Source organism: Heterodontus francisci, chromosome 10 (genome assembly GCF_036365525.1).
Source record: "Heterodontus francisci isolate sHetFra1 chromosome 10, sHetFra1.hap1, whole genome shotgun sequence".
Lineage (NCBI taxonomy): Eukaryota > Metazoa > Chordata > Chondrichthyes > Heterodontiformes > Heterodontidae > Heterodontus > Heterodontus francisci.
This window is the reverse complement of record NC_090380.1, coordinates 44,566,650-44,688,545: the sequence shown is the minus strand read 5'-3', so window position 1 is coordinate 44,688,545 and position 121,896 is coordinate 44,566,650. Positions and strand designations below refer to the sequence as shown.

At 44.2% G+C, this 121,896-nt stretch overlaps 2 protein-coding genes across 4 annotated transcripts; both read right to left on the bottom strand.

Moving 5' to 3' along the window:
- Positions 1-3,617: 3,617 nt before the first annotated feature.
- Positions 3,618-64,504, bottom strand: LOC137374434 (superoxide dismutase [Cu-Zn]-like). 3 transcript variants are annotated; one of them, XM_068040545.1, is made up of 6 exons: positions 64,190-64,318; positions 56,510-56,603; positions 35,075-35,144; positions 29,397-29,514; positions 25,023-25,107; positions 4,188-4,274 (listed from the first exon to the last, which is right to left on the bottom strand). In XM_068040545.1, exons 1-6 carry the CDS (start codon positions 64,283-64,285, stop codon positions 4,267-4,269), a joined length of 471 nt encoding a protein of 156 aa, XP_067896646.1. In that variant the 5' UTR covers positions 64,286-64,318; the 3' UTR covers positions 4,188-4,266. The 3 variants fall into 3 exon arrangements, with proteins under 3 accessions (XP_067896645.1, XP_067896644.1, XP_067896646.1); XM_068040544.1 differs by lacking the exons at positions 25,023-25,107; positions 64,190-64,318 and adding an exon at positions 64,339-64,504 and having other exon boundaries at positions 3,618-4,274; XM_068040543.1 differs by lacking the exon at positions 25,023-25,107 and having other exon boundaries at positions 3,618-4,274; positions 64,190-64,313.
- Positions 64,505-92,278: 27,774 nt separating this feature from the next.
- Positions 92,279-116,668, bottom strand: LOC137374436 (superoxide dismutase [Cu-Zn]-like). Its single transcript, XM_068040548.1, has 4 exons — positions 116,540-116,668; positions 110,662-110,755; positions 95,545-95,614; positions 92,279-94,148 (listed from the first exon to the last, which is right to left on the bottom strand). The coding sequence occupies exons 1-4, from the start codon at positions 116,651-116,653 to the stop codon at positions 93,950-93,952; spliced, it is 477 nt and encodes a 158-aa protein (XP_067896649.1). The 5' UTR covers positions 116,654-116,668; the 3' UTR covers positions 92,279-93,949.
- Positions 116,669-121,896: the final 5,228 nt, after the last annotated feature.

Below are 121,896 nucleotides of genomic sequence, written 5' to 3'. Positions count from 1 at the left end.
TGGGTTCCAGTTGCACCCCAGCTGGTGGCTCCCTCCTGCAATCCAGAGCGTCATCCAAGGGCTGAGGCAGTAACCAATGAGGATGAGGGCACCCATCATGGGGCACCATCATCATCATTAACCTTCTTAGCCCCTCTGATTGAGAGTCATCTATGCAGCAGGGCCCTTTGACAGAGGCTGCCCCTGCATTGATACCAGAGCAGCAACCTCTGAAGGTACCCCTACTGGCACCTCCATGATGAGGATGACTGTCACGGGCATGTCAGTCCCAGGTAGACACAAGCAAGCAGGCTTCCTCCACCTCATCCAAGGCCACAAGCAGAGCATCGCATAGAAGTGGCCGAGAACGGAGGCCACCTTGTCGATCAGAGCACTGAATGGTTCACTGGAGTTTATTTCACTTGATAATGTGTACTTTGTAACTTTTTGCTAACACTGTAAATCTTGGCTCCAGACTTGTGAGCTTCCAGTCTTTAATGGCGAAACTAGAAAAGAGGGATGAAGTGGTGAAGGCCCCCTGGACAGATGTGCACCATGCATTGGTGATAAGAGTGGGTCTATTCAAGGTTGCGTCTTCAATGGAAGTGTTCTCACAGGTAGATCAAAGTGAGTTCTAGAGCATGCAGTCCTGCTGGAGGAGAAGCGCTCAGGTGAAAGTTGCCTGGATCAGATGTTCCCTGGTGTTGACGCCATCCTGATGCGAACTTTGACTCCTGAGCTGGCCACGACCACCTCCCTGCACAGCCTGGGAACCTCTCTGCTCTGCATCCTCTTCTTCTTTCTCCTCCAATGAGCTGTGTCGTTCCAGCGCCTCACCCTCTTCAAGGTCCACTCTGGAGGGCCAATATTACAGAGAATGCAGCAGATCACCACAATGTGCGAGACCCTTGCAGGAGTGTACTGCAGGGTGCCACCCAATGGCCTACTCAATGGTAGTCTTTGTGAGCAGATGGCTTCAGTTGTAGCGCCTGTGTGGCTCCGTCTCAGAGGTAAATTAAAGGGGTGAGTAGCCATATTTTCAATATCTTGTCCCCTGGAATCCATCTATGAAGTTTTGGTGCTGGCACAAAGAGTTACGGCACCCTGGACTGCCGGAAGATGAAGGTGTCATGGCAGCTACCAGGATAGTGAGTGCGCACATGCATAAAACCCTTGTGGTCACAGACCAGCTGAATGTTAAGGGCATGGAAGTCCTTCCTGTTGATGAATCTGATTTCCCACTCACTCAGTGCCTTGATGACCACGAGGTAATGGATGATGCTCTGCACCTGCAGGATGGAGGTAAATCCTACTGCCCTTTGTGCCTGCGAGGTCAAATAAACATGTCAGAGAGTCAGTGCTGCAGGAGATTGCATCTGCCTAGGCAGGTGGTCTGTTAATTGTGGCCTCATTAGGGAAAATCTCAGACCTTGCAGTAATGCTTGCCTTGTCCTGCCAGTAGCCATGAAAGTCACTGTGGGCTTGAACTTCTTTGCTTCTGCTCCTTCCAGCTAGCTTCCTGGCTAGCTTCTTCTTCGGCGATACACTCAATGCTGAGGGTATAGCCTTCATTACCTTCCTGCCCTTGTTCCTGTTCACTGCCCTCATCATGTCTGGCACTCTGAAATGCAATGGTGTGCTGCCACTTGAGAGATGCCGCCAAGGTTTGCTGCGATCCTTGGAAAGAGCTAGAAGCAAAGTTCAAGCCCACAGTGACTTTCATGGCTACTGGCAGGACATAGCAAGCATTACTGCAAGGTCTGAGATTTTCCTCAATGAGGTCACAATTAACAGTGACCACCTGCCTGGGTAGATGCAATCTCCTGCAGCACTGACTCTCAGACATGTCTAGCTAGCTTTTTCTTGGGCGATACACTCAATGCTGAGGGTATAGCCTCCGTTACCTTCCTGCCCTTGTTCCTGTCCACTGCCCTCATCATGCCTGGCACTCTATTCCTGCTGCTGAGGATGTTGATCCTTAACGTTACTTGACCCTACCTCCGATAACCTTAACCCTATGTTCAGCTGTCGCTTTGCTTGTGGGCAGCTTCACTCAATGATTACTGGATTCCCCCCGCCTCCACCCACTTATGGTGCCACAATCCCTGGAGGGCCATGACCCTCTCAACTGCTCGAGCAGATATAGACCACTTGCTCCATTAATGCTGCTCACCTGCTGGCACCTGCATGCCAGTGGCTGCATTCCGTCTCAGCCATGTAGCCTTTTATGGGACCATCCAATTGAATGGTGCAGTCATGACTGGCTGCCCGTTTTGTTGCCACCTCCTTCCACCTGGATCCATTGTGTAATCCATGTGCGGCCACTAAAATTCCAAATTAGACTTTGATGAGCTGACAAGAAGAATAAGCTCATTAAAAAGATCAATTGGCCTATTATCTGAATTGGGCGGGTTGCCGTGTCCCACCTTTCCTCCCCCTCCCCCCCCCCCACCACCCGGGTAAAATCGCTGACAGTCAGAATGCAATATCAAACTGGTGCACTGCTGGCGGTGCTAATTTTCACACCCGCCCATCTTCGCATTCGCCCCGATCATGACCTAAAAATCCAGCTCAAGATATCAAGTGGAAACAATTCATTTGGCTACATAAAAGTTGTTGTTTTTTCCAACAGCTCACTTCAGCACTTTGGACTGCATTTTCAGGTCACCCTTCCAGTGGAAATGAAGCAGTAGCATCTTGAAAATGATAAGTAAAGTCTTACTGCCTTACTGCTACGGATGTGACAATGTTCCCTGTGGTAAACCTCTGGGTGGCCCAAGTGGCTCTGTGTCAAGCGGTAGGTTCATTTAAAATGCTAGTCAGGGTCCTGACGTACATGGGACTAAAGGCCTGCTAACCAACCAGAACCCGACGGGACCCGATGACATGTGTCGGGTTCGGGTCGGGTCAGGTCGCACTTCTGGGTCTTGCATTCAGGCTCGGATCGGACACGCTCTATCATCACCTCAGGTAAGTCACTAACATGTTAATTTACTTTTTGGACTTTAAAGGAGGTTTTGCTAGTTATTTTAAGCTTGTGCAGGTAAGGAACAAAATGAAAAATGGAAGGTAAGTTAACTGATGGTCGGGTCGGGCGTGGGAAGAAATAGGACTCGGGCCGGGTCGGATGGGGTTCTGTCGGGCTCTGGTTGGGTCTCATTTGTAGACCCGAGCAGGCCTTTACATGGGACCCCACTTGCCATTGAACTGGTCCAGCATGTGCCGTGCTCCCAACCAGCATCAGATGGCAGTCCACCATCCCAATACTAACAGGATCTCAAAGGTTCCTCTTTATTTCTGTGGGGCTGGAAGGAGCAGAGGTACTCCTAAAGGTTTCTTAAAACCAGCCTGGGCTACTGCCGCATGGGATTTTCCCATTGGACATCAGAGCCCCCATTTCTCATTTACCTGCTCGTCGCCTGGAGGCCAGAAGGGCTACCTTGGTACTTGAATGTTGGCTGCAGCTCACCATCCCAGTGGTAATGAGGCCCAGTCTTCAAAATGGACCAGTGCTCATGTTGGGACCAGTAGGCAGCATATTCTGCAGGCCAGCCACCTTAAGCCCACTTAAAGTGAAAATCCATCCCCTTGTTTTTTCTGAAGCTGTAATGAAATGGCAAGATTCACTTTTTGTCCTTCGCTTTCAACTTTATTGTCTTTTTATTCATTTTAATAATTCTTGAACAGTCAAAAAAGCCTTTATGAATTATTACAAATATGCATGGAGATGTGAGCAAATTCTTGCATGTCCATTTTTACAAGGAAAACAAACAATTATCTACGTCCCTCTTAATATATTAAGTTTGGTTAGACCCTATTAAGGTAAGTTAAAAGCTCTAGAAAATCTTATGCATTGTTTTTCACTTCCAACCAGAGAGACAACTATACGAAGCTCACAGAACTATAGCATAAATCATGAAAATACATGCAAAATTGGTTTACAATTAAATATGTATATTTGACTATATGATAGAAACAATAAAATGATAAAAGTTACAATTGTGACATAGCATTTTACTATGAAGAGCAAAGAAATTTACAAAATAACCTGAATCTTTACAAAGATAATTTTGAAGTACAACATCCAGCTATGCAATTTTTAGCCAATTGTATGCTTACATAGGGGATCATACTTAATTTTATTATTCAGTACTACTCATTTGACTTTTGTGCTGCGTCTTCATTTATTTGTTAGCTATTCCAATTATACCCCAAGCTAAACCTTTTCCAACATTTCCTGTTACAGTGCTGTCGTCATTTTCAGCTTTACCCAGGTCATCTTCATTCTCAGTAACCTTTGAGAAAGAAAATGTTAATAACTGAACCTTCAAATAATAACACCATAAAGTTTTCAAATACAGTTGCTAGAACGAAAGTAAATATTATCTCTCCATTCTTAACACATTATTATTCAAAAATGTTTTCAGTTCACCAACAGAGTTTGATAACAACTTAATTCTCCCATGTGCAAGATCAAAATGTTCACAAAAGCTTTGGTGCCCTGGCTTAAATAGGTAATTAAGTACTTGTTTCTCTCTTTTCATACACCTCAATGTACAACCCAAAGAGGAAGAAGGTGGAAAATCAGTTCCTTTAAGAGATTACACATATGGGCCCAAAAAATCTGCAGTTGTTTATGATGCTAATGATGTGCAACATTAACTCAGCCAGATTTAAGCTCATTCCAAATTTGAAAGATAGGGCAGAACAATTACTCCCATGTAAACTGTTATGGGGAGTTGGGAGGAGGAAGTAGGAACATAGGATTAGGAGTAGGCCATTTAAACCCTTGAGCCTGTTCTGACATTTAATGAAATCATGGCAGATCTGAACTTGTTGCTGCAGGATTTAAAAGCCTGTGGCAACTTAAGGTGGTAACATCTTTCTGGAACCATAACAACTGCTGTGTTGCCTTCTCTAGTTTTGACAGGATTATTCAGTGATTTCTTAACAAAGGATTCCTTGCGCTTTTGCAAGACTTTATGATATCAACATCAGGCACCGGAGTATCCCAAGGAATGGCTCAGACAAGCAGGGGCAAAGCAAGGATATTAGCCCAGAATTTTACTGATGCGCACTTATAGATGCTTCTGGTGAATTTCACCAGAGAAGCAAGCACCTGCTGGGCTTGCAAGAAAGTTCATCAATGGCAGTTACCAGAAGTGCCTGGAAGAAGGTAGTAGAGCAACTTCTCTCACCCCAAGACCACAGAGCCATGTCAGAAAATTTGATAACCTGCTGAGGGCACACAAGAGAATATGGTAAGAGTGCTCTTCACTGATGATCCTCACTTCTTTAATGAAATTATGTCTTCATCCTCAGTGCACTGTGGCTCAATGATTCTCTAACTATATCTAACTATTCAATTCATGCTGGTCTGATTTTGGCCTTAACTCCACTTTCCTGCCTTCCCCCCACAACCCTTGACTCCCCTGTAGAACAAAAATCTACTTCAGCCTTGAATATATCCAGCATCCACTGTTCTCCGTGGAAGAGAATTCCAGTTTTCCTCACAGAAAAAAATCCTCGCCATCTCCATCTTAAATGGGAGACACCTTATTTTGAAACTGTGCTGCTGATTCTAGATACCCCATGAGGGGAAACATCCTCTCGGCATCGAGCTGTAAAATCCCCCTCAAAATCTTATATGTTTCAATGAGATCACCTCTCATTCTTCTAAACTCCAATGAGTATAGGCCCAACCTGCTCAACCTTTTCTCTTAAGACAACCCCTTCATCCCAGGAATAAGCCTAGTGAATCTTCTCTGAACTTCTTCCCATGCAAGTATATCCTTCCTTAAGTAAGGTGACCAAAACTGTACGCAGTGCTCTAAGTATGGTCTCACCAATGCCCTATACAGTTGTAACAAGACCTCCCTACTTTTCTACTTCATCCCACTTGCAATAGAGGCCAACATTCCATTTGCCTTCCTCAATCCTTGCTGTACCTGCACACTAACTTTATGTGATTCATGTATGAGGACACCCAGATCCCTTTGTACCACAGCATTCTGCAGGCTCTCTCCATTTAAATAATATTCTGCTATTCTATTCTTCCTGCCAAGTGGACAACCTCACATTTTCCTACATTATACTCCATCTGCCAAATTTTTACCCACTCATTAAAATACCTATGTCCCTTTGCAGACTCTTTGTGTCTTCCTCACAACTTGCTTTCCTACCTATCTTTGTATCATCAGAAAATTTGGTGACAGTACACCTGGTCCCTTCATTCAAGTTATTAATATAGATCGTAAATAGCTGAAGGCCCCAGCATTGATCCCCGTGGCACTCCACTAGTTACAGTTTGCCAACCTGAAAATGACCCATTTATCCCGACTCTCAGATTTCTGTTAGTTAGCCAGTCCCTTATCCATGCTAACATATTACCCCAACACTATGAGCTCTTATCTTGTGTAGTAATGTTTTATGTGACACCTTATCAAAAGCCTTTTGGAAATCCAAATACATTACATCTACTGGTTCCCCGTTTATCCATCCTGCTTGTTACATCCTCAAAACTCTAATAAATTTGTGAAACACCATTTCCCTTTCATTAAACCATGTTGACTCAGCTTGATTGTATGATGATTTTCTAAAAGTCCTGCTACTACTTCCTTAATAATGGATTACATTACATCTTGCCCCATGTCTCACTCCCAAATCTGTGCCTATAGCTCCCAAAACTCCATTTGAATCTCTCCAATTAGATTTCTGCCTCACCCACACTTAAGTTACAAACGGCATGCTCTATTACTGCAACAATGATGCAATATCCCTTTCACCTACCCTGCAATTTTGACAAAGTCAACAACACCTTCCTTCTCCCAGTCCCTCCTCCATCATTCAGCTTGGTGGGCCTGCTATTATTTGGTTCTTCTTTTATCTACTGGTTTGTAACTAAAGCATCGTCAGGAATGGATACAACCTTCCAACAAACACACCGAAAGAGAGAGCTAACGTGATGACAATAACCAGAATGAGCAGGCACTTGCATTCACCTCTCTGGCTGAGTGCCCACAGGCGCAGGTTTCCACTGATTGCACATATGTGGTAATCCAAGAACCACCACGTCAACTAGGAGTTTTTAAATCAACCACAAGAGATATTATACCATCAAGGCGCAGCTGGTGTGCAGCACAAGACGATATTCATGCAGGTGTGTGACAGATGTTTTCATACTGCAGCAGTCCAACATTCCAGACTTATTCATTCCAGGAACCAGACTTAAGGGTTGACTTGTAGGAAATAAGGAATAACACCTTCAAACTAGGCTCATGACACCTGTGAGAAACACCATCAATAAGGCGCAGGAGTACTACGAGAGCCACATGACCACCAGGTCTGTCATAGAGCAAGGCATTGGAATACTGAAGATGTGCTTCAGTTAACTAGATAAGTCTGGAGGCTCCCTTCAGTACTCGTTAGTGAGGGTGTCCAGAATCCTAGTATTCGTTAGTGAGGGTGTCCAGAATCATAGTAGTGTACTGTGTCCTGCATAAAATTGCGCAGCTGGGAAGATTACAAGGTGGGGGAGGTCAAAAGGCGCTCATCAGGCAATTTCAAGTGAGAAAAACACAGGAGGTGGAGGAGGAGGAATATAAAGATGGGACACCATTGCCAGACCAACTTTGTAAATTGCTGTGTGGGATGCCCTTATAGGTAGAAAGACAAGTTAATGATTCCAACTGGAATAAATAACATACGAAAGCCACCACCAGCACCAACACGCCCCCTCCCCTTGCAATAAACAGTCCTTCAACCAAGCATAGCCATTACACGTCAACCTACTGGATCCCATTATGTATTGACATTTATCACGAAACAAGTGAAAGGGTGAGTTGACACTCAGGATGCAATAATGGGCAAGACGTGCAGGTGTTGCTAATTAATAAATTTTATGTGGCATTATAAAAAAGGAAACTTAACAATGTAACATTTTGCCAAACACCCATGCGCTTTGGTGAATTACAATTGCTTTAACTTACATATTCTCCTGCTTCTACATGATGCATCCAATATGACTTCAGCAAAGTTTGAGTCAGGTTGCTCAGATCGCCCACAGCTATCTTGACTACACTTCTTCCCACCCTGTTTCCTGCAAGGACTCTAATTCATTCTTCAGGTTTCCCCATCACATTTATTCGACATGATGCAAACTTCCACACCTATGCTTCTGATCATGTATCCTTTTTCCTCAACTGAGGATCCCCTCCCCCACGCCAGCATGATTCACAGGCCCCGCGAGTGTCTGTTCCACGTCACGCACTCCTATTCTCACCCCTTCCCCTCCCTCCCAGAACCATGTTACGGTTCCCTTTCTCCTCACCTTCCATCCCACCAGTCTCCGTATTCAACCAAACTCCGCCATCTCCAGCACGATGCCACCACCAAACACAACTTCCCCTCCCAGCATTCTGAAGAGACCGTTCCTTCTGTGACATCCTGGTCCACTCCTCAATCACTCCCAACACCACCTCCCATATCATCGTTCCACGCAAGTGAAGGAGATGTAACACCTGCCCTTTTAGCTCCTCCCTGTCCAAGGCCCCAAACACTCCAGCCAAGTGAAACAGCGATTTACTTGTACTTCTTTCTAATTTAGTAAACTGTGTTACCTGCTCATGATATGGTCTCCTCTACATTGGGGAGACCAAATGCAGATTCCACTTTGCGGAACACCTCCATTCAAGCGTGACCCTGAGCTTCCAATTGCTTGTGTTTTAATTCTGCATCTTGTACCCACTCTGACCTTTCTGTCCTTGGCCTGCTAGTGTTCCAATGAAGCTCAACGTAAGCTCGAGGAACAGCATCTCATCTTTCGACTCGGAACTTTCAGCCTTCCAGACTCAACGCAGACTTCAACAAATTTAGATTGTAACCTCTACCCCCATTTTGTTTCCTTTTTTGCTAGTTTTGGTTTATCTCTTGCTTCTTTATTTTTCTTTTTATGCTTTCAGATGACAAGTGATCTTGATTCAGTCTTTCAAACCTACTCTAGACACTTTTGTTTCTTTATTTGTGCCATCACCACTCCTTCGCACCATCAATCCTTTTGCCATTTAATTTCTCCTGCCTTTCACCCTATCAGACCTTCCCTTTTGTTCCTTTTCCCCCATCCATCCCTTTCACTTTTTCCAGTTCTGATAAAGGTCGTGAACAAAAAACATTAACTGTTTCTCTCTCTACACATTTTGCCAGAACAGTATTTCCAGAATTTTCTGTTTTTCTTTGCTCAGATCCTGCCCTCACTGCTCAGATGCTTTTGCCTTACGAGCTCTGGGTTTCAGATTCCTAGAGTCATTTACGGCACAGAAAGAGGCCATTCAGCTATCGGGTCCATGCCAGCTCTCCACACAGCTATCCAGTCAGTCCCACTTCCCAGCTCAATCCCTGTAACCCTGCGAGTGTATTTCCCTCAAGTGACCATCCAACTTCCTCTTGATTGCCTCCGCTTCCACCACCCTTGTGGGCAGCGAGTTCCAGGTCATTACCACCCGCTGCGTAAAAAAGTTCTTCCTCATATTTCCCCTGCAACTCTTGTCCAAAACCTTCAATCTGTGTCCCCTAGTCCTTGTACCATTAGCTAATGGGAACAGATTTTCTTTATCTAAGCCTGTCATAATTTTGTACACTTGTATTAAATTTCCCCTCAATCTCGTTTGTTCTTTTTTTATTTATTTATTTAGAGATACAGCACTGAAACAGGCCCTTCGGCCCACTGAGTCTGTGCCGACCATCAACCACCCATTTATACTAATCCTACATTAATCCCATATTCCTACCACATCCCCACCTTCCCCTACCACCTACCTATACTAGGGGCAATTTATAATGGCCAATTTACCTATCATCCTGCAAGTCTTTGGCTGTGGGAGGAAACCGTTCTAAGGAGAACAAACCCAGCTTTTCCAACCTAACCTTGTTGCTAAAATCCCCCATCCCTGGAACCATTCTGGTAAATCTCCTCTGCACCCTCATGTCTTTCCTGAAGTGTGGTGACCAGAACTGGACACAATTCTCCAGTTGGGGCCTAACCAGAGCTTTATAAAGGTTCAGTATAACTTCCCTGCTTTTGTACTCAATGCCTCTATTTATGAAGCTTAAGATTCCATATGCTTTACTAACCACTTTCTCAATATGTCCTGCCAACTTCAGAGATCAATGCACATGCACCCCCAGGTCCCCATTCCTGTACACTTGTTAGAACTGTGCCATAAGTATATATTGCCTCTTCCTATTCCTTCTGCAAAAATGCATCACCTCACACTTGTCAGTATTAAATTCCATCTGCCACCTGTCTGCCCATTCTGCTAGCCTATCTATGTCCTGTTGCAGGCAGTTCGTATCAAACTCACTGTTTGAAACACCTCCAAGTTTGGTGTCATCGGCAAATTTTGAGATTCTACTCTATATTCCAAGATCCAAGTCATTTATATAATCGCAAAGCAGTGGTCCTAGCACTGACCCTTGGGGAACACCACTGTCTACCATCCTTCAGTCTGAAATGCAATCATTTACCATGACTTGCTGTTTTCTGTCCTTAAGCTAATTTTTTATCCAACTGGACACTGACCCTCCTATTCCATGAGCCTCAATTTTGTTAACCAGCCTTCTATGTGGCACTTTATCAAATACTTTCTTAAAATCCAGGTAAAGAACATCCACTTCATTCCCTTCATCAAAATTCTGTTACTTCATCAAAAAATTCGATTAGTCAAGCCTTTTACAAATCCATGCCGGCTATCCTTAATTAACTCGAACCTCTCCAAGTGTCTTTTGATTTTTTCCCTGATTATTGTTTATAAAACTTTACCCACCACTGATGTTAAACTAACTGGCCTGTAGTTGCTAAGACTGTCCTTACACCCTTTCTTCAATAAGGGTGTCAAATTTGCCACTCTTCAATCCTCTGGCATCTCCCCCGCATCCAGGAAAGATTGGAAGATTACGGAAAGCCCTTCTGCTATCTCTATCCCCATTTCCTTTACCAACCTGGGATGCAAGCCATCCGGACCAGGTGATTTATCTATGCTAAGCATAGCCAGCCTTTTTAGTGCCTCCTCCTGTCAACTTTTACCCTTTTCATTGCCTCTATTCTCGCCACTTCTACTGATATTTTGTCAGATTCCATTTCTTTCGTGAACATTGATACAAAGTACTCATTAAGTATATTACCCCGGCCTTGTGCCTCTAATAAGCCCCACTCCACCTCTTACTACTTGCTTACCATTTACATGCCTGTAGAAAATTTTTGGTTCCCTTTTATGTTGACTGCCATTCTATTCTCATATTCTCTCTTTGCCGGTCTTATTTTCCTCTTCACCTCCCCTCTCAACTTATTGCATATGGCCTGGTTCTCACTTGATGAGTTCATCTGACATGCATCAAAGCCCCTTTTTTTGTTTCATCATTATCTTTACCTCTCTTGTCATCCAAGGAGCCCTATCATTGGTTCCCCTACCTTTCACCTTTATTGGAATGTACCTGCCCTGTACCTGAAGTATCTCTTCCTTAAAGATAACCCATTGTTCCATTACAGCTCTTCCTGTCAGTCTTTAGTTCCATTCTACCCTGGCTAGATCCCTTCTCATGCTGTTGACATTCGCTCTCTTCCAATCCAGACATTCTACATTATTTTGTTCCTTGCTTTTCTGCATTACTAGTCTAAATATTACGATACGATGATCATTTTCCCCAAGTGCTCCCCCACAGATACTTGGTCCACTTGGCCCACCTCCTTTCCCAGCATCAGATCCAGCAATGCCTCCTTTCTAGTTGGGCTGAGAACATACTGATCAAGGAAGTTCTCCTGAACACATTTCAGAAATTCCTCCTCCTTACCCTTTACTCCAAAATTATCCCAATCGGTATTTGGGTAATTAAAGTTCCACAATATCATCACTCTGTAGTTATTGGACATCTCTGTGATTTCCCTGCAGATTTGCTCCTTTCTCTCTCACTATTTGGAGGCATATAGAATACCATCGTAACAAGATCATATCCTTTTTGCTCCTTGCCCCTTCAAGTACATCCTCCCTTTCCAACGCTGCAATGTCTTCCCCAATCAGTATTGCCACACCACCTCCTTTTTTACCTTCTCCATCTTTTCTGAACACTTTATATCCTTGTATATTAAGCACCCAGTCCTCACTTTCTGTTGTTGCCACTATATCATATTCTCATACTGCTATTTGTGCTTGCAGCTCACCCCATGCTTTGTGCGTTTATACAAATGCACTGTAATCCTGTCTTTGCATTCCTAGTAGTCCTTCTCAGACCACTCCCATCCAATATGGAACTATTCCCTTCTCTCGTACTGAATAACACTCTCACTCTGACCCCACCTAATACTTTACTATTTCAGGTACACAAACAGCCGTTTGGTAGTACAGAACTTGCTGAAAATAGAGATATGTTTGTCGAAGCTTTTCGCCTTGCACTCATCAGGACAATCTGCAAGAATACCAATGTAAGGGAAACAACAACTTTATACTGTATGAGAAGAGAGTGTTGATTGGTTGACAAGTGAACTCTGATTGGTAGAAGCGTTGCCATGGAGAATGCACCAGTTAATGGTGACTGACAGTTAACTGCCAAGCTTTGTTTGAAGTTCAAACCAGGCAGCTTGACTCTGATTGGTCAAGGCATTGCCCTGAGACTGAACCAGCGAATAGCTGTCACTTATTTTGTTTAGCTGTAACAGGCGCAATGTTTGTACATATTCTTCCTGTCTGCAAAAAACAGGGCCCTGTGTATTAATATATGTAGCTTCCAGTATGCGCAAATGTGCCACAGTGTGAGCCCTACTGACAATCTTAAATTGGTTGTCAGTGTAATGCTTAGCACCCTGAGGATTATTTAGCAAATGTTGTCCAATTGCGGAATCCATTTCATTTTGGACACTGTGAATGGAGTTTTGCAAGCATAGGCTGGTTGGGCACTCTCTTCTCATACAGAATAAAGTTGTTGTTTTCCCTTACAGTGGTATTCTTGCAGATTGTCCTGATGAGTGCAAGTTGAAAAGCTTCGACAACATGTCTCTATTTTCAGCAAGATTTTATTTTGTGCTCCAGTGCTATCTGTCTCTCCCAATTCTCTGTGCACCTTGGTGTTCCTCTCTTGTCTTATCTACTGGTTCTCACATCCCTGCCAAATTAGTTTCAACCCTCCCCAATCGCACTAGCAAATCGCCCTGCAAGGAAATTTGTCCCAGAACTGTTTAAGTGCAACCCGTTCAGTCTGTATAGGTCCCATCTTCTCCAGATCTGGTCCCGGTGTCCCAGGAATCTAAAGCCCTCCCTTCTGCCCCATCTTTCCAGCCACACATTCATCTGCTTGCGGGGCGATTTGCTAGTGCAATTGGGGCGGGTTGAACCTAATTTAGCAGGGATGTGAGAACCAGGAGATAAGACAAGAGAGGAGCACCAAGGTGCATAGAGAATTGGGAGAGACAGATAGCACTAGAATACGAAATAAAATACTGCACTTCCTATTTCTATATTCACATGCGTGTGCTACTGGGAGTAATACAGAGATTGCTACTTTTGAGGGCGTGCTTGCTAATTTCCTACCTAGCTCCCTAAACTTTTTCTGCAGGACCACATTCCTCTTCCTACCTGTGTCATTGGTACCAATGTGGACCGCAAGATGCCACAGACTGCTCCATCTGCTCTTGTGCATGGGCAGACTCACCCACTGGGAGATGAAACAGCATGTTGGCTTCTGACTGAGGAAAGGCAACATCCAAGAACTGGGAGTACTTTGCGTGGAGTTCCGACTTCCATCTCCTCTTTCGCCATCATGCCGCTGCTGGGCCAGTGTCACAACACTCCTACTGTTCTGCTGCAAACAAGCTTGGTGAAGACCTGTGACATGTTGTAAGACCATGCCAAAGACTTGCAGGTTAATAGGTTAATTGGCCATTATAAAATTGCCCCTAGTATAGGTAGGTGGTAGGGAAATATATAGGGACAGGTGGGGATGTGATAGGAATATGGGATTAGTGTAGGATTAGTATAAATGGGTGGTTGATGGTCGGCACAGACTCGGTGGGCCGAAGGGCCTGTTTCAGTGCTGTATCTCTAAACTAAACTAAACTAAACTACCACAGATAAGTTGCTATCGGTCATCCCGTTTAATACAACAGACATGCTGGCATCCAAACTCTGGATGGCCATGTTCATGGACTGCATGGACTCCTTTGGGAGCATGCCTGAAGCTCCATGGAGGCAGCCCTTCTCCCTATGGCAGATATTCTCACAATTTCCTGCACCACCAATGTGCAAGCTGGACTCCATCTTATCCACTGTTGTGTAGACTGTGTGTGGCACTTCTGACAGTATCCCATAAAGTTTCTGATAGACCTCTAGTATTCTCCTTCTCAACAAAGGCCTCCAGGGTTCAGCATCTGTGTCCAGCTCAGCAGAACTTGGAGAGGACTGTACCCCTTGACGTGGCCTCTCCATAGCTGCCCCTGTCACCAGTGTATGCTTGTTCTCACTTGTGAATTGTGAATCACCATGAAAACCCAATTAACTTGACCCAATGAAGTGCCAATATGTGCATTGGTACGTGTCTGTATGTTCTGTGATGGTGCACCCTCAGAAGGAATGAGGTCCTCTGAAGAATTGTCCTTATGCATCTCCAGTAACACTTTCTATATGTGTGAAGGCCCTGAACACAAAAGAAATGAATATGAAATAATCATGGCTAAGAAACAATATTGAAGTCAGGAGATGGAGTTTAATTGATGGATAGTATAACCTAATTGATGGCAGGTGAGAGACAAAGGATGTGTAAACAGCCTGGGCAGCTTCGTAGTGCCTGTGATTCTTCTTCTTTGGCCTCCTTGTCTCGAGAAACAATGGGTAAGCGCCTGGAGGTGGTCAGTGGTTTGTGGAGCAGCGCCTGGAGTAGCTATAAAGGCCAATTCTAGAGTGGCAGACTCTTCCACAGGTGCTGCAGAACAATTTGTTTGTCGGGGCTATTACACAGTTGGCTCTCTCCTTGCGCTTCTTTCTTTTTTCCTGCCAGCTGCTAAGTCTCTTCGACTCGCGTGATTATGCTCGGATTAAGTCAAGTAATTAATCAATTATGCCATCAATGGTAATCAGTAGTGATATTAACTGTGAACTTGTTTTTCCCAAGAACTTCTTCCTTTTGTTTTCATGCTGGTCAGGGCAGGCCATGTTCGCAGCTGTTGTTTTGTCTAAACTACTGTTTTTCTCTTCTTAAAAATAATAGCTGTTTCCTATTGTTTAAACAGAAGTCAAGTTCTTACTGTATTAGATAACCCTTGGACTACAAGCCAGGACAATGGATAGCCTTGCACATGGGATGGTCCACTATGATGTGGAGTCAGGAGATGGAGTTTAATTGATGGATAGTATAACCTAATTGATGGCAGGTGAGAGACACCATCAAAGGATGTGTAAACAGCCTGGGCAGCTTCGTAGTGCCTGTGAGAAGAATTTGATAAGGACTCATGGCTGTCAGATTCTTGTTTTGAGTAAGTCTGATGAAAGCCTCGGAAAGCTGGAATGGAGCCAGAAATTGGACTAAAAGGGGCACAGCATCCAATGTTCGGGGCTGCAGCTGGAGTGGTCCAGTCAACCCTGAAGACTACTGTTGAGAGTGAACTTAGCTTTAGTTTTGCGTATCGCGACATAAAGCTTATCTATTTTACCTAGCCAGCTTTGCAATACATGATTAACTTAGTTTAGAATGTTCTAGTGGGTTAACAAGTTTAAAGAAAGGAGATAATTGAATCAGGAGACGGTTAGTCACGCAAGAGGGAGTTGGGGTTGTTTTGGACAGAGGAGACAAGTTGAGACAAGTCACGTAGATAAGGGTATAAAGGTTGGACTCTCGGGACGATCGCGAGCGAGAACCCCGGGGGCCAACATTCAAACAAGGAACCCCGAGTCAGGGATTCAGTGACAGAACCGACTAGTCCAAGACTGAGCACCTTGGCTAGGCACGGGTAATGTGCATGTGAATTGTGAGGTTTGCATATTCTTTGAAACTGGTTTCTTATGTGACTTATTAATAAAATATATTGTACTTGCTATTGGTGTCTGTAACATTTGCTGCTGTTACCTTGTTGCTCTTGATGCCGTCGGCCAGGAGCTGGACAACCGAATTTGGCGTCCCTGGGTGGGCGCAAATTGAAGAGTTAACTCGAATTTAGAGAGACCCCGCCGTTTCCGAAACCTAAAACAGCAGTTTAAATATACCAACAGGTGACGACAATATGACGGAGCAGCAGCCCAGGTGGTATGTGACGTTGCGCGATTATGTGAATAACAGGTGGCCCAAATAGATGGACTACTCTACGGACAGTTATGTGAGTCCAGGATCCGTGTCCGAATCAATATGGACGAAGGTCCATGGGTATAACAGTAAAGGGAAAGCTGTGAAAATCCGAAAGACTGCAGTAATTACTTGTTGCCTGAAAGAATTAGAAGGGAAGCAGAAGTGGTAGTTCTAAAATGTCGCCTGCAACAACTGGAGAAGCAGGCTGACAAGTGGAAGGAAAAGGCACAGCGCTGGGAACAACAGTGTGCCAATTATACATTACATATGAGTAGCTTTCAGACTCAGGCCGAGAAGGCAGAGCCCAGTTGCTGTAAGGCGGAACGAGATGCCACACAGGCACAGGAAGAAAAACAGAAGGTAGAGCAGAAATGTACAGACCTCCAAGCTGCACTACAAGTTCTGCATCAGACCTCGAAGAGCAGGGCTCACAAGTCAGCTAGCCACACTAAATGTCAGAAAGAAATAGACAGGCTAAGAAGTCAGTTATCGGTCCAAAGAGGGATCATTTGTGCGTTTGGAGATAAATCTAAGGGGTAGAATGATGACAACTCGGGTAACGATACACCCAACTGGGGAGGATTAGATGAGGAAGCCTGGCGATACGGCCGAGGTTATGATGGCTATGATTACGATAAACCACGCCCCCGGCGGACGCATCCGCCCCGCCTCCACCGCTAGAGCCTGAGCCGATGCATCCTCTGGTGACGCGACAGACAGCGGACCAACCCGCCAATTAGAATCAGGGCACAGGAGAGCAGGGAGGAGCTCAGGAAGTCCCAGCTCCTCTAGGACAGTAACGACAACCACAAGCCCAGCAGCCAGGGGCAGTAATGTATACCACCCTGTATACGATCATACACTGGTCCGAAATGAAAAAGGATGTATCCATCTATAATAGTATGGGAGAACCATACGCCACGTTTGCCGCTGTCACTCAGTTAAAATCTCTGCACGACTTGGACGATGCAGAGGAAGTGAAACTGCTTGGCATGAGCATAAGTTCTGTCCTATTTTCGGCCCTATCACAAAATTAACAATGAGGGGACGGCAGTCCAGACCAGATGACGCAAGCTATTCTAAATGCAGCTGGCCTCAACAGGAGACCCCGCTGCTTGTTTGAAAAAGTGCCAGCAGGGACCAAGTGAACATCCCATGGCATTTGCCAATCGCCTGTGGAATAATTTTGATGGGGTATACGGGCCTGGCCTGGTAAGGACAAATCTGCCCGTTGAAAAGCAAAGTACATGGAAGCGTACTATCATAGCCCATGCGAATGAAACATGCCAAGATGCCTGGACGGGTACGACCCCAAGGATGCCGGCCACACTGAGGCTTGGGTCCTCCACAAGATGACTAGAGCTTGGGAAAAGGTGATGGAAAAGGAAAATAAAAAGCAAGAGGAGAAAATAAAACAAACAAAAGGGAAGGTTAGTGCAGTCCAAAACCAGCAAGAGGTAGCCTGGAGAAATGAAGGGAGAAACTGAGGTCAGGGAAGAAGGGATGGGCATCACCACAGTCCTCACAATAGCCCTCCCCCTTCATATGGGGATAGAAGGGGAAATAGGGGACAGAGTGCCAGAACTAACACCCCAGGCAACCGGTGCTACAACTGTGGTAGTCCTGGGCACTTTGCCAGGGATTGCAGAGCCCCACGAAGGTCGAACCGTGAGGCACCCTGTCCGAGACAAGACCTGCCCCCAGGAGATCAGGGCCCCCAGCCAGTGGCATCCCTCCATCTGGAGGACGACTACTGATGGTGCCAGGCCTCAGCAAAGTGGGTGTGCCAGGGGGAATGGGACGACTTTGGGAGGCCTGTAGTCCAATGCAGGGTTAGAGGCTGCCTTACAATGTTTTTGTGGGACACCAGAGGGTCCAGAACCATCCTAAAGAGACATCATAACATTGATCCCTCATGGCGCACCCCCGAACAGATTGTTTTAAACGGGTTCAGCGGTCATACTCAGACCCTCTCCAAACCTTTAGATTTTGAATGGGAAAGAAAGATTTAAACATCAATGCATTATTATGAAATTGGGGAGAGACGATGATCACATTTTGGGAATAGATCTGATGAAGGCGCAAGGCCTGTCGTTTGATCCGGTAAACTGTTGCATCTGGAAAGTGGGGAATGGCTGCCCCATCAACATACCCACAGGGCAGTATGCAGACCGTATAAGTGCTATGGCCGAACTCTGGATGAAACTGGAGGAAATAACATCTGACATAGGTGTACAGGGGCTGCTAAGACGGCATGAGGGAACTTTTGCCAGTCATAAACACGCATCTGGGAGAATGGCAGGGCCAGTCTTGATAGAGGGCCCAGATCCTAAACCCAGAAACTGTACAGCTTCCCTAAGGAAGCCGAGGCCGAGATAGAGAAGGGTACTAACAGCTTGTTGGGGCAAGGCGTACTAAGACCGATTGAGTCAACCAACAATTCTCCCATTTGGCCAGTTAACCATTGATTACCGAGAATTGAATAAGGTAACACCGCTTACCGCTCCCACGGTAGCCACTAGCCCAGAAACCTTGATGTCGCAACTACCTGCTGCTAAATACTTTACAGTGCTTGGCATAAGTAATGGATTTTGGTCGACCCCCCTGGTAAAAGAGTGTCAATACAAATTTGCCGTCACATTTAAAGGACAGCAGTACACATGGATTTGTTTACCTCAGGGCTTTCACAATAGCCCATCTATCTTTCACCAGCGGCTGGCCCAGGCTCTGCGGTACTTTTCACACCCGGAATGCTTGGTTCAGTACGTTGATGATTTGCTACTACAAACAGAAACCCGAGAACAGCACTTATAGCTCTTGGAGGAACTACTTTTGGAGGTACCTCTTAGGGGTTAACCGACTGAAACTCAATCCAACGAAGGCACAAATAATGAGGGAAAGGGTATCCTATTTAGGGATCGTTATTAGCCAGGGAAAACATGACATTGAAAATAAACGTCAAGATAGAGTTGCGAAATTCCCTAACCCGACCGATGTTAGAGGGCTGAGATCATTTTTGGGCTGGTGGGCTATTGCAGGAATCACAGACGGCTTTGCTGCCAAGGCTGCCCTCTTGCAAGAATTGTTAAAGAAAAACTTCGAGTGGAATTGGACTGACGACCACACGATAGCTGTACAGGAACTGAAGCAAGTATTGGCTAGTGCCCCTACTTTGCAGGTCCCTAACCCTGATAAGCCTTTTGCTTAGAGGTAGCAGCCACCGACACCTCATTGTCCGCAATATTGCTGCAGGAAAAGTATGGCAAGTTTTGCCCCGTGGCCTATGCCTCCAGACTTTTAATAGCATGTGAGAAACACCTACTGGTGTTTTGGGCTGTGCAAAATTTTACCTACATAATGGGTTTAAACACATTGACAATCCTGACAGAGCACACCCCCATACAGTTGTTGTTGGATGGCCAACTTAAGGACGGCAATGTCAGCCAAAACCGGCTAGCCCGCTGGATTTTGCTGTTGCAAGGCAGACATGCAAGTTAAACGAGCCCATACCACAACTGTTTGGCAGCAAATCTAAGTTATCAGGGAACACCGCACGAATTTCAGGTTTTGACAGTGAAGTGTCCCAAGGGACCCTTCGTGCCTAAACAAGGGGGGGATGACAGTCACAAGGCAGTAGACGGAGATGAAGTGGCACCCATGAAAATTTTTGTTGATGGCTCATCCAAGGTAGAAGACAGGGTGTGGCATACATACACAGACTAATCAAGGGGATCGGGTAGAGGACATAGCCTTAAAACTACCCTCCACGATGAGTTCACAAGGAGCAGACCTAGCAGCAGTGGCTTATATAGTTACCCAACCGGACACTTTCCCCGTACCAGCAGTTATCTATTCAGACAGTATGTATGTGTGTAACAATTTGACAGGATACTTGCCCCTATGGGAAGCTAGAGGATTTGTATCAGCCGACGATAAGCCGCTACCCTCAGCTCCCCTGCTTAAAAAGATATTTGAAGCAGCCAGTAAGGGTAAAATACGTAGGAGTAAAGGTCAATGCACATAGCAAAGACACACCGGAAGGAAATAGGACAGCAGACAAGCTAGCCAAACAAGGAGCTGAAACGGGGAAACCATGGAACGGACCCTTTTCTACCTTCTCTAGACCCGGATTTGGAAGAGGAGGGAAAACCTACGGGAGCTATAGCAGCTACTCCCGCCCCTATGGTAGAGAATTTAGTGGAAGCTCAGAAACAGGATGCCAATCTGAACAATATACTGGAAAATAAGCAAGAATGGCCTGAGGCTTATAAAAACTGGAAAACTAAAATGCCAATTGATAAAGGTCTAGTGCTAAAGGAAGGAAAGTATGCAGTTCCCCTACAGGATAGGAACCAGATAATATATCAGTGCCATGACCTAAATGGACATCAGGGAATTGAGGCCACTAACAAAAGGGTCGCTGAACTATGTTGGTGGCCCAAGCAAGGGGAAGATGTCAAACACTATGTGGAAAACTGTTTGATTTGTGTTCAGAATAACCCTGAAAGGTTAACTCGTCCGGTAGAGGGACCCTGGTGTAGTCTCTAATTTGACTATATTGGACCCTTGCCACCATGCAAGGAGGGTTACAAATACATCTTCGTGATGGTGGATACTTTTACAAAATGGGTGAGAAGCATTCCCCACTCAGACCAATACTGCACAAGTACTGAAATGTTGTTACAACATGTATTCACTAGATGGGGACTGCCCCGGAGCATTGAATCAGACCAAGGGTCCCATTTTACTGCAAGGGTTATGCAAAGTGTAATGACCATGATGGGGTTACCCAGAAGTTCCACATAGCCTATCAATCTAGTGGCATGGTAGAAAGGATGAACCGAACCTTAAAGGGAATGATCAGGAAGACTATTCAGAAAAATAATTCGACTTGGCACCAAGTACTACCATATGTGCTTATAGTAGTGCGTAATAGTGTTTCTAGCGCCACGGGATTTATCCCGCATCAACTGATGACAGGCCGGGGGATGAGAGAAATCGAAAGCCTATTGGGACTGAACCTATCGGGTCCCAAAGTAACCGCACTCAATCATGAAAAATTTATGAGTCAATTGGTAAAAACTCTGCAGGCAATGAAAGTGACTGCTGCAGTAAACATGGGGAATCGAAGGAAACAAATTAAAACTTATTTTGATGGGAAGGTAAAGCCCCAGGAAATGGCAGTAGGCCAGCAAGTAATGATAAGAGTACACCAGACTGGAACATTCCTGTCACCTAGATATGCGGGCCCTTACAGTATAGTACATCGAGCAAGTCCCTTGGTATACAATGTTTTGCAAGACAAAGGAGAAACCGGACGGTACCACGTGAATCAACTGAAACCCTTTGGCAGGGTAAGCAGTCATCATCAATTACATGTGGCCATAGATGACATGTAGGAGGATCCTCCACCCCTTCGATGCAGGCACCTAAAATGGCACCCCCACCTCTACCACTGCCAGCAGTAACCAGTCCGGTTGTAAGACCGAAATAACCGACACTACCCTCATCCCAACCCCCTTTGGGAGATTTGTTCAGAGACATGGAAGGCAAGGATTGGGATTTGAATGGGTTTTTTGACAGGCTAGTCCTATGGACCCCACCTAGAAGCAAAAAAGGTCCTAGGCACCCTCCTGACCAAATAGGATGGCATAGGCCATCACCTGGCTTGATGGTATGAGGAAATGGTTAAAACGACCAGGGGATAATGATTGTGATCCTGCAGACGTATCAGATAACTGATAACAACAGATAAGGCACTTGTGTTGCAGGAAACCGCTGGGCGGAATCAAAATGAAGACGACGTTCAACACCTCAATACTGCTGGTATCAATAATCCTGGCCATGGGAATGGGAAACACTATCCAATATAAACTGGGAACAACAGTATTCTGGTATACCACAAGCCATGTGGAATGCAGCCCTCAACATGGGACATTGTACATAACGAAAGGAGAACAGGTGACTCCACATTGTAATATGGGTCCACTTAAGGTCGCACGTGGGAACAGCAAGAACCTGATGTACATGGACGGTTGGTGGGGACTTCTAGAAATGAGAAATGGTTCACTGGTCAAATTCCCTAATCTAACCAGTGTGTGCTTCAAACCTGAGACTTACTGGTATTGCAAAAAATGTCACCTACATGTGAGGTGGGTATCAATGTATTCCGAGTCTGCTCCTATTGATCAACAAGGGTGGGGCATTTGTAGTTCCAATGACAGTGATAGGACATGGACAGTGTATCCTAAGGAAAAGGTTGTTACCACCACGCCTCCTACAACTCCATATAAAATCCAGACTATACCAATTGACCCCTATTGTCCGGAACATCTCCCAGGACCTAAAAATGGACTTGTCATGATTGAAACTAAGAAGTACGTGTATCATAATGTACAATATGAATTAGTACCCATTGTTTTAAACATATCTGATATTCACCTGCCTGATTGGTGTCCAAAGGAAACCCGAGAGTTATATAAAGCTTTATTGCAACAGTTATTCAAACAGGAGTCAGGAGAAGGAGGAAACGAAGGGCAACCAAATCAACAAGGGCATAGAAGGAGATGTAGTTTAGAGAGTGATGTTGCTACAGTGTTCAATACGGGAACTTCTCTTGTAAAGACTTTAGATTTAGAAAATGTAGATTCAAAGATGAGAGGGCTAACAAAGCAGATTAAGGATATTTTGACTAAAAGGAATAGCAACCAGCAACAAGTAGCTACAACCGGAGGAGATTTAACCAAGTCTACTAAAGGTTTTGTTACCATAATGGAGGGTCACGCTAAAACAATTAACAAGATTAGAATGGCCATAGAGGAGATATTCCATAGCGCTAATAATAAGAGTGTATTTAGTACTTACGGGTCATGGATTTTAGAACAAACCCGAGAGAATTTGAGACAAGTCGAGGAAGGTAAAGTGCCAGTATGGATAAATAATACTCAGCTAAGAAATTTAATTAGTGATAGAGGTAACGAAAACATAACTGGATGTCAACTCAGAAAGTTAGTTCAGATTTGGTCAAGTAAAGAATGTCTGGGAACGGGAGTCTCTACGATTGGGTTAGTACTGGGAATACCGGCCATACCCTAACGACAGACTGGGATGAAACTTTTTGAGGTAGAAAACATAGGAGTGGTAAGAAATGGGGAATACATTAAATACCATGATATACTACCCTATGCTGTGCAAAATAATGGTGATATGGTTAGAAACACGTTGACCAAGTGTGAGATGGGAGGCAACATTGTTATTTGCCCCTATCCAATTTATAAAACCCCAGAGTCAATGTGTGGATTTAAAAATAACATCACTGTGAATTGCACTATGGAAGGTGGTTGGGTCCATCCATTGTATTCTAGTAGGCCATTCAGCCTCTCGAGCTGCTCCACCATTCAATTAGATCATGGCTGATTCGTACCTCAACTCCATTTATCCACGTTAGCTCCATATCTTGATACCTCTTCCTCACAGAAACCTATCGATTTCAATCTTAAAAACTCCGATTATCCTAGGATTTGCAACCTTTTGGCGCAGAGAATTCCAGATTTTTACCACTCTTTGCAGGAAACAGCTTTTCTTGATTTCCCTCACAAAAAACCTAGCTCTAATATTAAGATTATGCCCCCTCATTCTTGATTCTCTTATTTTCTCTGTATCTACCCTAACATTTTATCACCATGATCAGATCTCCCTTAGAGCTCCCATATTCAAAAAATATGCACCAACTTTATACAACCTGCTCACAATTGAACTCCCTGAACCCCAATATCATTCTGATGAATCTGCGGTGCACCCCATCCAAGCCCAAAATTTCCTTCCTTAGGTGGCAATGCCCAAAGTTGAATAGAGTACTTTAGATGGGATCTGACCAAGGCTGTATATAACTGAAGCAGAACTTCCTCCCCTTTTTGTTCCAGCTCCCTTGAAATAAAGGCCGACATTTCATTAGCAGTCTTCTGCGGTCAGGTAGGTCCTAAGCCATGTCTCACACAAGATTCTTCAGTCACTTACTATTCAAGGAGGGACATGGAAGACAGGGAACTACAGGCCAGTTAGCCTGGTATCAGTTGTCAGGAAAATGGTGGTATTTATTATTAAGGAATTCGTAACGCACTTAGAAAATCATTGTATTGTTACGATCAAGTGAGGAGGGGTTGAAAGGCTTCCCTTTTTTCCCTCTCCTTGTTACACCATAATAGGTTTAATTCTTTCTTAAAGTGGATGTACTGGCAAAGTTCTGATGAAATTATGTCTTCGACTTTTAAAAAAAAAGGGGGCGGCACAGTGGTTAGCAACGCAGCCTCACAGCTCCAGCAACCCGGGTTTGGTTCTGGGTACTGCTTGTGCGGAGTTTGCAAGTTCTCCCTTTGACCGTGTGGGTTTCCTCCGGGTGCTCTGGTTTCCTCCCACATGCCAAAGACTTGTGGGTTGATGGGTAAGTTAGCCGTTGTAAAAATTGCCCCTAGTGTAGGTAGGTGGTAGGAGAATTGTGGGGATGTGAGAGGGAAAATGGGATTAATGTAGGATTAGTATAAATGGGTGGTTGGTGGTCAGCGAGGACTCGTTGGGCCTGTTTCAGTGCTGTATCTCTCTATGACCTGAAACGTTAATTTTGCTTTTCTCTCCACAGATGCTGCCAGACCTGCTGCATATTTCCAGCACTTTTTGTTCCTGTTTTCGATAATGTGGTTCCTGGATGTTATCATTTGGAGCATCCTCACCTTCTAGTTCTGCCTTTTGTTGGCATTCAGGCATCATGTGTTGATAGAAAAGAACCCCCCTTAGTCTCACCCTCTGCTCTTCTTCCTGTGATATGAGACAAATTGAGTGTATGAGACCCATTGTTATGACCATGTGATAATGGGGTCTAAATTCTCAGCCTCTTCTTGGTTTGGCCGTAACATTGTTTAACTTTTAAAAAAACGTGTTTTAGCTTCCCTCTCTGAGTCCTTGCTCACTGCTCTCTAATTGTAATGGCAAAGAAATCAACCAGACAGGTTTTCACAGATTCAAACAAGGTGTAAGTTTATTAACCTTAAAACTCTAATTCGGTTAAAACTACTGAGAATACGTAATACGACCACACTAGCATGCATATGCGATAAACATACATGCAAATAGAGACAGAGGAGGAGAAAGAAGGGGAAAGGTTTGAAGTAATAGCTGGAATTCAGTTACTGGCTTTGGGTTTGATGTAAAGTCTTTGATTGAAGTTAAGTCTTGCAGTTCTTGTTGGGGCCCAGTGCACACTTACAAACTTGTTTCGCTGGTCTTCTGTCTTGAGGCTTGATTTACTTCCGTGGGTCCCTGGAACTTTGCGTGAGAGACAGGGAGAGACCTTCCTTCTCTCGTCTTCAAATTGCAGTCTGTTCCTTTCTGAGTGGTATAATTCCAATAACCCTCAGGTTGGCCAGCAGGTTAATCATGTGACTAGCTCCTTATTTGAAACAACCTCTCCTGCGAGGTTTGTGGATTCCTTCAGCTTATCAGACACTCTCGGTGGGGGTGGGGAGCTGGAATACTGGCTCTTACACATTCAACGTCTCTGCCAAAATCCAACTGGCTAATTGAATCAGGGAGGCACTCCCATCGTCTTCTTCAGGCAACTGTCATTTAGAATGAAAATGTGCAGCATGTTTTCAGCCACTGTCCTTTAGAATGCAAATGTGCAGCCATGTTGTCAGCCACTGTTGTGGTCTTTTTAAACTGGTTATTTCAAGTTCAGTAACAGTTCAAAAATAATGTATCATATGACGAAATTAATGTGTCTCATTTTTGGCAGGTGTGGTTTCCATCACACCCATGTTGCTGCAGCTTTGCAAAAAAATGAAATAAGCATTCCAATTCAGCCCTCCGTTGGCTATCAGCTGAACCATGGAGGCAATGAGCAGTTTGCTTTCATGTTCCTTGTAATTGCAACCAGGTGGAGACTCCACCCAATATCATGTTTCACCCCACTCTCCTTGCAGTCCTTGAGTGGCCAGGTGGTTTGCATTATTGTTGGAGAAAATGGTGTGTGTACAATTTAGGGCAAGTCTCCCCACCTTCCAGCCTCTACACATCACTCATGACCCACCCAGTGTAACCTTAACACTTTCTTCTGTTACCATTGAACCTCCACACATTACCTTTGGCAGTGCCTCCATCTATTTATTTATGCCATCCCTCCCCCGCTGTTCCCATCAACATGTCGACTCTGACCTTGATCCTCCTCAAATCCACCTTAATATTATTGCCGAGTCCCGTTCTCCACCCTATGATGTTGTAGAATACCCATCCTTAACTTTTGACCCTCCCACCGAATCCATTTGCCCCTATTGACTGTGACCATTCCCTCTGCCAGCCAGTACCCTGAATTCTCCCCAAAGGTCCCCGATGGTGACAGCACTCATTCTTTCCTTTAGGCCCCTCATGACCATCTGCTGACTGTAATGCTCAAATCAACCCACTACCCCCACAGCCGCTCACAGCCAGCTTCAGAAGGAATAACAAGCAGCTCCTCCTTCCCGTTCCTCCATATACTCTATCACCCCACCCTTTGTGCTCCCCTCCTCCTTCCCGTTCCTCCATGCAGCTGATCACCCCACCGTCCTCCCCGAGTACACTCCCCTGCTCCTCCATGTACACACACCCGTGCCTTCGCCGCCATCCTGAGAAGAATCACCCTTGTTGGTGCCGAGCCCGGAGTCAAACATCCATTCCAGTGTTGGCGCTTGTTTTGATGATAATTTCAAGAAAGAAAACACTGACCTCAGATGCATGCCACGTTGAAACAAACATGAACCTGGTGGCACAGGAATAACGTTCACTGTTCACTTAATCTGGCAGATAGGGCTGAATTGAAACTAAGTGTAAGGTAATGAGTACTCATGGAATTTAAATAAGTGCAAAGCTGCAATCTGTCACCATGCTCAGGGAACCCTGGAACGCTGCAAACACGTGGTATACCTAATTTCGGTAAGAAATCCTGCCGTCAGGAATCTGAAAAAACACCTCCTGTCTAATTAAATCACTCTGCATGCCACATGTTCCACTCTTGCAGGGTCCATAAAATTCCACCCTGCACTTGAAAAGTACTTTATTAGATGTAAAATGCTTTGAGGCATCCCGTGGTCATGAAAAGCGCTATACAAATGCAAGTCTTTCAGGGGAGAACTGCAATAAAATACAGGAATACTTGAATAAAGTTGCACAATGGATATGTAATTGGCAAATGACCTTCATTACAGGCAAGTGTCAGGTGGTATATTTTGGTAAGAAGAATAAGGAGGCCACACATTCTTTGAAAATAAGTGTCTAAATGGGGTACAGGAACAGAAAGAGATGGGGGCGGGGGGTACACATACACCAATCACTAAAATTAGTGATGCAGGTTAAAAAGGTCACAAAAAGGCAAACAAAAGCACTAGGGTTCATTTGTAGAGGAATAAAATTGAAAAGCAGAAAAGTTATATCAAACTTGTATAGAATCTTGCTTACACCACATACGGACATACGAATTAGGAGCAGGAGTAGGCCACTCAGCCCCTCGAACCTGCTCCGCTATTCAACAAGATCATGGCTGATCTGATGGTACTCCAAATTCCTGCCTACCCCCGATAACCTTTCACCCGATTGCCTATCAAGAATCTATCTATCCATGCCTTAAAAATATTCAAAGACTCCGCTTTTGAGGAAGAGAGTTCCAAAGACTAACGACCCTCTGAAAGAAAACATTTCTCCTCATCTCTATCTTAGATGGGCGACCCCTTATTTTTAAACAGTGACCCTTGGTTCTAGATTCTCGCACAAGGGGAAACGTCCTTTCCACATCCACGCTGTCAAGGCCCCTCAGGATCATATATGTTTCAATCAAGTCGTCTCTTTCTCTTCTAAACTCCAGTGGATACAAGCCTAGCCTGTGCAACCTTTCCTCATAAGACAACCCACCCATTCCAGGTATTCGTCTAGTAAACCTTTTCTGAACTGCTTCCAATGCATTTACATCCTTCCCTAAATAAGGAGACCAATACTGTACACAGTACTCCAGATGTGGTCTCACCAATGCCCTGTATAACTGTAGCATAACTTTTCCACCTTTGTATTAAATTCCCCTCGCAATAAATGATAACATTCTATTAGATTTCCTAATTACTTGCTGTACCTGCATACTAAACATTTGTGATTCAGGCACAAGGACACCTCTGCATCTCAGAGCTCTGGAATCAGAGCTTGGAGTACTGTGAAAAGTTCTAGCCTTCATATTATAAAACTGATAGAGGCACTGGAGAAGGTGCAGAAAGATTTACTGTAGTGATACCAGATATGAGAGGTTATAGCCATCAGGAAAGGTTGAACAGGCTCAAGCTCTTTTCTTGAACAAAAAAAGAGGGATGACCTGATAGGGCAGATGTACAGAAAATGTTTCTACTTGTGGGTGAGACCAGAACTAGAGACCATAAATATAAGATTCTCACTAACAAATCCACCAGGAAATTCAACAGAATTCTATTCTTTACCCTGACAGTGGTTAGAACATGGAACTCACTACAGCAAGGAATAACTGAGGTGAATGGCATAGATGCATTTAAAGGGAAGTTAGATAAACACAAAAGAATAGAAGGATATGTTAATAGGGTTAGATGAAGAAGGGTGAGAGGAAGCTCGTGTGGAGCATAAAGACTGGCATGACCCTGTTGCTTTAAATACTATTTAATTATGTAATACCATGTAACAAATTAATTGGCACTACAGACTAATAAATTTGCGGAGCGAATAGGCTCCTAGCAAACGTAGTTGAATGTGCACCATTTGGCTTTCAAAATAGTGCTAGATAATCTTCAGAACAGGATTCACCATTATAGGGATATGTTTCTGCACTGATGGGGCTAACAGCGCAGGTGTGTGGTTGGTAGACATCAACAGATTAAGTCGAACAGTGGAAATGGATTAAACTGTTGAGATGGATAACTATCCTAGAACTGCCCGATTAAAGGATAGGATGAAAGTAAATTGGGAACTTAAAAGAGTGAAATATTATGCTTTGATTTTAACTACAACAAGTGCCATTTTTAGTTTGGCATTCAGAAATTGGGACTACAGGATACAATATTTACCACTAAAGTGCGTCCAATTATTGAATAATTTCCTGCCAAACGAAGAAGTCGATCATGCATTTCAAAGTTAGCGACACCATCATCATTAGCTTCAATGTTACCCAGGTCACCAACATGTCTACAATGAATTATAAAGGTTTAAAATTATAGTTATTACAAGAAGACACAAATAAGAAACTACCAACACAACAGCAAAGCATTTATATAGCACCTTTAATGTAGAGAAATGTGTGTAGGAATTTGTGGATGAGGATGAAGGTTTTAAATTCAATCTACTGGAAGACGGGGAGCCAGCGTAAGCCAGTAAAGGACAGAAGAGCAGAAGACGACTAGTGGTTCACCCAGTCTGTTGAAGGCCTGCTCAGGTCGGGAAAAAAGAACCCGAGTCGAACCCGACCGACCCACTGCGGACCCAAGCCCGACCCGGCCCGAGTCCCTCCGATTTTGCCCCGAGCCCAACCCGACCATCCTTTTGGACTCAGAATCTCCACGAAGCTGCAGCACATGTGCGATGACGTCACAGTGACATCACTCGTTCACTGCGCAGACTCAGTTTCGTCCCGGACTCCCAGCTCAGGTAAGTTTTTTTTAATTTCAGTACTTACCAGCAGAGCACTTACCCTGTGCGTCCGGCTCGACCCGACCTGACTCAACCTAGACTCGGCCCGACCCAACCCGAGCCCAAAAGCCAGGCCCTGAAGATGGGCCCAACCCAACCCGAACCCGTCAAGTGTCACCGGATCCCGTCGAGTAGCAGGCCTCTACAGTCTGTCCCACAGCACTGCAATGCCTTGTACATCACCATTCGACCTGAAAGCTAGGTAATCTCCAAAAGGTGGGGAACGGGTGCAAATTGGAAAATTCTCCTCTGACCCTAGTAGGTGACCAATACTAGTTCAGGAGACCATATCTGGTCCTGATTAATGTTATACAGTAACTACCTTGTGTAAGAGGTGATCTCTGCCCTAGCCAGAAACTGGTCCAGATCTTGCTTGAATTAATCCAACAAATCAACGTTTGTTGGCAGCATATCCTACAGGTCCACTCTTCTCTGTGAAAAGAGCCGCCTCCCAACATCTAACCTGGTTCTGCTTTTACATAATTTGAGATGGTGACCCCTGCTCCTCCCTATTTAGTTTAAGCAAACTGTAAACACAATCTTTGTTCTTTGTTCACTTTAATTCAGTGGTAGGCTTCTTCCTATATAACAATGACTACACATCAAAAATAATTCATTAGCTGTGAAGTACTTTCGGCATTGTGAGGATGTGAAAGGTACTGCAAGTGAGATTCTGGCATTTCAATCAATCAATTATCCTAAAAGTAGTACCCTTCTCTTTTTTAGTTCACCATTCAAGTGTCAACATGGTTAAATAGTAGCATTCTTGTTTGAGTCAGAAGGTTATTGATTCAAATCCAAATCCAGGATTTAAGCATGTAATCTAGGCTGAAACTCCAGTGCAGTATTCAGGGAACGCTGTATTGTTAGAAATGTTAGCCCTGTCTTCATTCTGTGCCCACCCAATTACATTGAGAAACAGGCTGCCAGCTCGTTGCTTCAGTGCAATTTCAGCATTAAACCGGACGGACGGAATGAAACCGGACGGACCACCCGGCCTCGACCTAGGCACCAGAAACGACAACGGCAAACCCAGCCCTGTCGACCCTGCAAAGTCCTCCTTACTAACATCTGGGGGCTTGTGCCAAAGTTCGGAGAGCTGTCCCACAGACCAGTTAAGCAACAGCCTTACATAGTCATACTCACGGAATCATACCTTACAATGTCCCAGACACTGCAATCACTATCCCTGGGTATGTCCTATCCCACTGGCAGGACAGACCCACCAGAGGTGGTGACACAGTGGTATACAGTAGGGAGGGAGTTGCCCTGGGAGTCTTCAACATCGACTCCGGACCCCATGAAGTCTCATGGCATCAGGTCAAACATGGGCAAGGTAACCTCCTACTGATTACCACCTACCGCCCTCCCTCAGCTGATGACTCAGTACTCCACCATGTTGAACACCACTTGGAGGAAGCACTGAGGGTAGCAAGGGCACAAAATGTACTCTGGGTGGGGGACTTCAATGTCCATCACCAAGAGTGGCTGGGGAGTACCACTACTGAATGAGCTGGCTGTCCTAAAGGACATAGCTGCTAGACTGGGTCTGCGTCAGGTGGTGAGGGAACCAACATGAGGGGAAAACATACTTGACCTCGTCCTCACCAATCTGCCTGCCCGCGCCCCTAGTCAAGCTGTTCCAGTAAAGCTACAACACTGGCATCTACCCTGCAATGTGGAAAATTGCCCAGGTATGTCCTGTACACAAAAAGCAGGACAAATCCAACCCAGCCAATTACCGCCCCATCAGCCTACTCTCTATCATCAGTAAAGTGATGGAAGGTGTCATCAACAGTGCCATCAAGCAGCACTTGCTTAGCAATAACCTGCTCAGTGACGCTCAGTTTGGGTTCTGCCAGGGCCACTCAGCTCCTGACCTCATTCCAGCCTTGGTTCAAACATGGACAAAAAGGCTAAACTCAAGGGGTGAGGTGAAAGTGACTGCCCTTGACATCAAGGCAGCATTTGACCGAGTATGGCATCAAGGAGCCCAAGCAGAACTGAGGTCAATGGGAATCAGGGGTAAAACCCTCCGCTGGCAGGAGTCATAGCTAGCGCAAAGGAAGATGGTTGTGGTTGTTGGAGGTCAATCATCTGAGCTCCAGGACATCACTGCAGGAGTTCCTCAGGATAGTGTCCTAGGCCCAACCATCTTCAGCTGCTTCATCAATGACCTTCCTTCAATCATAAGGTCAGAAGTGGGAATGTTCGCTGATGATTGCACAATGTTCAGCACCATTCGTGACTCCTCAGATACTGAAGCAGTGCATGTAGAAATGCAGCAAGACCTGGACAATATCTAGGCTTGGGGTGATAAGTGGCAAGTAACATTTGCGCCACACAACTGCCAGGCAATGACCATCTCCAACAAGAGAGAATCTAATCATCTCCCCATGACATTCAACAGCATTACCATCGCTGCATCTCCCACTATCAACATCCTAGGGGTTACCATTGACCAGAAACTGAACTGGAGTAGCCATATAATACCGTAGCTACAAGAGCAGGTCAGAGGCTAGGAATCCTGAGGCGAGTAACTCACCTCCTGACTCCCCAAAGCCTGTCCACCATCCACAAGGCACAAGTCAGGAGTGTGATGGAATACTCTCCACTTGCCTGGATGGGTGCAGCTCCAACAACACTCAAGAAGCTCGACACCATCCAGGACAAAGCAGTCCGCTTGATTGGCACCCCATCTACAAATATTCACTCCCTCCACCACCGACGCACAGTGGCAGCAGTATGTACCATCTACAAGATGCACTGCAGCAATGCACCAAGCTCCTCAGACAGCACCTTCCAAACCTGCGACTTCTACCAACTAGAAGGACAAGGGCAGCAAATACATGGGAACACCACCACCTGCAAAGTTACCCTCCAAGTCACACACCATCCTGACTTGGAACTATAATCGCTGTTCCTTCACTGTCACTGGGTCTAAATCCTGCAACTCCCTTCCTAACAGCACTGTGGGTATACCTACCCCAAATGGACTGCAGCGGTTCAAGAAGGCAGCTCCCCACCACCTTCTCAAGGGCAATTAGGGATGGGCAATAAATGCTGGCCTGGCCAGCATTGCCCACATCCCATGAATGAATTTTTTAAAAAGGCTGGCCAAGCCTACTTACGGTAAAAAGTCACCTCTTAAAGGGAAGCTGAATTTTCTGCTTTTAAAATTACTGCTGTAAGGAAATGAACTTAAGATACATGTCAGGAGGGAAATACCAGAATGAAACCCAGGATCATTATGTAGCAGACCTAGATTGAGGTGTCTGAGGGGGTCAGTGCCAGTACTGTCAACCTAAGGGCCTGGGTTTAATGCAGGAAGGGCTTCAATTATTTTATAAGAGCAGCAAGGGTAAGTGCAGCTCTTCATCCCTCCCAATAACAGCTGTGGCAATTCCTTTCACCTTCTGCCTCAATAATTTCATCACATCCATCACAAGGGCACCTCACCTTCCAAATATGTGCAAATCCAGCCACTAGCAGCATTGTCTTCTCACATCTTACACATCTTCACTTCCTTTACAAGAACCATTGACAAGCTCTCGCCCTCTCTTTCTGCAAAACAGTAGACAATGCAAGGGACAGCAGCAAGACTGGGGGAGGAACACTTGACATCACAGCCCTCATCCAAATGGAACAGGGTGGCCTGGATATTAATGGCCCAGCAAAAGCCACGAACATCGGGAAAGGCAAAGTTGGAAGCTTATCAGAGCAGTGTCTGCCTGCAACTTGTAACCAATATATCCTTTAATTTTTTTTTGTAGAGTGCAGCTGATTCTTTTTGCACAGCCACATAGGGGGCTGACTTGTGCAAAGCCTGTGCAGTAACTTTTGGTTTCTGCATGGCCATGCTTAGAGGGGACATTGCTTGTAACCCTTCTTTCACCTCAACAAATCGCACAGCCAGCTTGAGAAATTCAAGCTGTATTCTTAAGACCATCAGGTGCTAATGTCTAGCCTGTCCATGCAATGCTAACTCGTCCCTTTTTTCTCGATACTTCTCAGCAGCAATTTTGCATCTGAATTCTCATGACATTGTAGAACCTCGACTTGCATCCATTCATGAGGCCCTTGCCTGTTCCCGGCAAGCACCCAGCCTATTAAAAAAAAAAGCATGCGATTAACATGGCAGTCGAAGAGAATATAGGAGGAACAGGTGGCAGGCACGCTGTAGCAATTTTAATTGTGTGTCTTCCCCTTTTCTGCCAGGAGGAGCAAGTTAACATCACTCCCTTTGTCTTTTAATTCAGATGTTAAAGGCCAACCCGCCTGTTCAGATTCCATGTCATTATTCGACGGGGGGAGTAGTTTTGACCAACATTTGTCACTCATGCAATATCACCAAAAAAATTTATATCAAAGATGCTATTTAACAATAACAAGTGACTACACTTCAATAGTAATACATTAGTTGAAAATTGTTTCAGAACATCCTAAACACATAAAAAGTGCTATATAAATGCAAGTTCTTTCTTTCTTCAACCTTTCTTCACAAAAGCGGGATACTTTTGTTGAGATCCACAATTTTTATCCAAATACAGAAAGGGCAGGGAACATTTTTACAGTAAAATACACGCACATAAAAATGCTAAACTAGATTTGGAGTTTATAAACTACTACTTTAAGCAAAATATTTTTTATCAGAGTATTTTTGTTGGAGGTTCAGATTCTTAGCATGAAGGACCATTTGAATCGTCACTTTAAAACGGAACCAATTTTTACACATCTTAACGTTTGGGTCCTAAACACAAATTAAATGACTTCCTCCTGATATGAAATTACTAAAAGATACAAAACAATTGACAAACTGTTAGTCATGCATAATCATCACAATGTTTGGGGACAAATTGTCTGAAGATTAAAAACTTTATTCATCCAAGTTACATAAAGATTTATCCAAAATCACTTAAAAACACAGGTAGCTGCTGCATTTTAGCTTTACATTTACAGCTCCGAAGCACAAATTGATCTACTCAGAACTCTGCTTAGAAACTAAATAAAGCATCTTAACTGCACGACTAAATATTAAATTTACTGATGCAAACATCACCTCTCCGTATCTTCTGGTCCTCCATGTTTTTTCTCACAGGGGTTATAATGAACTCCCGAACTGGTGTAGCCTAAAATAAATAATTTGCACTGGAATGATTTTGTAACAAGTTCTGTATCTGTAGGAAATGCTACTGTGTATTTCTTGGTCCTTGAGTCATCACTTCTTTTCTGGTACTTTATAAATTTTCAAAATAATAATAGAGAAAAAGATGCAGAGAGAACAAAAATATGCAATACCAACACTTCAACTATTTCTGAATGACCAAATTAAGATAGTTATAGAGTCCGAAAGTCTAGTACAAGTCGGAGAATAGGATGGAGGCTAACCCCAACAAAGCCATTCAAGGCAAGGAAATGAAAAATGCAACAACAAAAACGGGGAAGAAAGGGTTAACAGGCATGAAGTGTTAAGAACTAGAACAGCTCTTACAATGCTTGAAGGGGACCATGTCCACGTGCAGAGAAATATGTAACTTGTTCTGCAGGAGCAATTTTCTGTAACATCTATATGATTGGAATTCTGGTTGGTTAGTCAAAGATCAGCATATCCAAAAAAGCTTGCATATAAACAGGGCATGTTATTTTAAAGGTGCTAAAGCATTTCACAAAGGGAGACTGAGAAATGGGGTAAGAAAGATTAATGAAGCTGACCAAAAGCAAGCTTGATGATGATTTTATAAAGGGGCTGGATTTTATAAGATCGTCGCCAGTCTCGGCGGCAAGCTTCAAAAATGGAGGTCTGCCTGTGTGGACTGCATGTTGCGGAGCTGCCGCAATATAGAATGCGGTGGGTCATTTAAATGGCTGCTCATACCCCAATGACATGGAGGGAGTGGGTGGTCCATTCCCGACAATGATGTCAGGCGCCATTGTGCAGGCACTGACGCCATTTTTCCTACATTTAAATCTTTAAAAGGAAATGTGTTTTAAAAAATTAAATATATTAATCCAACCCCTCTCCCACCCCCCCAATAACCATACATTTAATTCCTTGCCTTCTCCCCCCCACCAAAATAATTACCTTGTGCACCTGGCCTTCCTCCCCCACCCCCACAAAGTTCACAAACTTTTTAATCTTTACCCCTTCCCACCATCCCCTACACCAATCAAATCACTCTGAAGCAACTCCCACCCCTCACACTGAAAAACTTACCTGCTCCCCCCTCGCCACCAGTGTCCCACCTTGGATTCCTGGATGGGTATCCGAAGGCACGGGAGTGCCGGCCACCAGCATCAATACTGGAGCGGACAGAAGGTGGAGACGAGCAGGTAATTATCTTGTTAATTTACATTTATTTAAATATGTAAATTTGACCCCATCGCTGAGTGGCAGGGTCCGCCATGAGGCCTTGCCAACACTGGCAATATCAGGCCGGGACTTCCCGGCATTGAGGCCCGTGGCAGGCCTTTGCTAGAGGCATTTTCCAGCCCCCACCCACCCCCGTCACGACCCCTGACGTTGGGGGTGGGGGGCGAGGGGGCTGTAAAATTTGGCCCAAGGCATCTAAAGGGGCAGAGAGAAATAGTGTGGTGAGGGTGGGGGTGAACTGGAGCACAAAGAGTGAATGTTATGAATTTAGACTCCCAGCAGACAGCTGGCAGCATGTATCAACAATTTGGGAATAGAGGTCAGTGGATCCCACATGATTCTCAATCCATTTATAAAACTTACCCCAGAAAGAACGTTTCTATTACTCATGAATAAACTGAGCGGTGGGCAACAGGTTTTAGCCATGCATCTATAGTGTTCCACAGCACATAATTAAGCAACATGTTATTTACCTTTCCCTTTTGTTTCTTTTCCCTTTGAAAACCTTGATACAGTTATAGGTCAGATGGGCTCAATTTTAACTGTGTAAGTGAATAGATTTTGAGGGAGTTAAAATCTTGCATTAGAAGATTAGAAATAAAAGTTGAAGTAACTCTGTCATCCAACAAGACCATGGCTGATCTGCTACCTCAACTCTGCCCTCACTTTTCCCATGACTGTTCCCATTGGTGGAAGGATCAAGAACCAGAGGACACGGATTTAAAGTGATTGGCAAAAGAACAAGAGGCGACATAGGAAAAACATTTTTAATGAGGTGAGCGGTCAGGATCTGGAATGCACTGCCCGAGAGTGTGGTGAAGGCAATTGTGGCTTTTAAAAGGGAATTGCATAATTATCTGAAGAGACACGGTTTGCAGGGTTATGGGGAAAAAGGTGGGGGAGTGGGACTAGCTGAGTTGGTCTCAAAGAGAGCCAGCGCAGACAAGATGGGCTGATAGCCTCCTTCTGTGCTGTGATTTGTTATGACCAGGTGAGAAAGAGGTTTAGGGTTCCCTTTCAGCCTTCACCTGGTCTTATTGTAACAGGGTTTTATTTTTAAACACAGTTTTTTTAGCTCCCCCTTTGGTGAATCCGTGTTCACCGCTTTCCATTTATAAGGCAAACAAACCAGCACAAAAAGGCTTTCTTAGGTTTAAAGAAGAAAAGTTGCAATTTATAAAACTCTAAATCGGTTAATGTCTACGGATACATGCCGCGCCCCACGCTGGCATGCATACTTGATACACGCATGCAAATAGAGACAGAAGAGAGCAGAAGAAAAATAAAGTGGAAAGGTTTGAGGCAATATCTGAACAATTGTTATTACGGTTCTTCGAGCTCACTGTAGAGTCCTTGATTGTAGGTAGATCTTGCTTTTTGTTGGGGCCCAGTATTATTCTTAAACCTTGTTTGCTGTAGGAGACTTTTCTCTCTTGGGGTTCATGTGTCTTCAGTGGATTCAGAGGTTTGTGAGAAAGAGATGGGAGCAGACAGGAGAGAGATCTTCTCAGTCCAGGAGCTTTCTGCTCAAACTGTTTGCACAAATTCAAAAAACTCAGGTCGAGTCCGAAAGGACATGTCTGCTAGACTGGGTATGCGGCAGGTGATGAGGGAACCAACAAGAGGGAAAAAAATCCTTGACCTTGTCTTCACCAATCTGCCTGCCGCAGATGCATCTGTCCATGACTGTATTGGTAGGAGTGACCACCGCACAGTCGTTGTGGAGACGAAGTCCCGCCTTCATATTGAGGATACCCTCCTTCGTGTTGTGTGGCACTATCACCGTGCTAAATGGGATAGATTTCGAACAGATCTAGCAATGCAAAACTGGGCATCCATGAGGCACTGTGGGCCATCAGCAGCAGCAGAATTGTAACCTCATGGCCCGGCATATTCCGCACTCTACCATTACCATCAAGCCAGGAGACCAACCCTGGTTCAATGAAGAGTGCAGGAAGGCATGCCGGGAGCAGCACCAGGCATACCTCAAAATGAGCTGTCAACCTGGTGAAGCTACAACACAGGACTATCTGCGTGCCAAACTGCATAAGCAGCATGCGACAGACAGAGCTAAGCGATCCCATAACCAATGGATCAGGCCTGCCACATCCAGCCGTGAATGGTGGTGGACAATTGAACATCTAACTGGAGGAGGTGGCTCCACAAATATCCCCATCCTCAATGATGGGGGAGCCCAGCGAAAGATAAGGCTGAAGCATTTGCAACAATCTTCAGCCAGAAGTGCCAAGTTGATGATCCATCTCGGCCTCCTCCTGAAGTCCCCAGCATCACAGATGCCAAACTTCAGCCAATTCGATTCACTCCGCGTGATATCAAGAAATGACTGAAGGCACTGGATACTGCAAAGGCTATGGGCCCTGACAATATTCCAGCAATAGTACTGAACACCTGTGCTCCAGAACTTGCCGCGCCCCTAGCCAAGTTGTTCCAGTATAGCTACAACACTGGCATCTACCCTGCAATGTGGAAAATTGCCCAGGTATGTCCTGTACACAAAAAGCAGGACAAGTCCAACCCGGCCAATTACCGCCCCATCAGCCTACACTCAATCATCAGTAAAGTGATGGAAGGTGTCATCAACAGTACCATCAAGTGGCACTTGCTTAGCAATAACCTGCTCAGTGACACTCAGTTTGGGTTCCGCCAGGGCCACTCAGCTCCTGACCTCATTCCAGCCTTGGTTCAAACATGGACAAAAGAGCTGAACTCTTAGGTGGGGTGAGAGTGACTGCCCTTGACATCAAGGCAGCATTTGACCGAGTATGGCATCAAGGAGCCCTAGCAAAACTGAGGTCAATGCGAATCAGGGGGGAAACCCTCCGCTGGCAGGAGTCATACCTAGCGCAAAGGAAGATGGTTGTGGTTGTTGGAGGTCAGTCATCTGAGCTCCAGCACATCACTGCAGGAGTTCCTCAGGGTAGTGTCCTAAGCCCAACCATCTTCAGCTGCTTCATTAATGACCTTTCTTCAATCACAAGGTCAGAAGTGGGGATGTTTGCTGATGATTGCACAATGTTCAGCACCATTCGTGACTCCTCAGATACAGAAGCTGTCCGTGTAGAAATGCAGCAAGACCTAGACAATATCCAGGCTTGGGCTGATAAGTGGCAAGTAACATTCGCGCCACACAAGTGCCAGGCAATGACCATCTCCAACAAGAGAGAATCTAACCATCTCCCCTTGACATTCAACAGCTTTACCATCACTGAATCCCCCACTATCAATATCCTAGGGGTTACCATTGACCAGAAACTGAACTGGAGTAGCCATATAAATACCGTGGCTACAAGAGCAGGTCAGAGGCTAGGATTCCTGCGGCCAGTTACTCATCTCCTGACTCCCCAAAGCCTGTCCACCATCTACAAGTCAGGAGTGTGATGGAATACTCTCCACTTGCCTGGATGGGTGCAGCTCCAACAGCTCTCAAGAAGCTCGACACCATCCAGGACAAAGCAGCCTGCTCGATTGGCACCCCATCTACAAACATTCACTCCTTCCACCACCGATACACAGTGGCAGCTGTGCGTACCATCTACAAGATGCACTGCAGCAACGCACCAAGGCTCCTCAGACAGCACCTTCCAAACCCGCGACCTCTACCAACTAGAAGGACAAGGGCAGCAAATGCATGGGAACACCACCACCTGCAAGTTCCCCTCCAAGTCACACACCATCCTGACTTGGAACTATATCGCCGTTCCTTCACTGTCGCTGGGTCAAAATCCTGGAACGCCCTTCCTCACAGCACTGTGGGTGTACCTACCCCACGTGGACTGCAGCGGTTCAAGAAGGCAGCTCACCACCCCTTCTCAACAGCAATTAGGGATGGCCTGGCCAGCGACGCCCACATTCCATGAATGAATAAAAAAAAACAAAGGTGGTTTTGAAAGTTATTTTAAGCTTGTGCAAATCTGCAAGAAAGTGAAAAACGGAAGGTAAGTTAACTTATGGTTGGGTCGGGCGTTGGAAAAAATGGAGGAAATCGGGCGGGGTCGGATGTGGTTCTGTCGGGCTCAGGTCGGGTTTTTTTTTTGCAGACCCGAGCAGGCCTTTACTCTGGGGTGGAGAATTCCAAAGATTCATAATCCTTTGAGTGAAGAGCTTTCTCCTCATCTCAGTCCTAAATGACCAACCCCTAATTCTGAGATTGTGTCCCCGTGTTTTAGATTCCCCAGCCAGCGGAAATAATCTCTCAGTGTCTACCCTATCGAGCCAATGAGTTTCAATGAGTTCACCTCTCATTCTTCTAAACTCCAGAGAATACAGGCCCAATTTACTTAAGTCCCTCATCATCGGACAACCCCCTCAGCCCAGGGACCAATTTAGTGAACTCTCGCTTCACTGCCTCCAATGCAATAAAAAAGTATATCCTTTCTTAAATGTGGAGACCAAAACTGCGCACTGTATTACAGATGTGGTCTCACCAAAACCCTGTGTAATTGGAGCAATACTTCCTTATTCCTGTACTCCAATCCCCTTGCAATAAAGACCAACACGCCATTTGCAGTCCTAATTGCTTGCTGTACCTGCATGTTAACTTTCTGCATTCCTTGTGCAAGCACACCCAAGTCACTTTGAACATCGACACTTACAAATTTCACACCTTTTAAAAAATATTCTGCTATTCTACACTCACGACCAAAGTGCATAATTTCACAGTTCCCTACATTATACTCCATCTGCCATCTTGTTGCTGACTCGCTTAACCTGTCTATATCGCTTTGCAGACTCTGTCCTCCCCACAGCTTACCTTTCCACCTACCTTTGTATCATCAGCAAACTTAGATACATTGTTCTCTGTCCCTTCATCTAAATCATTAATATAGACTGTAAATAGCTGAGGCCCCAGCACTGATCCTTGCAGCACTCCACTGTTCACTGCCTGCCAACTTGAAAATGCCCCATTTATGCCCACTCTTTGCTTCCAGTCTGTTAACCAATCATCTATCTATGCTAATATATTACCCCCAACTCCATGAGCCCTTATCTTGCCAATTAACCTTTTGTGTGGCAGCTTATTGAATGTTTTTTTGGAAATCCAGGTTTACTACATCGACTGGCCCTTCTTTATCTACCCTACTAGTTACATCCTGAAAAAACTCTTAATAAATTTGTCAAACAGGATTTCCCTTTAGTAAAACCATTATGATTTGTTCTAATAATACGGTGCTTTTCCAAGTGCATCGTTAAGAGTTCTTTCATAACAGATTCCAGCATTTTCACAGCAACTGATGTTAGGCGAACTGGCCTGTAGTTCCCTGTTTTCTCTCTCCCTCCTTTCTTGAAAAGCGGTGTAACATTTGCCAACTTCCAATCTGATGGGACCGCACCTGAATCCAAGGAATTTGGAAAATCATAGCTAGCGCATCCAATATATCTGCAGCTAGCTCTTTTAGAACCCTAGAATGTAGGCCATCAGGTCCTGGAGATTTATCAGATTTTAATCCCTTAAGTTTCTCCAATACTTTTTCTCTGCTGATATGAATCTCCTTAATCTTTTAGCCCCTAGGTACTGCCTATATCTGGTATGGAACTTGCGCTTTTACTGTGAAGATGGACACAAAATATTTGTTCAATTCCTCTGCCATTTCCTCATTCCACATGATAATTTCTCCGTCTCTGCTTCCAAGTGACCAACATTTACTTTAGCCACTCTCTTCCTTTTGATATACTATAAAAGCTCTTACAATCTGTTTTTATGTTACTGGCTAGTTTACTCTCATTCTATTTTTTCCTTTATCATCAATTTTTATGGTGGCCCTTTGTTGGTTTCTAAAACACTTCCAATCCTCAAGATTTGCTATTCCTTTTTGCAACACAGTGTAAACCTCTTCTTTTAATCTAATACTATCCATAACTTCCTGAGTGAGCTACGGATGGGTCTTTCTGGCTGAGTTCTTGTTTTTCAAAGGAATGTATTTTTGCTGAACATTTTGAATTGTTTCTTCAAATGTTTCCCACTGTTCATTTACCACCAAACATTTTAGTCTGTTTACCCAATTTACCTTCGCCAGTTCTCCCCTCATGCCACTCTTTTGAAGTGCCCGTTGGTCCCGCTCTCTCTCTCTCTCTGCCGCCACTCTTTTGAAGTGCCTGCTGGTCACAAGGCTCACAAGTGGGGGCAATAAGAGGGAGCCGCTGGCAGGGAAGTCCTGGTTTTCAGGGGGAGGCCACCTATCATGGGCGTCATTCATGCAGGCTTTGGCAACCACTTTGAAGGCGAAGTGCAGCAGAACAGGAGGGAGGGCCAGGCAACTGCAATGGCACCGCAATGACCTGTGAGCCCACAGGAGGGTTAGCAGTAGCCTTCAAATGCTGGAGAAGGCCCCAGAGGAGACAGAAGCTGCACCATGAAGAAGGATGTACCCTCCAGAGAGGGTCTACAGGTCGAGGCTGCTGATGTTCAAGAAAAATTGGCTTTAAGTTTAAGATTCTTGTTTGTGATTGGAGTATGTCATTTTCAAACTTAACATGGAATTCAATGGTATTATGATCACTGTTTCCCCAGTGGATCTTTTACTATGACATTACTTATTAACCCTGCTTCAATACACAATACTAGATCTAAGATAGCTTTATGCCTAGTTGGCTCCACAACGTGTTGCTCGAAGAAACTGTCCCGAAAGCATTCTACAAACTCATCTTCTGGACTACTCTTGCCAATTTCATTGTCCCAGTCTATATGAATTATTTCATTGCCTTTGTTACAAGCTCCAATAATTTCTTGTTTAATGCTCTGTCCAACGGTATAACTACTATTAGGAGGGCTATAAACTACTCCCACCAGTGTTTTCTGATTCTTGCTATTCCTTATTTCCACCCAAACTGATTGTACTCCATGATCTTCTGAGGCCAGATCCTTTCTCACTAATGCCGTAATGCCATCCTTTACGAACAGTGCTACCCTTCCTCCTTTGCTATCCTGTCTGTCTTTCCGAATATTTATTTCCCAACTTTGATCACCATGTAACCATGTCTCTGTGATGGCGATTAGATCTAAATCATGTATCTCTATTTGTGCCACTAGTTCATTATCTTATTGCAGATGCTTCGCGCATTCAGATATTGAACATTTAATTCATTTTTTGCTTCTATTCCCTTCAATGACCTTATTTGCTGATGTACAATTTCTGTTAAACTCTCTGTCTCTTCCTGTCCCACCCTGATATCATTATCCTTATTGCTATCTTGCTCTCTTGCCTTCTCCTCTCTCTTTAAATTATCATATTTTCCCTCACTTGATCCCTCACTCCCATTATTTAACTTAAAGCCCTCTCTACTGCCCTAGTTATACAACTCACCAGAACACCGATCCCAGCATGGTTCAGGTTTACACTGTCCCAACGTAACAGCTCCCACTTTCCCCAGTACTGGTGCCAATGCCCCATGAATCGAAACCCATTTCTCCCACACCAATCTTTGAGCCATGCATTTAACTGTCTAAACTCATTTACCCTACGCTAATTTACTTGTGGCTCAGGTAATAACCCTGAGATTATTACCTTTGAGGTCCTGCATTTTAATTTAGCCCCTAGCTGTTCATACTCCCTATGCAGAACCTCTTTGCTAGTCCCATCTATGACATTGGTACCCACGTGGACCACGACAACTGGATCTTCCCCCTCCCACTGCAAGTTCCTCTCCAGCCCTGAGCAGATGTCCTGAACCCTGGCACTGGGCAGGCAACACAGCCTTCTGGACTCTTGTTCTTGTCTGCAGAGAACGGTGTCTATCCCCCTGACTATACTGTCCCCTACTACTACATTACTATTTACTCCCCCCACTTGAATGGCTTCCTGTACCATGGTGTCATTGTCAGTTTGCTCATCCGGCCTGCAGCCTTCGCTCTCATCCATAAACGCTGAAAGAACCTCAAACCTGTTGGACAACTGCAAGGACATGAGCCTCCTCCACTTCTGCCTTCTTGATCCCCTTACCTGCTTTACTCGCAGTCATATCCTCCTGTCTGTGACCACTGACCAAAATCTGAAGACCCTAACCTATGGGGTGTGACTGCCTCCTGCAACAAAGTGTCCAGGTAACATTCCCCCTCCTTGATGCATCACAGTGTCTGTAGCTTGGCCTCCAGCTCACTGACTCTGAGCTGAAACTCCTTGAGCCGCAGACACTTACTGCAGACATGTTTGCCGTGGATCACACTCGCATCCACCAGCTCCCACATACTGCAGCCGCAACACATCACCTGCCCTGCCATCCTGATTGTTTTAAATAACTAACTAATTAGTTACTCAATTAATTAAATAGGAAATATTCACCAGCTAATCTATTAAGCTTAACTAGTATTATTAAATAAAACCTTACAATTAGTAAAATTACACAAGTTTTGAAAGATAAACGATAAAAAACTCAACAACTAATCAACTACTTGTTTTCCTGTGATGCCACACTTTGATTTGTTTTTCTCTCCGCAGAACGAGGTCGGTCTGCTCTGGTGCCCTGGACTAGCTAGCTGGCTAGTTCTTTTACACTGCTCACTGGTCCCGCTCTTTCTCTCGCCGCTCTTTTAAAGTGCCTGCTGGTCTCACTTGCTCTCTCTCTCTCTGCCGCCACTCTTTTGATGTGCCTGCTGGTCCCACTCTCTCTCTCTCTGCTGCCACTCTTTTGAAGTGCCTGCTAGTCACAAGGTTCACAAGTGGGGGCAATAAGAGGGAGCCGCTGGCAGGGAAGGCCTGGTTTTCAGGGAGAGGCCACCTCTCATGGGCGTCATTCAGCCAGGCTTTGGCGACCACTTTGAAGGCGGAGTGCAGCAGAGCAGGAGGGAGGGCCAGGCAACTGCAAAGGTACCACAATGACCTGTGAGCCCACAGGAGGGTTAGCAGCAGCCTCCAGATGCTGGAGAAGGCCCCAGAGGAGAGAAAGAGGAGCTGCACCATGAAGAAGGATGTACCCTCCAGAGAGGGTCACAGGTCGAGGTTCCACTACCTGCAGATGTTCAAGAGGCAGTGCAAACGATGACTGCCTCTCCAGACCTGTGTGCAATGATGCAGTATGAGCTGTGCCCCAAGGCACTAATTGGATACCCAATGCCAGTGGCCCTGAAAATCACCGTGACGCTGAACTTCATTCCAGGGATCCACAGGGGAAATGTGTGGGATCTCACAGTCAGTGGCCCATCAGTGTTTCAAAGAGGTCACCAATGCCATGTTCAGGACGGCCAGAGAGTAGTGTGCTTCCGCACGGATAGCAACTCTCAAGCTGAGGACAATCAGGTTTGGGGCCATCGTGGCTTACCCCAGGTGCAGGGGATCATCGACTGCATGCACGTGGCCATCAAGGCTCTGGAATACCAGCCAGTGGCCTTCATCAACAGTGGCTTTCACTCCCTCAATGTACAACTGGCACGCAACTACCGTAAATGGGTTTTGCAGATCTGTGCATGCTTCCCGAGAAGTTGTCATGATGCCTACATATTGAGGCTGTCCCAGGTGCCAGAACTTTTCTGGCCTCCCTCCCTCCTTCAGGGATGGACCCTTGGAGACAATGGCTACCCACTGAAGACATGGCTACTCATGCCTGTGAGGAGCCCACACACAGGTGCAGAGAATAGATACAATGCCTGCCATGGGACAACACAAGCTACAGCAGGCTATTGGTTTGCTCAAGATGAGATTCAGATGCCCTGATTGGTCTGGTGGAGCCCTTCAGTATGCCCCAGCGAGGTTCTCACATATTGTCATGGTTTGCTGTGCACTGCACAAACTGGCCATGCAGAGGGGAGGCCGATGAGCAACGAAGAAAGTAAGGAGCGGACCGCCTCCTCAGACAATGAAGATGCGACGCGGGAAGATGGGCAAGCAAAGCCAGATGAAGGACCCCAGGGACAACAGGAGAGTGGCCATGAGATATGTGCAAGGCTCACGATGCCTTTATACATTCTCAATTTCTTTGATCCTTACTGCCAGTTCTACTTTGACCAATAAAACCTACCTTTATGCAGCCATGTTGTCACCTTCCTTCCTTAAGGATGAATTGGCTTATTGAATATTTATGCAGAGCACTTCTGTGAGGCACCAGAGTTGACCCCTCGCAGCATGTTCTGTCACCTCCAGCCTGTTCCTATCGGCTGGGCTACAGCAAAGAGCCAAAGCCTCGATGGAAGAGAAAGGAAGCGAGTCTATGCTTAACATTCACAATAGAGTCTGCCCTTACATGTGAAAGACACACTCAACAACAATAACCCTGTTATGCTAGGCAGACAACAGAGGTGGAGACTGGCTGTTGACCATGCTGCCGCATGGCTAAGGATGACCTTGGCGGTTGCCCTCGGGATGTCTCAGGCCTGGAGGATCCCAGCAGGCTGAGGGCCTTCTGCATAGAACCAGTACCGCCCTCTGATGGCAGGAGCTTCTGGAAACATGGGCAGAGGGGCAGAAGAGCAGCTAGCTGAAACAAGAGCACCCTAGGAGGAGCACTTAGATGTGACAGGCAGCTGTTCCTCCTTCCTGGCAAGGCAGACCTCTGCCTACCTCCAGACTGGAGAGTGAAGTGGACCTGGTGGTAACTCCAGGTCTCCTGTCCCTGTCTCGCTTTGCCACTGCTGCCTTGCAGCAGTGGTCAAGACGAGAGTATGCAGGTCGGCACGAATGCCCTGCAGATACTGAGTGCTCTGCTGGATTTGGCTCTCCATTACAGCGACCAATCTCTCAAGGGAGGACGCCACTCGTGCACCAGTCAGAGACAATATTGAGCTCAATGCCTGGATGGACTCCTCCATTGTCTGCCCTTGGACATTGTTACGAGTGCTTCCATTTCTTTTGCTAAATTTTGAGGGCTTATGTTTTAAAACTGCAAAGGAGTCCATTTTTTTAAAGGGTTAATGAGAGGATATTTGAAAACAACATGTACTGAAAGTCACGTGCTTTGAGCAGTGAACAGCAGAGACCTTGCTGACCTGGGGAAGAAGTTTACAGAGAAGTGACAGGTCAAGATTTATAGGGGTCAGGAGGCTTGACTCTTGATATTGTTTTGGTTTCACTTTGGACAGACAGTTGGGGTATGGACAATGTTTTGAAAAGTTCAAAAATCAATCTGCCAACGACAAAACCCTAATTCAGCCTTCTCCCTCTTTGAAAAGCCCTCTCTTTGAAATGCCTGCTAGTTTTTCCATCTCTTTGAGAAGCTCTTAGAAGTGAGTGTAAGAAATAGAGAAATTCATGCTGCATTCCTCCTGAAAGGCCTGCCTGAAACCTGTTGTCGCATTTCTCCTGAGATGCTGGAAAAATCTGCCAGATAAATCTTTGACGTTGCCTAAATAAATTGCTCCAGAAAAGGATCCCAGTGACCTGTCACCGTGTACCCGGATGCCAGACAAAAAAATATCTTTCCATATCTTCTCTTTTTTTCTTCAAGAATTAGCAAGTATTTGGCCAAAGTAGAGTCATAGAGAGATACAACACTGAAACAGGCCCTTCAGCCCACCAAGTCTGTGCCAACCATCAACCAGCCATTTATACTAATCCTACATTAATCCCATATTCCCTACCACATCCCACAGTTCTCCTACCACCTACCTACACTAGGGGCATATTTACAATGGCCAATTTACCTATCAACCTGCAAGTCTTTGGCTGTGGGAGGAAACCAGAGCATCCAGCAGAAACCCACACAGTCAGAGGGAGAACTTGCAAACTCTGCACAGGCAGTACCCAGAGCCAAACCCAGGTCACTGGAGCTGTGAGGCTGCAGTGCTAACCACTTTTTGTTTTTGCTTGGTAACAGAGCTCTAAAGAGAAAATCTCTATTTTTCGGTTAACGTGTGTGTGTGTGTGTGAGGGGCTCAGGTAAAAAGGGAACTTTCATACTGCAATCTGTGTGTCAATGCTTTGCTGCATTACTGGTTAAATCTTGTTTTATAACAAACTGATAATTTTGTTGTTTATGAAAGAAACCCCTGGTTGGTGTATTTTATTCTGGGACAAAGAGTAGGGTATATGATTGAGTGCATCGGTATCTGGGTAAACACTTAAATAGATGCTGTGACCTGTGGAGAGTGGAACTAGAAACGACAGCGCACTCCTCCCGCCTTGGTCGTAACACATAATTGGGGGCTCGTCCGGGATAAGCCAATGCCGACGTACAATTGTAAGTGGGGTAATAATAATTGAAAAGAGGAAAAGAAAAAAACTACAGGTTTCTTGTGCAATAAAGTCTACGCTACTGGAATTGCTTCGTTAGTTGCTACGACCTTTCTGGGGAAGGAGGATTTCTCCGAGTGATGAGAGAAACTTAACCAAGGTTAGACTAAAGGATTTCGCAGAACTGTCAATGTTAAGAGATAAAACCAGGGTCTAAGAAAGCATACATAGTTGAGGTGATAGCACACCATTTACAATTGGAAGAAAAAGGTGAACCAGATGGTAGTTCAGTTGAATTAGCTAAATTCAATTACAGATGAAGTAGATTGAGCTTGAACAGGAAAGAGAATTGACAATGAAGAAACTTGCTGGTGAGGCAAGATCTGACTTCAGTCCAGGACCCAGTGGAAAGCTGTTTAAATTTATACAAGCCCTCCTGAAGTTTGAGAGAAAGAGACGTAGAGGCATTTTTCATTTCTTTTGAAAAGATAGCCAGACAGATGAAGTGGCCTAAGGAAAGTTGGGCATTACTTATGCAAAGCTGGTTGATGGGCAGAGCTCATGAAGTTTACGCCATGCTTTCTGAGGAGGCTTTTGCAGATTATGAGATGGCAAATAAGGCTATTCTTGCTGCCTATGAATTGGTCCTTGAAGCTTAGCAGCAGGAATTTCAGAACCTCTGGAGACAGCCTGGGCAGACTTATATAGAATTTGAGAAGGTAAAGCAAATTAACTTTGATCGTTGGATGCTGGCACTAAAGGTAGAGGCCACGTATGAGGCCCTTAGGGAAATAATGCTCCTGGAAGAATTTTAAAATTCACTCTCTCCGTTAGTAAGAACCCATGTTGAGAACCAGAAAATTTCAACATGCAGCGGAAATCGATGATTACGAGCTTGTTTACAAGCGCAAACCCTTTGACCATCACTCTCACAAACCCAAGAAAGAGAGAAGGTGGGAGGGTGAAAGGAAGGCAACTAGCCAGGGACAAGAATGAACAGCTGGGAACACCCAGGATCTCCTCCTCAGGCCAGAAAGGAAGATGCTGAGGAAAGAAGTGAGATCCGCAAGCCCAAGTGTTATCATTGTCATATGGCGGGACAGCTTTGTGCAGAATGCTGAAAGTTGCAAGGCAAACCCATGGGACTTATTGGGGTACACAAAGCCAATGCAGTGAAAGGAGCCCAGACCGAGAGTATGACAGATCAGGCTGTAGCTCTGACTGCAGCTGTAAGGCTAAATACAAAAACTGCTGAGTGTGGGGGTCGTGAACAAGATACCTGAAAATTATAGGGAATTCTTGTCAAAAGGAAAAGGAACTCCTGATCCCTCAAGTGAGGCAGGTAAACCTACAGTTATACTTAGGAATACAAGAGCCACCCAAACTCTTTTGCTGGGGAAAGGCATAACTTTTCTACAGAGTGCGCACTGAATGCCAAGGTTTTAGTGAATGGTATATACCCGTACCTTTCTATCGGGTGCACCTAGAGTGTGACCTAGTGTCTGGAACGGTAACTGTAGGTGTTGTCCATAGTTTGCCTGTAGATGGAGTTGACCTACCCCTGGGAATGATTTGGCCGGAGCAAAGGTAATAGTTTCTTCAATAATCGTGGAAAGACCAAGTGAAGTCAAAGGGACAGAACAGTTGCAGGAAAAGGTTCCAGGAATTTTTCCTTCGTGTGTAGTGACCCGAGCAATGGCTAAACAAGTTCCATTGTTGGAGGTAAAATTGGCGCCACAGTCAGATAGTCGAATATCTGAAACATACTTTGGGGATTTGGATAATCCGAAGGAAAAGTTCAATAAATCTTCTCTGATCAAGGTTCAGCAAGCCGATCCAGAGTTAAATAAAGTGGCACAATTAGCTCTAACTGAAGCTGAGGCAAAGGGAGTTCCAGAAGGCTACTATATTACAAAAGGGATTCTGATGAGGAAGTGCAGACCTCTTCATAGACCTGCAGACGAAGAACGGACGGTTTTTCACCAAATTGTGGTACGGCCAAAACATTGCCGGGAAATATTAAGGATAGCACATGAAATTCCTCTAGTGGGACATGTGGGGATCCAGAAGACTGAATCACGTATAAGCCGACATTTTTACTGGTGGGGTCTTTCCAAGGATGCGGTGCAGTTTTGTAAAACGTGCCATGCATGCCAGATTGTGGGAAAACCGCAACCTGCTATAAAACCGGTACCTCTAATTCCCATACCAGTTTTTGGAGAACCATTTAGTAGGGTGTTGGTAGACTGTGTAGGACATTTACCGAAAACAAAAGCGGGACACCAATATATACTCACTATCATGGATATAGCTACTCGGTTCGCAGAGGCCATTCCCTTGGGAACAATCTCTGCTAAGATAGTGGTAGGGAAGTTAATCCAGTTCTTCATTAAATATGGATTATTGATTGAGATTCAGTTGGATTAAGGTTCCAACTTTATGTCTAAACTTTTTCAGGAAGTTATGGGTAATTTGGGTATAACAAAGTAAATCTTCAGCGTACCACCCAGACACAAGGGGCTTTAGAAAGGAACCATCAAACCCTCAAATCGATGATAACTTTTCAGAGACTAATGAACCAAGGGGTAGCCAGTGCTCCTAACTGTGTGGTTTACCTTGATGATGTGCTGGTATACAGTTACACTTGGAAAGACCACTTGGAACGACCAGAAGATCTGTTTAGAAAATTACAATCAGCTGATTTAGTGATAAATCTTGCCAAAAGTGAATTTGCAAAAGCAAGGATAACCTACCTCGGGCATATGGTAGGACAAGGACAAGTGTTGCCAAGAAAAGCTAAAGTATAAGCATTGGTGGAGCTCCCTACCCCCAAGACAATGAGAAAACAAAAGGTTTTCGGGGATGTGTGCTTTCTTCCACATGTTTGTACCAAATTCATAAACCTGAATGGCAGATTATTCCGATGGAATTTACTACTGCAACCTTATCACAAAGATTATACACATTGCGTGAAAAAACAATGTAATTGCAGATGCTTTGTCTAGGATTTAACTTTGCTTTGAGTTATCTTGAGTGCAAAGATGGTACAAAGCAGAACTGTATTAGCTACAGGTAAAGAGTGAATGAGTATGAGTGTGTAAATGTGATTTTTCTTTTTTTTTTCACTCTTTGTAATGAAACACATTTAAAAATGGTGTTTCATTCCTCCAAGGGCGCAAGTGTTACGAGTGCTTCCATTTTGTTTGTTACATTTTGAAGGCTTGTGTTTTAAAACTAAAAAGGAGTCCATGGATGTGTTTTTTTTTAAAAAAAGGGTTAATGAGAGGATGTTTGAAAACATTTACTGCAAGTCATGTGCTTTGAGCAGTGAACAGCAGAGACTTGGGGAAGATGTTTACAGGGAAGTGACAGGTCAAGATTTATAGAGGTCAAGTGGCTTGACTCTTGATCTTGTTTTGGTCTTGCTTTGGACAGGCAGTTGGGATATGGATAGTGTTGTGAAAAGGAGTTAAAAAATCAACCTGCCAAGGACAAAACCCCAACTCAGCCTTCTTCCTCTCTTTGAAAAGCCTGCCAGTTTTTCCATCTCTTTGAGAAGCTCTTAGAAGTGAGTGTAAGAAATAGAGAAATTGATACTGCATTCCTCCTGAAAGGCCTGCCTGAAACCCCTGTTGTCGCATTTCTCCTGAGATGCTGGAAAAATCTGCCAGATAAATCCTTGATGCTGCCTGAACTAATTGCTCCAGAAAAGGATCCCAGTGACCTGTCATCGTATACCTGGACGTCAGTCAAAAAAGGGACATCTGACATCTTTTAATGTCTTTTTTTTCAAGAATTAGCAAGTATTTGGCCAAAGTATTCTTTTTCTGCTGTTTTTTTTGTAACAGAGCTCTAAAGAGAAAATCTCTATTTTTTGGTTAACCAGTGTGTGTGTGACAAAAACAAGAAATGCTGGATTCACTCAGCAGGTCTGGCAGCATCTGTGGAAAGAGAAGCAGAGTTAACGTTTCGGGTCAGTGACCCTTCTTCGGAACTGACAAATATTAGAAAAGTCACAGATTATAAACGTGAGGTGGGGGTTGGGCAAGAGATAACAAAGGAGAAGGTGCAGATTGGACCAGGCCACATAGCTGACCAAAAGGTCACGGAGCAAAGGCAAACAATATGTTAATGGTGTGTTGAAAGACAAAGTATTAGTACAGATTAGGTGTGAATATACTGAATATTGAACATCAGCAAGTCAGCTATGTGGCCTGGTCCAATCTGCACCTTCTCCTTTGTTATCTCTTGCCCAACCCCCACCTCACTTGTTTATAATCTGTGACTTTTCTAATATTTGTCAGTTCCGAAGAAGGGTCACTGACCCGAAACGTTAACTCTGCTTCTCTTTCCACAGATGCTGCCAGACCTGCTGAGTGAATCCAGCATTTCTTGTTTTTGTTTCAGATTTCCAGCATCCGCAATATTTTGCTTTTATTATTGTGCGTGTGTGTGTGTGTCTGTGCGCGTGAGGGACTCATCAATCTGTGTGTTAATGCTGTGCTTTGTGACTGGTTAAGTCTTGTTTTGTAATAAACTGATAATTTTGTTTTTTATTTAAGAAACCTGGTCAGTGTATTTTACTCTGGGATAAAGAGTAGAGTAGATTGACTGCATTGGTATCTAGGTAAACATTTAAGTATATGTTGTGACCTGTGCAGAAGTGGAACTAGAAACAACACTGCACTCCTCTCGCTTTGGTTGTAACAACATGCATTGCCTCTGGCATCCCTGCCATATTTTACTGGACCTCTCCCTGCAGCATTTCCCACGATGCTGCTGAGATCAGAGGCACATCATAAGCCTGGCCTCCCACAGCCCTCTGACTGTCAGAGGCCTGGGATGTCACAGCCTTCATCAGCTGCTTGGGCATGTGCGTGCTGTGCTCACCAGGCTGTATGCCAAGATCTAAATTCGAGCGCAAACCCACCAAGGTGCAAGTATCTGTGCTGGTGGAGGGTGGAGCATGAGGTGCTGATGGACGCTCTGAGGCTACTTCCTCAGAGGTGGCAGGTTCCCCCGCGGATTCAGAAGCTGTTTGATTAGAAACCGCTTGACCTGCATGTGAGAGCAGAGACACACAAGGGTTAAGGGCCTGCCCTCCCGCCATCACACAGACTCCTAAGATGTAGACCCCTGCGGGGAACAGATGCCTGATGAGCAGCATTGCTCCATCGCTGCAGATGTAGCCTTGTAGGCCATGGTGATCTTACTCACTGTCTTAGGAAGGTGCCCCCCCCACCCCTCCATCCGCAATGCTTAGGCCGTCTTGCAATCCAGCGAACTCCATGGCCTCCTCCATCAGAATGGGCAGCCCACCGTTGGTCTTGGCCCACTCTCTCTGATTTATGCCATCTTCTCCTGCAGAGGGAAGGGAGCTGTTGGTCCCCCAGAGACATCTATCCTAACACAAAGGCTACTGCCAGTCCAGCTGCCACTGATGGGGCAGCACAGATGCCTCCTGCCTGTGTCCCCTTTTCAGGGACCTCACGAGATTGTGTATGACAAGGGACTTCCTTTCAAGGCCACCTTGCCATGCCACTGTTAGTCAGCTTGCATCCCCTGACCCTTTGCCCACGTCTGGAGGGGTTGATCCCTCTCCTCCCAACACATTGTCCTGCTTTGCCAGGTGCAAGGCCCAAGAGGATGAAGACATTAAAAGGTACTTACTTTCACAGCCCGGATGAGGTCTTTGAGCCACTTGCAGCACTGAATCCATGTGCGTGGCGTGACCCCACGGCTGCTGACCTCCTCTACAATCTGGAGTCAGACTTGCTTGGTTTGGCTCCCAGGTCTCCTCCTCCTCCTGTCCCTTAGGAACAATATGTCCCTGCTCTCCCTTGCAGACTTCAAAAGCACCTGGTAGGAGGCATCAGGGAAGCGTGCAGCCGCCTGGGGTCTCCTCTCAGCAATCTCTTCAGTTTTGCAATCACCTCCTCCTCTTCCAAGCCTTCACAGTGCAGAGCGCAATACACAGCAGACAGTGCTTTAAAAATGGTAACAGTACCCATCGAGGTGTCACCCGACAACGTACTCCCCAACTCCAGGCCCGTCAACAACCATGCATTTGGTTGAGTGTCACGGCTCATTAGGCTTAGTTGACTGGCTGTCGCTGAATTGCGTGTCAAAGTAAAATTCGGCCCCAGGTGTGACCTCACCACTTCCCTGTATAACTGTGGTAAGACTTTTTTATTCTTGTACTCCAATCCCTTTGTAATAAAAGATAACACACCATTTGCCTTCTGATTTGCTTGTCGCTAGACCCTTGGTTCTCCATAATTACTGGAATTTTTTTGTGTCTTCTACCATGAAGAGCTAACAGCCTGGTGGTACAATGTTTAAAGAGCCACTCTTCAGATATGAATTCAGAAAACGAATGCCAACAGACCATTTGACCAATGAGATCATCACAGGCCATGAGGCATGTCTTCATCCTTTGTCCATGTATCCACACTTTAGTGGTGATTAATGATTAGGGAATCCTGGCCAATCCCACCTCTGCATTCTCCCCACCTCTCCAAAAATTCTATAGTATCTTAACATTGCAAACAGGAAATAAAGGGTTATTAATTTCAACCGGGAGAAGTGCCATCCGCCTCAGCTGAAAATTATCTTTTAAGAACTGGAGAAGCCTTTTAACCACAACTATAACAATGAAAACTTAGAATTGTTCAGATTTATTTATCTTGCATGTATTAGAATCTCAGAAATTTACAGCATGGAAGGAGGCTATTCGACTCATTAGGTCCACACCGGCCGACAATCCAGCCTTGTCCCACTTTCCAGCTCTTGGTCCGTGGCCTTGTAGGTTACAGCACTCCAGATGCATATCCAAGTACTTTTTAAATGTTATGAGGTTTTCTGCCTCTTCCATCCTTTCAGGCAGTGAGTACCAAGATCCCACCACCCTCTAAAATTCCTACCTCTTACCCTAAATCTATGCCTCCTAATTATGGACCCCTCAACCAAGGGGAATAGGGCCTTCCTATCCACACTCTCTAAAGCCCTCATAATTTTATATACTTCAATTAGGTCTCTCCTCAGCCTCCTCGGTTCCAAAGAAAACAGCCCTCGAGCAATTCTAATCTTTCTTCATAATTAAAATTCTCTAGTCCAGGTAACATCCTCCTAAATCTCCTCTGAACCCTCTCCAGTGCAATTACATCTTTCCTAACTGCATGTAATACTCCAGCTGTGGCCTAACTAGTGTTTTATACAGTTCCAGCATAACCTTTCAGCACTTATATTTTATGTCCCGTATGCCTTCTTGACCACCTTAGCTACCTGTCCAGTCACCTTCAGGGATCTGTGGACATGCACTCCAAGGTCTGTCTCTCTACACTTCTCAGTATCCTACCATTTACTGTGTATTCCCTTGCCTTGTTAGCCTTCCCCAGATGCATTACCACACACCACTCCAGACTGAACTCCTTTTGCCACTGTTCCGCCCACCTGACAGATTGATATTTTCCTGCAGTCTACAGCTTTCTTCTTCATTGTCAACCACACTGCAAACTTTTGTATCATCTGCAAACTTCTTAATCTTACCCCTTACATTCAAGTCCAAATCATTGATATATACCACAAAAAGCAAGGGACCTAGTACTGAGCCCTGTGGAACCCCACTGGAAACAGCCTGCCAGTCACAAAAACACCCATCGACCATTACCCTTTGCTTCCTGCATCTGAGACAATTTTGGATCCAACTTGTCACTTTACCTTGGATTCCATGGGTTTTTACTTTTGTCACCAGCCTGCCATGTGGGCTTATCAAAAGCCTTGCTAAAATCCATAAAGACTACATCAAATGCACTAATCTCATCGACACTCCTTGTTACCTCCTCAAAAAATTCATTTGTTAGTTAGACATGACCTTCCCTTAACAAATCCATGCTGTCTTTGATTAATCCATATCTTTCCAAATGAAGAAATTAGTGTATTGGTTATTGCATATTAGGAATTACTGGTTATTTGGAAACAGAACATTATGGCTGCACACAATACGCACCATCAGTAATGTTTCCCAAAGCACAAACATAAAGTCCATGCTTTCCTGGTTTCAATCCCTCAATGGTTCCTTTTATGAGCACTTCTTCAGTTTCCTACAAAATAAAAATTCCATATTCAAGTAATTAAACATGATTTTTATAATGAAAAACAAGTAGTTCAGGTGAAGGAGTGTAAGCGTGCTGGAATTGGGAGGGAGAAATCCTGTTGCCTCATGTAATGTAGAAAAATGGAGATACAGAGGCCTGTTCTCACTCTTACTACTCTGCTCAGGTCAATTAAGCATTTCCAATGTGGAATTCAGGTCCTGGAGGAGATGATCCAAGAGTTTACTAACTCTGCCATTTCTCACCAGGCCTTCAACAAGTTATTTTTTGGCAGCTTTGTTTCCTTCAAATATATCTCTCCATGCCCTCAAGTAGGCCCTCCATGGAAACGTCCGAGAACCTATCGGCATGTCTCTGACTCATTTTCAACACTGAGATGTCTCCAGCAAAACCAGAGACATATTCACCAATGTAGCTTCTCTTTAAAAGGTGTATTCACATTTTAAATAGTCATTGGGAGGTCCTACAAGTGGGCGGCTACTCATCACCAATGCGAGCGAGTGGGTAACCTGACAATCAAATGCTAATGAGGCCTGGCCATTAAAATCACTCGGGCCTCCCACTGGTGATGACAGGCACCCAACCGCAGCAAGATAAAACCTCCCTTTCATATCCATAAATCTTACCATGTCACCTTTTTGAGTAATGCTTTTTATGCCAACATATAAAATTCAACCTGCCTAGGAAAACATTTATATTAAAAATCCATGTCAACTGAGGTTGATAAGTTAAAAAATTGCCTGTCCAAATGTGGTTTTGAGATTTAGCTATTAAGTGGTTCTATGGCACGAGTCTTTCAATTCTGCTTCCTAATTCCACCAGCCATTCCCAATTGTCCATCATTTTTTCCTATCTATGAGGAGAGATTGTGTCGGTTAGGATTATATTCGCTGGAGTTCAGAAGAATGAGGGGGGATCTCATAGAAACCTATAAAATTCTAACAGGGTAAATGCAGGAAGGATGTTCCCAATGGTGGGGGAGTCCAGAACTAGGGGTCACAGTCTAAGGATACGGGGTAAACCATTCAGGACTGAGATGAGAAGAAATTTCTTCACCCAGAGAGTGGTGAACCTGTGGAATTCGCTACCACAGAAAGCAATTGAGGCCAAAACATTGTATGTTTTCAAGGAGTTAGATACAGCTCTTGGGTTTAAAGGGATCAAAGGATATGGGGCGAAAGCAGGAACAGGTTACTGAGTTGGATGATCAGCCATGATCATAATGAATGGCGGAGCAAGCTCGAAGGGCCGAATGGTCTATTCCTGCTCCTATTTTCTATGTTTCTATGTCTTTAATATGCAATTTTTGTGCCTGTTTCCAGGCCTCCCATTAGCATCAGCCACCTAAAATGGCATCGTGGCCAATCCAAATTGATTGATGTTACAGGGACTGGTCTTAAGGATACCTCACATCTCATTTCCTTCAGATCATGATGCATAACCTCTGTCCTCATGACTCCTCAGGCCGAATCCTTAGATTACAACCTCTGATCCTACAACCCCTGAGATCCCTGTTCCCCACACCCACCACCAACCCCCCCCCCCCCCCTTTTTTGGGAGCTTTCTTCTCAGTGACCTTTCTTCACGGTAACTGAACCACAACTGGATTCTTGGGCAACAAATCCTTTCGAAGCATTTAAACTAATTATCTTATGTAAAAATGTATTTTTTGGTTAAATGCCTCAGCAATTTAAAACCTTTTTAATGGAAAGCTTTTTTTATTTTTTAACTTAGTTTTTAACTTAGTTTTATAGTTGACAAATACATGATTGCTTATAGTATTTTGAAAAGTGGAAAAATTGTGGCCACATGGCAGGATGCAATTCCAGCCAAGTTAGAAAGGAGCCATTAATTCACACTTGAAAAAGAATGTAGAGGAGGGGGAGTGAAAGAGGGAACAGTGCCCCAGATTTTTTGACCTATTTTCCACATAAGAGTTGCATTTAAAACTTAGGTTTTTAAAGCTGTATATTCACTAATTTTTAAAAAGCACTGAGACAAAAGATGGTTAAAATGCTAATAGTCTAGATGTTGGGAGTTTCTTCCCAAAAACAGAAAACAATAAGCAATTCATTGGCCTACCTTAGCAAACATCTCAGACCCATTATGGTAGATCTTGACTTTGTGCAATAATGCAAAACAAACTCCTGACTTGCTATCACTGGTTTTACTAAGATCCACCCCATTGTGTTTGGAGAGCCCTAACTGAGTGCTCGGCCCTGCCTCCAATTGTGAACATAGGGAAAAAAATTTTTAAAGTGAGTCAGGTGTTTTTCTCCCAATGAAAAAGCCTTTAGAGATAGCTTTCACCAGGCTTCATAGGTTAGAATTCAGTAAGATAGTTAGAAGTTATTTTATGTCAAGGAAGCTTACCCACTACTTATTTTGCATTATGCAAAGACATGTTATACTGACTGAGTTAAAATTAGACAACCAAAACTGTATGTTCAAATGCTGTGAAATACATCAACTAACAATTTGTACCTCATCATTTTTACCAAGTGTTTTCTCAGTCTGCCTCCAAATGGATGGGAGTGATACACATGTGAAAGACATGAATATCCTGTATGGATCACAAGGCTATTTTTACATCTCTGGATTACACTACAGCATACGCATTGGGCAGAATGGGAATTCCCCCAAATATAAATCACTCAAACCACTTACAGAAGTGACTAGCATTGATGTACCTTGAACTTGTAAGAGTTGAAACAGGGAAAGAGCAAGAGGACCTCTGGCCTCTTGTTATCGAACCAAAGAGCATCTAGCTACAGGATTAAGGGTATGATTGACAGCCCAACTAGGTGGAGGGGAGGATACAGGTATGAGTGAGCACTGCTGCCTTGAAGTTATGGGTGACCTGGCAAATGCAGACTTAGATGACTCCATGGGTGACATTATAGGAGCTCCAAATTGCAGCCTAAAATAAGACAGTGTCGTAAAAGTCTAGAGCTGTACTTAGTTTAATAGCTACTTGCAGGGCTGTTTGGGTACTTGATCTGGGCTGCAGGTTGACATGCAAACATCATTCAGACCTTCCTTTATAAATTAAAGCCTGAAAATGCACATCTTTTAATCCTTTAAACTCTTCTGGGATTATAAACAGTAACCGTCCAGGTTGGATTTGTCCTGCTTCTTGTGGACAAGACAGATCCCAGCAATTTTCTGCATCGTTGAGTAGATTCTAGTGTTGTAACTGAACTGGAACAGCTTGGCAGAAACAGAATTTCAAATTTTATTACAAACACACAATTAGATTAAGAATTTTAAAAGGCAACTTTCCGTAACTGATAGAATTGTTACTGTTCATTTCATTCACTGCCGATGAGGGGAGAAATTTGGCACAGTGGCTGCTCCGGGTGCTGGTACATGCCAGCCTGAAGCATGTGTCAAATTCAGCTTCAGGCCTCATTTAAATGGCAGTGGCAAACTGCAGCTCTCCAGTTAGGGAAGGCGAGAAATCGACTAATATGCAATCCAATGCACTTTCAGTCCAGCTCAAGTCCAATAGATTGCGATGTGAATTTCAGGGGGCTAACACCTATTTTATGGATGTACAATGTGCTGCCATAAGTTGGATTTCTTTCCCTCTGTTTCACTTTTAATTGATGGCAAATTTCTATGGGGCTTCTCCTGTTCATCCCCTATAACTTCAGCAGAAGTGCTGCAGAAAAAATGGTCTAAATGGCGCTAGGGTGTTCACGGTTCTTCCACTAAAATTTCATGCAACTATTACAGAAACATGGCTTAAGGAGAGACAGGAATGGCAGCTCAACGTTCCTGGTTACAGGGTTTTCAGACGTGATAGGGAGGGGGATAAGAAAGGAGAAGGAGCGGCAATATTGGTTAAGGAAACTATTACAGCTGTGAGGAGGGATGATATGTTGGAAGGTTCATCAAATGAGGCAATATGGATTGAGGTAAGGAACAAAAAAGGGGCAATCACACTACTGGGAATGTACAATATGGCCCCAAACAGTCAGAAGGAGATAGAAGAGCAGATATATCAGGCAAATCTCTGAGAAGTGCAAGAACAATAGGGCAGTAATAGTAGGGAAATTTATCTACCCCAATATTAACTGGGATAGTTTTAGCATGAAAGGAATTGAGGGAGCAGAATTCTTGAGGCATTCAGGAGAACTTTTTTGGCCAGTATGTAGCAAGTCCAACAAGACAGGGCGAAGTTTTAGACTTAGTTTTAGGAAATGAAGATGGGTAAGTGGAAGGAATGGCAATGGGAGAGCATTTTCATGGTAGTGATCATAATTCAGTCAGTTTTTACATAATTATGGAAAAGGACAGAGATAGAACAGATAGAGTTCTCAACTGCGGCAAAGCCAATTTTACAAAACTGAGGAGTGATTTAGTGAAAGTGAACTGGAATCAGCGACTTGAAGGTAAATCAGTATCACAGCAGTGGCAGACATTCAAAGGGGAGATTGAAGGGGTTCAGAGTAAACATATCCCCACAAAGAAAAAAGGGTGAGACGGCCTAATCTAGAGCCCCATGGATGTTGAGGAGCTCACAGGGTAAGATAAGGCAGAAAAGGAAGCTTATGTCCGACACCAAGATCTCAATACCACAGAAAACTGAAATGAGTATAGAAAATGGAGGGGTGAAATCAAAAAGGAAATTAGGAAAGCAAAGTGATGGCATGAAAGAATATTGGCAAGCAAAATCAAGGTGAACCCGAAAATGTTTTATCAATACATTAAGAGTAAGGGGATAACTAAGGAGAAAGTAGGGCCCATAAAAGACCAAAATGGTAACTTACATTTAGGGGTGGAAGATGTGTATGGTTCTTAATGAACACTTTGCATCTGTCTTCGCAAAAGAGGGGGACGATGCAGATATTGTAGTTAAGGAAGAGGAGTGTGAAGTATTGGATGTGATAAACATTGGAAGAGAGGAAATATTAATGGGATTAGCATCCTTGAAAGTTGATGAGTCACCAGGGCCAGATGAAATGTACCCCAGGCTGTTAAAGGAAGCAAGACCATCATTTTCCAGCCTTCACTGATACAGGTGTGGAGCAGGAGGATTGGAGAACTGCTAATGTTGTACCTCTGTTTAAAAAGGGAGTGAGGGATAGACCGAATAATTACAGGCCCCCAGTCAGTCTAACCTCAGCAGTGGGAAAATTATTGGAATCTATTCTGAGAGACAAGATAAACTGTCACTTAGAAAGGCACAGGTTAATCAAGGATAGTCAGCATGGATTTGTCAAGAGAAGATCTTGTTTGACCAACTTGATTGAATTTTTTGAAGAAGTAATAAGGAAGATAGATGAGGGTACTGCAGTTGATGTGGTCTACATGGATTTTAGCAAGGCTTTTGACAAGGTCCCACATAGCAGACTGGTTAAAAAAATAAAAGCCCATGGGATCCAGGGAAATGCAGCAAGGTGGATACAAAATTGGCTTATTGCAAGAAACAAAGGGTAATTGTTGACAGGTGTTTTTGCGACTGGATGGCAGTGTCCAGTGGCGTTCTGCAGGGCTCAGTACTGTGTCCCCTGCTTTTTGTGATATATATTAACGATTTGGATGTAAATATAGGGGGCATGATCAAGAAGTCTGCAGACAACACAAAGATTGACCGTGTGGTAAATAGTGAGGAGGATAGCTGTAGGCTACAGGAAGATATTGATGGTCTGGTCAGATGGGCAGAAAAGTGGCAAATGGAATTCAACCTGGAGAAGTGTGAGTTGATGCATTTGGGGAGATCAAACAAGGCAAAGGCATACACGATTAATGGGAAGATACTGAGAAGTGTAGAGGAAGTGAGGGACCTTGGAGCGAATGCCTACAGATCCCTGCAGGTAGCAGAACAGGTTGATAAGGTGGTTAAGAAGGCATATGGAATATTTCCTTTATTAGCCGAGGTATAAAATATTAGAGCAGGGAAGTTATGATGGAACTGTATAACTCATTGGTTACTTGAGTACTGTGTGCAGTCCTGGTGACCTCATTACCGAAAGGATGTAATTGCATTCGAAAGGGTACAGAGGAGATTTACGAGGATGTTGCCAGGACTCGAAAAATGCAGAGGAAAGATCTGATAGGCTGGGATTGTTCTCCTTGGAGCAGAGAAGGTTGAGGGGAGATCTGATTGAAATATACAAAATTATGAGGGGCCTGGATACAGTGGACGTGAAGGGCCTACTCATCTTAGCAGAGAGGTCAGTGACTAGGGGGCATGGATTTAAAGTGATTGGTAGAAAAATTCGAGGGGAGATGAGGGAAAAACGTTTTCACCCAGAGGGTGGTGGGGATCTGGAACTTACTGCCTGAACGGGTAGTTGAGGCAGAAACCCTCAACTCATTAAAAAGGAGTCTGGATATGCACCCTTCAAGTGCCGTAATCTGCAGGGTTGCGGACCAAATGCTGGAAAGTGGGATTAGAATGGGTAGATCGTTTTTCGGCCGCCGCAGACACGACAGGTCAACTGGCCTCTTTCTGTGCCTTAAGCTTGCTATGATTCTATGAAAGGTTGGGATCTGAATGCACTCCCTGAGAGTGATGGAGGCAGGTTCAATTGAGGCATTCAAGAGGGAATTGGATTGTTATCTGGAAAGGAAGAATGTGGGGACAAGGCGGGGGAGTCGCACTAGGTAAATTGCTCCTTCGGAGTGTCAGCACAGACACGACGGGTAGAATGGTCTTCTGTGCTGTAAAAATTCTGTGATATGGCAGAACCCTTGTGAAAATTTAACCCCAAGCTTTACTAACTCCTAACTGCACATTTCTAGTTTTTCTGTGATCCCAACTACAGTAAACATACTGTAGCAGGTTTGTGGCGTAAATTTCTGCAGCAATTCTCCTGCTTGGCCACTATAAATGCGCAGAATGACAGAAACCCCAGAGAAACGGAATAAACAAGGGCATTTATGCCGTTTCCCATGGTTTGCTGACTTTCGCCAGTCATGGCAGCCAACGGGAGAACCCCTGTGGAAATTAATCCAGTATTGTTGGTGCAATGCTTATTTTCCAATTGTAACGGCAAGCAGTTTTTAAATGCGTTTCTATCAGCGTGACGATCAGAAAATAGATGTGAGCTCAATTTGAGTGTCAAGTCGCAGAACTCCAGGGCACCGTGCGTCTAACTTCCGCCGCGGGTAGCCTCATTCCTCATCTTGCCTCGACTCCCAGTTGCAGGTCAACCTTGTAAAAACTACGAGGTAGAATTTTCGCGGGGGTTCCCGGACTTCCCACCGTAACGTCGATGGAAGTTAAGCACGAGATCAGCAACTGCCCGCAACAATTCCTGGACCGTGAGCGACATTTCAAACGGCAGGTGCGAAACCTGATACAGCCCGCCTCTCGCGCGTCCGTTATAAAACCGCGCACGCGCGTCGTGCTCCGCTTCACTGCGCTCGGAACCGTTAAGCCATCAGGTCGCCTCGCGCGGCCTTAACTCCAGTCAACGTACCAAATATCAACATTTACTGTTTACGTTTAACAACATCAAACAGCGTAAACATCTTCATTCCCATATCAATACCACACATTGCCCAGCTCACTTTTATTCGGAGATTTTCTAGAATTAAGGAATAGCTGATACACTACTCACTATATCATGTCGCACCTCACAGGTTGGCAAATGCTTTGTCACCATATGGTTTGAAAGTACAAAAAAAAGACAGGATGCTTTCCACGTCAGCGACATACAGATCCGTTATAAACGGAGTCAAAAGACAAATCTTTAAATATAATGCTTACATCCCATTCAAAAGTGACCATTCCATGGACCGAGCTCTCGCTGACTTGCTCAGCTTGGTCACCCCTCATGAAACAAGTGCCTGTCGCGATCATGGTCTGCTCGGCTCCACCTTTGCCAGCTGAAGTCTGCCAGTGAGCGTGCGCTTCACGCTGCCGCCCCTTCCACCGCACATGCGCGGATTGCGCGTTTCGAACTCGGCTCTTCCCGAGGGCTGCATGATATCACGTGGTACGTTCGTCAGTGACTTCGCAAACATGAATACAAAATAGAAGAATTTTTAACATGCGCAGCACTCCGCCCATGTGGATATTTCCTGTGGAAAATTCACGGTGGAATCATGATATGGTGAGGGACATGAAAGTGATTCTCAACTATCACATTTGAAATTAAGAATGTCCCTTCTCACGCTGCACAAAAGGGACCGAATGAATCCACGAAATGGGTAGAATGCGTTACAAGAAGATTGGGGTCCCATCATTGGTTGTTTTTTTTAATTCATTCATGGGATGTGGGCGTCACTGGCTATTCCAGCATTTATTGCCCATCCCTAATTGCCCTTGAGAAGGTGGTGGTGAGCTGCCTTCTTGAACCGCTGCAGTCCATGTCAGGTAGGTACACCCACAGTGCTGTTAGGAAGTGAGTTCCAGGATTTTGACCCAGCAACAGTGAAGGAACGGCGATGTCGTTCCAAGTCATCATGGTGTGTGACTTGGACGGGAACTTGCAGGTGGTGATGTTCCCATGCATCTGCTGCTCTTGTCCTTCCAGGTGGTAGAGGTCGTGGGTTTGGAAGGTGCTGTCTAAGGAGCCTTGGTGTGTTGCTGCAGTGCATCTTGTAGATGGTACACACTGCTGCCACTGTGCGTCGGTGGTGGAGGGAGTGAATGTTTGTAGATGGGGTGCCAATAAAGCAGGCTGCTTTGTTCTGGATGGTGTCGAGCTTCTTGAGTGTTGTTGGAGCTGCACCCATCCAGGCAAGTGGAGAGTATTCCATCACACTCCTGACTTGTGCCTTTTAGATGGCAGACAGGCTTTGGGGAGTCAGGAGGTGAATTACTCGCCGCAGGATTCCTAGCCTCTGACCTGCTCTTGTAGCCACGGTATTTATATGGCTACTCCAGTTCAGTTTCTGGTCAATGGTAGCCCCTAGGATGTTGATAGTGGGGGATTCAGCGATGGTAATGCCATTGAATGTCAAGGGGAGATGGTTAGATTCTCTCTTGTTGGAGATGGCCATTGCCTGGCACTTGTGTGGCGCATATGTTACTTGCCACTTATCAGTCCAAGCCTGGTGTGGAAGCTGAGGTGAGCCATCCTGACAAGGAGTGTGAGTTTGCCTAGTCATCATGTTTATACATTAACTGTTCCTTAGGAATGTACCAGGTGTGGGTGTTGAGGTAGGAAGAGTGTTGTTGAAACATAATGTCCTTTTCTGTCACGCGCTGTGAACCGCAGTATCAGCTGCAAGGCCAATGGTGAGATAGATATGTAAATGAAGGATTGAAATAATGCTGTATCCCATTCGTTTTGGGCAAATGTTCAACTGCAGTATCATTGGTGTCTTTGAATGCAAATTAAGGATTGAAATTATTATTGTAAGACTATTGGTTACAGAATACTATAAGTGCTACTGTTTTGCGGAGACCGGTAGAACATTGCAGTGAGCCCCATTGTGGGCCCCACTGTGGTTGTTCTCCTTGTGCACAAGTAAATAAAGTTAGGTTGCGTGTACTCACCGTGCCAAGTCTGATTATTAGACGACACTGGATATTGTCCAGGTCTTGCTGCATTTCTACACGGACTGCTTCAGTATTTGAGGAGTCGCGAATGGTGCTGAACATTGGGCAATCATCAGTGAACGTCCCCACTCCTGACCTTATGATTGAAGGAAGGTCATTGATGAAGCAGCTGAAGATGGTTGGGCCTAGGACACTACCCTGAGGAACTCCTGCAGTGATGTCCTGGAGCTCAGATGATGGACCTCAAACAACCACAACCATCTTCCTTTGTGCTAGGTATGACTCAAACCAGCAGAGAGTTTTCCCCCTGATTCCCATTGACCTCAGTTTTGCTCGGGCTGCCGCCCGGTCAAATACTGCCTTGATGTCAAGGGCAGTCACTCTCACCTCACCTCTTGAGTTCAGCTCTTTTGTCCATGTTTGAACCAAGGCTGGAATGAGGTCAGGAGCTGAGTGGCCCTGGCGGAACCCAAACTGAGTGTCACTGAGCAGGTTATTGCTCAGCAAGTGCCGCTTGATGGCACTGTTGATGACACCTTCCATCACTTTACTGATGATTGAGAGTAGGCTGATGGGGCGGTAATTGGCCGGGTTGGACTTGTCCTGCTTTTTGTGTACAGGACATACCTGGGCAATTTTCCACATTGCCGGGTAGATGCCAGTGTTGTAGCTGTACTGGAACAGCTTGGCTAGGGGTGCGGCAAGTTCTGGAGCACAGGTCTTCAGTTCTATTGCCGGAATATTGTCAGGACCCATAGCCTTTGCAGTATCCAGTGCCTTCAGTCGTTTCTTGATATCACGCGGAGTGAATCGAATTGGCTGAAGTCTGGCGTCTGTAATGCTGGGGACTTCAGGAGGGGGCCGAGATGGATCATCAACTCGGCACTTCTGGCTGAAGATTGTTGCAAATGCTTCTGCCTTATCTTTCGCACTGATGTGCTGGGCTCCCCCATCATTGAAGATGGGGATATTTGTGGAGCCACCTCCTCCAGTTTGTTGTTTCATTGTCCATCACCATTCACGGCTGGATGTGGCAGGACTGCAGAGCTTAGATCTGATCCATTGGTTATGGGATCACTTAGCTCTGTCTATTCCATGCTGCTTATGCAGTTTGGCATGCAAGTAGTCCTGGGTTGTATCTTCACCAGGTTGACACCTCATTTTGAGGCATTGCTTAATGGACGGATTCCTGATGGTCAGGCACCGCAACCACCACCACTATCTATGTAAGCCATGGGTGGGCAAACTACGGCCAGCAGGCCACAGCCGGCCCTTGAGCTGCGTTGAGTTATAACAATTATTTAAGGCCTTGCATTGAGAATTGGAGATTTTGAGAAGTGCAGGAAATCAGATTATCTGCTTTTATCTGTCTTGTGTGACCTTTAATGAATGACGACAGGAAGTGGTCCAAGGTAAGCCAATGAGCAGCAGCCGAAGGCCGGCTTTTTGCAAATTAGGAATGGAGCGGAGCTAATATATGAGAGGAGCACATGGAGAAGCAGTGACAACAGTGCGAAGATTTACAACGTGAGTAACCATCTGATTGTCTCCTGATTTCTGCTGGCTTTGTGCTGAGTACTGGAACAGATTTAACTGAAGAGTTTTAAAGCGCCACTAAATATAACATAGGTAGGTTATTTACCAGTTACTGTGCCTATAAAATATTTTCACTGATCTGGCAACAAGTATTTATGATCTATTAAAATATTTTATAGTTGATCATAGAATGTCTACAGAACAGAAGGCCATTCAGTCCGTCATGTCTGTGCCAGCTCTCTGCAAGAGAACTAAGTCACCTAGTCCGACTCCCTAGCCTTTGCCTGTAGCCCTGCAAATTTTTTCTCTTCAGATAATTATCCAGTTCTCTTTAGAAGGCCTCGATTGAATCTGCCTCCACCACACTCTCAGGCAGAGCATTCCAGATCCTAACTAGTCACTGTTTTTCCTCATGTCGCCTCTGGTTCTTTTGCCAATCACCTTAAATCAGTGTCTTCTGGTTAGTGCTTCTTCGGCCAATGGGAATAGTTTCTCCCCATATATCTAGAACGCTCATGATTTTGAACACCTCTATCAAATCTCCTCTTACTCTTCATTCTCCCAGGAGAACAGGCCCAGCTTCTCCAACCTATCCTAATTGAAGATCCTCAGCCCCGGAACTATTCTCGTGAATCTTTTCTGCAGCGTCTTGAATGCCTTAACATCTGTCCGAAAGTGTTTTTCCCAGAACTGGACAAAACACTCCAGTTGAGGCCGAACCAGTGTTTTATACAGGTTTATTATAACTTCCTTGTTCTTGTACTTTATGCCCCTATTTATAAATCTCAGGATCCTGTATGCTTTATTATCCATTTTCTCAACCTGCCCTGCAATCTTAAATGATTTGTGCATATATATCCCATTGTCTCTCTGCTCCTGCATCCCTTATAGAATTATACCCTTTAACTTCCATTGCCTCTCCTCATTCTTCCTACCAAAATGAATCACTTCACACTTTCTGCATGAAATTTCATCTGCCACTGTCCACCCATTCCACCAGCCTGTCTATGTCCTCTTGAAGTTTATCACTATCCTCCTCACAGTTCACAAGTTTGTGTCATCTGCAAATCTATGTCATTAATATACATCAAGAAAAGGAGGGGTCCAAGCACCGACCCCTAGGGAACACCATTATGTATCTTCCTCAGTCTGAAAAACAAGCTTTCACCACTACTTATTTCCTGTCCCTCAGTCAATTTTGTATCCATGCTGCTACTATTCCTTTTATTCCATGGGCTCTAACTTTGCTGACAAGCCTGTTATGTGGCACTTTACCAGATGCCTTTTGAAAGTCCATGCACACTACATCAAGCACATTACCCTCATCAACACTCTTTGTTACCTCATCAAAAAATTCAAGCAAGTTAGTTAAACACGATTTGCCCTTAACAATGTTTAATTGTTAGTATGTGATTTGTTTCTTACCTATAATTATTAAAATGATATCTTTGGGAAGGTTATAACTGTTAAAAGTTTTCTTTTTTATAAAATCTTACAACAGTTGTCAAGTAACCATTTTTACTGTTTTAATAATGACAATTATTATCAATGGCTAAGGTAAGTTTTGGGTAAATCTGCATAATGTTCATTAACATGTTAATAAGTGTCATTTTACTTAAGTGTGGAAATGGCATGAAGGGTTCTTCATACAATAAATGCCACAACAAATTTTAATGGTGTCTGATAACACAATTCATTTTATGCGTGCAGCCCTCAGCAGCTCACCAAAACTTAAGTGGCCCTCCAGCGCGAATAATTGCCCACCTCTGATTTAAGCTGCTTGTCTTGGAGGTGTGGGTAAAAATATTGCTCCAACAATTGCAAACCTCCCTTACCAGCACCTTGGTGCACAGTAGCCATTTAGGATGTTCAGCCTTTGACAAGTTTAGAGGTCCTTCATGCTTGGTGTATGCATGCCACCCACCCCATCATGCATGATCTCTCTGCCATCAAAATGGTCTCCTGCTCATCTTCCTTTGGAAAGATCAAGTGTAAAGGGAGGCCAAGTAGAATCCTCATTTTGGAGAAGGGAATGGTTCCTTCTTACCTAATAAAGAAGGTTGACTGTTCGTTCAAACATTACTGCAAATATCTAATACTTCAAAAATACATCCTTCAAGCGGAGAGCTTGAATAAAAGCCTGACCCAGACTTTACAACAGTGAAAACAGTTGTAGGTCCCGATGATGTTAACCATCCTGGATCTGCATAGCAGCGCTTTAGAGGTGCGATGAAGCAGCACTGACTCAGCGCACAATGTAAACCGGTGTAATGGGTCTGCCTATCTACTGTGTTCCAGAAAATTGGCAAACTTGGGCTGTTCCTTTTAGGAAAAATGGCCTCATTCAGCTGCTAACCACAGCAGCAGGCAAAGGGAAGCAGCTGATCTACATGTATCTTTGAGAAGTACCACAGGAGATCCACTAATAAAATTAATTAGTAATTAGTTAAACTGGTACATCAACATAAATAGTGCATCCATAAAGGTCTAGATTTCAGCAATCAACTTTAATGACATTTGGTGAAGCCAACAAGGTTACAGATTTTGCATTGAGGCATTTAATATATAAAAAGCATATTATCTCTTCAAAATAAATTGAAACAAAACCTTAAAGCTGTACAAGAGCAGTTTTTCAAGTATCTTGCTACATTGGTAAATAAATAGTGTTTACAAATATTGGATTGCCAACTTGCGTTGCTGGTTAGATGTTTGTGCTACAGTATCATTTTCTTTAATTGGGAGTAACCTCAGCTATTCCAATGACTCCCCAGGCTAAACCTGTTGAAGCGTTCCCTGTTCTAAGACTCTCTTCATTTTTACCCTTTCCCAGATCATCTTCCTCTGCCTGAATCTTTAAAAAGTAAAAAATGTTAGTATCTGTATTTAAAAAGATCAAAGATTCCTCTTTGATGTGCTAGAAGAATCACATATGGAATGAGTTTAAGCATTCTTAAGGACCATTAAAATCAGTTATTAGCGATTTCCACAGATAAATTCCCTGAGTTTTTTTCAGGGGGTAAATTGGTAAAACAAAACAATTTTCTCCCAAATTTGGGGGGAAAAACACAAATTCCCTACTGTTTTCTTACCAAATATAAGGTTGAAATGCATACACATCACAGTTGTGGTATCAACATTCACATTTATTGCGCCATGCTAATATCACAAGCCTGGTTTTCAGCAGGAAAAGAAGCAAAGGCTGTGCAAGTTGGATTTTTTTAAAGGAAACTCAGGATCTTCTTTAGGCACTGCTATAAGAACCATGTTCTTTTTCTGCGGAAAATGTCAGTCTCTCAATCCTAGTTATATATGGAGCATATACAGGAGTGTATTAATATAGTTACTAAAAAGATAGTCCCCATCAAGACTGAGGTCTTTAATCAAACGTGGATTGAAACAGCTCCCCTGTATATAATATTCAACAATTTCTATTATCCCACCGTTACTGTAGCATTTGGTGGCCAGTGCTACAACAATAAACATAGATTTTTCAATTTTACTATTAACAACAACTATTTAGGAGTTAACAATCTAGTGAATCTGATGGCAAGTTCCATAAAGGTTATACTTATGAACTAGGTAAATAATTGTGACTTGTAATTTAGCGTTACTATAGCTTTTTAAGACCTTTTCTTGTTTTTTTCAGTTTCAGCAATGTTCAAAATAAAAACTAGTTCTCTTCACATTTACCCAGCTTTTTGGAGTTCCATTTTTCCCACTGATTTTCTTTGTATTGTGAGACTAAAATTAATACCTATAAACAGCAGATTTTAATGAACCTTAGCCAGTCACAAATTAATTGCACTTGCTGACAGCAGAGAACTGCCTATAACTCAGCCAAAATTGATTATGTCACTCAAACAATATATAAGGATTACTGTAACAAAAAAGCATTGATTTCAATGTTGCAATATGTAATTTCTTGTTCTTTTATCTCAGTACATACAAGATTAAAAATCCACATTCACTTACAGTAAAGGGTTCTGCCCATTAACTAAACAACAGATTTGCAGTTCAGGGACAGGATTTTGCCCTTTGGATCGGAACCCCGATATCGGGGTCAAATGGGGGTCAGACTTTCACACTATGGTGGAAACAGTCACCCGGCAGTGATTTTCCCCTGAATTAGCCAGTTAGTGGCCAGAGGGCGGGTTCTCAAAGCTGGATGGCCAATAGGACGCGCTCCAGCACTAAAGAAGCAGCAAGCTGCATTTTCAGGTCAGGGAAAGAGCTGGTGCTTTAAGATGGAGGCATCCTCTCTTCAAACTTTTAACTAAAAGATGCGCTTAGCAGCCGGGTCACCATTGTGGAGGGGGAGCTCCTCCCCATAGGGCAATCTGCAGCTGTAACTGAAACCAGGCGGGTGCGGAGGGCCTCAAAGCCTGCCTAGAGCGCTGGCCACCCTGGTCTGCCACTGAGAGGCTGCCTTTAGGTTGCTGGCCTAGTCCCCGAAGTTTCCGGGGATTTCGGGGCCAACTGGAAAATTCCAGTCAGCCTCTGACAGTAGGCCTTAATTGGCCTTTAAAGAACTTTAGTGGCAAACCGGTTGCTTTTGGGTGGGTAGCCCTGCTGCCCTCCCCAACCCCATCCCAACTCTGGGAAAATGGCCGGGGATGGGATGGTGTCAGCAAATCGGCACGCTGACTGCTGTCACAAATTTTCGCACCTGTCCACCTCCATGCTAGCCCCCATTGGGGGCTAAAAATCCAGTCCAAGGTATACAGTTATCAATGAGAAAGGCATATGTAAAGACTAATTCTGTATTTGCTTCCCTGGTCCATTGCATTAGCCTGTTTTATATCCCTCCCAATTTTTATTTCCATGGACTGCCAATTTGCTCTCACCCATACGCTATTGCACAAAGTCAATATCTACCCCATTCTATGTTAATTGTTTATTCTAGTGCCAAGTGTTGGTAGAGAACACATGATCGAAAACACATTGGATTAACATTTACACCATATTACAATAACTCATCCATATTTGATCATCATATTGTACATCTTCTGTCGTAGTGTTGACATACTAATATTGGCACTGATGTGCGCCCAGAACACTTCCCAGTAAGAATTCTTATAAATCACCCATAAACAATTTGATAGACTGTGGCTCATTACCTCATTGAACTGTTTTGTTAATAAGGTATTTGCTACATAATTTTGATTAGGACAGAAAATTGTGGGCAGTATGTCCCTGATTTCCCAATATGAGCAATTGGCAGGTGTGGCTCCTTGCTGGCAGCACACACTGGGAGGTGGGGGAAACCTTCCTGGTTGCTTTCTTAAAGAAACCTAAAATAATGCCAATATTTGTTAAACTTTACAAAACCATTGTAATCCTTTGAGGTGTTGTTCCTCAAGTAAGGACCAGATTAGGTTTTTCAAGTAGATTAATGAGTTGAGAACTGGTTTGCCATGAAAAAGTATAAGTTATGATGAAAGTTGCCTGAAGTCAGTTAACTGGTGGAATCTTGGCAGGAATCTATTCTGGGTCACCCTTCTACCTTATTCATATAGAAAGCAGTACTAATGTCAAAGATACCAATTGCCTTCAAAAAGATCTGAACCAATTAAGCAGAGCAGCTACGGAAGGCAAATGGATTTTAATGTAGAAGTGTAAAATAATGTGCATTGGAATGGTAAACATGAAACTTAAGCATATCATGAATTGATATTATTTTGAATTGTCCCTTTGTAAACACAAAAGGGAATACAATTTGACTGTCAGTCAATGGGAAGCTGTTAGTGATAGGGGATTCGATAGGGGATCAGACAGGCGTTTCTGCGGCAATAAACGTGACTACAGGATGGTGTGTTGCCTCCCTGGTGCTAGGGTCAAGGGTGTCACAGAGCGGCTGGAGGACATCCTTCTGGGGGAAGGTGAACAGCCAGAGGTCGTGGTCCCCATTGGTACCAATGACATAGGCAGGAAGAGGGATGAGGGCCTGAAAGATTTTAGAGTGAGTTAGGAAGGAAATTAAAAAGCAGGACCTCAAGAGCAGTAATCTCTGGATTACTCCCAGTGCCATGTGCGAGTGAGCTTATGAATAAGAGGGTTGATCAATTAAACGTGTGGCTGGAGAACTGGTGTAGGAGGGAGGGCATCAGATTTCTGAGGCATTGGGACCAGTTCTGGGGCAGGTGGAACCTGTACAAGATGGACGAGCTACGCCTTAACAGGACTGGAACTAATATCCTCGCAGGGAGATTTGCTAGTGCTTTTGGGGAGGGTTTAAACTAGCCTGTCGGGGGTGGGAAGCTGAGGGATAACTCAAATTGGAAGTAAGTAAAGCTGGTAACAGGAGGTAGAAAAGTAGCAAGCAACATTAGAAGGCAGGCGAAACAAAGGCAAGCATCAACTAGGTTTAGAATACAGAATAATGTCACGAAGACAAGGTTAAGGGCACTGTACCTGAATGCATGCAGCATTCACAACAAGGTAGATGATTTAAAGGCACAAATAGAGGTAAATGGGTATGATCTAATTGCCATTACGGAAATGTGGCTACAGGGTGACCAAGACTGGGAACTGAATATTCAGATATTTGACATTCAACATTTAGGAAGGACAGGAAAAAAGGAATAGGAGGTGGTGTTGCACTGATAATAAGGGATGGGATCAGTACATTAGTAAGGGAGGATCTCAGATCGGAAGAACAAATTGTGGAATCTGTTTGGGTGGAGCTAAGAAACAGCAAAGGGCAGCCAACATTGGTAGGAGTTGTTTATAGGCCACCAAAAAGTAGTAGTAGTGTGGGGCATGGTATTAATCAGTAGATTAGAGAAGCATGTAGCATGGGTAATACAGTAATTAAGGGTGACTTCAATCTGCACATTGACTGGGTAAGCCTAGTGAGCACTAATGCTGTGGAGGACGAGTTTCTGGAATGTGTTAGGGATGGTTTTCTCGAGCAGTATGTTGAGGAACTAACTAGAGAACAGACTATTTTAGATCTGGTATTATACAATGAGAAAGGGCTAATTAATAATCTTGTTGTAAAAGAACCTTTAGGGTTGAGTGTCCATAATATGATAGAATTTTACATTATGTTTGAAAGTGAAGTTGTTCAATCTGAAGCCAGGGCGTTAAATTTGAACAAGGGAAATTATGAAGGTATGAGGGGCAAATTGGCTGAGGTGGTTTGGAAAAATACATTAAAAGGTATGGTAGTGCATTGACAACGGATAGTCTTCAAAGAATTATTACATAGTTTACAGCAACTACACATTCCTTCAAGGCACAATAACACCAAAAGTAAAGGCAGTCAACTGTGTCTAACAAAGGAAGTTAAGGATTGTATAAGATTAAAAGAAAAGGCCTATAAAGTTGCCAGAAATACTAGTAAACCTGATGATTGGAGGATTTTAGAATATAACAAAGGGGGACCAAGAAACTGATAAAGGGAGACAAGAATATGAATGTAAACTAGCAAAAAACATAAAAACGGACTGTAAAAGCTTCGATAGATACGTAAAAAGGAAACCAGGCGGGTGCCACACGTTTGGCTAAGATAAATGTGGGTTCATTACAGGCAGAGTCAGGAGAATTTATAATGGGGAATAGAGAAATGGCAGAGAAGCTAAATGATTACTTTGTGTCTGTCTTCACTGAGGAAGATACAAGAAATCTCCCAGAATTAGAGATCCAAGGGACTGGGGAGAATGAGGAATTGAAGGAAATTAATATTAGGAGGAAAGTTGTATTGGAGAAATTAATGGGGCTGAAGGTTGATAAGTCCCTGGGACCTGATATTCTACATCACAGAGTGTTGAAAGAGGTAACTATGGAGATAGTGGATGCATTGGTGATCATCTTCCAAAATCCGATTGATTCTGGAACAGTTCCTGCAGATTGGAAGGTAGCAAATGTCACCCCACTATTTAAGAAGGGAGGGAGAGAGAAAACAGGGAACTACAGACCTGTTAGCCTTACATCAGTAGTAGGGAAAATATTAGAATCTATTCTAAAGGATGTCATAAATGGTCACTTGGATAATAATGATCTGATTGGGCATAGTCAACATGAATTTATGAATGGGAAATCATGTTTGACAAACCTGTTGGAGTTTTTTGAGGATGTTACTAACAGAATTGATAAAGGGGAGTCGGTGGATGTAATATACTCGGATTTTCAGAAGGCTTTTGCTATTCCCCCACAGGAGGTTGGTTAGCAAAATAAAGCACATGGGATAGGAGGTAATATACTGGCATGGATTAAGGATTGGTTCACAGGCAGAAAACAGGAATAAACGGGTCGTTCTTGCGCTGGCAGGCTGAGCCTAGTGGGGTACCGCAAGGATCAGTACTTGGGTCCCAGCTATTCACAATATATATGGATGTGGAGACCAAATGTAATATTTCCAAGTTCTCAGACCACAGAAATCTCGGTGGGAATGTGTGTTGTGAGGAAGATGCAAAGCAGCATCAAGGGGATTTGGACAGACTTAGTGAGTGGGCAAGAATGTGGCACATGGAATATAGTGTGGAAAAATGTGAGGTTATCCATTTTGGTAAGAGGAATAGATGTATTGAGTATTTCTTAAATGGTGAGCGAATAGAAAGTGTAGATGTACAAAGGGACCTGGGTGTCCTTGTCAATAAGTCACTGAAAGCTAACATAAGAGCATAAGAGATAGGAGCAGGAGTAGGCCATTCAGCCCCTCAAGCCTGCCCCGTTATTCAATAAGAGATTGGTTGATCTGTCCCAGGACTCAACTCCTCTTTCGAGCCTACTCCGCATAACTCTCGACTCCCCGAGATTTCAAAAATCTATCTACCTCCTCAATACATTTAGTGACCCACCCTCCACAACTCTCTGAGGTAGAGAATTCCAAAGATTCACCACAGTCTGAGAGAAGAAATTCCTTCGGATTGCAGTTTTAAATGTGTGACCCCTTATTCTGGAACTATTCCCCCACCAGTGGAAACATATTCTCAACATCTACCCTGTCAAGCCCCCTTGGAATCTTATATGTTTCAATAAGATCACCTCTCATTCTCCTAAACTCCAATGAGTAAAGGCCTAACCTGTTTAGCCGTTCTTGATAAGACAACCCTTTCATCCCAGGAATCAGCCTAGTGAATCTTTTCTGAACTGCCTCCGATGCTAGTATATCCTTCCTTAAATACGGGGGCCAAAACTGTATGCAGTACTCCAGGTGTGGCCTCACCAACGCCCTTACAGTTGTAACAAAACTTCCCTATTTTTAAACTCTAACTCCCTAGCAATAAATGCCAAAATTCCATTTGCCTGCCTAATTACTTGCTGCACCTGCATGATAACTTTTTGTGTTTCATGTACATGAACACCCAGATCCCTCTGTACTGCAGTATTTTGTAATCTTTCTCCATCTAAATAATAATCTGCCTTTTTATTCTTCCTACCAAAGTGGATGACCTCACATTTTCCCACATTGAACTCCATCTGCCAAATCTTTTCCCACTCATTTAACCTATCTATATCCCTTTGCAGATTCGTGTCCTCATCACAACATGCCTTCCCACCTATTTTTGTATTGTCCGCAAATTTGGATACACTACACTCTGTCCCTTCCTCCAAGTCGTTAATATAGATAGTAAATAGTTGAGGCCCTAGGACCGATCCTTGTGGCACCCCACTAGTTACAGCTTTCCAACCTGAAAAAGACCCATTAATCCCGACTCTCTGCTTTGTGTGTTAGCCAATCCTCAATCCATGCCAACACATTACCCCCAATACCCTGAGCTCTTATTTTGTGCAATAACCTTTTATGTGGCACCTTATCGAAAGCCTTCTGAAAATCCAAATACACTAAAACTACCGGTTCCCCTTTATCCACTCTGCTTGTTATATCCTCAAAGAACTCTAACAGATTTGTCAAACATGATTTCCCTTTCATAAAACCATGTTGACTCTGTTTGATTGCATTATTTTTTCTAAATGTCCTGCTATTTCTTCCTTAATAATGGACTCTAGCATTTTCCCGATGACATGTTAAGCTAACTGGTCGATAGTTTCCTGCTTTCTGTCTCCCTCCTTTCTTGAATTGGGGCATCACATTAGCGGTTTTCCAATCCGCTGGTACCCTACCAGAATCCAGTGGCTTTTGGTATATTACAACCAATGCCGCCACTATCTCTGCAGCCACTTCTTTTAAAACCATTGGATGCAGGCCATCAGGTCCTTGCGACTTGTCTGCCTTTAATCCCATCAGTTTGTCAAGCACCTTTTCCCTCGTGATAGAGATTGTTACGTTCCTCCCACCCATTTACAACTTGCTCATCTATTATTGTGTGGGATGTTTATAGTGTCCTCCACCATGAAGACCAATGCAAAATATTGGTTTAAATTATCTGTAATTTCCCTGTTATTAATTCCCCAGTCTCATCCTCTAAGGGTCCCACACTTACTTTAGCTACTCTCTTCTTTTTATATACATGTAGAAGCTCTTACTGTTTGTTTTTATATTTCTTGCCAATTTACTCTCAATCAATTTTCTCCCTCTTTATTAGTTTTTTAGTCATCCGCTGCTGGTTCCTAAAAAAAAAGCCCAATCCTCTGGCCTACCGCTAGCTTTTGCCGCTTTGTACGCCTTTGTTTTTGATTTGATACTCTCCTTAACTTCCTTTGTTATCCATAGGTGGTTCATCATTCTCATCAAGTCCTTCCTTCTGACCGGAATAAATGTTTGCTGAGTGTTATGAAATATCTGCTTAAGAGTCTGCCACTGCTCATCTACTGACATTCCCTTTAGGCTATTTTCTCACCCCACTTGAGATAACTGTTTCTTCATACCTCTGTAATTGCCCTAGTTTACGTTGAAGACACTGGTTTGAGACCCGAGTTGCTCTCCCTCAAACTGAATTTGAAATTCTACCATGGAATTTGAAATTCTACCATAACATACAGGTGCAGCAAGCAATTAAGAAGGCTAATGGTATGTTAGCCTTTATTGCAAGAGGATTTGATTACAGGAGTAGTGAAGTCTTGCTTCAATTGTATGGAACCTTGGTTAGAACACACCTGGAGCACTGTGTAATTTTGGTCCCCTGACCTTAGGAAGGATATTATTGCCATAGAGGGAGTGCAACAAAGGTTCACCAGACTTGTTCCTGGGATGGCGGGACTGTCCTCTGGAGAGAGGTTGGGGAAACTGGGCCTATATTCTCTAGAGTTTTGAAGAATGAGCGGTGATCTCATTGAAACCTACAATATACTTAAAAGGATAGACAGGGTAGATGCAGGTAAGATGTTTCCCCTGGTTGGGGAGTCTAGAACCAGGGGTCACAATTTCAAAATAAGGAGGAAGCCACTTAGGACAGAGATGAGGAGAAATTTCTTTATTCGGAGGGTTGTGAACCTACCTCTACCCCAGAGGGCTGTGGAAGCTCAGTCATTGAGTATGTTTAAAGTAGAGATTGACAGATTTCTAAATACCAACATAAAGGGATATGGGGATAGTGTGGGAAAAAGGCATTGAAGTAGATGATCAGCCATGATTGTATTGAATGGCAGAGTAAGCTCGATGGGCTGAATGGCCTACTGCTGTTCCTATAAATGCAAATTATTTTATCCTGCTTCACAAGGCTGATAATGCACACATATATTGTGAGAGCATTTGATTACTAGTCAAAATTATATTAAACTTGTAATTCATCACCTAGAATATTGTGTGTAATTTTCAGTGCCTTTACTTCAAAAAGATGTTAATATTTTAGGCAGAGCTCTAACCTGTTTTCATTGGAATGTTGATAATTTAATTGGAATCACAATTTAGTCGTTTTGAATGGACATGGATAATGCAGGTCTAAATAAGTTACGTAACACAAAAAATATACAATTGCAAAACTAGCAAGCCTCAAATAAAATTTGAAATTACAATGGGAGATTTTCCTGCTTGGACAGAAAATCATGAGCTAGGAATATGCAATCCCATTATGTGCTCTTGCATATGGTGGTCGTACTGAAATAGAAAATCTTTGCATAATTTCTGTCCCCTCCTAAAGTAGTGACTATGCAGAATAGACTACGATCATACTATAAAAGGAAACTGAGAAATAGGTTTAAAGATTGAGGATTACAAGCATAAGGATCAAAACAAATGATCAATTACTCTATATACTAAGTGATTCATGCACTGCTTGCACCATGAATGTGATGTGTAAAACAATCTGATTGTAAGGTTATATAAAAGCAAAATACTGCAGATGCTGCAAATCTGAAATAAAACTAAAGGATCAATCTCTGCCATGTCCAGCATGATGCCACTACCAAACGCATCTTCCCCTCCCGTCCTCTGTCAGCATTCCGAAGGGATCGTTCCCTCTGCGACATCCTGGTCCACTCCTCCATTACCCCCGACACCTCGTCCCCTTCCCATGGCACCTTCCCTTGCAATCGCAGGAGGTGTAATACCTGCCCTTTCACCTCCTCTCTCCTCACTATCCAAGGCCCCAAACACTCCTTTCAAGTGAAGCAGTGATTTACTTCTTTCTATATAATATACTGTAGTCGCTGCTCACAATGCTGTCTCCTCTGCATTGGGGAGACCCAACGCAGATTGGGTGACCGCTTTGCGGAACACCTCCGCTCAGTCCGAAAATCTGACCCCGAGCTTCCTGTCGCTTGCCATTTCAACACACCCCCCTGCTCTCATGCCCACAAATCTGTCCTGGGATTGCTGCAGTGTTCCAGTGAAGATCAATGCAAGCTCGAGGAGCAGCACCTCATTTACCAATTCGGCACGCTACAGCCTACCGGACTGAACACTGAGTTCAGTCATTTCAGAGCATGACTGCCCCCCACCTTTTTTAAAAAAGTTTTACTTTGTCTTTTTTATTTGTATTTCATTTTATTTTAGTTTGTTTCATCATTACACTTTTTTTTAACCATGTGTCTGCCCACTTTTTTTTCATATTTTTGCTTGTGGCTAAGACTTTCATTATTCTGTCATTTAACACCCTCTCCGCACTAACACTTTGTATTTCACCACACCATTCACACACACTTTGTCTTTGCTCCATGACCTCCTTGTTAGTTATTCTCTGTGACCCTCTGTCCTATCAACACCTTCCCATTTGTTCTCTTTTGCCCCACCCCCACTTTATTTGCTTAAAACCTATTACATTTCTGATGAAAGGTCACTGACCTGAAACGTTAACTTTGCTTCTCTCTCCACAGATGCTGCCAGACCTGCTGAGTATTTCCAGATTGTAAGTTTGGAGTTCTGCTTCTACAATGGTTCAACTGGTGAAGGTGTTGTAACTGAATCATACAGAACAACAGAACCTATATTCATACTGATTTGGTTCATCTCAACTGGCATAATAAAAGAGTGGCACAATTTTTAAAACAAAAATTTTATTCATGGGATGTGTCACTGGCAAGGCCAGAATTTATTGCCCATCCCTAATTGCCCTTGAGAAGGTGGTGAGCTGCCTTCTTGAACTGCTGCAGTCAATGTGCAGTAAGTACACCCCTGTGCTGTTAAGGAGGGAGTTACAGGATTTTGACCCAGCGGCAGTGAAGAAATGGCGATATAGTTCCAGGTCAGGATGGTGATGTGCCCATGCATCTGCTGCCCTTGTCCTTCTAGGTGGCAGAAGCCACAGGTTTGGAAGGTGCTGTCAGGAGCTTTGGCAAGTTGCTGTAGTGAATCTTGTAGATGATACATACTGCTGCCACTGTGCACCGGTTGTGGAAGGAGTGCTCATCAAGCGAGCTGCTTTGTCCTGGATGGTGTCAAGCTTCTTTTACTTGTTTAGAGACACAGCACTGAAACAGGCCCTTCGGCCCACCGAGTCTGTGCCGACCAACAACCACCCATTTATACTAATCCTACATTAACCCCATATTCCCTATCATTCTCCTACCACCTACCTACACTAGGTGCAATTTACAATGGCCAATTTACCTATCAACCTGCAAGTCTTTTGGCTGTAGAAGGAAACCGGCGCACCCGGCGGAAACCCACGCAGTCACAGGAGAACTTGCAAACTCCACACAGGCAGTACCCAGAACTGAACCCGGGTCACTGGAGCTGTGAGGCTGCGGTGCTAACCACTGCGCCACTGAAGAGTGTTGGAGCTTCACCCATCCAAGTAAGTAGGGCATATTCCATCACACTCCTGACTTGTGCCTTATAGATGGTTGTCAGGTTTTGGGGAGTCAGGAGGTGACTTACTCATCGCAGAACTCCCAGCCTCTGACCTGCTTTTGTAGCCACACTATTTAGATGGCTAATCCAGTTATGTTTCTAGTCAGTGGTAACCCCCAAGACGTTGATAGTGGGGGAATTCAGCAATGGTAATGCCTTTGAACATCAAGGGGAGATGGTTAGATTATCTCTTGTTGGAGATGGTCATTGCCTGGCACTTGTGTGGCATGAATGTTATTTGCCATTTATCAGCCCAAGCTTGTATGTTGTCCAGGTCTTTATGCATGCAGGCATGGACTGCTTCAGTATCTGAGGAGCTGTAAATGGGACTGAACACTGCAATCATGAGTGAACATCCTCACTTCTGACTTTATGTTGGAGGGAAGTTCATTGATGAAGCAGCTGAAGATGGTTGGTCCCAGGACACTGCCCTGAGGAACTCCTGCAGCGATGTCTGGGGGTTGAGATGATTGGCCTCCAACAAGCGCCGTCTTTTGTACTAGGTATGACTCTAACCAGTGGAGAGTTTTCCTTGACTTCAATTTTGCTCGGGTTCCTTGCTGTCATATTTGGTCAAATGCTGCCTTGTCAAGGGCAGTTACTCTCACCTCACTTCCGGAATTCAGCTATTTTATCCATGTTTGGACCTAGGCTATAATGAGGTCTGGAGCTGTCTGGCCCTGGCAGAACCCAAACTGAACGTTGGTGAGCAGGTTATTGCTGAGTAATTGCCGCTTGATAGCATTGTCAATGATGCCTTCAATTACTTTGCTAATGATTAAGAGTAGACTGATGGGATGGTAATTGGCCAAATTGGTTTTGTTCAGATTTTTGTTTAAAGGCATTACTCCACATTTTGAGTAGATACCAATGTTGCAGCTGTAGTCTAACAACTTGGTTAGGGGCACAGCTAGTCCTAGAGCACAAGTCTTCAGCACCAGAGCCGGAATTTGTCAGGGCCTATAGCCTTTGCTGTATCCTGTGCCTTCAGCCATTTCTTGATATCACGTGGAGTGAATTGAATTGGCTGAAGACTGGCATCTGTGATGCTGGATCCGCAGGAGGAGGCCGAGATGGATCATCCACTTGGCACTTCTGACTGAAGATGGTTGCAAATGCTTCAATTTTGTTTTTTGCCGTGATGTGCTGGGCTCTGCCATCATTGACGATGGGGATGTTTGTGGAGCCTGTTCCCCCTGCAGTTAGTTGTTTAATTGTTTCCCACCATTCATGACAGGATGTGGTAGGACTGTAAAACTTCAATCTGATCTGTTAGTTTTGGGATTGCGAGCTCTGTCTGTTTCATGATCATCATTACTGAGATGGGCCTGCAAAAGGCCGGCCGCGCCATCATGATTACACGACAGGCGGCCATAAAAAGCGCAGGTCACCCCAATCACATGGCAGGGGTGGGAGGCAAGACGCCGATTACGCCATCAGCCAACGGCGGATCTTTAAAAGCTTGCCAGCCCTGCAATCAGTCCTGCCTTGCAGTCAGTAGAAGGTCTGTGTACTGTGAGGCATAACAATTCACAGCATTGTTGCCAACATCTTCTAACTAGCCCCCCAGGAAGAGTCAACAGGGTGGCAGAGGGTAGACCAAGAATGGCCCCACGCTTCAGTAATGCCTCCCTGCAGATTCTCCTCTAGGCTGCAAGGGAAAGGCAGGAGGTTTTCTTCCCCAGCGATGACCGGAAGATATCCTCTTGACTGACCAAGCAGGCATGGGTGAAGAGGTGGTTAGCAGCCGTAGGGTCACCTGACACAACTGGGTCCAGTGCAGGAAGAGGGTCAATGACCTTCTGCGTTCAGCCAAGGTGAGGGCAACGACTTTCCTGGGAGAGCAGAGAGGCAGCGGACCTATGAGGAAACACACCGGAGATGCAGAGTACAAATCATGACTGAGGCTCGGTGCCTACACTTACATGGGAGACCGGAGAGGCAGGCTAGCTGGAAGTGAGCTAGTGCTGGATTTGGAAAAAAATTTCGAACAGTGACATCAGAGGAAAACCATAAGTTAATTGGTTGGAGAGTAACTGCTGTTAGGGTTTCTGTGTAAATAGTTGGAAAATTAGAAAAATGTAAAATTTTCTTGTAAAAATAACTCTCAAGTAACTACCTTATAAGTAGTAAGATTTATTAGTATTACTAAGGTTTAAGTTAGTAATGCGAGTGATTGGTGAGTAGAGTAAAGGCCTGCTCAGGTCGGGAAAAAGAACCCAACCCGAACCCGACCAGCAGAGCACTTACCGTGTGTGTCCGGCCCGACCCGAGCCGAGCCTGAAAGCCGGACCTGACACATTTCTTCGGGTCCTGTCAGGTTTGGGTCAGGTAGCAGGCCTTTAGAGTAGAGGCATTAATTTAAAAATTATTTTAAAATAATCAACTAAATAATTAATTAAATAGTTAACTAAAACACAATAAAGATGGCAGGGCATGTTGCAGCTGCAGCACGTGGGAGCTGGTGGACACCTGTGTGATCCACAGCAACCACATCTGCAGTAAATGTCTGCAGCTCGAGGAGCTTCGGATCAGAGTGGCTAAGCTGGAGGCCGAGCTACAGACACTGCATTGCATCAGGGAGGGGGAAAGTTACCTTGATACTTTATTCCAGAAGGCAGTCACACCCCACAGGATAGAGTGTTCTGATTTGGTAAGTGGTCAGGGACAGGAGAGTGTGACTGAGTGAGGCAGGTAAGGGGATCAAGAAGGAAGAAGTAGAGGGGCCTCAGCCCTTGCAATTATCCAACAAGTTTGAGGTTCTTTCAGCTTGTATGGAGAGCAAGGGCTGCAGGGTGGATGAACATGGCACCGTGGTAGGAGGAAGCCATTCAAGCGGGGGAGTAAATAGGAATGTAGTGGTAGTAGGGGACAGTATAGTCAGGGGAATAGAAGGCTGTGTTGCCTGCCCTGTGCCAGGTTCAGGTCATCTGCTCAGGGCTGGAAAGGAAGTTGCAGTGGGAGGGGGAGGATCCAGTTGTCGTAGTCCATGTGGGTACAAACGACATAGATGGGACCAGGAAAGAGGTTCTGCATAAAGAGTATGAGCAGCGAGGGGGCTAAATTAAAAAGCAGAAACTCATAAGTAATAATCTCTCGATTATTACCTGAGCCATGAGCAAGTGAAGTAGGATAAATAAGATTAGAGCATTAAATGCGTGGCTCAAAGCTTAGTGTGGGAGAAATGCGTTTCGATTCATGGGGCACTGGCACCAGTACTGGCGAAAGTGGGAGCTGTACCACTGGGATGGTCTTCACCGGAGCTGTGCTGGGACCAGTATTCTGGCGCATATCTAGGGCGGAAGAGAGGACTTTAAATTAAATCGTGGGGGCGAGGCATCAAGTGAGGGAAGATATGATAATTGAGAACGAGAAGAGAAGAAGGCAAGAGAGTAAGGTAGCAATAAGAGATTGACAATCTGAGTGTGGCAGGATGGGAAGATTGGAGGGAAATTAAACTGATAACAGGAAGTAGAAAGTAGTAAGCAAAATCAGAAGACAGACAAAGCAAAGGCATGCATCAAATAGAATGCGAAATAATGTTAAAAAGACAAAGTTAAGGGCACTCTATCTGAATGCACACAGCATTCACCATGAGGTAGATGATTTGAAGACACCAATAGAGGTAAATGGGTAGGATTTAATTGCCATTACAGAGACATGGTTACAGGGTGATCAAGACTGGGAAATGAATATTCAAGGATATTTGTCATTTAGGAAGGATAGGCAAAAAGGAAAAGAGGGTGGGGTAGCGCTCTTAATAAGGGACGAGATTGGTACATTAGTGAGAGAGGATCCTGGCTCCACCCAAATTGATTCTACATCTTGATCCTTCGATCTAAGAAACAGCAAGGGACAGCAAACATTGATGGGAGTTGTTTATAGGCCACCAAACAGTAGTGGTAATGTTGGGCATGCTATAAATCAGGAAATTAGAGGTGCATGTCAAATGGGTAATACAGTAATAATGGGCATCTTCAATTTATCTATAAACTGGTTAAACCTAATCAGCACTAATTATGTGGCAGATGAATTCCTGGAGCGTGTACAAGATAGGTTTCTGGAGCAGTACGTTGAAGAACCAATTAGGGATCGGTCTATTTTAAATTTATTATGTAATGAGAAAGAGCTAATTAATAAATTGCTGTAATGGAGCCTTTGGGAAATAGTGACCATAATATGACAGAATTTTACATTAAGTTTGAAAGTGATGTAGTTCATTCCGAAACTAGGGTCTTAAATCTGAACTGAGGAAACTATGAAGGTATCAGGGGCAAATTGGCTATGGTTGATTGGGAAAATGCACTAAAAATTTGACAGTAGACAGGCAATGACTAGTATTTAAAGATGTATTACATGGTCTACAACGAATATACATTCCTCTAAGACACAAAAACCCAACAGGAAAGATGAATCAACCATGGCTGACAAAAGAAGTTAAAGACTGCATTAGATCAAAGGAAGTGGCTTATAAGGTTGCCAGAAAAAGTGGTAAGCCTGAGGATTGGGAGCAATTTAGAATCCAGAAAAAGCTGACCAAGAAACTGATAAAGGGAAAAGAGAATATGAATGCCAGCTAGTGTGAAACATAAAGGCAGATTGGCCAAAGCTTCTTTAGGTATGTGAACAAAAAAGATTAGCAAGGACAAATGTGGGTCCATTACAGGCAGAGACAGGAGAATTTATAATGGAGAATAGAGAAATGGCAGAGAAACTAAATAATTACTTTGTGTCTGTCTTCACGGAGAAGATACAGAAAATCTTCCAGAAATTTTGGGGAACCAAGGGATTTGTGAAAATGAGGAACTGAAAGAAATTAGTATTAATAAAGGGGTAATTAACTGGATTGAAGGTTGATAAATCCGCTGGACCAGATGAGCTCCATCCCAGAGTGTTGAAGGAGGTGGCTATAGAGATAATAGATGCACTGGTAGTTACCTTTCAAAATGCTATAGATTCTGGAAAGGTTCCTGCAGACTGGAAAGTAGCAAATGTAACCCCACTATTTAAGAAAGGAGGGAGAGAGAAAATGGGAAACTACAGATCTGTTAGTTTGATGTCAGTAGTAGGGAAAATGTTCGAATCTATTATAAAGGATGTGATAACTAGACACTTAGAAAATAATATGATTGGGCAGAGTCAACATGGATTTATGAAAGGGAAATCATGTTTGACAAACGTGTTGGGGTTTTTTGAGGATGTTACTTGTAACATAGATGAAGGAGAACTAGTGGATGTGCTGTATTTGGATTTTCAAAATTTTTGATAAAGAGGAGGTTAGTAAACAAAATTAGACCACATGGGATTGGGGCTCATATACTGGTATGGATTGAGAATTGGTTAGCAGACAGAAAACAGAGAGTAGGAATAAATGGGTCATTCTCAGGATGGCAGGCTGTTATGAGTGGGGTACCACAAGGATCAGTGCTGGGACCACAGATGTTCACATCTATATAAATGATTTGGATATGGGGACCAAAGATATTTCCAAATTTGCTGACACAAAACTAGATGGGAATGTAAGTTGTGAGGAGGATGCAAGGAGGCTTCAAGGGGACTTGGATAGACTAAGTGAATGGGCACGAACATGGCAGATGGAATATATTGTGAATAACTGTGGTTATCCACTTTGGTAGAAAAAACAGAAAGAGTATTTCTTAAATGCTGAGAGGTTGGGAAGTGTTGGTGTCCAAAGGGACCTGGGTGTCCTTGTTCATGAGTCACTAAAAACTAGCATGCAAGTGCAGCAAGCAATTATGAAGGCAAATGGTATGTTGGCCTTCATCACAAGGGGTTTTGAGTACAGGAGTAAAGAAGTCTAGCTGCAATTGTACAGAACCTTGGCAAGACTGCACCTGGTGTATTGTATACAGTTTTGGTCTCATCTAAGGAAGGGTATACCTGCCATAGAGGGAGTGCAACAGAGGTTCACCAGACTAATTCCTGGGATGGCAGGATTATCTTATGAGGAGTGATTGAGGAAACTGGGCCTGTGTTCTTTAGAGTTTCAATGAATGAGAGGCAATCTCATGGAAACTTATAAAATTCTTACAGGCGTGACAAGGTGGATGTAGATAGGATGTTTCCCCTGGCTGGTGAGTCTAGAACCAGAGGACATTGTCTCAGAGTAAAGGGTAGACAATTTAAGACCGAGATGAGGAAGAATTTCTTCACTCAGAGGGTGGTGAATCTTTGGAATTCTCTACCTCAGAGGGCTGTGTACGAATTGAGCATTGAGCATGTTCAAGACAGAAATCGATAGATATCTGGATACTACTGACATCAAGGGATATGGGGATTGTGTGGGAAAGTGGTGTTGCGGTAGATGAGCCTTAATCTAATTGAATGGCAGAGCAGGCTTGACGGGCTGAATAGTCTACTCCTGCTCCTATGTTCCAATGCTCTTTTTGGGGTTTGCAGGTGACTACAGGATGTCTAACATGGTGAGAGTGTCACTGCCAGCGTGATGACAGAGGGGCTATAACCTCATCATGACAGATGCATGGCTGCATCTGCGCCACACGTCACCCTCGTTCATAGCTGACCCCCAGTAAGTCCTGTGACAGCGTGTGTCATCATGAGATATATCAGCTCCCACATTTGGGCATGAGGGGCCCATAATATCAGAACTGTAATGATGATACTTATGCCAATTTATAATTTTTCCAGGACTGGTGGAGGGGACTCTGACATTCGTACACTGCCAGGCCGAGGAAGAGGTTTTAAAACTAGTGGGGAGATAGGGTGGATGCGCAATATCTGACGGGGAGACTGAATCCCTGCGCAAGGAGTGATTATTGCTGTTCGTCGAAAAATTCATGAATGATTGAGAATCACATCAGGCATGTTTAGCATAATGGGATACGTGCAGCTGAACACACCCATGTTTCTGTTTTTCCATGCAGGTTGGCATTCACAGATGACTGCAGCCACAGAGAGACATCTGTCAACCTCTGAAGAGGAGGATCACTCAGAGGATGCACTGTCCCATAACTCTCCTGCAGCTTCCACCAGTGCAGGTACTTTCACCTCGGTGGGTAAGCGATCGACATTAGAATCAGAGTCACTAGCTGGTGAGAGCACTGTGCATGTGCCAGAGCAGCAGGCTGAGGCTGAGGCAGCTGGGGTCTCCGATATTCGGAGGACTGTGGGTGGCCAGGCCCATGTGGAGCCCCAGGATGATAACGAACCTTTGTTGTTGACAACACAGGGAATGCTGCAGTTTCAGAGAGAGGAAAAGCAACATCTGATGGAGATGCCAGTGGCCATGTGCAGACATTGGAGGAGTCCATCCATACCATGACTGCTGCCATGTCCCAGGCATACGAGCGCATGGCTTCCTCCATCGAGAGGTTAGCAACCCTCATGGACAGCCAGATGCGTGAGGATCTGCACACCATCGTCTTGATCATGAGCTCAACTCAGCAGTGGGAAGGCGAGAGAAGGATCAGGAGCTTGGAGACTTCTCCCACTCCTTGTCATTTTCAGGTGAATAGGGAGGTTCCAGTAAGCCTTGTAAGGGAGGAGGAGAGGCTGCACTCAACATCTGGGGGCTCCCCTCAGTTCGCTCCAAGTGTGGACACCAGCTCCTCAGCCACTCTGCCAGTGAGTCCAACTCCAGCAGCCATGTGCCCGTGGATAGTCCTGCGCCAGTGCAGGAAACCCTCAGGGAGCCAGAGCCCTCCAGGTCTCAGGCAGCCGGAGGACAGCCACCGAAGTCATCTCAGGCAAAAGGGCAGCCTGATCAGCAGCCTGCCTCCAGCACAGCTGCTAGCGCAGGGATCACACCGTGTAGGAGCACCCACAAACGTATTAAGAAAAGCATCCAGCCACACTTGGGTATTCACGGGTGTTGCAAATATGTTCTTTGGAATTTAATTAAACGTTCTTTTGTGCCAATTATTAGCCATCATTGTGTAAAACCCATGTTTCATCATGCCTTAATTGTAAGCTTCTGACTTCCACCCTACCCTTCAGTGCAGTGCCAATGTGACCACAGCCCTCATTATCATGGCAATTTGACTGCAGATCTCATTAACATATGTTCTCCCAGGGGCACTAGCAAGCATTGCAGCTGGTTGGCATTCAGAGAACACAGATGGATAGGAGGCGGTAGACTACATGCATGAAGGAGAGTCTTTATTGGATTCTCAGTGAGTGGACATCAGGGTGGCTGAAAGCGGGTCGTTATGAGGTTTTCTTTTGCCTCCTTCGTGCGTCGCTCAACATGTCTGGCTTCCACGGCTCTGTTATCATCTATTGCTGCTTGTGCCAGTCTCGCCTCTGCGTCATCCTTGTTGGAGGATGACTGTCGCTCAGGCATATCATCCTCATATAAGGCCTCCGTCCTGTGTAGTGCTAGATTGTGCAGAGCACAGCAGACCACCACGATAAGTGACATCCTTGATGGGGCGTACTGCAGGCTCCACCAGCTCGATCGAGGCAGCAGAACCTCATCTTCAGCAGCCCAATGCCCTATTTGATGTTTGTGTGGGTGAAGCTGTGGCAAGTGTTGTATCTCTCCTCCACTGCATTGCCAGGGTTCTTAATAGGCGTCAGAAGCCATGTTTTCAATGGGTAGCCCTTGTCCCCGAGAATCCATCCCTGAAGGTGAGAGGGAGTATTGAATAGCTGAGGCACGTGGGACTGTCGAAGTAAGCATCATGGCTGCTTCCCAGGAAGCGGGCACACACCTGCAGGAAACGCTTTCAGTTGTTACAGACCAGTTGAACATTGATTGAATAAAAGCCCATCCTGTTGATGAAGGTGGCTGGCTGGTCTGTTGGAGCTTTGACAGCCGCACACATGAATCTATTACACCTTGAACCTGTGGGAATCCAGCTATGGCCCCGAACTGGTGGCCCTCTCAACCTGACTGTCAGGGTCAGTCTCGTAGCCCACATAGTCGTCGCTCTCTTGAACAGGACGTTGGTTACCTCCTTGATGCAGCAGTGGGCTGCGGCCTGGGAGACCCCACACAAGTCCCTGGAAGATCTCTGGATAGATCCAGATGCATAGAAGTTAAGTGCCATGGTAATCTTTAGGGAAACTGACATAGGGTGACTCCCAAATCTCAGAAGTTGCAAATCATCCTGCAGAAGGCTGCTTAAATTGGTGACAGCATCCCTGGAGAGCTTTAGTCTTCACTGACAGTAACATTTGGGGCTGGGTGATAAGAGTCCTGATTACTCTCTGGCATATGTGAGCCCTTTTTGGCCTGGTCGGCTGCTGCTGTTCTCATCATGGAGCTTCAGGGTCAGACACAGCTGCCTCTTGGGCCTGCCTCCGTTGGAGGCGTCTCAACATGCCAAGGGGACCTAAAACACAGGGTGTATGAGACCCATTGCAGATGTCCTGGGGCATTTGGATCACTTCAGATGCAGAGATGAACCTGCCTTGGCAACTATGCTCATCACTATTTGCTCAGCAGAAAGCCTGATGTGCCTCAGAACTAAAACTTACTGATGGGCCACCATCTTTTCCAGCAGTGTGAGCCCCCACACACAGTAATACAGCAGTTATGAAACCCTCTAATGCCCACCTACACACAACCTAAACCCTTGTAGAACCCCCGATAGACACTGCCTCCTTGCACAGCCTACATCAGAACAACAATGGCCCCAGAACCCAACACTTCCCCTATGTTGCAATGGTCAGGATCCCTCCCTGTCACGGTACTGAAGCCTCTCGCCTCGGTGCCGCCAGCCTTTAACAGTTGCAAAGCTGAAAGCACGTGAGTGCCGCACGCCATTCACAAAATCACAGTTCAGTCATTAAATTGGAGATAATTACATTCAAATTCATGTTAAACAGCATTTCAGCCACTTAAAATAGGTTCCTGTCGTGTCGGGGCGTCAATACCGCCATGGTACTTCCCCGCCTCTGACAAAATCGGGAATCAACGGAACAACACCGGATTTCAGGGCAGACGATTCTGCTGCAATTCTCCGTCCTCCCACGCCACTGGACCGGCCTTAAACAAAATTCAGCCCCAGGCTTGTATTCCAGATTAATTAATTAATTAAATTTAAATTCCCTCACCTGCTGTGGTGCAATTTCGAACACATGGATCTGCAGCATTGGTCTGGGCCTCTGGATTACTAGGCCAATAGCATTACCACTATGGTGCCATTCCCTCACTGTGACCTCAGTGCCTCTGGACTCAGGAAGGGAAAATCAGCTCTGAATACCACGTTTAACATTTATCTAGTGATGCTTACTGGAGCAAGCGCTTGCTGGACATCAGCTGGGGACAAGATTGAGCTTCTCAACACTGAATATGTAGATTTTGTTACGACCGAGGTGGGAGGAGTGCACTGTTAATTCAGTCCGACTTCTCCACACGTCACAGCATATCAATAAATTTTCCCACCTACTGAAAAACAGCCAATTACATACTCCATTTGTCCTCCAGAATAAAGCACACCAACCAGATTTCTTTAATTAACAACAAAGTTAACTATTTATTAAATAACTAATTAATAAACCAATAATGAGATAAATCTAGAGATGAAAAACTCATTTCCCTAGCCCTCATGCACACAGACATACATTCAAAAAACGGTTAATCAGGGGAAAGGGATTTTGGTTTACAGCTGTTTCATTGGAGTAATAAAAATAATTTAGTTTATCACGCGTTCTAGTGGGATGTTCTTCGGTTGGGTGAGGTGCTGCAGAGTCGAATAGTCAGATGCCACTTGAAGTCTGTCCAGGTGAGGTTGATGAACAATCTGTGATGGCTAGTCGATCAAGGCAATTCAACTGCAGCAGAGGTCACATAGGTCTTTTTGCAGGGGCATAGCAACAGGTCTGCTTAGGCCTTGCAGCATTATTGTAGCAGTAGATGATTTTTTATTTTTTTATTTTATTTTTTTTTTAGTCAGATTCCAAGATTTCTTAAAACACAGGAGGCAGCAGGAACCACACTGGATGCAGGGATTGTTCACAGACAGGAGGCAATAGGAATCTGCCACCTTTCAAATACAGGGTTTTCTTCTCAAGAGATGCAGGATTCCTTTACAGAGAGAGGTAACACTTTCCCTGGGTCTTCCTCTGTTCTCCAGGCAGGCCAAAGCCAAAATTTCAAATGCTTGCTCCTTGTCCAACTCACTAGCTATTTAAAAAGGTCCAAAGTGAAAGCAAAACCTTCCTGAACATGGTCACGTGTCCAGACATAGAGTCTCCCTTGCCATTCAAAGAGTTGCTCTGAGGAAGGTCAAACCCCTGTGGTTTCCTTGAAATTGCCTGCTTTCCTGTCCTTGGGTACAAGTTTAGCTTCCTTTCAAAACACCCATAAAGTTCAGCTTTTGTTTTGAACTTCCTTTTCAAAATACTGCAAAAATTTCAGCTATTTACAGGTGTCAATGTCCACTGAAAAATTCTTTTTCAGTTTTTTGAAACACACAGAATCTTAAATTTTTAATACAAAAACAAAACCTTGTGACAATTTATATATAAACAGGGAGCACCTGCTTGCCTGCTGAAATAAACTCCATCTGGTCAATTATCATGCTCATTTTAAAGTTCCCATATCTGCCTAATTAGCAGATATTTTGTTGCGTACAAAGCTTTGGAAAATGCCCAAGATTTTGCTACACCTGTTTGCAGAGCAAAAGAGATCCACTTAAGGTAGCCTGACCAAAATGCATGATGCCCTAAAACTGATTGGTAGTTTGCATACTCAACTGAACAAACTTACCACTCACAAGTTATCTACTCAAATATGAGGGTAGCCATATATGTGTGATGGAGATAAAAGTGTTTGTTTTATCATAATTTGTTTTATATTTTAAAGCTAAGATACCTCCATGTTCAAATTAGTAAGTTTGCAGCCAACTTGACCTGACTGGATGGTGTGGACAACAGCTGGGTTGCTGTCCTCAACAGAGTAAAAAGACTGAGATGCATTTTAGATGGAGGCTTTTTCTAATAGGCAGGAGTTTCTGACTGGGTAACCTGTAGTTTAAATATCCCGCAGATATATTTTTGCATTTTTCCCCCTTTTAGTTGGGTTTGTATCCTTAGCTAACAGAATGAATAGTTAAGCTGTTCTCCAGCTTCTGCCAGTTCCACACAGTAACTTATTGAAACCCCTCAGTTTTCAACCATCCCCTTGGGAAACTGTCTAAAAATCAGACGGCTTCAATCAGATGGTGAACAATTTATTGTGTGAAATGTGTATACCTATCTTGCATAACTGGGCTACTGCATATTTGTGGATTGAAATAATTTTTGTATCCAGTAATCTGTCTTGAGGAAAACAGGGCCACTTTTAATACTTACCACCATCGCCCGACCAATAACAGACTCAGTTCCTGAAAGACTAATAAGTTGATCTTCTATTTGAAACTCAGCCACACCTGCTTCATTAGCTTCAACATTGCCTAGGTCTCCTACATGCCTAGAATGTATTACAATATTATGGTTAGAAAAAGAGATCAGAACAATACTTGTGAAGCTTTACACTATATGATTTCACCATGCAATAAAAGTATTTAAAAACATTCAAGGGAAAAATAATGTCTTGGGGAGTACTTTCTATGTGTATTGACATGTAGTATGCTTTGCTGTGCATGACAATTTGGATGTTGAGTGAATGAGTCCTTCCTGTGATGCAACTAACTGGATTTTGAATTGGTACTTTCAGTGCCATGTGGGTCCCATCGATTACCTCGCATCATGGGGATGCCAGTGAGCTTGCAGTGCTCTGTGGGGACATGCCATAGGCAATGAATTCTAATGTCTTGCAGAAGAGGATGCTGGTGAATACAGGCCCTTGTAGCTCCTGGCTACTGTTGCATAGGTCCCTCATCAATGACTGGAATGATCCACAGTGTAAAAGTTGGGGCATGGTAACCTTTTTTCCAATGAATAATACCCTGTTGTAAGTAGACTGTGGTTTGAGATCATTCCAGAGAATCTCAGAGATGATTGACAGCTTCCATGGTGAAGCATTGTCTTGGGATGTACCGCTCCTCTGACATGTCTTGGTATGATATGTGCTGTCTGTATGTTCTCTGGCGGGGGAGGGATATCAAGTAGGCTAGTGTCTCTGGCCATTGCACCTCACTCTCAGGGCATCCTGTCTCTATTCCTCTATTATTCTGAAGATGGGTGTGCCCATTGGGAAGGCCACTACAGATGATCACACCTTCCAAAAATCACAGAGTGAGTAGGTTTCCTAAAATCTTCTTTTATGTTGGATCACAACTAATTTAACACCATACTCTGCACAAACCCATATCTTTGATCAGGTATCATACATCCTAACAACCCAAGTCTACTACCTGGAGTACAACATTCGTCAAAAACCTTTTTTTGGTAAGGATTTGTTTCTGTACCTTAGGTCTGAAAATTATAAAAGCAATAGAATGTTTTCTTTTGTAAACTTTCTTCTTACTGCAGAATCCTCATGTAGTCTGTGAGCAAAATAATAAAAGATCAGAATATTCCCTAGGATTTGTACCCTGGATAATTTGAGAACGTACCATTCAGAATGAAAGGGGTATTCTTCTCAGATTGATCTTCCCAGGCAGTGAATAAAATGTGATTTGTCTGCAAAGTAATGAAATCTTCTTCTGGATGAAATTGATAGACTAGGCTGGTCATACTGCTAAGAGCAAGCATAGATCCACTGGACGCTGTTTCCCTGAAGGCTCTTCCTTCGTTTAAATCATTTGACTTCTCTTTTCATGCTGCTATCTACTTGGACATTTAATACATACAAAACTCAGCTTTTCCATCTTGTGATCTACTATGCATTTCTTATTTCGGAATTGCCTGCATACAATACACACCTTTCTTTATCTTGTTGCCCACCATGAATTTTCTTACGGGGATTGAAATGAGGTCCTACACTGCGATAACCTAAAAATGAAATTTTTTTTAAACTTCATGTGACTAAATTACAACAAAAGGAGAAGTAATTTTCTTTGACTGAAAGCATACTCCATTCAGCATAGGTAAATAACTAATGCAAACATGGCTGGAAAAAGAAAAAAGAAAAACAAATTCCTGCTCCTTCAATGCAACATTATGAGACTAATCTTAAAACAATTACAATCCCTCCTATTTTGATGAGTTTACTAGTAATCTGTCTCCAATCTTTTTAATTGCTGATGGTATGAATAAAAGGTCCCATGTGGCGCCCTGAACTGTCAAAACACAAACTCTAGTTTTGATTTTTAACCATAAAGCTAAGCTATTAACATTTAATTATATTGATAGTCAAAAAAATTGTCTGAGAACCAATAAATGGGCAGAACCTAATAAATTTAAGATTGGGAAGAGAGAAAGAAGCTAATTCAGTTTGCCTAGAGAGAATCAAGGTGCCAAGTATAGTGTGTGACATATACCTTTATTTGCAAGATTCCCAGTCCAGTATAAAGTCATCTATTTTTCTTTATACTTCACAAATGCTTAGGAAGCTGATTCAATTAATTTTTCCTCAGAGGCAAGGATTCCATCTCTGAATTTAAACTAATTGCCTTGACCATTCCAGTGAAAATAAAGTGAATCTTGTTAGAAACACAAGTCTGGTTGCGTTGCATTAGTATATAGCGCCTGCAGAAAGCAATTTAACGACAATGACAATGCTTTGAAATTGGAGAGCTCAATATTGTTCCAGAAGAAAGCTCAGGTAACTGTGCATTAGTCTTCACAAATGGAGGAGATTGAATATTAACCTTGTAGAATATCATATCCCACTAAGATGAAAAGATAATACCATGAATTTTATTATTTAAGTGGACATGGGCACTATTTACAACAGGTTTTACTTTCAAGTAATTGTCACAGTTTATTCTTTAAATCAGATTGTGAGCTCAGTTGTGTAGTTGGCATCTGTTCTCCAGATATAAACTATACTCCTCTGCCTGTTAGCAGTTTTTCTTTCATGCCAATTAATTTCACCTTGCATAAAAACATAGGAAACAGGAGTAGACCATCTGGTCTCTCGAGCCTGCGCCACCATTCAACTAGGTCATGGCTGATCTACCTCAACGCCATTTTCCTGCACTATTCCCATATCCCTTGATATCTTTAATATTTCAAAATCTATGGACCTCTACCTCTGCGGTAGAGATTTCCAAAGATTCACCACCCTATGTGTGAAGAAATTCCTCCTCATCTCAGTCCTAAATGGCCTGCCTTTCATTCTGAGACTATGTCCCCTGGTTCTACACCATCGTCCCCCCAGCCAGGGGAAACATCCTTCCTGAAACTACCCTGTTGAGCTCTAAGAATTTTCTCTACCTCAATGAATTCACCTCTGATTCTTCTAAACTCTAGAGAATATAGGCCCAGTCTCCTCAATCTCTCTTCATAGGACAATCCCACCATCCCTGGGATCAGTCTGGTGAACCTTCATTGCACTTCCTCTATGGCAAGTATATCCTTCCTTAGGTGAGGAGACCAAAACTGTCCATAATAGTACAGGTGGGGTCTCACCAAGGCTCTATACAATTGCAGCAAGACTTCTTTACTTCTGAACTGAAATCCTCTTGCAATAAAAGCCAATATACCATGTGCCTTCCTAATTGCTTGCTGCACCTGTATGTTAGCTTTCAGTGACTTATGAACAAGGACACCCACATTAATGGAAATGAATTAATGGAAAGAACACTTATTTAATTCAGGCTTTGTATCATATTGATAAACCTTTTACAAGGATACTTGAAATTGACTAGGTCTCTACTATCATAAGGCTGAAACTGATGCAGATTCAAAACTACCAAAAAGAATGATGTTGATCACTCCTAAGAAGGCAGGAGTGTGATGGAATACTCTCCACTTGCCTGGATGAGTGTGGCTCCAACAACACTCAGGAAGCTCAACACCATCCAGGACAAAGCAGCCCGCTTGATCAGCACCCCATCCACCTCCTTAAACATTCACTCCTTCCACCACCGATGCGCAGTGTGTAGCATCTACAAGATGCACTGGAGCAACTCACCACACTTCCTTTGATGGCACCTTCCAAATCTGCGACCTCTTCCACCTAGAAGGGCAAGGACAGCAGGCACATGGGAACATTATTTTATTTTTATTTAGAGATACAGCACTGAAACAGGCCCTTCGACCCACTGAGTCTGTGCCGACCATCAACCACCCATTTATACTAATCCTACATTAATCCCATATTCCTACCACATCCCCACCTTCCCTCCATTCCCCTACCACCTACCTATACTAGGGGCAATTTATAATGGCCAATTTACCTATCAACCTGCAAGTCTTTGGCTGTGGGAGGAAACCGCAGCACCCAGCAAAAACCCACATGGTCACAGGGAGAACTTGCAAACTCCGCACAGGCAGTACCCAGAATCGAACCCGGGTCGCTGGAGCTGTGAGGCTGCGGTGCTAACCACTGGGCCACTGTACCGCCCATCTGCCAACATCACCATCTGCAAGTTCCCCTCCAAGCCACGCACCATCCTTACTAGGAAATATATCGCCGTTCCTTCATTCACTGTCACTGGACCAAAATCCTGGAGCTCCCTTCCTAAAAGCACTGTTGGTGTATCCGAACCAGATGGACTGCAGCATAAAGGCCTGCTTCGGTTGGGAAAAAGGACCCGGCCCGAGTCCCTCCAATTTCAACCCGAGCCCGACTCCACTCGACCCGACCCGACCATCCCTTTACTTACCTTCCGACTGGGAAGCTCCATGAAGCTGTAGTGCATGCGTGATGACGTCATGGTGACGTCACTCGCTCACTGCGCAGAGTCAGTTTCGTCCCGGACTCCCAGCTCAGGTAAGTTTTTTTAATTTGAATACTTAACGGCAGAGCACTTAGCATGCGTGCCCAGCCTGCCCCGGACCCGAGCACGACCCGGACTCGGCCTGACCCAACCCAAGCCCAAATGCCGGACCCAGAAGAGGGGCCCGACCCGACCCAAACCCGACACATACCATCGGGTCCCGTCAGGGTCGGGTAGCTGGCCTTTACTGCAGCAGATCAAGAAGGCAGCTCATCACCAACTTAAGGGCAGTAAGAGATGGGCAACAAATGCTGGCCATGCCAGCGACGCCCATGTCCCACAAATCATATAAAAAAAAAGAACTAAAAAGGCAAAAAAGGAACAGAGAAAGACAAAAGCGTATAAAGAAAACAGACTGAATTTTAACGTGGAACAGGGTGTGGGTTTGGGTGCAAATGGGGGGCTAAAACCAGAGAAAGTGACAGCCTGTCGGGAAGCAGGCTCCAACCCACTGACTTCCATGTTTCACTGGAGCGTGTGCGTGTGCGCAGCCCGTCAGGAAAGGCAGGTTGTCAATTTCCATATGCTAATACCTCAAACCGAACAATATTGACACACGGTTAAATGTCAGGTCCAAGGGTTTCCCAGGCTTCCTGAAACTCGCCAGTGAAACCAAGGCAAGTACACTGAGGGAGCTGCAGCAATCTGAGGCAAAGATGCCAATAATTACTCAGTATTCACAGCTGCTTTCTTAACTCCTACTGGGAAAGGGTTACTTTACTTTTTCTGAATGCTTACTTTGTACAATTTAAAGGTTACTTTCTACACTTTGGAGATCTTCTTGATCACATCAAGATTGGTGCCGCTTATGCTGCGTTGGATTGTACATTTGAATCTTTGGAATTCGCTACCCCAGAGGGTTGTTGATGCTCCATCGTTGAATATACTTAAGGCTGAGATGGACAGATTTTTGGAGCATAATTCAAGGTTGGGTACAAAATTGCTAAAACTCACTCAGTTAATTCCAAAATTCAGTGAGGAAGATGTGGAAGTGTTTTTGTGTCTTTTGAGAAACTGGCAAGGCAGCTAAAATGGCCAGCTGAGACCTAGTCTCTCTTATTGCAAAGCAAACGAACCAGAAAAGCCCATGAGGTTTATTCCTTGTTGCCAGATGGGAGTTCATCAAATTATGAACTGACCAAAAATGCTATCCTCAGGGCATATGAATTAGTACCCAAAGCCTGCCACCAAAAGTTTAGAACCCTCAAAATGCAAGCTAATCAAACTTATCTGGAGTTTGAAAGAGGAAGGCAGCTGGCTTTTGACCAGTGGCTGAGGGCTCTTAAAATACAGCTCAGCTATGAGAATCTCAGAGAAGTAATTCTGTTAGAAGAATTTAAAAACTCTCTACCACTCTCAATAAAGACCCATGTAGAGGAGCAGCAGCTCAGGGAGCCCAGCAAGCGGCCGTTCCGGCCAATGAGTTTGCTTTAATTTATAAGTCAGTTTCCCAGGAGAAGCTTTCCTAATCACCCCCACAAATCCGAAAAGGACAAAGGGTGTGAAGGTGATATCCATCCAGGCAGTCCTGGGAGAGAAAGGAAAGCAGGAGACACAGGGGGCCCTCCTCCGGCCAAAAAGGAAGGTGCTGAGCGAGAGTGAGACCTGTGTGCTTCCATTGTAATAAAGCAGGGCATTTAAAAGTTGACTGCTGGAAACTAAAGGGGAAACTGGTAGGGTTAATCAGGGCACACCTGCTCAGTGAAGACAGGGACCTGATGCAAAGCCCGGCCGAACAAGCTGTGGCTTTAACTACAATAAGAGTGCAACCCACGAAGCTTACTACAACCAGTGCAGGAAAAGTTAATAGGATTCCTGAAGGTTATCAGGGTTTTGTGTCTGATGGGAAAGTAACCCCATACCCCTCGAGTGGGGCAAGCAAGCCCATAGTGATTCTCAGGGACACAGGGGCCACCAGATCCCTTTTTACTGGGAAAAGGCCTGACCTTTTCGCCAGAGAGTGCAGTGAACAGCAAAATGGTGGTGAATGATGTTGGGGGGCAGTGTATGTCTGCACCTGTACACCAGGTGCACCTGGAGTGCGACCTAGCTTCAGGACCGATGACCATAGGGATTGTCCCTAGTTTGCCTGTGGACGGGGTTGATCTGCTCCTAGGTAATGATCTGGCGAGGATGAAGGTGGTAGTCCCCCACCCCCAGCAGTGAAAGAAAGACTGCAGGAGGTCAGAGAGACAGGGCCATGGCAGGAGACGGTTCTCTGCAGTTTCCCTGAATGTGTAGTGGACCAGGTCATGATCAAACCAGCTCCCCCAGAGGAGACTGCATTGGCACTGAAGGCAGATGACCATGAGGTCTGCCTGTCCAAGACTTTCTTTGAAAAGTTAGGAGACCCAGGGAATGAATTAAATTGATTTTCCCTAGCTGAGGCTCAGCGAGCCAACCCAGTATTGCAAGAGTTAGCACAGGCTGCCCAGTCTGAAAGTGAAGCAGAGGAAGTCTCTGATTGCTACTATTAAAAGAATGAGGTACTGATGAGGAAATTGAGTTCCTCTAACAGACCTGAGTGCAAGGAGTGGACAGTAATTCACCAGTTAGTGGTGCCACAGAGACACCAGGGAGAGATATTAAGAAGGGCCCATGAGACTACAGTGGCTGTACATGCTGGTATACAAAAGACCAAAGCCTACATAAGACAGCAGTTTGACTGGCCAAAACTCCACAAAGATGTGGTGGAGTACTGCAGGAGTTACCACATGTGCCAGGTTGAGGGGAAACCCCAAACTACAGTGAAACCTGCACCCCTAAGTCCTGTTAGGAGGACCCTCCAGCAGAGGGCTGGTGAACTGTAAGGGACCCCTGCCGAGAACAAAAGGGGACAGGCAGGCACACGGCTGGCAAACGTTTAGAAAGAGAAGGGGAAAAACGTGACCAAGAGGGCAGGTTAAAGGAAGGCCGGGAGGAATCCCAGATGAAAACCCCTACTGTCTGGTCAGCTGGTCCTGTAAAATTTGAAAAGTTAGACCCCACATTCTCCTATGTAAATGCCGACTCGCGAAGCACCCCTCCAGAGTTGCTAACAACATTTACAGGAACCTGCAGAGAAAAAGAAAGAGAGACCTCTAGGGTCTAGAAATCGTGAGGGTGATGCCTCAGCTGGTCGAAGTGTCACAGGAGAGTGCAGCATGTCTGCACACATACCTGCAGGTAGCAGTGTCCCAGAGAACAAAGGGCAGATTAACAAAGGATCCTTCCCCACAGTCAGAGAAAAAAAGAACCACCCATCCCTTGAAGTCAAAAGTCGTTGCATGATTCTGAGAGTTCAGGATAGATCATAGGTTGATAGGTAAATTGGCCATTATAAATTGCCCTTAGTATAGGTAGGTGGTAGGGGAATATAAGGACAGGTGGGGATGTGGTAGGAATATGGGATTACTGTAGGATTAGTATAAGTGGATGGTTGATGGTCGGCACAGACTCGGTGGGCCGAAGGGCCTGTTTCAGTGCAGTATCTCTAAATAAATAAAAAATAAAAATAAAAAAGATCAGCCCACTACTAATTCTCCTGGAAAAAAAAACATTACCTCAGCAGGAACAAAACCCTAGGCAGTCATGGCAAAGGGAAAACTGAAGAAAAGCTTCCCCAAAAGAACCACATGGCTATTGGAATGCCAAAAACAAAAAAGGGAAGTTAAAGCAGCACTGGCACCCAGAAAAGACAATTTTAATAAGCTTTAAGAGTTATGAATGAATGGAAATGAATGAGAGAAATGCATGGTTTTTCTTTCTATATTTCTCTCAAACGTTTTAATGAAATGCGCCTGTTTTTTCAAATCGCATTTCATTCCCCTGGGTGTGGAGGTGTCATGCAAGCTCCCACCTGCCAAGAATGGGGGCACAGATATTTCGCCAAACGGACAGTAAATTTTAAAATTGTCGCAGGGAAGAAAAGAAGGCCTATAACAAGGGGTTGCCAAGCCCCTGACTGGAAAGAAATTTGCATAGTAACAGCATAGAAAGGACAAAGGGGCAACTCCCTGTTTCAATTTAAACCACAATGGACATTTGATTGCCAGATGTTGAAGGTGGAGAGAGGCTAGCATTCCAGGTTAACTGCTAAGATGGTCGAATACACAACACATGTGATCAGACCAGTTTAGTCACATGACTAACTGGCTGTTGCTGTTTTTTGAATTTGAACTTGCCACAGAGAATTTGAACTCAGAAAGCTGTTTGCTCCTGGACTGAAAAGACCTCTCTCCTGTCTGTTCTCATCTCGCTTTCACAGCTTTGGAAAACATTGAAGACGTATGAACCCCAAGAGAGAAAAGTCTCCTACAGCGACCAAGGTTTAAGAGGAATACTGGGCCCCAACGAAAAGCAAGACTACCTACAAAAGGACGACAATGAGCTCGAAGCACAGTAATAAGAAACTCTTTTGATATTGCCTCAAATCTCTCCACTTTACTTTTCTTCTCTTTTCTGTTTCTATTTGCATGTGCGTATCGCATATGCATGCGAGCGTGAGGCAAGGCGTACATCCATAGGCGTTAACTAAACTAGAATTTAAGTTTAAATTTAATAAAATTTCACTTTTCTTCTTTAAACCTAAGAAAGCCTGTTTATGCTCATTTCTTTGCCTTATAATTGGGAAGTGGTAAACAAGGATTCACCAAGGGGGGGGAGTTCAAAACAAGGTGTGTTTAAAAATTAAATCCTGTTACAATAAGACCAGGTGATGGCTGAAAGAGACTCCCAGACACCTTTCTAACCTAGTTGTAACTGCAGGTACAGCAAGTAATAAAGAAGGCTAATGGAATGCTATCCTTTATTTCGAGAGGAATTGAAAATAAAAGGATGTTATGCAGGGCATTGGTGAGACCACATCTCGAATACTGTGTGCAGTTTTGGTGTCCTTGTTTAATGAAGGATGAGAATGCGTTGCAGGCAGTTCAGAGGAAGTTTACTAAATTGATACCTGGAATGAGCGGGTTGTCTTATGGGGAAAGGTTGGACAGACTGGGCTTGTTTTCACTGGAATTTAGATGAGTGAAGGGAGACTTGATTGAAGTTTATAAGATCCTGAACGGTCTTGACAAGATGGATTTGGAAAGGATGTTTCCTCTCGTGGGTGAGTCCAGAACAAGGGGGCACTGTTTTAGGACAGAGACGAGGAAAAATTTTCCCTCTCAGAGGGTTGTGCAACTTTGGAATTCTCTGCCTCAGAAAGTGGTGGAGGCGGGATCATTGAATATTTTTATGGCGGAGGTAGATAGATTCTTGTTAGGCAAGGGAATCAAAGATTAGTGGGGGTAGATGGGAGTGTGGAATTGGAGACAGGAACAGATCAGCCATGATCTTATTGAATGGCGGAGCAGGCTCTATAGGCTGAATAGCCTACTTCTGCTCCTAATTCGTATGGTCGTATGGTATGGTTGTATAACACCATTTAACTAAATTCAAGAGAACAAACCTGCCGGCTGGTCTTGGCAGCAAAAAGAGAGGCCATAAGGGGGCAAGTATTTAAACTGACCATTTCTGCAGATTCTTTGTTGGCCAGGTCGATAAATGCTACCCCAGGGTCAACGAGGAGTTCTTGGAGGCTTCCCAGTTCTGGTCTTGCCTCTCCCTTCCAGTTATCAGCATCTGTGGAACCCTCCTTCTCAGCAGTAAATTCAGGCCGGGGTTATTTCCCTCAAGTTTTTAAATGAAGTTGGAGTTAAACGAGCCTGTACCTCAGGTTGAAGTCCCTGGAGGGGGTTCCCTTGCACCCTACACAGAGTTAAAATCGACTGTTTGTGTCATAGACAGCAATATAAACATTCTAATAGTTATCAAAAATACACTATGTTTATTAGAGCTTGCACAAATTCACCTTATTTATATTTTAAAATTTATGCAAAACACTGAAATCAAGATGAAGAAAGACACAAATAAAACAAGAAATGCTGGAAATACTCAGCAGGTCTGGCAGCATCTGTGGAAAGAGAAGCAGAGTTAACATTTCAGGTCACTGACCTGAAACATTAACTCTGCTTCTCTTTCCACAGATGCTGCCAGACCTGCTGAGTATTTCCAGCATTTCTTGTTTTTATTTCAGATTTCCAGCATCCGCAGTATTTTGCTTTTATTGAAGAAAGACACAGCTGCTTCTGACAGCTATTAGTAATTAGAATAGTTGTTTGGTAGTACAGAACTAGAAAACAGACATTTTGTCGAAGCTTTGTCTTGCACTCCAGGACAATTCGCAAGAATACCAATGTAAGGGAAGCAACAAATTTATACTATATGAGAAGAGAGTGCTCATTGGTTGGCAAGTGGACTCTGATTGGTAGAGGCGTTACCATGGAGAATGCACCAGTTTATGGTGACTGTCAAGCTTTGTTTGAAATTTAAACCAGGCAGCTTGACTACAACTGGTCAAGGCATTGCCCTGAGGAATGAACCAGCGAATGACTGCCAATTATGTCTGCTTCAGCTAAAAAAAATAATGTGTGAACAAGCTCTTTCTATCTGCAAAGAACAGAGCCCTGTGTATTAAAATACATAGCTTCCAGTACACACAAATGCGCCATACTGCGAGCCCAACTGACAATGTTAAATCGGTTGTCAGTGTAATTTTTAGCACACTGAGGATTAGGTCACAAATGTCCAATTGCGGAATAACATGTAACATTGGACACTTGTGTTTTGAGTTTTGCAAGCATGGGCTGGTTGGGTACGGTCTGTACCTTGCCCATTGCGAACAGCGGAAGGGAAATGTTGTTTGATTCGATCTGCCAGTCTTTAGGACGTACAGCCTATATACCTAGCATCCTTCTAGCACTGAAATTCATATATCACATTACTCATTTGTGTGATAGGCAGAACATCTTTTTGGCTTGACGGCAGCATCAAGTTAGTGGCGACCACCACATGTGTTGCTACTGCATATCAGAAGTGTGAAACAGCTAGCTTCACCTGTTGCTCAAATTTTTGGGATACATTATCTTTCCAGGGTAATCTGAGGTATACTGGGCACTTTTCAGGGCCAAAAATGACGGCCTTAGGCCCCATTCATAAGTTTACACGATATACAGCGAGAGATGATCCGATCAGGGTAGCCACTATCACACAGGATGCCTTTGATTTGCCCTATTTCAACTGTTCTGAATGGAAAAGGCTTTCTCTGCTGTTCTCCCCTCTCTCCATAGAGATACCAGGTAGAAACTTGTCAGCCTGGGGTGTTGGTCAGGTGACTAAGGGTTCTCTCCCCTGGTGTGATTCAGACAATGTTCCAGGATATGGGAACCATTTTTACACGATGGCATCTGAAAGTGGTCCATTCTAATAAAGTGGTGCTAGCTCACACTGATTATTTCAGTCTTGGCTGTGGAATCACTCTGTCTGTAAAAGACTTTGTTAGCTCCATTCCTGCAGATAGGCGTTGTGAGCATGGAATGGGCTGTTTTTCCCAAAGCTAATTCAAAATGTGGATAATGGGTTTTGTCTTCAATAGACAAAGTACAAAAGGGGTCACCTGACCTCTACTCCATCTTGCCTGTAGCACAAATGTGTCCACTTTTTTGTAGTTCAGTTCAACAGTTGACTTTTATTTCATAATTCCCCCCGTTCATTTCATATTTCATCACTGTTCCCTCGTGATCGTAACAACTATTAATCAGAGTGGCTATGTTCTCAGGGCAGGGGTCTGAGCAAAAACAGAAAATGCTGGAAATACTCAGCAGGTCAGGCAGCATCTAAGGAGGGAAAAAGCAGAGTTAACCTTTTAGATCTGTATGTTCTTTCAACAGAACTGGCAAAAGTTAGAAATATAATAGGTTTTGAGCAAGTGAAAGTGGGGCAGGGGTGGAGGAGAACAAAAGGGAAGGTCTATGACAGGATGGAGGGCAGGAGAGATTAAATGACAAATGGTTTCATGGTACAAAGCCAAAGCAGGTAGTAATGGGACGTGAATAAACAAAAGATGTGTTTGGATGAGGTGTAAATTACACAATAGCAGCTGTCTAAACACAATGTAAAGGGATTAAGAAAGAAAGAAAGAAAATGGAGAGAGAAAAAAATAGAACCAGGAAAAGAAAGAAAAAAATGGGGGCAGAGGTTATGATCTAAAATTATCGACCTCAGTGTTGTGTCCGGAAGGCTGGAAGGTGCCCAGCCGAAAGATGGGGTGCTGTTCCTCGAGGTTGTGTTGAGCTTCACTGGAACATTAGCAGGCTAAGGACAAAAAGGTCAGAATGGAAACAAGGTAGAGAATTGAAATGACAAGCACAGGAAGCTCAGGGTTGTGCTTGTGGACTGAACAGAGGGGTTCCTCAAAGTGAACACCCAGTCTGCATTTAGTCTCCCCAATGCAGAGGAGACCACATTTTGATCAGCGAATACAGTATGCTAAATTGAAAGTACAAGTAAATCACTGTTTCACTTCAAAGGAGTGTTTTTTAGGGCCCTCAACGTTGAGAAGGGAGGCAGTAAAAGGGCAGGCGTTGCATCTCCTGCACATGCATGGAAAGGGGATTGGTGTTGGGGTGACTGAAGAATGGAGCAGAGTGTCGTGGAGAGAACAGTCCCTTTAGAATGGTGAAAGGAGTGGGAAGGGGAAGATGTGTTTGGTGGTGGCATCACGCGCGCAGTGGCAGAAATGGCGGAGGATGATTTGTTGAAAACGGAGGCTGGTGGGATGGAAGGTGAGGACAAAGGGAACCCTATCATGGTTCTGGGAGGGAGAGGATGTGGGTGACAGCAGAAGTGCATGAAATAGATTAGACACAGCTGAGGGCTCTATGGTGGGAGAATCCTCAGTTGTGGAAAAAGGAAGACATATCGGAAGTGCTAGTATAGAAAGTTGCATCGTACGAACAGATGCGATGGAGACAGAGAAACTAGGACAATGGAATAGAGTCCTTGCAGGAAGTGGGGTGTGAGGAATTGTAGTCCAGGTAGCTGTGGGAGTCTGTGGGCTTATAGTGAATACTGGTAGATAGCCTATCCCCAGATGTGGAGACAGAGAAGTCAAGGAAGGGAAGGGAAGAGTTGTAGATGTACCATGTGAAGGTGAGAGAAGGGTGGAAATTGGAAATGAAGTCAAGGAAATTTTCCAGTTCAGGGCGAGATCAGGAAGCAGCAACGATACAGTCATCGTGGTACCAGGAAGAAGAGGTGAGGGAGGGGGTCTGAGTAGGACTGGATTAAGGAATGTTCCACATATCCCACAAAAAGGCAGGCATAGCTAGGACCCATGTAAGTACCTTTCATTTGGAGGAACTGCGTGGAGTTGAAGGAGAAGTTGTTCAATGTGAGAACAAGTTCAGCCAGGTGGAGGAGAGTGGTGGTGGATGGGGGTTGGGCCTCCATTTAAGGAAGAAGCGGAGAGCTCTCAGACCATCCTGGTGGGGGATGGAGGTGTGGAGGGATTGGACATCCATGGTGAATAGGAGACGGTGAGGGCTAGGAAACTGGAAACTGTTGAAATGACGGAGGGCAGATGTAGGTGGGAAGAGACTGGAGAAGGGGAGTAAAAATAGAGTTGAGATAGGAAGAAATCAGTTCAGTGGCACTGGAACAATGAATCTACCAGGTTAGTCTTGTTTGTAGATTTCGAGAAGGCTGTACAGGGCTGGAGAATTATGAGGTTGGAGACCGTGGAGGGAAGATCTCCCAAGGAAATGAGATGAGATCAGTGACAGTCCTGGATATAATGGCTTGATGTTCAGCAAAGGGGAGGTGGGAGGAAGTGTCAGCAGGTTTTTGGCCTCTGCTAGGTAGAGTTCAGTACAACAATGGCACCATCCTTGCCAGCAAATATGATGACAATGTTAGGGTTGGACCTGAGAGAACGGAGTATTGCAATTTCAGAGGGAAATAGGTTAGAATGAGTGAGGGGAGCAGAGAAATTGTGACACCCAATGTCACGCCGGCAGTTCTCAATAAAAAGATCAAGAGAGGGTAAGAAACCAGAGGGAGAATATTGGAGATGAGTAAAAGGGTCCGCTGAGTGGGGGGGATGACTGCTGGCCAAAGAAGTAGGCATAGAGGCAATGGAAGAAGAGCTCAGTATCATGCCAAGCCTGAAAATCATTGAGGTGGGGATATAAGGGGATGAGGTTGAGGCCTTTGCTGACGACAGATTGTTCGGAGTAAGAGAGGGCAAGGTCAGAGGGTTATCGTGAATATATGGCAAGGGTGTGAGATTCGAAGAAGTGATTTGAGTAGCTCAATGGAACCACTGAGCAATAAGCTGATCTCTCACATCTCTTGCTGTAAAGCATTGAGTTGGCCCTCCTCTTTCTGCTATTTCATCTCTTTCCCCTTGGTCTTCTTCATCAGATGAGGACTTCTTCCACTCTACCTCTAACCAATGCAGGCCCCTCTGCAATGCAAAGTTATACAGCATGCTGTCTCAGGATAAATGCACTGTGGCAGCTTCCTGGGTACCTTGCACAAATGCAGATTACGGTGTTCTGCAATCAGCCATTGCTGCACACTGTTGCTGTGGAACTCTTTTCTATTTATGTATGTTGCTGATTGCTGTTCCAGTGCTCTGATGGCAACCTGTGTGCAGTCAATTATGTCCTGCAAGCAAGGAAAACGAGCCACTGCAGCCAATCTCCAGTCTCTCTCCTGTTGACTATAGAGGTCAATGGGGAAGGGATGTACTGCCCTGGTGAACTGTCTATTAGTCACCTGCTTGATCCAGTTGTGCACTGCAGCTGATAACCCCTGTTATCAGTGGCAAAGTGATCCAGGGCTGTGATGACTTTATAAACCACTAGCAAAGCTGCCCCCATGGTCCAGCTGGCAGAAGGTCTTATTCCAATAGGCTACAGACGGTTGCAACAGCCTGCCTTAAGAAGTATGGCCTCCTCCTTCATTATTCTGCAGATACATTCAAAAAGATTACTTTTGGCCTGTAAACCCTGCGCTGGGAATGGCCTTCTACAAGCTACTCCCCTTACTTGTTCTCTTCTGTAATGCCCAACTGCTGCTGGTAGTTGCTGCTCCTTCTCTAAATATTCCTGTATCCACAGGGTGGCAAGAATACCCCCCGCTAATAAGGAGGTAAAGCTTAGTGATAACAGCAGAAAATAGAAATAAAAAAGCAATCTGTAAATTTGAAAATCATCTAGTAAACCAAACAGCAAAAAGTTCCTCTGAACTATGGTGTTGTGGCTGAGAGACCCTTTTTATACATCCTCAGGAGTGGTGAGTATCCAAATCTGGTTTTAACCCTCTCCCCCTGCATGCACCGTTCCTGCCAGGGTGGCAGTTAAAATCAAGGCTGTAGTCTTATAAACCCATTACAGTGAGATATGAGCTCAATGGAAATTAGGAAAGAAAATCATTAGATTATACTTGGAATTGCCGTCTGGGACATTACCCATTGCTTCCCAAAGATATATTGCAAGTACACTGGATTCATGGAAACAAATTAATATTTTATTAATTTGACATTTAGCTTTACAAAAGACCCGAAGAGACGGGAGAATGAAGTCTTATGGTTTGGAAGGGTAGTTGAAGCAGATTCAACAGCAACTCTCTAAGGGGGATTAGATATATACTTGAAAAATTAACATTTACAGAGCTAGAAGAGCAGGAGAACGGGACCAATTGGATAACTCTTTTAAAGAACTGGCACAGGCACGATGGATTAATGGTCTCCTGTATGATTCTAGGAGTCCATAATCCATTTGAATATTTTTTTAATGATTATAAAGTGTAATTTTAAATGTTTAGCAGCTCAATGATGGTGTCCCCCCCCCCCAGCCAATGTCCCATAATAACGGCCTGAATTTTCTAATAGTATGACTCACAGATAACAGTGACAATGGTTGTTAATAACTGTTGAAATTGTGTAAGGCTCAAGAGAAAACATAAGGGGGCATGGGGAATGCCATTTTGACTTTGCGCAATTTCGGATAGGCCACACGTTATACATCTTTCCCGATTTTCATTCTACTGACTTCATAACAGGAGGCAGATCCAATATTTCCACTTTACATCAGCTTCCAAAGATCAGCCCCAAGGAGTTTTTAAAAAACTGTTATTGCCACACATGCAGAGCCAAACCCAGATGTACAGATTAAGAATTACATTCTGAAAACAAAACTTACTCTATTTTTTTACAAAGAAGACTGAAAGCTAGTTATTAATAGAATATAACTGCATTTATAAAAACATTTGGTACACTGCCCATACCATTAAAAAGATTTCCAAAGGTGCACACATGAAGCCCATGTTTTCCACGAGTCAATCCAGTAAACGTTCCTCTTATTAATACTTGTCCATTTGTCTACAAGACAGTAAGTAAAATATAAAAATGGTTACATATGTTCTTTTCACCAAGGCAGGATGCCTAACAAACATGGTCACCCAAGACTTGTCACCAAAAAAAGCAAAGGCCAGCGTACAGGGAGTTTTGACGTCAGTAAAATGCCCCAAATTAACATTTTGGCAGCTGAGCAGGCAAACTAGCTATCAATTCAACCAATGATAGACAAGCTGACAAATAAAACGTATTCCAAATACTAACAGCTTCCTTGCCACTTTTAGTCAGATTTAAATCCTGTGGCAACTTACAAAAAAATTGCATCAGGTACAATCACCAAAACAGAATAACGTTCTACTGAGGGAGTTATTTTTTTATGCGTTCCTGGGATGTGGGCATCGCTGGCTAGGCCAGCATTTATTACCCATCCCTAATTGTCCTCGAGATGGTGGTGGTGAGCTGCCTTCTTGAACCGCTGCAGTCCTTGTGGGGTAGGTACACCTACAGTGCTGTTAGGAAGGGAGTTCCAGGATTTTGACCCAGCGACAGTGAAGCAATGGCAATATAGTTCTAAGTCAGGATGGTGTGTGGCGTGGAGCAGAACTTGCAGATGGTGGTGTTCCCACGCATCTGCTGCCCTTGTCCTTCTAGTTGGTAGAGGTTGAGGGTTTGGAAGGTCCTGTCTAAGGAGCCTTGGTGCGTTGCTGCAGTGCATCTTGTAGATGGTACATGCTGCTGCCACTGTGCGTCGGTGGTGGAGGGAGTGAATGTTTGTAAATGGGTGCCAGTCAAGCAGGCTGCTTTGTCCTAGATGGTGTCGAGCTTCTTGAGTGTTGTTGGAGCTGTACCCATCCAGGCAAGTGGAGAGTATTCCATCACATTCCAGACTTGTGTCGTGTAGATGGTGGACAGGCTTTGGGGAGTCAGGAGGTGAGTTACTCGCCGCAGGATTCCAAGCCTTTGACCTGCTCTTGTAGCCACGGTATTTATATGGCTATTCCAATTCCGTTTCTGGTCAATGGTAACCCCATAATGTTATTGAATGTCAAGGGGAGATGGTTAGATTCTCTCTTGTTGGAGATGGTCATTGCCTGGCACCTGTGTGGCGCGAATGTTACTTGCCACTTATCAGCCCAAGCCTGGATATTGTCCAGGTCTTGCTGCATTTCTACACAGACTGCTTCAGTATGAGAGGAGTCACAAGTGGTCCTGAACGTTGCGCAATCATCAGCAAACATCCCGACGTTTGGCCTTATGATTGTAGGAAGGTCATTGATGAAGCAGCTGAAGATGGTTGGGCCTAGGATACTACCCTGAGGAACTCCTGCAGCGATGTCCTGAAGCTGAGATGATTGACCTCCAACAACCACAACCATCTTCCTTTGCTCTAGATACAACTCCAAGCAGTGGAAAGTTTTCCGCCCGATTCCCATTGACTCCGGTTTTGCTAGGGCTCCTTGATGCCATACTCGGTCAAATGCTGCCCTGATGTCAAGGGCAGTCACTCTCACTTCACCTCTTGAGTTCAGCTCTTTTGTCCCTGTTTGAATCAAGGCTGTAATGAGGTCTGGTACTGAGTGGCCCTGGCAGAACCCAAACTGAGCGTCAGTGAGCAGGTTATTGCTAAGCAAGTGCCGCTTCATAGCGTTGTCAACAACACCTTCTATCACTTGACTGATTTTTGAGAGTAGATTGATGGGGTGGTAATTGGCTGGGTTGGACTTGTCCTAATTTTTGTGTACAGGACATACCTGGGTACTTTTCCACATTGCAGGGTCGATGCCATTGTGGTAGCTGTACTGGAACAGCTTGGCTAGGGGCGCGGCAAGTTCTGGAGCACAGGTCTTCCTTCGGTACTAGTGCTGCACTGTCTGAGATCTCATCCAAAGGATGGCACAATTAAAAAAGAGCAGGGGAGTTCTCCTGCTTAGCTCACACTTATTCCTGAACCAACCCACAAAACTTAATTTAAACATTAATCTTGGGCTGCCTGCCTTGCAGACAGTGGGCCTCAGACACGTCCCAGGAGGGGGATTGGAGCACATTACAGGCAGGAGGGTAATCATGACTTCTGTGGAGTACGATCTGCACTTCAGCTCCTCTGGGTTCCACAGGAAGATTGTTTTTAAATCTTTTACTTTATCACTTTCCATGTGTTGGTGACTGTGGAAACTGCTGAAGAATTCCGCTTGGTCCCACTCATAGCTGCGAATTTTGAAAGGGGGTCCTTGAACAGGTGTTTAGGCCCTTATTTTATCTCGTTAGGCAGTCCAATACCTGCTTTAAGTGTCTGACTAAGATCCTTAAAAATGAGTCCCACGAACTTAGTAGTGAAACCAATGCCTGTGCAGATTAAGTGAATGCAGTCTCACTGCTAAAAACTGATATGCTTTATGCCTGTTGTACGCCATAACAGTTGCTAACACAAAGCCACAAATAAAGATTCTTAATTACAGGGGGTTCAAACTTTTATTAGATATGTCCAATAAGATTTGTAGAAGTCATGAGATCTGACATCACAGTCAGACTATCATGTGATTAAACCATCAGGAATGCCTCCAACCAGAACTGTCAACCCTACTCCACCAATAGGTCAGGTACTGATGAGCGGGTAACAGTTCCCTACCCACCTCCCAGCACTTGAAACATTACCAACTGTAGCACTAGTGGACAGAAGGGGTTCCAGACAGGGATCTGCAGAACATTAATCCTCAATTTGTTTGGGATTTCCCAAGAATTCCAATCCGAAAGCAGTCACTTCACCCTGCGGAGTCTGTCAACTTAGCAGATCACAGGATCAGGTCATCCCTCCCTCAGTGGAAAAGGATGCCAATGAACTGAGAAACCAAAATAGAAAAAGAATAGAAATCATATCCTGCTGCTGGGCTCCCGAGTTAGGCATGATGTCCACTGTGGGTGGAAAAATGTAACACAGCAGGAGATACAGCAATCTCAGAATATTTAGCCCCTCTGGTTTAAATGACCGTTTTGAAAATAAGGACATTTGCAAATAAAAGGACATGGTGCAAGACTCTTACATCTCTCTAATTTAGATGTTTTACTGTATTAGATATCTAGCATTTTCACTACCTAAACCAGAAGCACGGGCATCGATAGGGCCCTAGAATTAGGTTGAATGGTTGAGAGTCCTTGGCCCTTTGCCTATTCGGCGATCTTCATTTTCTCAAGGACCAGTATTTTTGCAAAATTCAACAATCCTTCATGTAACAAATACCTCCCCTGTGGCTGGAAACTTGAAAGCCTGACGTTAATCGAAACAAGTTTATTGCCACCACTGTGGCTCCCCTTTCAAAGTGCTTAACTGTTAAAATCCAGACCGAAGATGATTTGTTGACACCATGCTCTTATAAGTCATCCATTTAATGTCAGTAATTGGCATCCCAACTATATCAATTACTTAGTATAAGCAAAAAATTAATTTTACTTATCAAAGGCGTCACCGTTACACCTTTACAATCCAGCAGCACACAGTGAATGAGAAAATTCACATTAGTCACCCCATCTTTCCCGGAACTCCATGTTTGATTCCCTCCAATCAGGTTTTCACCTCACCACAGTACCAAAACAGCTCTTAACAAAATCACAGATGACATTCTATGTGACTGTGACAAAGGTAAACTTTCCCTCCTCGTCCTTCTCAACTGCAGCCTTTGACATGGCTGATCACACCATCCTCCTCCAATGCCTCTCCACTGTCATCCAGCTGATTGGGATTGCTCACACCTGGTTCCATTCTTATCTACCTAATTTTAGTCACTTGCAATGACTTCGCATCCTGCTCCTGCACCATCACCTCAGGTGTCCCCCAAAGGTCCATCCCTGGCACCACCCCCCCCTCCTATTTCTCATCTACATGCTGCTCCTGGCAACTTCATCCGAAAACAGTGTTAGTTTTCACATATATGCTGAGAACAGTCAGCTCTACCTCACTGCCACTTTGCACAATTCCTCCATTGTTGCTAAATTATCAGACTGCTTATCTGACATCCAGTCCAGCAAGAGCACAAATTTCTTCCAATTAAATATTGGGAAGACTTAAGCCATTGTTTTCAGTCCCTGCTCCAAACTCCGTTCCCTAGCTATCGACACCATCCTTCTCCCTGGCAACAGTCTGAGATTAAGCCAGTCTGTTTGCAAACTTGGTGTCACATTTGACCTTGAGATGAGCTTCTGACCTCATATTCATGCCATCACTAAGACCGCCAATTTCCACCTCCGTAACATCACCCATCTTTTCCCCTGTCTCAGCTCACCTGCTGCTAAAACTCTCATTCCTGCTTTTGTTACCTCTAGACTTGACTATTCCAATGCACTGATGGCTGGTCTCCCACATTTCACTCTCCATAAATTTGAGGTCATCCAAAACTCTGCTGCCCGTGTCTTAACTCGTACCAAGTCCCGTTCCCCAATCACCGCTGTGCTTGATGACCTACATTGGCTCCGGTCAAGCAACGTCATGATTTAAAAATTTTTACCCTTGTTTTCGAATCCCTCCATGCCCTTGCCCCTCCCTATCTCTCTAATTGCCTCCAGCCCACAACGCTCCAGGATATCTGCACTCCTCTAATTCTGGCCTCTTGTGCATCCCTAATTTTAATTGTTCTACCACTGGTGGCCGCATCTTCAGTTGCCTAGGCCCTAAGCTCTACCCAACCTCCTTACACCTCTCTGCCTCACTTTCCTCCTTTAAGACACTCCTTAAATTTACCACTTTGACCAAGCTTTTGGTCATCTGCACTAATGGCTGGAATTTTACCCTTGGCAGACAGGAGCCATCCACCGACTGAAAAGTCGGTGGCAAATCCGTCTCCGCCTGACCTGGGTATTCGGTCCGCATTTTGCGTCCACAAGCCTTCAATTGGTCTGAGGTGAGACTTCCACCGCATTGAGACAGGAAGTCCCACCTAATGGAGCTGCCGGCCAATCAGAGGGCGGGCAGCTCTGTCCCAGCAGCACAACCAGGAGTGGTGGCCACTGCTGGGACTGCAACCCAGCCATCACAAAGAAGATGTTGGGGAGCCATGCCAGGGGTGACCAGTCGGGCCCCGGCGAGGCAAGGGTGGTCAACAGGGGGATGGGGGAGGGGGACGTGTTGGGTGCTAGGGGTGGTTGGGGCAGCCCTCCATTGGGCACAGGGTGCCTGATCATGAGCACCCCACCTGGCCGTCAGAGCCACCTGCTTTTGTTAGGCGGCTTCTCTCGGGCCTGGGTCGCCAAATTGGCAACGGGTAAAACTCTCCTGACAGCAGGCGGAGGCCATTAAGTGGCCATTAGGGGGCCTTGATTGGCTTGGGGCGGGCGGGCCATTTTTCGCCACTGCCACCCTGCATAAAGTGGTGGCGGAGGCGGGAGCAGGTCGGGAAGGGCCCCTCGAGCCTCCTGCTCCATTTTACGCCGCCCCGCCCCCTTCCTGCTCTTTGGTGGGGGAGGGGTTAGGCATAAAATGCCGGCCAATATCTCCTTTTGTGGCTCAGTGTCATATTTTGTTTTATAATGCTCCTGCAAATATCTAGGGTTGTTTTATTACATTAAAGACGCCATAAACACAAGTTTGTTGTAGTAGTCATAAAGTGGGGTGGTTAATGTTGAAAACTCACCCCGTCTTTGGGTCTAATTTTATACACTGAGCTACACTGAGGAAGTCCAACACTCCCATCAGCAATAATGATATTAAAATGAAAGCGATTTTCCGGGCGGGGCGGGGAGAGTTCTCGCCGCCAAAGTTGCGCCGGACGAGATGGAGCCCACAGCGGATTATTGAAAAATATTCCGTTACAATAAATTTACCTGCGATTCAAAGGCGACGATTCCACTGACACCACTGACGAACTCTGGTAAATCATGAGCGTAAGGATAGATATCATGCTGATCCTTCAGGATACAAACAGCTTTGATTTCCATTTCTATTTTTAAACTATCAGCAGCACCGTTAAAGAAAATGGAACAACCCACCTCGCGCGTGCGCAGTGTGACCTCGCTGGGTCCGACGCGCATGTGCGTCAAGCACGCTCCAGTGCAAGCTGGGCGCTGTGGACATATAGCTACTGTCACTTTATGTGCTGGGATTTTGGCTTGCTTAAAGTGACATTCAGGATCACCAAAAATTGCAGTTTTTTTTTAAAGAACAACGTCAAACAACATTGAACCAAAATGATTGACGGTTACTCCTAAGAAAGAACTACGGTAAAAGCAAAATACTGCGGATGCTGGAAATCTAAAATAAAAAACAAAGTGCTGGAAAAACTCAGCAGGTCTGGCAGCATCTGTGGAGAGAGAAGCAGAGTTAACGTTTCAGGTCAGTGACCTTTCATCAGAAGTGCTGATAGTTTAAAAATAGAATTGGAAATAAAAGCTGTTTGTATCCTGAAGCATCAGCGTGATATAGAAAGTTTAAGGCACAGAAAGAGGCCACTTGGCCCATCGTGTCTTTGCCAGCCAAAAAACCATCCACCTATTCTAATCCCACCTTCCAGCATTTGGTCTGTAGCCCTGCAGGTTACGACACTTGAGGTCCATATCCAGGCGCCTTTTGAATGAGTCGAGGGTTTCTGCCTCAACTACCCGTTCAGGCAGTGAGTTCCAGAACCCCACCACCCTCTGGGTGAAAAAGTTTTTCCTCATCTCCGCTCTAATTTTTCTACCAATTACTTTAAATCTGTGCCTCCTCATCACTGACCTCTCTGCCATGGTGAATAGACCCTTCACCTCAACTCTATCCAGGTCCCTCAAAATTTTGTACATTTCAATCAGATCTTCCCTTAGCCTTCTCTGTTCCAAGAACCCCAGCCTATCCAATCTTTCCTCATGGCTGCAATTTCCAGTCCTGGCAATATCCTCGTAAATCTCCTCTGTCTCCTCTCTAATGCAATTACATCCTATTGGTAATGAGGTGACCAGAACTGCACACAGTTGTGGATGGTGATACAGTTCCAGCATAACCTCCCTGGTCTAATATTTTATACCTTGGCTAATAAAGGAAAGGATTCCATATGCCTTCTTAACCACCTTATTGACCTGTCCTGCTACCTTCAGGAATCTGTGGGCATTCACTCCAAGGTCCCTCACTTCGTCTACAGCTTCTCAGTATCTTCCCATTAATCGTGTATTCCTTTGCCTTGTTTGACCTCCCCAAATGCATCAACTCACACTTCTCCAGGTTGAATTCCATTTGCCACTTTTCTGCCCATCTGACCAGACCATCAATATCTTCCTGTAGCCTACAGCTATCCTCCTCGCTGTCTACCACACGGCCAATCTCTGTGTCTTCTGCAAACTCCTTGATCATGGCCCCTACCTTTACGTCCAAATTGTTAATATATACCACAAAAGGCAGGGGACCCAGTACTGAGCCCTGCGGAATGCCACTGGAAACTGACCTCCAGTTGTTCAAACACCAGTCAGCAATTACCCTTTGTTTCCTGCCACTGAGCCAATTTTATATCCACCTTGCTGCATTTCCCTGGATCCCATGGGATTTTATTTTTTAAACCAGCCTGCCATGTGGGACCATGTCAAAAGCCTTGCTAAAATCCATGAAGACCACATCAACTGCACTACTCTCATCAATCTTCCTTGTTACTTCTTCAAAAAATTCAATCAAGTTAGTCAAACATGATCTTCCCTTAACAAATCTATGCTGACTATATTTGATTAACCTGTGCCTTTCTAAGTGACAGTTTATCCTGTCTCTCAGAATAGATTCCAAGAATTTTCCCACTACTGAGGTCAGACTGACTGGCCTGTAATTATTCGGTCTATCCCTCTCTCCCTTTTTAAACAATCCTCCGGCATCACACCTGTATCCAGTGAGGACTGGAAAATGATGGTCAGACCTTCTGCTATTTCCTCTCTTGCTTCTTTTAACAGCCTAGGGTACATTTCATCTGGCCCTGGTGATTTATCAATTTTCAAGGCTGCTAATCTCATTCATACTTCCTCTCTCCCTATGTTTCTCACATCCAATCCTTATGCTCAAGATTTACCAGAGCTCGTCAGTGGTGTTGCAGTTCTGATGAAAGGTCACTGACCTGAAACGTTAACTCTGCTTCTCTCTCCACAGATGCTGCCAGACCTGCTGAGTTTTTCCTGCAATTTCTGTTTTTATCTCAGACTATTGGTTGGCTTTGGATGTTTGGTCCAATATCAGTTTCAAATGAGATTACATTAAAAATATATTTACAATTAAGGGGAATGTCTAAGTAAATAGTCATACTACGCAAACCGTGAAGTACATAGAGAGAATTGGACTTCATCAGTTTACTGGCTCCAAATTGGCACTGCACATGGAGCCAGCTGCTATTCATGTGGGTGCTATTAAGTTAACAAATTTGTCCCTGTGCCTAAATAACATAGAACAGGTGGGCCATTAGCACTATTCACACTGCTCATTGGTAGCTCATCGAATGGAGACAGCAATATTGGGTGTCCCTCATCAGCAGAGTGTGGTAAATAAGGTTCCTGAGCTTCAGGCACAGAAAGCCACGTGGAAATATGATGTGGTGATAATGGAGACCTGGCTCAAAAAAGGGCAGGAATGAATATTAAATATTCCTGGATATAAGGTATTCAGGAAAGATAAGGAAGGAAGGAAGGGGGGAGCTGAATTGAGTAAGGAGTGCATTACAGTGCTGGAGAGAGAGGATGTCCTACAGAGGTCAAGGACAGAATCTATTTGGTTAGAGCTAAGAAATAATAGAGGTACCATCACATTGCTGAGGGTATTCGATAGGCCACCAACTAATGGGAATATAGAGGAACAAATTTGCAAAGAAATTACAGAGAGGTGCAAGAATGATATAGTTGTAATGAGGGACTTCAATTATCTTAATATAGACTGCGTCTATATATATATATATATATATATAAAATAGTGCAAAAGGCAGAGAGGGGCAAGAGTTTCTGGAGTGTGTTCAGGAGAATTTTCTACATCAGTATGTTTTCAGCTCAATGAAAAAGGAGGCTGGATCTGGTTTTGGCAAATGAGGTGAGTCAAGTGAATCAAGTGACAACAGGGGAACACTGATCATAGTATCATAACGTTTAGTTTAGCTATGGAAAAGGACAAGGAGCAATCCAGAGTAAAGATAATTAATGGAGTGAAAATAAATTGGAATCATAGATTCATAGGCAAAACTGTAACTAAACAATGGGTTGCTTTTAAAGAGGAGATAGCTTGGGTACAGTCAAAGTACATTCTCACTGGGAGAAAGGTAGGGCAAACAGATCCAAAGCTCCCTGGATGACAAAAGAAATAGAGAGTAAGATGAAGCAGAAAAAGAGTGCCTATGACAGATGTCAGGTGTTTAATACAATCGAGAGCCAGGCTTAAAATAGAAGGTTCAGAGGGGACGTGAAAAAACAAATAAGAGAAACAAACAGAGTATGAGAAAAGACTGGCAGTCAACCAGTCAACATAGAAAGGAATCTAAAAGTCTTCTATCGGCACATAAAAGTAAAACAGTGGTGAAAGGAGGTTTGGGCTAATTAGGGACCTCAAAGGGGATTTACGGATGGAGGAAGAAGGCATGGTTGATGTACTAAATGAGTACTTTGCATCTATCCATGCTGCCCAAGTCATGGTGAAAGAGGAGGTCGTTGAGACATTGGATGGGCAAAAAATTGATAAAGAGGAGGTATTAGATAGGCTGGCTGTACTTAAAGTTGATAAGTCACCAGGATCAGATGAGTTGCAGCCAAGGATACTTAGGGAAGTAAGAGTGGAAATTGCGGAGGCACTGGCCATAATCTTCCAATCCTCCTTAGATACAGGTGTGATGCCAGAGGACCGGAGAATTGTAAATGGTACACCCTTGTTCAAAAAAGGGTGTAAGGACAAGCCCAGCAACTACAGGCCAGTTTTTTTAGCCTCAGTGGTGGGAAAGCTTTTAGAAATGATAATTTGGGACAAAATTAATAGTCACTTGGACAAATGTGGATTAATTAAGGAAAGCCAGCACAGATTTGTTAAAGGCAAATGGTACTTAACTAACTTGCTTGAGTATTTTGATGAGGTAATAGAGAGGATTGATGAGGGGAATGTGGTTGATGTGGTGTACATGGACTTCCAAAAGACATTTGATAAAGTGCCACATAACGGGATTGTCAGCAAAATTAAGCCCATGGAATAAATGGGACAGTGAAAGCCTGGATACAAAATTGGCCAAGTGACAGGAAACAGAGAATTTGTGAACAAATGAAAGCAAAATACTGCGGATGCTGGAAATCTGAGTTGTGAACAGCTGTTTTTCGGACTGGAGGAAGGTATATACTGGGGTTCCCCAGGGGTCAGAGTTGAGACCCTACTTTTCTTGATATATGTTAATGACCAGACATGTGTATAGGGCGCAATTTCAAAATTTGTGGATGACAGAAAACTTGGAAGTATTGTAAACTGTGAGGAGGATAGTGATAAACTTCAAGAGGACATAGACAGGCTGGTGGAATGGGCAGACAAGTGGCAGATAAAATTTGATGCAGAAAATGTGAGATGTGATTTATTTTGGTAGGCAGAATGAGGAGAGGCAATATAAATTAAAGGGTACAATAATAAAGGGGGTGCAGGACCAGAGGGACCTGGGGTTATATGTGCACAAATCATTGAAGGTTGCAGGGCAGGTTGAGAAAGCAGTTACTAAAGCATATAGGATCCTGAACTTTATAAATAGAATGTCAGGAAACCCCCCCCGCCACCACCTGCCAAGACTGAGGCACATATGATTTCGCCACATGAACATTAAAACTTAAAATTGCAAGCCCCGGACTGGAAAGATATTGGCATAGTAACAGACGGTGTTGAAACAATGGGGACCAAGTAGTTGTTTCCCCAATGCACAGAAGTGGTCAGATCAGTTTTAGTCACATGACTAACTGGCTATTGCAGAGTTTTGAACTGAGAGTTTTAAATTGGAGAAAACAGTACTTCAGATCGGAAAGCTCCTGGCTCCTGGTTTGATAAAACCTCACCTGTCTGCCCTCATCTCCCTCTCACCAGCTTCGGAAACCATTGAAGACATGTTAACCCGAAGAGAGAAAAAGTCTCCAACGAAACGCAACACCATATCTTCAATCAAGGGCTACAGCGAGGTCGAAGCACAGTAACAAAAGATTGCCTCAAACTGTTCTACTCATCTTTTCTTCTGCTCTTT

Bases quoted from the DNA above. Each gene is read 5' to 3' on its own strand.
- LOC137374436 (XM_068040548.1), bottom strand. From the start codon at position 116,653: ATGGAAATCAAAGCTGTTTGTATCCTGAAGGATCAGCATGATATCTAT. The intron at 110,756-116,539 runs GTAAATTTATTG...ACTGTCTTGTAG, and splicing joins TCGTCGCCTTTGAATCGCAG to ACAAATGGACAAGTATTAAT. The intron at 95,615-110,661 runs GTATGGGCAGTG...TTTCATTTTTAG, and splicing joins CTTTGGAAATCTTTTTAATG to GTTATCGCAGTGTAGGACCT.
- LOC137374434 (XM_068040543.1), bottom strand. From the start codon at position 64,285: ATGTCGCTGACGTGGAAAGCATCCTGTCTTTTTTTTGTACTTTCAAAC. The intron at 56,604-64,189 runs GTGAGTAGTGTA...TTTATTTTGTAG, and splicing joins GTGAGGTGCGACATGATATA to GAAACTGAAGAAGTGCTCAT. The intron at 4,275-29,396 runs GTAAATATTGTA...TCTTTCTCAAAG, and splicing joins TAATTGGACGCACTTTAGTG to GTTACTGAGAATGAAGATGA.